Raw genomic sequence first — 114,700 nt, 5'->3', positions numbered from 1 at the left:
CAGATTGGTGAATCTTATAACAGGACCTGCAATGAACAGGACCTCTCCTGCCTGAGGAGAGGAACAGGATCTATGATAAAGAATCTATTCTGAGGAAGAGGATAGCAAGATCAAGCGTGGCTAGAATCTCAGAAACAGGATTAGCATAAAAAGGGCAATCTGTCCCCCTTCCTATTCCACTCCCTAATGAGGGTGAACGCCTCTGCTGCCTGGCAGTGCCATGAGGACCCTCGGGCTCTAGTCTGGGGCTGGACTACCGTGGACTACCACTCTAGCAGCTCCAGGGGTCGCAACAGCTGGAGGCCGCATCTTCGCGCGGGACCAGGTGCTCCCCACGTGGAAGCGAAGAGGCGAGGAGTGTCCCGCCACTGCCCCGGGTGTGGCCTTTGTTCCCAGTCGGGCTGGGGGCCCAGGGCTTTGTCCCCGCCCCAGCCTTTGTTCCTCCGCAGTTCAGCGTTCACCATTCGGCGAGCCACGCCCCCACCAGACCCAGACGCTGGACTCTCACTTCCTACCTCTGAAAATAAGGGCTTTATCTGGAAGATGGAGAAGCAAGCGTAGAAATATTTGCGGAGTATTTCACAGCTCCAACCATAGCTGTTCTCCAGAATCACCAAAATAGGGAGCCTGTGAACCAAGTCTAACTAGACCCCTGGAGCAGACATTAGGGTACCAGACAAAAAGTTCAAAACTGGTTTTTGCTTTTGTTTTTTGTTGTTGTTGTTTGTTTGTTTGTTTGGGTTTCTTTTCTTTGTTTCTTGGTTTTTCGAGACAGGGTTTCTCTGTAACTTTGGAACTTGTTCTGGAACTAGCTCTTGTAGACAAGGCTGGCCTCGAACTCACAGAGATCCACATGCCTCTGCTTCCCGCGCCATCAATGCCCGGCTAAAACTGGGGGTTTTAATGAGTGGCAGAACACTTACCTGCCTATCCTGTGCCAAGCCTTAGGTTGCATCACCAGTGTTTAGAACCAGGGGTAGGGATGGGGGAGAATGGTGACAGAGGCCAGGAGATGGCCCAGCAAACAGACACACTTGCCACCAAGTCTGACCACATGAATTTAATCACTAAGTCCCACAGAGTGGAAGGAAAGAACCAACTTCCTCACTATGAGATGCAATTTGTGCGCACACATGCTCATATTTACCATACACACACATACACACCAACAATAACAAAAGCAATTGGAATTCTTTTTTTCTTTTCTTTTTCCAAGACAGGGTTTCCCAGTGTAACAGTCCTTAGTGACCTGAAATTCGCTCTGTAGCCCAGGCTGGCCTTGAATATAAAGAGATTCTCCTGCCTCCTGAGTGCAGGCATTAAAGGCCTGCACGACCACACCCGCTGCAATCTAAATATTTTAAATAGTTAATTGGTAGAAAGCACAGAAGTAACTATTAGACACTGTCCCCAAACAGTGAAGAACCCTGTAACTAGAAATAGGTGCTAAAACCCACAGGCAGGGCAGACACAGGTTGGAGCCCAGTGCATTGACAGGTGCCAGTGCTCCCAGCATAGGAGAAGCAGACAGAACAGGAGGAGTTCAAGGACAGCCTGTACTCTGCAGGTAAAGTCAAGTTGGGATACATACTACTCTGCCGCAACAACCAAAAAAGTAAAAGTTACACACTGTTAATTGAAGCAGGTTTATACAGTAAATCTGAAGTCAACGTGGGTTACTAGTGAGTTCCAGTCAGCCTCCTTTACAGAATGAGGCTTTGCCTCAAAACAAAAGGATTAAGACCTCTTGCAGCTCTTGCTGAGCACCAGAGGTCCAGTACCCAGGACCCACATGGAGGCTCACAACCATCTGTAACTCCAGTTCCACAGGATCTAATGCCCTCTTCTGACTTCCCTCTAGCACCAAGCACAAATGTGGCACAAATACACACATGAAGACAAAACACTTCTACACATAAAATTATTTAAAAAGAAAAAATCCAAATACATAAATAAAACAAAAAGTAATAAATACAAAAAAAGTCAATGTATGTATATAGGACCCATCAGATAAACTCGAATAACCGGGCGGTGTTGGCACATGCCTTTAATCCCAGCACTCAGGAGGCAGAAGAAGGCAGATCTCTGTGAGTTCGAGGCCAGCCTGGTTTACAGAGTGAGTTCCAGGACAGCCAGGGATACACAGAGAAACCCTGTATGGAAAAAAAAAAAGAAGAAGAAGAAAGAAAGAAAAGAATACTGAAATCAGACAGACACCTGGACAGAAAGAAGGACACCAAAGCCTTCAGGATTACTCATGCCAGCAACTGCTCATCAGATCCACAGGCTTAGGATGTATGAACAACAGCATGGATTGTACCATGCTGCCTTTCTGTCCCACAATGGAACCTTGCTTAATTTTTTTTAAGGGGCATAGGATGAGGAACCTTATGCATTCATTTGGACAGAAGTAGGTAACAAACCCACCTCAAAATTCAAACGCGATGGATGGAAATAAGAAAATCTACGATGGCTATGAAAGTCAGTGCCATATAAATCAAATTAGCCTTTGATAGTCTTGACTGTATTATAAGGAGAATACTCATTAAATCAGGTATATCAGAAGCCATGCTCGGACTAGAGAAATGGCTCAGTGGTTAAGAACACCGCCTATTCCTTTGGAGTTCAATTCCCAGCACCCACATGGTGGCTCACAACCATCTGTAATGGGATCTGAGGCCCTCTTCTATCTGATGCCCTCTTCTGTCATGCTAGCATACATGTAAATAGAGCACTTATATCCATAAATAAATATTTTTAAAAAAGAAGCCATGCTCACACACCAGGCCAGTTTGCTGGGAAGGAAACCAATGATGTCAGAGAGCAATCCCTAGCAAAGGCAAGCATGCACTTCAACTACAGGACCAGTCACACCACTCAGGACCCGGCGACACTGAACTCAGACCAGTCACACCTTTCACGTTCCAGCGACACTGACTGCAAAAGGCCATGGCCAAATGCTTCCTAGGTTGCTAAATGAAATAAATTATTTATATAAATTATAAAAAAATAGCCAAGTGGTGGCGGTGCACACCTTTAATCCCAGCACTCGGGAGGCAGAGACAGGTGAATCTCTGTGACTTTCAGGCCAGCCTGGTCTACAGAGTAAGTTCCAAGATAGACTCCAAAACTACAGAGAAACACTGCCTCAAAAATAAATAAATAAATAAATATTACTTTTTTGGTATTTAATACCTGTAGTTCTGTTTTCTTTCTTTCTTTTTTTTTTCTTTTTGGTTTTTTGAAACAAGGTTTCTGTGTGTATACCAGGCTGGCAAATCAGAGAGATTCACCGGCTTCTGGAGTGTTGGAACTAAAGTATACCACCACACTTGGCTTTTCTTAAGTTAAATTTTCATATATATATATATATATATATATATATATATATATATATATATGCTGGCCAGTGGTAGCATACACCTTTAGTCCCAGCACTCAAGAGGCTCAAGCAGATCTCTGTGAGTTAGAGGCCAGCCTGGTCGACAGAGTGAGTTCAGGACAGCTAGGGCTATTACACAGAGAAATCCTGTCTCGAAAACCAAAGTATATATGATTGTGTGTGTGTGTGTGTGTGTGTGTGTGTGTGTGTGTGTGTGTGTGTGTGATGAATGGATGGATAGAATGACAGAAAGGCAGATCTCTCACTTTTAATCTCAATACTTGGGAAGCAGAAGAAGGCAGATCTATTGGAGTGTGAGATCAGTTTGGTCTAAATATAGTACAGGTCAGCTAAGGTTGCTTACTGAGACCTTGTCTCAAGGTAGGTGCGGGGTAGGATGTTGGAGAGATGGCTTAGAGTTTAAGAGCATTTGTTGTTTTTGCAGAGAGCAAGGTTTGATCCCAGCACCCACATGGTGCCAAACAGCCATCCATAACTCCATAATTCCAGGGGATCTGATGGCCTCTTCTGTCTTTCAGTCACCAAGCACACATGTGGTACCCATACACATACAGACAGGCAAAACACCCATACACATAAACTAAAATTTTTTAAAAATCTTTAATGTTGTAGCTGGGAGGTGGTGGCACATGCCTTTAATCCCAGCACTTGGGAGGCAGAGGCAGGCGGATCTCTGTGAGTTCGAGGCCAGCATAGTCTACAAGGCTAGTTCCAGGACAGGCTCCAAAGCTACAAAGAAACTCTGTCTTGAAGAAAAAAAAATCTTTAATACCAGCACTTGGGAAGCAGAGGAAGGCAGATCTCTTTGAGTGTGAGATCATTCTGATCTAAATACAGTCCAGACTGTATATTATAAATATAAATATAAATGAATAAATAAAATCAAAGCAGCCAGGTGTGTTGGCAGATTCCCAGCACTAGGGAGGCAGAGGCAGGCAACTCTCTGTAAATTCAAGGCCAACCTGCTTGACAAAGCAAATTCAAAAATAGTCGAGCTACAAAAAGAGGTCTTGTCTCAAAACAAAACAAAACAAAACAAAAAGGTACAAGGCATGGTGGCACATGCCTTTAATTCCAGCACTCAGGAGGCAGTGGCTGGCAGATCTCTGTGAGTGTCACTCTGGTCTACAGAGTAACTTCCAGGATAACCAGGGCTACAGAAAAACCCTGTCTCAAAAAAAAAACCAAAGAGCCAGAGAGAGAGAAAGAAAGCAAAAGAATTCACAGAAGCTTGACCATGAGATTGGTGAGAGGGTAAAAGCCTCCGGTCAGCAAACCTAACAGCAATTATTGGAGCCCACTCAAAAAGCAAAAGGAGGGCCAGGCGGTGGTGGCGCATGCCTTTAATCCCAGCACTCGGGAGACAGAGGCAGGCGGATCTCTGAGTTTGAGGCCAGCCTTGTCTACAAGAGCTAGTTCCAGGACAGGCTCTAAAGCCACAGAGAAACCCTGTCTCGAAAAAAACAAACAAAAACAAAAAAAGCGAAAGGAGGAAAATGGTTCCATAAGGTTGTTCTCTGACCTCCGTGTGAACACTGTAGTACATACACACATACAACATCCATGCTATACATAAGGTTGTTCTCTGACCTCCGTGTGAACACTGTAGTACATACACACATACAACATCCATGCTATACATATAATTATAAAAAATACAATATCCACAGAGCCAGGCAGTGGTGGCTCACGTCTTTAATCCAAACATTTGGGAGGCAGAGGCAGGCAGTTCTCTGTGAGATCGAGGCCCGTATGGTTTTACAAGAGCTAGTTCCACAACAGCTATGACTGTTACACATGGAAACCCTATCTCAAAAAAACCAAAAGAAAGAAGAAAAGCCAAAAAAAAAAAAATCCGCAGAAAGAAGTTTGATCACTATCTTAGTTAAGGTTTCTATTGCTGTGACAAAACACCATGATCAAAATTAACTTAAGGAGGAAAGCATTTATTTCATTTTACAGCTCATAGTCCATCAACCAAAGAAATCATGCCAGGAAATCAAGCCAGGTATGAATGCAGAGGTCTCAGAATTTCATAAGAAACATCATGTCAATAGCAAAGGTTTAAAAAAATAAATAAATAAATATTAAAAAAAAAAAAAAAGACTTTTCCACCACGTGGCAACAAGCCAAGGAAATTATAGGAAATGCCCTACTTGTTCTTTATAAAACCAACCATCACTGCCTGCAGAAAGTAACCCAAAGGTTACTCAAAGGAATGGAATCTGGCAGATGGATGTGTTCCATTTTGTAGAATTTAGAAAATTAAAATATATACACCACACCACTAATACCTATTCAAGTTTTCAATGGGCAACTGCTTTGAGTTTGCAAAAGGCTGATTTGGTAATCACACATTTACTACAAGTTATGGCTGTCATGGGTATACATGTACAAATAAAGACAGACAATGCTCCAGCACATGTCTCTAAGAAAATGAAACAGTTTTTTGTTTTCTATGATATAAAGCATGTTACAGGTATTCCACACAATCTTACATGGCAGACAGTTATAGAAAGATAAAATCAAACTCTAAAGGATATGTTAAATAAACAGAAAGGAATGATAAAAACTCCCAGAAATAGATTACATAGTGCTTTATTATCTTTGAGTTTTTTAAATACTAGTGAGAGAAACAACAGCTGTGGGGAGACATTGGATAGTAGAAAAAACTATGGGATGAAATCAATATTTTAAAAAATGTACTGACCTCAGAATGGAAACTGGGACATATGTTACATTGGGGAAAGGGTTTTGCTTTTGTTTCCACAGGAGAAAAAAAGCTACAGATACCATCAAAACTGATAAAGATTCGATTTGAACAAAAGACACCTCTTAATTAGAAGAGATAATAGTTCATCAAACAGCGTGGCCGTTTAATCTAAACTAACCTATAAAACTAAACTGCTTTTCACTTGATCAGATATAACTTGTCCAAAGAGAATCTCCCAAAAATTAGGGTTGTGAAAAGGTTTTGTTTCTGTCTTTTCAGGAGAATAAAGGTATCCAGCTAAGGGATCTGAAGACCACTGGACAAATGAGACATCTGAAGAAAAAGCACAAATTATCCAGAAAAAAAAATGTCCCAAGGAAAAGAGCAAATTGACCTATTGGTATGTCATTTCCAACAGAATAAAATTTTATAAATCTTCCCAATGTTTGTTTCTCCTGTTCTCTACAGACACATAATGCAAATTGTCTTTTTGTAGTCCCAGTCCAATTAAAGATTAAAGCTGGCCACAGAAGAGTGATGTTCTGTATCCCCATGGCTTGCTCAGCTTTCTTTCTCTTCTTTTGCTTATTTACTTTGCTTGTTTGTTTTGTTTTTCAAGACAGGGTTTCTCTGTGCAGCCTTGGCTCTCCCAATCCTTGGAACTCTCTCTGTAGACCAGGCTGGCTTCCGACTCAGAGATCTGCCTGCCTCCTGAGTGCTGGAATTAAAGAATTAAAGGCATGCAGTTTTTTATACACCCCAGTACCACCTACCAACCTAGGAAGAGAGCCACTCCCCCGTGCTCTTTCTCTCATTCAATAATGTCACAAATGCCCAATGGGCTGGGTGTGGGGGTCCACACCTTTAATCCCAACACTCCCCAAGCAGAGGCAGGCAAGATTTCCCTGGGTTTGAGGCCAGCCTGGTCTACAAAGTGAGTTCCAGGACAACCAGAGCTACATTATAGAAAACAAGGTTTTCCTACAGGCCAGTCTGGTGGGGACAGTTTCTCAGTTGAGGTCTCCTCTTCCCAAATGACCTCAGCCTCTGTAAAATTGGCATGAAAACTAGGCAGCACAACCACTCAATTCACCAACTGACGCAATGAAGCCACGGTTCCCTATCCACACTCTAAATAAGGAAACCAGAGAGAAAGCTAAATTAGAGCGCCTGAGTAGCGCGAGGAAACCCAGGGTTCTACGTCCAGTGTTGGAGGAACCGGATACAGAAACATACACTTGTAATGCCAGCACTCACAAACCTTGAGTTTGAGGTTAATGTGGGCTACACATTAAATTCCAGACAATTCTCAGCTACGTAGTGAGGTATGAGCTCCAAAGAAGAAACTTAGGAGGTTGAGGCAGAAGGATCAGTAGCTCAAGCTCATCCTCAACTGGAGGCCAATCTGGACCCTATCCAAAAACAAACAAAAACCAGAGGAGCAGTCATTAGCCCTTGGGGCAGTGGGGACTGAAGTAGGAGGATCACTCCCAAGTTCAAGTTAGCTTGAGCTACAGAGTATGTAGTAGCCTGGGTTAGAGTGAGACCTTGGGAAGTGGCGGAGGGTTGGGGTGGTGGAGTTGGGTTCCTAGAACTAAAACTTTAAAATAAATGATAAAATGAAGTGAGCCAGAAAAATTACTCCTTTTGTCACCACATGGTACTTGCTAAATTGAAGTCAAACGCACTCAGAGAATTTGGCACCAATCTTGCCTTCCCTGAGGGAACAGAATCTCAGAGACACACGGCACTACAGCTTGCACACAGAACACTGCCTGACCATCAGATGTTAGAATGGGAAAAACAGCATCTTTTAGCTTGCAATGAAATCCCTGAGCAACAAGGATTATCTGTTTATGTTTACTCAAGGAGATGCCCAGGGGTATGTAGTGTCAGTGTGCAGAGGACAGTCAAGCTGGCAACTGCCTACACTAGGGCACATATTGGATGCAAGGGATTTAAAGGCAGTGGTGGCACATGCCTTTAATCCCAGAACAAAGGAGGCAGAGGCAGGCAAATGATCTCTGTGAGTTCAAGGCTAGCCTGGTCTACAGAGCTAGTTTCAGGACAGTTAGGACTGTTACACAAAGAAGCCCTGTCGAGAGAGAGGGGGCAGGCAGGCAAGGAGAGAGGCAGAGAAGAGCCACGGGTCAGTACACCTACCAAAGGGTGAATATCCTACATAAATCAGTCAGGATTTACCATCCTCCAAGAGTCCTCATAGAGGAGGCCATAAGTCTTTGTAGCCTGCTGCCAAATCAGTGTCTTTGGGGCTTCAGGCAGATTGAAACAGATACAGACTACACCAAGGAGGTTTCCAGTTGGAAGGAACAGCTCCAAAGCTGGACTGTGGTGACTATGAATTCACTAAAAACATTGCAAGTTTATCAGAAATAGTGGCACACACCTTGAATCCCAGAGGCAGGCAGATCTCTGTGAATTCAAGACCATCCTGGTCTAAATAACAAGTTACTGGACAGACAAAACTACACAGAGAGACACAATCTAAAGCAAGCAAAGAACAAGACAATGCAGGCAGGCACAGTGCCGTGCATCTGTAATCTCAACTTTCGGGAGCAGGAGGAGAGAGGATCACGAGTTCAAGGCTAGCCTCCCTAACATAGCCAGCTGCAGAGCAGCCTGGGATACATTACATCCCGTTTCAAAAAGCTGGACAAAGCCAGGTGGTGATGGCGCATGCCTTTAATCCCAGCACTCTGGAGGTATCTGCTGGTGGATCCCTGTGAGTTTGAGGCCAGCCTGGTCTACAAAGTGAGTTCTAGGACAGATGACAGTCTGAACTGTAACTGTAACACAGAGTAACCCTGTCTTAGAAAGAAAAGAAAAAAACAAAACCAGAAACAGAGCAAACTTGATGTGGTGATGCACATCTTTAATCCTAGCACTGGGAAGGCAGAGGCAGTCAGATCTCTGCAAGTTTGAGGCCAGCCTGTGTACCTGAGTCCTTGTTCTGGTGGAAACGCCATCCCATGCCACGTCCCCATCTCTCTCCCCAACCCAGCTGCATCTCAGAAAGCCCACCAAGTAATGACTCCACCCCCAGAGATGCTCGAGACCACTCCCACAGGGTACTTAAACCCCCAGAAAACAGCCGTGTGGTTTTTCAGTCTTTCTTTCCTGTCTCTTCTCAAGGGGACTGGAAAGTCATCTGGGAGTGTTCTATCCATTAAACCAGGGCTTTTTCTAATGAGGTTTGATTTAGTCTAATTTGTATTGCTACGACGGCGGAGAAGCTTATCAGGGTGCAGAAACGTTTTACTTGTCTTAAAAAAAAAAAAAAAAAAAAGACAGGCCGGGCGATGGTGGCGCACGCCTTTAATCCCAGCACTCGGGAGGCAGGGGCAGGCGGATCTCTGTGAGTTCGAGACCAGCCTGGTCTACAAGAACTAGTTCCAGGACAGGCTCCAAAGCCACAGAAAAACCCTGTCTCGAAAAACCAAAAAAAAAAAAAAAAAAAAAAAAAAAAAAAAAAAAAAAAAGTCATCTAAGTGATTAAAGGCACCCTGTTGCTAAATTTGATGACCTGAATTGAGTCCCAGAATCCACACATAGTAGATAAAGAACCAGCTCCTTAAAAATGTCCTTTTACATCCCAGCACTCGGGAGGCAGAGGCAGGCGGATCTCTGTGAGTTCGAGACCAGCCTGGTCTACAAGAGCTAGTTCCAGGACAGGCTCCAAAGCCACAGAGAAACCCTGTCTCGAAAAAACCAAAAAAAAAAAAAAAAAAAAAAAAAAAAAAATGTCCTTTTACCTTCACAGGTGCTCAGTTGCATGTGTGGTCCATTACACACAAATGTGGTCAAAAGTATATGTGTGTGTGTGTGCGCGTGTGTGTGCAAACATATTTATATATGTATATATACAAATGTTTATTTTATATGTTAGGAGTTTTTGCCACATGTATTTCTGTGCACCACTTGCATGTTAAATATCCAAGGAAGCCAGAAGAGGCCATTTCTCCAGCCCTGGTGAAAAGCATTTTTTTTATTTATTTATTTATTTATTTATTATTTTATTTTTTGGTTTTTTAAGACAGGGTTTCTCTGTGTTGCTTTGGTGCCTGTCCTGAAACTCACTCTGTAGACCAGACTGGCCTCAAACTCACGGAGATTTGTCTGCCTCTGTCTCCTGAGTGCTGGGATTAAAGGAGTGAGCCACCACTGGCTAAAAATTATTTTTAAAAATATTTAAGACTAAGTCTAGAGAGATGGCTCATCTGTTATGAGCACTGTCTGCTCTTCTAGAGGACCCAGGTTCAATTTCCAGCAACCACATGGCAGCTCCTGTCTGTAACATCAGTTCCAGGAGACCTGACATCTTTATACCAAAGCATGCAAAAAAAAAAATAATAATCAAAAAAATATTCATGACTAGGTCAGGCAGGGGTGGCGCTCACCTTTAATCCCATCTCTTGGGATGCAGAGGCAGCAGGATCTCTGAGTCTGAAGCCAACCATAGTCTACAGAAAAAGTTCCTGGACAACCAGGGTTACTCAAATCCTGTCTTGAAAAGCATTAAATAAATAAACAAATAAATAAAGATTCATGACTGGGGATATGGCTCAGTAATAGAATGAATAATTGTCTAGAATGCATGAGGCCTTGGATTTAACACCTAGCACCACATAAACTAAGTTCCTTAATTTCTGGAGAGATGGCTCAGTGGGTAAGAATACTGGCTATTCTTCCAGAGGACCAGCGAGCCTTCTTTCCCAGCACCCACATGGTGGCTTGCTATATCTGTAACTCCAGTTCCAAAGGACCCCAAGCTCTTTTCTGGCCTCCAGAGGTCACCAAGCATGCTTGTGGTGCACAGATATACATGCAGGCAAAAACTCATAGATATGAAAAATTTTTAATTAAAAAGAAATTCTTGGTCTGGAGAGATGGCTCAGTGGTTCAGAGCACTGGCTGCTCTTCCAGAGGTCCTGAGTTCAATTCCCAGCAACCACATGGTGGCTCACAACCATCTGTACTGAGATCTAGCGCCCTCCTTGGCGAGCAGGCATACATGGAGGCAGAATGTTGTATACATAATAAATAAATAAATCTTTAAAAAAAAATTCTTGACGGGTATGTGGCCCAGCACTTGGAAGGCAGAGGCAGGAGGATCTCTGTGAGTTTGAGGTCATCCTGGTCTACAAAGTGAGTTCCAGGACAGTTAGAGCTACACAGGGAAATCCTGTCTTGAAAACTTAAAAAAAAAAAAAATTCAAGTTTGGGGATTTGAGGAGCACAAGGGAAGGTGACTTCAAGGGTAGTTACCAAGCCTTTATATTGTGTGACTACTGCCCAAAATCACCAGTCCAAAGTGATTTTAGACTAGTGAAAATCAGAGTAGAGCTGGGTGGTTCATGGCGGTGCACGACTTTAATCCCATCATTTGGGAGGCAGAGACAGGAGGAACTCTGTGAGTTTGAGGACAACCTGGTCTTCAGGGTGAATTCCAGGATAGCTAGGCTACACGGAGAAACCCTGTCCAGAACCCCCCACCCCCAAAAAAATTGAAAAAAGAGAAAAAAAAGAAAAAGAAGGAAAAGAAAAGAAAATCAGTGCTGAGACTGGGGGCTCAGGGGATACCGAGAAAAGACAAAACAGCAGGGGTAAGGTCACATTCCTTGTTAAACTTATGGATAACTTGAACTGAGCAAGTAAGCGGTGGAGTGGGGGACTCGCAAGGCTAGGGCTTGCAGGAGGAAAAGTCAACCTTTGGATGCGAGGTGCAAAGGCTTGACCAGTACATACTGTGTGTGAAAATATCATACCTCCTTCCCGTCCCCAGATCCAGCTGTGAAATGGAAGCCTTGAGAGGTAATTAAGGAGGGGTCCTTCCTTAAATTACGGCCCTTGCCTAGGGCTACAGGAATGTTTTTACATATGAAAGCTCCTCCTGTAAACCTTCTCTCCGACCAGCACAGTTCCTCTTCTCCACCCCCCTTTGTTGGTCTTTAATCTTGGTCTAGGTGCTATTATTTTTCTGGTAAACCTTGGAGGCAAGGGCCACGACCTATTAACAGCTTCTAAGACTTCTGAAGCCATGTTTGGGTCTTCTGTGGTCTCCACACCTTAAACTGCAGTCTTAGAGGCTCCCTCAACTCAGGAGCTCCCATTTCCTCTCCATTCTAAATTGCCCCTACTTGTTTGTACTTCCTTATCTTGCCTGGGTTTCCTGGCCTCCATCCTGTCCTGTGCCAGGAAGCTAATTCCATGGGGGGTATGTGTAGTGTCAGTACCTGGGTGGAATGGAAACAAAAAGAACAACGTGGGTGTCTGGATCTTGGGGGATGGTCTAGGCCCATTAGGGTGGGGCTTTATTTGTGGAAGTAGCACCTGAGTTTTGGATTTTGCTCCTGAATAGTTGCTATCACAGTGGGAGACACTAAATGAGGACCGGACTTGATGGAAAAGAGGAGGTTAAGATTCTATCTACCGGGTTTGAGGCCAGGCTGGTCTACTAGTGAGTTCCAGGGCAAGCTCCAAAGCTACAGAGAAACCCTTTTTCTTTTCTTTTCTTTTCTTTTCTTTTTTTTTTTTTTTTTTTTTTTTTTTTTTTGATTTTTCGAGACAGGGTTTCTCTGTAGCTTTGGAGCCTGTCCTGGAACTAGCTCTTGTAGACCAGGCTGGTCTCGAACTCACAGAGATCCGCCTGCCTCTGCCTCCCGAGTGCTAGGATTAAAGGCGTGTGCCACCACCGCCCGGCGAGAAACCCTTTTTCAAGACGAAAAACAAAACAAAGCTGGGCGGTGGTGGTGCACGCCTTTAATTCCAGCACTGGGAGGCAGAGGCAGGTGGATCTTTGTGAGTTCAAGACCAGCCTGGTCTACAAGAGCAAGTTCCAGGACAGGCTCCAAAGCAACACAGAGAAACCCTGTCTCAAAAAACCAAATAAATAAATAAATAACAAAGCAAAACAAAAGATGCTAATTAGCAGTAGCCCATCTAGCAACACCCCTAACTAGCAGGGCCCAAAGGAGGAATATCTACCTGTAAGCCTCCATCCCTTTTATTTTTTATTAATATTTTTGAAGATCTGGTCTCTGTGACCTCGAAGTCTCTTCCCTTAAGTGACTGATCCATACTGTCTGCTTCTTCCCTCCCTTCCAGGGCCTACAATTTTAAAACTATTTGCAGGCCATGTAGTCTGATTAAGCTGTGTTCAGGGCCAGAGAGCTGGCTCAGCCTGTAAAGGCACTCACTAGCCGCCAGGCCTAAGCTCCTCTCACTTGGTGACGTCACGGTGAAGAGAGAGAACTATCCCTAGTAAGCTGTCCTGTAGACCTGTACATACACACACACATGTATACACAGAGAATATAAATGTAATTTAAGAAACTGTCTTCAAATAGATGCATCTATTCTTTTGTTGTTGTTTTGTGAGATAGGGAGTCCTGGCTTCCCTGGATCTCGCTCTCCTCTGTAGACCAGGCTGGCCTAGAACTCACAGAGATCTGTCTGCCTCTGCCTCCCGAGTTCTGGGATTAAAGGCATGGGCCTTCTGGTTGCTGGAACTAAAGGTGTGCACCACCACTACCCAATACATTTTTTTTTTTCAAAAATGCCTCCACAACTGTGATAAGGTCTTGAAAGAAACTCAACAAAAGTTTTCTTGAGGCTATTTATAGCTAGGTCCTCCTTTTTAACCCACCCTACATTTCCATTCTCAACCCTGTCTGTCTGGTATTCAGGTCTCTTCCCTCAGGGCTAAAACCTTTGTGCTGCGAGTTGTTCCAGTTTTGTTTTCTGAGACCAGGTTTCTCTGTAGCTTTGGAGCCTGTTCTAGAACTAGCTTTTGTATATCATGCTGGCCTCAAACTCATAGAGATCCACCTGCTTCTGCCTCCCTAAGTGCTGGGATGATGATGATGATTATTATTATTTTTGGTTTTTCGAGACAGAGTTTCTCTGTAGTTTTGGAGCCTGTCCTGGAGCTAGCTCTTGTAGACCAGGCTGGCCTTGAACTCACAGAGATCTACCTGTCTCTGCCTCCCTAAGTACTGGGATTTAAAGGAGTCCCTGGCTGGGTTGTTTTTATTTGTTTTGAAGTTTTGCCATTGTTTTTTTTAAATTTATTTGTTTATTTTTGAGGCAGAGTCTCACTACTTAGTCCTTGTTGGCATGGAACTTGCTGTGTTAGAGAAAGTATCAACTCCAATTCACAGTGATGAGTGATCAGGTGCCTCTCCTGGTTTCTCGCTGGGCTCTCCATGGAACTTGTTTCTTAGATCAGGCTGGCCTCCAACTCACAGAGATGCACCTGCCTCCGAGTGCTGGGATTAAAGTTGTGTGCCACCACTGCCCAGCTCTTTCTTCTTTATCATTATTTCTTCTTCTTCGTTCTTAGGGGAGGGGCTCTTCTTCGGGAGGCGGAGGAGAGGAGCGAAGGAGGAGCCCCCTCGAAAAAACTCCTCCTCCCCCTCCTATCCACTCATCCTCCCCTCGCTCTCTCTCTCCCTCTCTCTCTCTCTCTCTCTCTCTCTCTCTCTCTCTCTCTCTCTCCCTCTCTCCCTCTCCCTCCCTCCCTCGCTCCCTCCCTCCTCCCTCCCTCCTTCTTAATGGTTTTTCAAGACAGGGTTTCTCTTTTAAATAGTCCTGGCTCTCTTGGAACTTGTTCTGTAGACCAGGCTGGCCTCCAACTTACAGAGATCTGCCTGCCTCTACTAGCTGCAGGACAGGCTCCAAAGCTACAGAGAAACCCTGTCTCGATAAAGAAAACAAAACAAGACAAAAAAAGAGTATTTGATGAACAACTTCAATCACTTAACATTATTACAGGTTTGGGGAATTCAAGCACAAAATCTTTCAAATTTCTCTCTCTCTTTCTCTTTCTCTCTCTCTCTTTCTCTCTCTCTCTCTCTCTCTCTGTGTTGTGTGTGTGTGTGTTTTGTTTTAAGTCAAGGGTCCTTACTAGTAGTTTCCTGATGTTACCAAAGCAAAGTTATGTCATCATTTGTCACCAGGTGCCACTCCACTGTCAGCAATGAGACATGTGCACCCCTTAAAAGTGCTCGCCAAGCCCAGCTTCCTCTCTTGCCTCTTGCTCCTCTCCCCTTCATCTTGTCTCTTCCCTCTCTGTCTGTCTGTCTGTCTGCCTGCCTCTCTCATCCCTACTCTAACATGACCTTTTACTCTTTCACCCCCCACTCCCCCAATAACCTCTTGCACGAATGCTGTTGCATGTGGCCTGTTTGCTTAATGACATACTTTGGCCGGGTGGTGGTGGCGCACGCCTTTAATCCCAGCACTCGGGAGGCAGAGGCAGGCGGATCTCTGTGAGTTCAAGGCCAGCCTGGTCTACAAGAGCTAGCTCCAGGACAGGCTCTAAAAGCTGCAGAGAAACCCTGTCTCGAAAAACCAAAAAAAGATAAAATAATAAAAAAAATAATGACATACTTTGGCAGGGCCAGCTGAAAAGACTCACTTCGCTTTTCTTTCTTTCTTTTTTTATCATATATTTTCTATGTAGCTTTGCCTGAAGTGGCCCTTACTCTGCAGCCCACAGTAATGCTCCTGCTTCAGCCTCCCCGAGTGATGGTGACTATCACAGCAGACCATTAAATGCCCGTTAATGGAAAGCTAGTAGTAGAGACCTAACACTGCAAGTTAGTCCAGTTGGGCTGGTTGATCACCAGGCTAAGGGACAACCCCTCAGAAAGGTGGGACCACACCTAGGAAGGTAGAATAACTACATCTTTAATGACCTGCTGCACTCTTCTCCAAAGTCCCCACAAGCCTCCATCCTTTCCATGGGGTCTGCCCACCTTGTTCCTTTCTGGTCTTCTTTCCAATGCTGTTCAGAGCCTAAATAAAAACTTTCCTGATATTTTGGGCTTCCTTATCTTTCTCTAAAGCTCCTGTTCCTGTCATGCATATGTTTGTCCACCATACAGCTGACTTCCGTGCTGGGGTAACTCAAACAGTAAGGAGGCTGGTTTGTTTTTTCCTCTCTCTTTTGTTTTCCTCCTCTGGGCATTTATGCTACGCCTGTCTTGCTTGGTTTTATTACTATTAATTTTTCACCCTAAAAATAACAATCTTTGCCAGACGGTGGTGGCACACACCTTTAATCCTAGCACTTTGTGAATTCGAAGCCAGCCTGGTTTACAGAGCTAGTACCAGGGTAGGCTCCAAAGCTACACAGAAAAACCCTATTTTGAAAAACAAAACAAAACAAAAAAAAATCTTTAAAATCTTTAAATAAACTTTTCCTGCCTTTTGAATCTTTAGTTCAAAAACACCTTTCCTTCACCCCTTGATAGAATTAATAGGGTTTACTGATGTATAGCAGAAGGTTGGGTACCAAGTCTTAGAAGGATGTTTTTAGACTCCGGACACCTTCTTGCCAGATTAGTTTGGTGAGGCCTCATAGACTTATAGGATAGCAGCCCAGGATGGAGCAGACAAGTCACATAACAGAAGATGGTGCGGCCTTAAGGTAGGAAAGGCTCTGGTGGCATAGCAGCTCAATTAAGAAGGTGAGGGTACAGAAAGGGGTCCCTGAAGCCGGAGAGGAATGAGCAAAGAGAAGGCTGTCCAGTATGAAAAAGTTGATTCAGTGTGGGAGAGGCAAAAGTCTCCTTCTTGGGCTCAGAATCTGAAAAAGAGGTAAAGATGCCAGACCATTATGCTTGGTTATTTTGCTGTTTGAACCCAGGGTCTTGTACGTGCTAAGCCATTTCCCCAGCTCTTTTAGTTGTGTGGGTTTGTTTTTAGATGAACAGGTTCTTACAGCTGAGATTGCCTTAAATTCCCAATTTTCAAGTTTCTCCCCCCCACCCAAGTGATAAGATTACAGACATTTTTGGCTATTAAAATTTAGGTTACTATTTATCTATCCATTTATTTATTATTTATTTATTTTGTTTTTTTTTTTCAAGATGGACAGCGTTTCTCTGTAGCTTTGAACCCTATCCTGGAACTTGCTCTATAGATCAGGCTGGCCTCGAACTCACAGAGATCCACCTGTCTCTGCCTCCCGAGTGCTGGGATTAAAGCTATGTGCCACTACCGCGTGGTAAAATTCAGATTTTTTTTTTTAAACTGCCTCTTGGGTAGGCCAAGCTGAATTCAAACTCTGATGTAACTGGATGACAGAGATGACCTTGAACTTCAGACCCTCCTGCCTCAGCCTCCCAAGTGCCTAGATTACAGGTATGAATCACTACACACAGTTTCTGAGAGGATGAGGCTCAGACCTAGGACGTCTGCATGCTAGGCAAGCACTCTAGCAACTGAGCTACACCCCCAGCACTAGGTCTGGATTCTAATAAGCTTTACCTGGCATATGCATCACTAGACTTTCACACATGTCTATAACACAGCTCTCCGGCATCTGTCCAGGATGGAGAACAAAAACCCTGACATTGTCCTCCTGAGGCACCAGCCCTGCTACACTCCACAGTACATCTCTCCAGCCCTATTCACTGGTACCTGACTGGCCTTACGTGGTGGCTGACTGGTTGACCTCAAGAATGGAGGGCAAGGGAAGGTCAACCCATCTCTTGAAAGATTTGATTCAGGGATGTCTTGGAGAGCAACAGGAACACTATGGCGGACTTTTTGGATGACTGCTGTCCTCTCTGACACAACTGGTCCCTGTTGTTTGGTGCCTGACTACTTTCCACCCCATTTCATGAGCTACCCTCTATTCTGATCTGTGACCAAGCTGCGGCATTGATTCCATAACCATTCATTTAGAGAGTAGTGAATTTCTGGGGGTCTGGGTGGGATGAGGTGGGGACACCAAATGAGCATGTTTCCCTGAGAAGGCGGGCCTGTGTTCTTTGGGCGACTACAGGGGAGCCCTGTAAAGCGTACTCATCTGGCTTGGGAGCATGAGAGACTCAAGAGAACCTTTTTCTCCGCTTTAGGAGAAAAGACACCGAAGGAGGTCCAGGCCCTCAGCCTCCGGGTTCGTGCGCCCTCTCCAGTCCGGCTGAGAAAACCGAGGGCGTGGCCAGAGAATTGACTGACGGCTCACTCACACCAGTCTGGCGACGACGGAAACGTGCTCAGGCCCACTGATCCCTGGCTCCTCCGCCATCCCAGCTTCTGGGATTTGGTTTTGACGCCGGAAGACTGCCTAGTCTTAATAGAAACACCGGAAACGTGTTCCCGACTAGCGTTCCGCCTGCGCCGCGGCCATCGGTTCCGTTTCGCGGCCCGGAAGTGCGGCCTTCAAGTTGACAAGCAGAAGGCATCCACTGCAGGACCTGGTGCCCGAGGAGTCGGAGGTGAGGTCCAGCGGGCATCCCTTGGTCTCGTTCCAGAATCAGAGGGAAGGCCCGGGCGTGCTGGGGGAGGGACGCCCGCGTGAGGATCGGTGCACACGTGGAGAACGCGAGAGGGCGCTGCAGGATCGGGGCAGGGCGCGGGGCAAGGCTGCGGAGGCGGGAAACAGTCGGTGTGGTCTTAGTGGGCCCGAAGAGGGCTCTGGCACAGGGTGGGAGAGAGACAGGTTGATGGAGCAAGGTGCATGGCATGGGAGAGGACATGGCGGCGAGAATACAGCAGTAGATGTGGGAGAGTGTGTCTTTGTTCTGGAGCATCCAGGAAGGTCCTGCTGCATCTGAGGAGTCCGAGCCCTCCGGGAAGCGGGGTGGGAGTGGGGGATGGATTTGAGGAGTTTAGGACCTATGGGTTGGCACACAAGTTGAAAAAGGAGGCCTCTGGCAGAGGCAGGTGCATAGCCTTGGTCTGTCTGAAGAATTAATTCATCGTCATAGAGGACCCAGATAAACTAGGTTAGCAGGCTCCCTCTGGCTGTCGCGTGAGGAAAATGTCCGGAGGTGGGGGTGTGGAGGGACTTACAAGGTGACTTCCAACAGTCCAGGCCGGTGGTTACTGGCACAGTGTATGAAATAATCTGAGAGAAAGGGAGGAATCGGCTGGGCCAAAGGGAAGGATGTGTTTGTGTTAAGGATATAAAAACGTTGAGTCTGAGTTCTCAGCCCTGGTATAGGGGCAGGATTTAATGGGGCCCCACTCAGGAGCCAAGGCCCCAGAGAGACAGGTGTTAGGGTGTATCCTGTATCTTGATTCTCTCCCTTCGAGCAGAGTTGTATGCAGTCTGATCCAAATGTAACATTCTTATTTGTTAAGTAAGGAAACAGGCCCAGAGACCTGGAATATCCACTTGGTGGCTTACCTGGCAGATCTCAGCTTCTTATCTCCCCCCCCCCCCTCTGTGTGTGTGTGTGTGTGTGTGTGTGTGTGTGTATGACAGGGAAGTTTTTTCCCTTTTCCAGGGCCTCAGTCTCGTCAGTGCCAGGATGATAGTCTCGGATGCATAAGAAATATGAGGATTCAGGGGCTGGAGAGATGGCTCAGAGGTTAAGAGCACTGCCTGCTCTTCCAAAGGTCCTGAGTTCAATTCCCAGCAACCACATGGTGGCTCACAACCATCTGTAATGAGGTCTGGTGCCCTCTTCTCGCCTGTAGGCATACACACAGACAGAATATTGTATATATAACAAATAAATAAATATTTAAAAAAAAGAAATATGAGGATTGAAACCAAGTGTGATGGATTTCAGCTTGCTGGCCTTTCACATCCCTTGTGTGATTTCTTAGCACTGCAGAGCTCGGCTGGTGTAAAAAAGAAACAGGGCCGCAGTGCATTGTTATACGTAGTGTTTATTTGCTTTCCTTGGGCATGAGGGACACTGATGCTCAGCCTGAAGAGGTGCTCCCATATTCACCAGGAGGCAGGTGCATCCACACACACACTAGTTAATGGTACCTGCTAATGATGGTAGTCTTGAGCCTTAGTGGTGCTGGGATAAGGAAATCTGACTAGGGGAGAATAGAAAAGAAAAAAACAACCCAAGAGGAAAGGGTTATGGGTAACTTAGAGGAAATGAGATAGTAGCTTATTGTTTCCTCGGGAAAATCGTTCTCATGAGACAGGGTAGCCAGTTTTGAATGGGAGTTACTGGCATTTGTTTTAAACAAGACCACCCCCTTGGGAGGAGGGCCGTCCTGTGATTTAAGGATATTAAACTTGGGGTCTAGGTAAGTTCCCAGAAGGAGGGTAAACCTAGATCTTCCTTGGGGCAGAAAACAGGGGATATATATGCTGGTGTTGCAGGGATGGAGGCCATTGAAGGGTACCTAGGCCAGGAGTGCTGACGTGTTTTATGTGTTGGTTCAGGGACTGTGAATGAGGTGGGCCCCGCCTAGGGATGTGGTACCTCCTTGGGTTCTGTGATAAGGATTAAGAGGACCAGGACAAGCCGGGCGGTGGTGGCGCACGCCTTTAATCCCAGCACTCGGGAGGCAGAGGCAGGCGGATCTCTGTGAGTTCAAGACCAGCCTGGTCTACAAAGAGCTAGCTCCAGGACAGGCTCTAAAGCTGCAGAGAAACCCTGTCTCGAAAAACAAAACAAAAAACAAAACAAAAAAAACAAAACACAAGGGGACCAGGACATAGGATGGCAGAGCTGACAGCCCAACCCCCATTGTCTCTTCATCTCGCAGATGGCAGCGACCGAGGCGGTGCACCACATCCACTTACAGAACTTTTCACGGTCACTTCTGGAGACCCTCAATGGGCAGAGGCTAGGCGGTCACTTCTGCGATGTGACTGTGCGTATCCGTGAAGCTTCCCTGCGTGCGCACCGCTGCGTGCTGGCCGCGGGCTCGCCCTTCTTCCAGGATAAGCTGCTGCTCGGCCATTCAGAGATTCGTGTGCCACCAGTGGTGCCTGCGCAGACGGTGCGCCAGCTGGTCGAGTTCCTGTACAGTGGCTCCCTGGTGGTGGCTCAGGGTGAAGCACTACAGGTGCTCACAGCAGCGTCGGTGCTTCGCATCCAAACGGTTATTGATGAGTGCACGCAAATCATTGCGCGTGCCCGTGTCCCCAGCACCCCAGCACCTGCACCTCTGCCACCACCCGTGCCCCCTCCACTCGCTCCCGCGCAACTGCGCCATCGTCTGCGCCACTTGCTGGCGGCCCGCCCCCCGGGTCACCCCAGCGCAGCGCACAGCCGCAAACAGCGCCAGCCTGCACGTCTGCAGCTGCCTGCGCCCCCAGCACCTATCAAGGCTGAGGGACCGGATACCGAGCCGGCGCTGACTGCCGCCCCTGAAGACAGAGGTGAAGAGGATGACGACGAAGAGACTGATGAAGAGACCGACGCTGAAGAAGGAGAAGGCGGCGGTGGCGGCGGCCCTGGTGAGGGCCAGGCGCCCCTTGCCTTCCCCGACTGCTCAGGGGGCTTCCTTACCGCTGCAGCTGACAGCGCACGTGAGGACCCGCCTGCATCCACTGGCATCACTGATTATGGTGGTGCCGGGAGAGATTTCCTTCGGGGGACTACGGTGACCGAGGATGTGTTCCCAGATAGTTATGTATCCGCCTGGCATGAAGCGGAAGGCAATGGGGGTCCAGAAAGTTGTCCGGTGGAAACCGCTGCTCCACCTGACTGCGCCCTCGCTGGGCCTCGCCCCACTGGCATGAAGACCCCTGGACCCCCCGTGGCTCTCTTCCCCTTTCACCTGGGTGCCCCTGGGCCGCCAGCACCAACACCTCCCGCTCCATCAGGGCCAGCCCCTGCGCCCCCTCCCGCTTTCTACCCCACGCTCCAGCCAGATGCAGCCCCCAGTGCTCAGCTAGGAGAAACCCCGGCTGTACCTGCCGCCCCTGCTGCTCCGGCCACAGCCATCTCAGGCCCTCCTGCGCGTGTCCCCGGTGCCTCGGGTGCTGAGCAACCCGCCTATGAGTGTAGTCACTGCCGCAAGACTTTCAGTTCTCGGAAAAACTACACCAAGCACATGTTCATCCACTCTGGTGAGTGCGAAAGGAAAGGAAATGGCCGTCTCTACTCACACAGATTTCTGAGCCCCTTAATCGTTGGAGATTTGGTTCCTGGGTGGGATCAGGCACTTGAGGTGCTTTGTTTTGTGTTAATCTTAGAAGTCTGGAAATTTAGTTCCCCCGTGTCAAGCGGTTGATTGGGAAGTGGGAGCCTGCCCTTCCAAAGCAGACCTACTAAGGTCTTAGAAAGCTAGCTTTAGCCTGGGCTGGTCAGGTTAAAGGAAGTGTTTGGTGGGGAACTGACCAGCTTCCGGGATGGGAGCTGCAGGAAGCAGGAAGAGAATTATGGTGAAGGAACGTGGGTTTATTTCCTGTAAAAGTGTCTCATAATATGGGTCTGAGTAGAGAGGCTGAGCCCCAGGGTCTGCCAGTGCCAGCGGAGGTGTGAACTGGGGATGAAAAATCCTTGAAGTAGGAGAGATCTGAGTGTAGCCCAAATGGGCAATGGGCGTTGTTCCAGACAGGTAGAGTTCCCTTTTAAGTGTTCCTGGCAGACGGTGGCATAGTTGAATGAAGATGTGGGTTTGGGAGAGGGCTTCCTGGGAGAGTGGGATTCCAGGGTGGTTTCCTTGACAAGCAAAGGGTTCCTGACCTGACTCGGGAGGGAAGAATAGAGGAGTCCCTACCCAAGGACATGCTCCAGGGAGAGCAAGCTGGACTAATGTGTGTGTGGCTTGCTTTGTCGTCTGCAGGGGAGAAGCCACATCAGTGCGCAGTGTGTTGGCGATCCTTCTCGCTGCGCGACTACCTGCTCAAGCATATGGTCACACACACTGGCGTGAGAGCCTTCCAGTGTGCTGTGTGTGCCAAGCGCTTCACGCAGAAGAGCTCGCTCAACGTGCACATGCGCACACACCGACCTGAGCGTGCACCCTGCCCTGCCTGTGGCAAGGTTTTCTCACACCGCGCACTGTTGGAGCGCCACCTGGCAGCTCACCCTGCACCTTGATTGGAATCCAGCAGTACACAGTGCGCAGGTGCAGTCAGACCCTTGGACTAGGTCTACTCCACCGGAAGGCTCTTGCTTTGGAGTCTGGACTCTTTCTCTTCCCCACTCTCACCCCGTTTCCCTGGACTTGGGACCCAGAACCCTATGTCCCTCCTACACATGCTTAGCATCTCTGGATGGGATATGGCGGGGTAGAGGATGGTCAGGGACCCTACCACCTCAGAGATCTAGACCATCTCCAGGTTGAGCTGGGTCCACAGACTCTTGGAACCTGATACGGGATTTTCGCCCTACTCCCTGTCGGGGTATGATGTCTAGGGTTATCCTCTGCCCCAGTACTGGGCTAGAATTCTCTGACCTCACCTATAACGCCTGTGCCTGCCTGTGTTATTTTCGGTACAGTTTGCTTGCCACTGTGCCACTGTACCGTAGGTGAGCCGGGCAAGAGCCTGAAGAGTGAAAGAACACACAAGAGACCTGGGTCATTCCAGCCATTCGAAAGGAGATCAGCTGAATGCTGTTTATTCAAGTTTAGGGAAAACCTTAAATACCTAGCTGCTGCACAATGGAATAACCCCCCCCCCCCAGACCACACCCAAGGTGGAGTCAACAATGCCCTATAGCTAATCACCAGGCCGGGAAGAGTGAACACTGGAACAAACAGGATGTTTTAGCTGGCTGACCAGAAACTGTCCTCAAGATGAAACCCGGGAGCAGGGGTAGACCCATGGGCCCTACACTCACCCTCAGTCTGGATTTCCCTTTCCTCATTGGGTGTCTGTGGAGACTCAGATGGACCTACCATGGAACTTTAGGATTCCATTCTAATAAAGGACGTTGGGCCAGTGCATGCCTAGTAGGCTTTCTGAGTTGTGGGCTTGGGGCTTGGTCCCCACATTCGTGGGTTGTACCATTGCGGTCCCTTGAGATTTCCTGGGCAGGTAGGCACAATTTGGTTTGATAGCCTGAACTTTTATTTTGGGATTTAGGTAGATGGGCTGCATATATAACAGTCATCCAGTTTTCTTAAAGAGTTCAACTCTGTGGAGGGAATCCCAGTCCCAGTGCTGGCTGCTACATACACACTGCAGAAATTGAGTCCCCCTTCCAACCAGAAACCTTTAGGAGTCAAGGTTTTCCCTCCCCCTTCCTGATGGACATGAATGTTGGACATCCCACTTGTGAGATGCCCGAGAGGGCTCTTGGGGGCCAGGCTGCTATGAGGACATTGAACCCTGGATGTTGGACTCCAAGAGAACCCAGAGTGAATTGGATGGCTGTGTCAGGTGGGTGGGAAGCAAGAATTCATAGAACCCAGGTTGCCTATTGAATAAAGAAGGTGGCCTTTCAAAGAAACCAGCATCATATCTGCTCTTAGCTCAGAAAGGCATCCTCCCTGTCTCCTTCCCACCTCTGATACACTGGTGTCTAACTAAGGATTTGGGGTCAGGAGGAACTCTAGCTTGGAAGGCCTGCCTGCTTGTCTCCTGGGCCTATGGGACTCTTCTGTGGCTGGGTGTCACAAGGACACCAGAAGTGAGGCAGAATCCCTGTGCAGCAGGCTCATGGTGGAGAACAGAAGTGTGTTAAATCCAGATGATTAAAGGTGTTCTAAGTGTTTACTGAGCTTCTACTGTACCTGACAGTCAACAAGTTTCCCTTGGATAGTTCAGGCCAAGACCTGGGTTTTGTGAAATAACCTCAAGGTAGGTAATTAAGACACAGGCTGGACCTCTTATCTTATTGACTGGAGTTAGGCAGATCTTTTATTTCTTTTTTTTTAAAAAAAATATTTATTTATTTTATTATGTAAACAATATTCTGTCTGTGTGTATGCCTGCAGGCCAGAAGAGGCACCAGACCCCTCCCTTTACAGATGGTTGTGAGCCACCATGTGGTTGCTGGGAATTGAACTCAGGACCTTTGGAAGAGCAGGCAATGCTCTTAACCTCTGAGCCATCTCTCCAGCCCCAGATCTTTTATTTCTTGAGACAGGGTTTCCCAGTAGCTATGGAGCCAGTCATGGAACTCACTCTGTAGACCAGGCTGGCCTCTAACTCACAGAGATCCGCCTGCCTCTGTCTACTGAGCGCTGGGACTAAAGGCCTGTGCTGCTTTTATTTTATGTGCATTGGTGTTTTGCCTGCATGTATATCTGTGAGGGTGTCGCATCCCCAAGAACTGGTGATGCAGACAGTTGTGAGCCTCCATGTGCGTACTGAGAATTGAATCTGGGTCCTTTGGAAGAGCAGTCAGTGCTCTTAACCACTGAGCCAATTCTCCAGCCCCCTAGTTTCCCATCCTTAACAGACATGATATGGAGACAAATGCTAGCCTTCAAGAGGAGGCCTGTTGGTGGTGTCCAAAGGAGGTGGAGCAGGCCTGGCGATCAGGCAGAGGGCTGGAACTGTAGGAGGACTCCCAGCCAGTAAGAACTGTGTGACAAAAGGACAGAGTTCAGGGGACAAGAGCAGTTGCTGATAGTACTGACCATAACTGGGGATTGGGGTAGGCAGATTCCCTTAAAGGCAGGAAGGCAGGGCTTCAGAGCTCTGGACAGAATCGAGACTACCGACGCATTCAGCGACTTCACAACGAGCCAGTGCCATGGGTGTTTGGCAGAAACTGACCTTCCTGCTACTGTTGCTTCTGCTGGTTGGCCTGAGGCAGCCCCCATGGCCAGCAGCTGTGGCTGTGGCCCTGCGCTGGTTCCTGGGGGACCCCACATGCTTTGTACTCTTTGGCTTGGCATTGCTGGCCAAACCCTGGATCAGCTCCTGGATGCCCCACTGGCTGAGTCTGGTAGCCGCAGGTGTCACATTAACTCTGTTGCCTCCTCAGCCGCCCCCGGGGCTACGCTGGCTACACAAAGATGTGGCCTACATGTTCAAGATCCTCTCCTATGCCCTGAAAACTAGGCGACTCCTTAACAAGCAGCCTCCAGAGACCTTTGTGGATGCTTTGGAGCGACAAGCACGGGCACGACCTGACCAGGCGGCCTTGGTGTGTACAGGGTCCGGGGCCCACTCGATCACCAATAGCCAGCTGAATGCCAGGGCCTGTCAGGCAGCGTGGGCACTAAAAGCAAAGCTGAAGGAAGACAGCAGCCAGCAGGCCAGAAAGATCGCGGCCCTCTTAGTGCTCCCCTCCAAGAACATTACTGCTTTGGGTGTGTTTCTGGGGTTGGCCAAGCTGGGCTGCCCTGTGGCCTGGATCAATCCACATGGCCGAGGGAAGCCCCTGCTGCACTCTGTGCTGAGCTCTGGGGCCAGTGTGCTCATTGTGGACCCAGGTGAGTGCCCTAGGGGCAGTGAAAAGGGGGGACAGAATTTTCTAGGAGCTGGGCAGGAAGCCTTTGTTGTATCTATTTCTGCCCCATGCTGTAAGGGTCAAAATGTTGATTTACCTGGGAAGTAATTCTAGGGTTGCCGCTTTAAATATTTTCCCCTAAATCTTTCAGGTCCATTTGATTAATTTTTTTTAATTGAAGTTTTTTTGTTGTTGTTGTTTTGTTTAAGACAGGATCTCATATGAAGCACCGGCTGTCTAGAACTCCATATGTAGACCAGGCTGGCCTCAAACTCATAGAGTTCCACCTGCCTCTCCCTCCTGAGTGCTGGGATTGAAGGTGTGGGCCATGATGCCCAGCTTTATTTGACTAAATTTATATTTTATGAATTATGAGGTTCTTTTGTTTGTTTGTTTTTTGAGACAGGGTTTCTCTGTGTAGCCTTGGCTACACTGGAACTCGTAGACGAGGCTGGCCTCAAACTCAAGATATCCACCTACCTCTGTCTTCTGAGTGCTGGGATTAAAGGCGTGTGCCACCACAGCCTGGCATTATAAAGTTCTTCATCCAGGAATGGGGGAACTTTTCTCTGCTACCTGCTTTCAGTCCCTGGGTTTCTGAGACTCCCTTTTGACTTTGAAGGAAGCTACAAGTTGCCTCTCTTTTCCTCTGATGGTCCCTGCAGACCTCCGGGAGAGCCTGGAAGAAGTCCTTCCCCAGCTGCTAGTAGAGAACATCTCCTGCTTCTACCTTGGCCACAACTCACCCACTCCAGGTGTGGAGGCTCTGGGGGCTGCCCTGGATGCTGCTCCTTCTGACCCGGTGCCTGCCAGCTTTCGAGCCCACATCAAGTGGCGAAGCCCTGCCTTGTTCATCTACACATCCGGAACCACTGGTGAGGAGACTGATGGCCCTGCCCCCACCCTGCGCTCTCACACCCTGACCTCACCTTGCCCTAGCACCTGACACCCAACCTCTGACTTGGACTTTGACCCTAAGTGCACTACTATTTTGTTTGGATTTATGATCTCTCCCCCCCCAACTCTGAAAACCAACCACAGAGTGGGATGTGGTGCTGTTCACTTGTAAATCTCAGCACTCAGGGGTTGAGAGGCCAGAGAACGTAGAGTTCAAGGTGTGTGCCTTTCACTGGATTGCTTACTAAAATAAAAAAAATACATACATTAGCATTTCCGCTATGCAAGGCAAATTCACCAAGCATTCCATTCCATGTTTTTAAAAAGGAATAAAAATTCAAGCTGGGTGTGGTAATGTATGCCTTTATTCCCAGCACTCTGGAGACAGAGGCTAGAGGATCTCTGTGAGTTTGAGGCCAGCCTGGTCTACAGAGCAAGTTCCAGAACAACCAGGGCTACAACTGAGAATCCTGTCTTGAAAAAAAACCAAAATAATAAATAAATAAGGAATGAAGGTTCTTTTTGACAAAAAGAGGAAAGATGGCAAGAAAAGGGGGGGAGAAGGAATGAAGAAAGGAAGGAAGGAAGAAGGCCAGTCTGGGTTACATAGTGAGTCCAAGCTAGCTTGAGCCACAGAGAAAGATACTGTCTCGAAAAACAAAACATGCAGAAAAAACAAAAACAAAAAGATACTCAATGAGTTTTCTTGCTTTTCGTTATTTATTTATTTATTTATTGGTCTCTTGCAGCTTTAACTGGCTTTGAGCTCCCTAAGTAGCTGCCTCACCCTCTTGAGTGCTGGGATTATAGGCTTACCTCACTTTACCCAGAACAATCTTCATGTTTGGTCCCCTCTAAGAGGCTCAGCCGCAAGCAGACCCACCCTGCAGTGGTGGTCGGTCTCTCTTCTTCCCCAACCCTTACTGCTGCCTCACCCTCCAGGACTCCCAAAGCCAGCCATTCTCTCACATGAGCGGGTCATCCAGATGAGCAAGATGCTGTCCTTCTGCGAGGCCACAGCTGACGACGTGGTCTATGTTGTTCTACCTCTGTACCATACGATTGGCCTCGTCCTTGGAGTCCTGGGCTGCTTAGAACTTGGTAAGTCTTCCAAGGACCACAGTGTGTTAGTGTGGGACACTCGAAAGGTCAGGATTCTATACTATGCACCCTGACTTTGTTTTCCCCACCCCAGGTTGGGCCATTTAGCCCAGGCTGGCCTCAGACTTGGTATATAGTTGAAGGTGGCCTTGCACTTCTGATGCTACTGACTATATCTCCCTAGTGCTGAATTACAGATGTGTACCATCATGCTCAGTTTTAGACACTTTTTATCTTTTTTGTTTTCCTTGAAAGACAAGGGCTCAGGCCAGTGGTGGCAGCTGTGCTTGATTTTAATTTCAGCACTTGGGAGGCAGAGGCAGGTGGAGTTCAAGGCCAGCCTGGTGTACACAGTGAGTCCCAGGAGGTGACTAGTGCCACTAAGCTCAGTACATTGCTGAGGAGGCAGAAGCTGAGAAGCACTGCAGATCAGTCTCAGACTGATTACATACATAGAAAGGCCCAAGTCAGCTGTGGCTAATAACTCGGTAGAAAAGACCACCTGCTGCTCTTAACACAGGTTTGCTTCCCAGTACCAACATCAGAGGGCTCCTAATCACCTGCCACTCCAACTCCAGGGGATCTGACGCCCTCTCCTGGCCTCTACAGGCATCCACATGCATGTGGTACATATACATACACACACATATATTCATACACACATATACAGGCATGTATACATACACCTAAAAAACATCTGCCAGGGGGTAGTAGCTCATACCTTTAATTCCTACAGAGGCAGAGACAGGTGGATCTCTGAGTTCGAGGCTAGCCTGGTCTATAGAGTGAGTTCCAGGATAGCCAGGGCTACACAGAGAAATCCTGTCTCAAACTGTCCCCCCACCAAAAAAAGTTCTTTCATTAAAAAAGCAATAACAAGACCAGGCAGTGGTAGTGCACACCTTTAATCCCAGCACTTGGGAGGCAGAGGCAGGTGGATCTCTGTGAGTTCGAACCCAGCCTGGACTAGAAGAGCTAGGGTTATTACACAGAGAAACCCTGTCTCAAAAAACAAACAACAAAACAAAACAAAACAAAAAAAAACAAGGCTAAAGAAAATGCTTTCTAGAGTCTCCATTCCCAAGGGGTGGAGCCTAAGACTTTGAACAAGATAAGCCCCTTTCTAGAGAGTTTGGGGCAAGTGCTCTACCATTGAACCACACCACCATCCCCTTGCTGGTGGGTTCTAGGCAAAAGTGAGCCAAACTAATGCCTCGCTGGTAAATTTTAGGTACGTGGGTCATTTAGGTGAGTGTGCCATTACTTTGCCTTTGAAATGCCACACCCAGATAATCACATAGATTCTCTTAGCAACATGGAACATGATCACTTATTTTTTTCCCTACCAGGAGCAACCTGTGTCCTGGCCCCCAAGTTCTCTGCCTCCCGCTTCTGGGCTGACTGTCGGCAGCACGGTGTGACAGTGATCCAGTATGTGGGTGAGGTCCTACGGTACCTGTGTAATGTTCCTGAGGTGAGGCTCTGAGATTGAGGTCCCAAGTGCATTCCCAGGCATACAGCCCTATATGATTTTCCAGATAAACGTGACTCAGATGTAGAGCACAGGCCTAGCATTGTGAGACCCAACACCAAAGACAGAAGGACCCACACCTATGGGTCTCCAGCAAGGTCACTTCTTGACTACACAAGAGAGCTGAATTAGCCTGGGCTACACCGAGACTCTGTCTCAAAAAGAAAAAAAAAGTCACATGGTAAATTCCACTTTCCATGTTGTTTTCTACCGGGTGCTTTGACGGTTAGTCACCTGAGCAGGTGTGTCTTAGTTTCCTTTGTTGTAAAATATGAAAACAGGCCAAGGAAGAAAAGGTTTACTTTAGTTTCCAGTTCTAGGTTATAGTGCATCATTGTGGGAAAGTCAAGGCTGCAGGAATTTAAAGCAACTCTTCACATCACACCCACAGTCATCAAGAGCCTCAGTAATGCATTAATGTGTGCATGCCAATACACACTTGGCTGTTTCCCCTTGGTCTAGTCCCACCTAGAATGATGACACCCGCATTCAGGATGGATCTTCCAAAGTCAGTCTGTCACAGGCATGCCGCAAGCCAATCTAACTTACGTAGTCTTTCACTAAGACCACTTTTCCGCTTGGTTCTAGATTGTGTCACGAAGGCAAACTATCACAATGGAGGTGACTCTACCCTGTCCAGTTTCAATAGCTTCATTTGAAAACCATAACCAGGCGGTGGCGGCGGCTTTAACACCTTTAATCCCAGCACTGAGGCAGAGGCAGGCAGATCTCTGTGAGTTTGAGGCCAGCCTGGTCTACAAGAGCTAGTTCTAGAACAGGCTCCAAAGCTGCAGAGAAACCCTGTCTTGAAAACCTCAATAAATAAATAAATAAATAGGAAAAAGAAAGAAAGAAAAGAAAAACATAGATGAGAACAATTCCAGTCTGAAGTTTAACTAGCTCTGGATCTCAGTTTACAAATATAATTACTAATGGTAGATACTGGAATAAAAAGAATATCCCCTACCTGAAACATGAAATGAATTGACTATATAAAGTACCTGGAACAATGTGACTCAAGGTAAACACACTAAATGCTAGATGCTTTTATTTATTTATTTATTTATTTATTTATCCATTTTGGTTTTTCAAGACAGGGTTTCCCTGTAGTTTCTAGAGCCTGTCCTGGAACTAGCTCTTGTAGACCAGGCTGGCCTCGAACTCAGAGATCCGCCTGCCTCTGCCTCCCGAGTGCTGGGATTAAAGGCGTGCGCCACCACCGTAGATGCTTTTATTTTTATAGAGCGATGAGCTGCAATCCCTAGGAAACTGTCTCTAGGCAATATGTTCCACTTCCCAGTCTCTCCCACCCCTTCAGTTTTAAATCAAAAGCCCCTTGAAAATCGTCCTGATAAGATCCCTTCCTTAGGTAGGCACTTCTAGATAAGGCTTACCTATAGATGAATGTCACCTCTCCACAGAAACCCTTGTAGGTAACAACTCTCCTAGATCAGGCTCCTGGAGGCTACTCCCAGCAGTGTCAGAGGGTCAGATGCCTGCCCGAGGGAAGAGCAGAGGGCTTGTTGTCTCTAGTTACTCCTAGCTAGGTAACTGCACATAAGCAAAGCTCCTCTATACTGTCTGCAGAGATAATTTAGGTAGAGATGCCAGTAATACTTACCTTTTTAAAAAAATTAATTTATTTATTATGTGTACACATGCCTGAAGAGGGTACCAGATCCCACCATAGATGGTTGTCCACCACGTGGCCGCCGGGAACCGAACTCAGTACCTCTGGAAGAACAGTCAGTGCCCTTACCCTCTGAGCCATCTTCAGCCCTACTTTTCTTTTAAAATGAGGCTGTCCCTATATAGCCAGGCTGGCCTGTAATTTGCTATGCAGCTCATTTGATCTCCAACTCTTAATCCTCCTACCTCAATTTTGTTAGTGCTGGATTATAGGCATCTCCAGCACCCATGTTTAACCCTTTTGTTTGTTTGTTTCGTTTTCTTAGACAAGGTTTCTGTATATAACAGTCCTGGCTGTTCTGGAACTTACTCTGTAGACCAGGCTGGCCTCGAACTCATAGAGATCTGCCTGCCTCTGCCTCCAGAGTGCTGGGATTAAAGGCATGTGCCACCACCACCCAGACAATGTCTAATTCTTTTTTTAAATATTTATTTATTTATTTATTTATTATGTATTACAATATTCTGTCTGCGTGTATGCCTGCAGGCCAGAAGAGGGCACCAGACCTCATTACAGGTGGTTGTGAGCTACCATGTGGTTGCCCGGAATCAAACTCAGCACCTTTGGAAGAGCAAGCAATGCTCTTAACCACTGAGCCATCTCTCCAGCCCCCAATGTCTAATTCTTAAGTACCTCATGTAGATTCTATAAGTATAGGTCCCACCACTACCAATTCGTAGGTAATTCCCAAGATTAACACTTAAGATACTTTCTTCAGAAAAAGTTCTCAGCCATGCCTTCTAGGGCACCACCTTCTGACCTTTCTTGGGATGTCCCTGCAGCAACCAGAAGACAAGACACATCCAGTCCGCCTGGCAATGGGTAATGGACTTCGGGAAGATGTGTGGAAAATTTTCCAGCAACGCTTTGGTCCCATTCAGATCTGGGAATTCTATGGCTCCACAGAGGGCAACTCAGGCTTAATGAACTATGTGGGACGCTGCGGGGCTGTGGGCAAGACCAACTGCTTCCTTCGAGTGAGTGTATGGGACTCCCAGTGTGATGGTGGTCCTAAGACTGAGCCCCCAGGACCTTAACCAATGTGCCCCATCCTCCATCCCAGATGCTGAGTCCCTTTGAGCTTGTGCAGTTCGACGTAGAGACAGCAGAGCCTATAAGGGACAACCAGGGCTTCTGCGTCCCTGTGAGGCCAGGTAAGGAGGTCAGCAAGCCTTCTGTGGATGTATGAGGGGTAGTTACCTCCACCTCCTTGCCTGGAACAAGCTGCCCAAAGGCCTTTGGTTAACTTCTTTTCTTCCAATTTTTGAGTGTAATTCCTCATGTAGCCCAAGCTGGTCTGGAACTCTCAATCCTTTTTCCTCTACTTTCCAAATGATAGGATTACAGGAGTGTGCCACCATGCCTGGCCCAAAGTCTTAACATGGTGATAGGGGGTGGTGTCTGCAACCCTCACCTTGAGCTCAAGTCACTGGCCTGTCTGACCATCACTTGGGAACCTCTGCCTTCCAGAATTTTGGCTCAGCCCAGCTCTCCTGCTTCAGTCTTATTCTGTTCTGCTGCATTGACGTGTATCTGTTGGTTCCCTTGAGCGTTCTGTAGGGGTCACGACCTCCTAGACAGCAGTCCCTTACCCTGCACTTCCTCTCCTGGGGTTTCACAAGTGCTCTGGCTTATCTTTCTTCCAATCCCCGTTTGTCAGTTCCCCACCCTCGTCCTGTTTCTTATGGACACCCTGATGCTACCTTCTCTTTTTCAGAACTCTCCATTTTCCAAGTTTCTCTGTCTTCTTGGTTTCTCTCGCCTTAAGTCTGAGTGTCTCCCATCAACACATTTTTTAAAATTTTATTTTATGCATATGTTATTTGTCTGCATTTATGAATTGCACCTTGTGTGTGCTTGGTGCCTGAGGAAGGCAGGAGAGGGTGTCGCATCCCCTGGAACTAAAGTTACAGAAGGTGATTGTGAGGCACCATGTGGATGGTGGGAATCTAACGTTAGATACAGCAGCCAGTATTCTCATTCTCTCTCTCTCTCTCTCTCTCTCTCTCTCTCTCTCTCTCTCTCTCTCTCTCTCTCTTCTTTTTGTTTTTTGAGAACAGGGTTTCTCTGTACACAGAGATAGCCTTGGCTGTCCTGGAACTAGCTCTGTAGACCAGACTCACCTTGAACTCACAGAGACCCACCTACCTTTGCCCCCAAGTGCTGGGATTAAAAGCGTGTGCCACCACTGCCAGCCAGCCAGTGTTCTTAACCACTGAACTCACAGTCTCTCCAGCCGTAACAGTACCATTGAGTTCTGCCTTTGGCTAGATGAAAAGTGAGGAACCCCTAGTATGGGCTCCTTCATGAGCTGGTGGGGTTCTCACTTAGGGCTTATTTGCCATTTATACCTCCAGGGGAGGCAGGACTCCTGCTGACCAAGATACTAAAGAACCAACCCTTCCTGGGCTACCGTGGTCCCAAGGAGCAGACCAATCGAAAACTGGTTACAGATGTGCGGCGCGTAGGAGACCTCTACTTCAATACTGGCGATGTACTGTCCTTGGACAGTGAAGGCTTCTTCTACTTCCAGGACCGCCTTGGTGACACCTTCCGGTCAGGCATGGGTGGGTTGGGATATGGGGCTTCTGGGGTGTCCAGCCTCTCTAGGGATGGGTGTGGTCCTCTCTTCTCAGGTCTATAACATCCCTTTCTGGAGCGTGTTCTCTATTCCTGGCATGTGGCTTCTCTTCCGAGGGACAGAACATCCCTTCCTGGGGCTGGGGTCTCTCAGGGACAGTAGCATCCTTTTCAGGGGGCAGCCCATTCCTATCCTAGGGCATGACCTCCCACCCTGCAGGTGGAAGGGCGAAAATGTATCCACGCGAGAGGTGGAGGGAGTGTTGTCGAGCTTAGACTTCCTAGAGGAAGTCAATGTCTATGGCGTGCCTGTGCCAGGTATGGAAAACTTGCCTGACTTTAAACATCTTGTACCTTTGTGGGTGGGGATTGTCATTACAAATTGGGGGTACTGTTGGGGTACAGAGAGGTTAAGAATTATGTCTAGTTGCACAGCCGGTGTGTAGAGCTGGCCTGCCGAGAGTGACCAGTGTGTTTTCCAGGGTGTGAGGGTAAGGTTGGCATGGCTGCTGTGAAGCTGACTCCTGGGCAGAATTTTGATGGGCAGAAACTATACCAGCACGTCCATTCCCGGCTTCCTGCTTACGCCACACCCCATTTCATCCGCATCCAGGTGAGGGCGAGGTAGCAGGAGTGGATGGATAAGGGAATTGATGTCACAATCGGGTCATGATTACTGCTTTGCAGGACTCCCTGGAGGTCACAGGGACCTTCAAGCTGGTGAAGTCACAACTGGTGCGTGAGGGTTTTGATGTGGGAGTCATTGCTGACCCCTTGTACATACTGAACCACAAGACCCAGACCTTCAGCCGTTTAATGCCAGACATATACAAGGCTGTGTGTGAAGGAACGTGGAAGCTGTGACCACCTCACCAACTGCAAGGCTATCCAAAAGTGTGAGCATCAGCACTGGCCAGGGTTCTCAGCATCAGCTTCACAAAATTGTCAGGATTCCAGATGCCACGGCCTAGCAGCCCTTAGAGAATAAACTTGAATGCATATGCAGAAGCCTGTGTGTGGATTTGAAGTAATAGATGAATGCAGCTGTTCAGCACTGCCCCTTCCCCACCCCCACCCTCGCGCCTGCTCCGGGGTTCTCTGCCAAGGAATGAATATATATATATATTTGAAGCTGTCCCCATCAGCCCAAGGTGAAAGGTATGGGAGGAGCAGCTCGAGCAGCTCTGAAACTTTGAAGCTACCCCACTGACGAGAAGAGAGTGTTGACCCCAACTCTGAGTTTCTGTGTGTAGCCTCTCTGTAGATCAGGCTGACCTTGAACGCAGAGATCTGCCTGCTTCTGCCTCCCAAGTGCTGGGATTAAAGGCTTCCATCAGTATGCCCAGCTCCCTGTGTGTGGGAATGTGCATGTGAGTGCAAGTACCCACGGAGATCAGAGGCATCAGATCCCCTTGGAGCTGGAGTTCAAGCAGGTATGGCTGGGGACTAAGCCTGGGCCCGCTGCAAGAGCAGCTTGTGCTCTTAAACCACCGAGCCATCTCTCCAGCTCCTCGCCCAAGGGAGTGACAGAAGTGATATCTACCCTTCTAGTGTTACCAGGTGACTTAGGGTGACTATCAGTATGGTGAAACACCATGACCAAAAGCAAACTGGAGAGGAAAGGGTTCGTATGGTTTACACATCCGTCCATCATTGGAGGAAACCAGGGCAAGAGCCTGGAGGCAGAAGCTGATCAGAGGCCACGATGCACCTTGTGGCTTGCTCAGGACTACCAGCCCAGAGATGGCCCTCCCACATCAACCACTAATTAAGAAAATGCTCTACAGGCTTGCCTATAGCTGGATTTTATGAAGGCATCTTCTCAATTGTATCAAGTTGACATAAAACTAGCTAGCACATTAGGCAGGTAGGGCAGGTGGGGTTCAAAGCCTCAATGGCCTCTCATGCTACCATAAGAGAACCCTGTCAAGAATGAGAACCTAAGATCATTTAGGAGATAGGTTAAAATTTGGGAATTGAGGCTGGGCTGTGGTGACACACACCTTTAATCCCAGGACTCTGAAGACAGAGGCAGGTGGATCTCTGTGAGTTAGAGGCCAGCCTGGTCTATGGAGAGAGTTCCAGAACAGGCTCCAAAGCTACATGAAGAAACTGTCTCAAAAAGCTGAAGAAAGAAAAAAAAAGAAAAGAAAAAATTGGGAATTGATACAACCTGTGAAAACCTAGAGATCCACTTTTTGTTGTTGTTGTTTTGTTGTTTTGGTTTGGTTTGTTGAGACAGAGTTTCTCTGTTTTTCTGGCTATCCTGGAACTCACTCTGTAGACCAGGCTGGCCTCAAACTCACAGAGATTCACCTGCCTGCCTGCTCTGCCTCCCTCAGTGCTGGGATTTAATAAAGCTGTGTGCCACCATCGCCTGGCTATGATCCACTTTTAAAGGTATTCACTGGACAGGAATAGTATCTGGATTGAAGGTTAGGTCTCACTCTCATATACTGCCTGTGGGCAGAAATGCTAGTTTAGGAAGAACACAGACCCGGAACCAAAATGCTCTCGCATCTTTGGCCTCAGCAAAGACAGGAACCATGGCATTTCTGGCTAAGAACAGAACAGCTGTTTAGGGGTCTCTACTGTGAATTGCATTTCTGTAACACCCAATTCTGTGTTACCCCCTCGGTACAGTTCGCGCAACACTGTACCGAACACGAGTCGGGCAAGGGTCTGGAGATTGAAAGAACACACAAAAAGACCTGGGTCACTCAAAAGGAGATCAGCCAAATGCCGTTTATTTAACCTTGGGGAAATCCTTATATACCTCACTGCTGCACAAGGATTTCCACCCAGGCAGGTGGGAAATGACCATACCAACGATGGAGACAACAATACCCTACAGCTAATCACCAGGCGGGGCAGAGGGAGCACAGGAACAAACAATGTTTTAGCTGGCTGACCAGAACCTGTCCTCAAGATGAACCCCAGGAACAAGGGTAGACCTGGGCCCTACACATTTCTATCTCTTGTCCTCATCACCATGGCCTCTGGAAAATATGGTCTGAACTGTCAGGGGGTGAGAGTACTGGTATGACTTGTGGTATCTAGACAGGATTATGAGGGTGTCCCCATCTTAGAAATACTGGCCCTGATGGTGACTCTAAGAACCACGGGCTAACAGAATGCTGAGCCGCCCGCTCTGTAATCAGGAGCTGAAAGTGTTTTAAGAGACTCGGTATTGAGTGATAGGCATGATGACTTCTGCTGGAGTTGTGGCATAGCCCCAGGGCCAGTTAGTGGGTGAACTCCATGCCAACTCTCGCCTACTTCCCTGCCAAAGAAGTGTAACGAGTTGTTGAACATCCCTAGCCATTGTTCCCTGCATAAGAACCACAGTTGGTGTGGATGCACAAGGCATGGCCTTCCTGTCTTCTACAAGGCTCATCTACAATATTCCATATCAAGCCCTGGCTCACCAACCCTGCTTCTTATAAACTTTCTGCCCCCCCTCTTCTGTGATGTTTCCTGAATTATGTTGGTGGGGGTATGAAGGACCGACTTTGGGCTGAGTAACTCCACAATTATTTAGGGTTGAGAGCTGTACTAATCTATGGATATAAAGACATTCAAAAAGGTATTCATAAAAGTATTCAGAAGACAGTTTGATACTATGTTCTTAGACTAGCTGGAGAATCTACTACTATTACTGACCTGAAACTCTAGTTGGCCTGAAATGTGTCAGCCAAGCAGGCCTCCAACTCATTGACTTCCACCAGCCTTTGCTTCCTGAGCGCTGGGCTTAAAGGCATTTACCATTTTTAATTAATTGATTAATTTTTATTTTGTGGGCATTGGTATTTTGTCTGCATGTTTGTCTGTGTGAGGGTATCAGATCTTAGAATTACAGATAGATGTGAGCTGCCATATGAATGCTGGGAATTGAACCCAGATCCTCTGGAAGAGCAGTCAGTGCCCTTAACTGCTGAACTCCAGCCCTTGTTTTTTTAAAAATAGATCTTTCATGTAGTGCTTGTGGCAAATATTTGACCCAAGTGATCTTTGTGTATTTTGGACAGAGTCTGACTACTTACCCAAGCTAACCTTGGACTTTAATCATTTTACCACAGCCTTTCTAGTATTGGGATTCCAGATGTGTCTCACTGTGTCTAAATCAGAATTAGTCTCATATATATTAACATGAGACAACCCCACTCCCAGTTTCATTAAAACAATTGGGCTTCTGTACCTTTGCATTTCTTCTCTCGTTCTTTTTTGTTGTTGTTGTTTTGTTTTTATTTCTTATGTATACAGTGGTCTGCCTGCATATATGCCTGTACTCCAGAAGAGGGTACCAGATATTACCACCGATGGTTATGGGCTACCATGTGGTTGCTGGGAATTGAACTCAGGACCTCTGGAAGAGCACACAGTGCTCTTAACTGCTGAGCCATCTTTCCAGCCTATTTGTTTGTTTGTCTTTCAAGACAAGGTTTCTCTGTGTAGTCCTGGCTGTTCTGGAACTCACTCTGTAGACGAGGCTGACCTCAAACTCAGCGATTCCCCCTGCCTCTGCCTCCTGAGTGCTGGGAGTAAAGACGTGTGGTGATGACTGTGGCTTCTTTGCATTTCTGGTGGGGAGAACCTGTTTCTGGGTGGGAAGTGAAAACAAAAGGCTCAGGAGCTCATGGCTGGCCTGGGCTGCATAATATCCAAAACAAAACAAAAATCAGGCTAATTTTTTTGGTTGAGATATGCCTAAAATCCAAGTATTTAGGAGACAGAGATAGGAGGATTACTGCAAGTTGGAGACAAGCCTGTTTTACATAGTGAACCCCAGGCCTGTCAGGGTTACATAGCAGGACCCTCATCAATCACTAAGAAAATGCTCTGTAGACTTGTTTACAGCCCAGTCTCAAGAAGGCATTCCTTTCAAATGAGGTTCCCATCTCTCAGATGACATAAAACTAGCCAGGACACTCTCCAAATGTGCTGCAGCCCCAACACACCACCCTCTCTTTCAAAAAAAAAAAAAAGACAACAAAGATTTATATCTCAGCTATGGAGGCTCTAAATTCCAGATTAGAACAAGGGCAGGTCAGGTTCCATGGCTTTCCCATCACCACAGATGGGTGTCTTCTTACATGCCTCACATGGTGAAAAGTGTTCCTCTTTTCTTTTCATTTTTTCCCTCTATTCTTTCTTCTTTTTTTTTTCAAAACAGTGTTTCTCACATGGTGAAGAATTTTCATATCTTCCTTTCTTAATTTTTTTTTAATTTGAGAAAGGGTCTCTGTCACAGTCCTAGCTGTCCTGGGACATTCTCTGTAGACCAGGCTGGCCTCATACTCACAGAGAAGGTGCCACCACCACCCAGCTCATTTTTTTAAGGTTTATTTATTTTATTTTTTTTTTATTTTCAAGACAGGGTTTCTCTGTAGCTTTGGAACCTGTTCCAGAACTAGCTCTTATAGACCAGGCTGGCCTCGAACTCACAGAGATCTGCATGCCTTTGCCTCCCAAATGCTGGGATTAAAGGCATGTGCCACCATTGCCCAACTGCCCCTGGAACTTTTTATCCAAGAGAATATATAAATTGTTGGGTTGGGGAGATGGCTCATCTCTTTTTTTTGTTTTGTTTTGTTTTTCAAGACAGGTGTGTAACTTTGTCCTGGAACTCTCTCTGTAAATCAGGCTGCCCTCAAACTCATCTTAATTTTTAACATAATCCCTTTTTATTGATTCTGTGGGAATTTCACATCATGCATCCCAATGCTACTCATTTCTATCTCTCCATATCCACCCTTCACCCTTGTAGTGTACCTCCCAAAAGGAAATTTATAAGAAATAAAAATTTAATTAATACAAACAAAAAAAAGCAAAAAAAAAAAAACCCCACTTTACTCCTCTATCTTTCCCAAATCTCCATCCCCTCTTCATTCATCTTAGTGTCCTTGGAAGCTACAGTGTGTCACACAGTAGATCCTTTTGTCCAAACAGCTTTACTTGTAAATGTTCATTGTGTAATGAGTTGTTAGGTTGGTCAGGTTCAAGGCCTCTGACTTCTGGTACACCATCAATACTGGCCCCCCTCTGATATTCCGCTCAGATATCCGACTGTTGCTCCAAGCCATGGAGATGCTTTGACTGTGGTTACAAACAATATATTCCAGAAGGTCATGCATGTAGATCTTGGGGTGGGTCAACCCAAAGCCGGGATGTGTGCCTGGGTGGCAGTGGGACAGCTCATCTCTTAAAAGTGCTTGTGGTACAAGCAAAGGGACAAGAGTTTGGATCCCCAGAATGCACATAAATGCTTGGTGGGTATGATGACTCCTTTGTCATCCCAGCCTCAGAATTTGGAGACAGTCCCCAGGGCAAGATGGGGGTGAGATGAGCCCTATCAGCAAGCTCTGGGTTTGACTGAGAGACCCTGCCTCAAAGAATAAACTGGGAGAATAAGGAAGATTCCCCAAACCAACTTCAGGCTTCCACACTATACCTGGATACCTGTGTACCCACACATTCAAACACACACATACCACACTCATATATGTGTGTGTGTGTGTGTGTGTGTGCGTATACACTGTTGTCAAACACTTTGCATTCTGTCTTTTGTTCTAAATTTATTATGACTGGAAAAATCCACCAAAAGATGATACCAATTTTGTTTATTTTTAAATTATTTTATCAGACAAGGTCTTCTGTAACACAGGCAGGAGCCTGCTGTGGAGCTGAGAATGACCTTGAACTCTTGATCCTCTTGCCTTTACCCTACCTACTGGGATTACAGGTTTGCACCATGTCCATCTATGAAAAACACAAACTGTACAACAATTAAGACAAATTAAGACAGTCTTCTGGCTGAGCAGTGGTGGTGCACAGCTTTAATCCCAGCACTCGGGAGGCAGAGGCACTCAGATCTCTGTGAGTTTGAGGCCAGCCTGGTGTACACAGAGAGGTGTGAGACAACCAGGGCTACAGAGGGAAATCTTGTCTTGAAAAAAACAACCAAAAACAAAAAATGAAAACAAACCCCAAACAAAAGAACAAGAATAAAAATTGGAATGAACTGCAGGACAAGAGCCAGGGAGGCCTTGTGCTGAGCTGCAGAGGCTCCTGTCTACTCAAGGATGCGACTGGCTTGTTGGTAGGTCTACTATCAGGCTTAAGTTTGATTGAGGGGAGCAGTTCAGCAATCCCTGTGGGAACACAGTGAGGAAGGGAGCTTGCTGACTGATGTTTGAGGCCCTCCTCTCTTCCAGTTTCACTTAGTTACATTCCCCATAATAGTTGGCTTTAATGTTATCCATCTCAATCACTCCCAGGGATGTTTCCAGTCAGACAAGCCCAGGACACATCCCAGCTCTATCAATCATTGGGTCACTAGGCAACTGAGGGTGGGGAGGTATCTGAACTCCATAAGGTTTAAACAGGATAGTGTGGAGGAAGGAAAAGGTGAGGCTATCATGAGTACTGGATAAGATTACAGAAAGACTCTGTGGAGACTCACAGTAGCTGGAATAGTGCAGAAAGACACCTTCTCCCTGGTCTTTGCCCATCTTAGCCCAAGGAAAAGATGAGTGGTTATTACAGCAGCAGCCACCTGGTAAGTGTAGAGGGCCAGGTGTGAGCTGGGTAGCGTGGTGGCACACACCTGTAATCCCACCATTCAGAAGGTGTAGTAAGGCAGGTGAGGACCTGGGCTACATGAATTCTTGCCAAGAAAAAAAACCTCCAAACAACAAAACAATACCAAAAAGAGGGTCAGGTGTAGTGGTGCACACATCTGTAATTAAGATGCCACCAATGAGCTGGGTGGTGGTGGCACACATCTTTATTCCTAGCACTTAGGAGGCAGAGAAGGAGGATCTATGAGTTTGAGCATAGCCTATAGAGTGAGTTCCAGGACAGCCAAGGCTACACAGAGAAACACTGTCTCCAAAAGAAAAAAAAATTAATCAAGGATCAAGAACTTAAGGCAGAGGGCTGAAGATATGGCTCAGCAGTTACGGTCAGCACTTGCTGACCCTGCAGGCGACCTTGGTTCAGTTCCTAGCACCAAAATGGTGCCCAAACCATCTCTAGCTCTAGTTTCAGGGGATTTTATTCTCTCTTATGACTTCTGCAGACACTGCATGCATATGGTTCACACAGACATAAAAAAGACTAAGGGCAAGCTAGACAGTGGTGGTGCACACCTTCAATCCCAGCACTCAGGAGGTAGAGGCAAGCAGATCTCTGTGAATTCAAGGCCAGCATGGTCTACAGAGTGAGTTCCAGGACAGCAGAGAGAAACTCTGTCTCAAAAAACAGAACAAAACTAGCCAGGCGGTGGTGGCGCATGCCTTTAATCCCAGCACTCGGGAGGCAGAGGCAGGCGGATCTCTGTGAGTTCGAGACCAGCCTGGTCTACAAGAGCTAGCTCCAGGACAGGCTCTAAAGCTGCAGAGAAACCCTGTCTCGGGGGGGGGGGGAGAGAAAAACCAGAACAAAACAAAGCAACAAAAACAAACCAAAACCACAAAAACAAACCAAAACAAACAAACAAAAAAACCCTTGGGCCTTATGGAGAGATCATCTCAGCTCTCCTCAAAAAACAATGTGAAGAGCAGATTCTGGAACTTGCTATAGGGAAAATGTAATGAATAGCCAAGTGATTTAAGGAATGCATGAAAATTCAAACCGTTCATAACCAGGTGCAGGAGGAACAGGAAAGGCATGCATCCTCTGGACATGAAAGAAGAGGCACATAGGAGCAGCTAGGAGGGACTCCAAGCAAGCATTTCAATAATGTTCTGCCCAGTGGGACTGCAGAGATGGCTCAGCAGCTAAAAGCACTTGATGTGAAGTCATGAGGAGCAGAGTTCAAGCTCCAGCACTGGGGTTTGAATCCCAGCACGAACATCAACAGATGAACAGGTAGAGACCCTGATATCCTCTACTGGTCTCCATGTGTGTGCGTGCACACACTCACACACACACAGACACACACACACACACACACACACACACGGAAGAAGGAAGGAAGGACAGAACTGCAGAGCAATGAGCAAGAATGGACAGTGTTGAAAACCCAAGTTTCTAGAAGAAACTTTAATATGTCCATCTCTAGAATTTATTTATTTATTTATTTACTTATTTTTGAAACAGAATCTCACTACATAGCTCCTGTCTGTCCTGGAACACACTATGGAAACCAGTCTGACCTCAGATTAACAGAGATCTGCCTACAACACAGAATCCTGCTCCATATTTCTAAATTTGAAAATGAAAAGTCTTTAAAGTCTTCGCCCAGCTGATGGTGCACACCTTTAATCCCAGCACGCAGGAGACGGATGCTGGAGAGCTACAGGGAGTTTGCGCTCAGCCTGGACTTTATAGTGAGACTATCTTAAACACACATACAGAGAATTTAAAAGTACCAACCTGGGTTTGGTGGTACAAGCCTATAGTTCCAGTATCCAGGAAGCTGAGACAGAAGGATCACCAGTTAAGAGATCAGCCTCTACTACACAAGGTGGCCCTGTCTCAAACAAAATAAAATCTCCTGCTTCACCGTCTGACCTAAAGATGGTGATCACCCTGGAATATATAAGGCCCCCCATGTCCTGCAAGTGGAAATTAATGATCCACAGAGGAAAAGAACTGCTCACTGCTGAAGATGGAAGAAGAAACCATAAGTCAAGGGCCTCGGGTGACCTCTGCACCTCCTAGGGGGAGCCTTCCACCCTACTAACACCTTTGATCTAGTGAGATCTATTTCAGAGTTTTGATGATGAAAAATTAGTAAATAAATGTTTCAAGCCATCTAGTTTACAGAAATAGTTAATAGGACACCATGCATGGACAAATCATGAGTGACTGTCCGGAGGGTCACAGTTCCCTGGGCAGCAGAGAGAGCTGCTCTTTGCCCTCCAGTTTAATGATGAACTGACCCGTTGTGTGGGGTGTAGGCCTGACCTAGAGGCATGCATGACCTGAGGCAACCATGTGTTGTCTAACTGCTCAGAAGCTACTCACGTCCTCTCACACTCCCAAAGGAAAGTCCCTTATTGTTCATCCAAGTCCAGGTTCAGGAACTCAAAGACCAGGGAGGTGGCAAGCAGTCTGTGTGGTCAGGCAACTAGGCAGCCTGGAGCGAAGTGGCTAATTGAAGTGTCTGGGCTCAGCTGCCCTGCGGTTCCCGTGACTCGTCAGCCAGACACAAGGCTGTTCTTTTGATCAGTGGAAGCCAGAAGTTAGAATTCTTCCTCAGAAATTCTAGTTATAGACATAACTTACATTAAAAACCTGGCACGTTAGTTGAGGGTCACATGCAAGAGGATGAAAAGGCAGCTGTGGTTTCCTGTACCTTCCATGGAGACTTCTTTCCTGGTCTGCAAGGAGGAACCTAAGGCAATTTCTGAGAATTACGAAGCAGGGAGCTCTCTTTCCTTGCCGAAGACAGACCCCAGGACCCCAGCCGTGGATTAGTACCGTCAGACCTGGCTCCATAAAGCAGGGGCCGAAAGTGAACAGTCTCTTCTTATCCTGGGTGGTCTGGCGTTGGACAGGGGATCTTCTTGGGGTTCCTGACTCACTTGGGGGTGCCCCAGAGCCCTCCTCTTGGCTGGAAGGGATGCCTGGAGTGCCGCATTAGGAGCTGGGGGCTCCCAAGGTGAGACAGCCTTCTCCAGCTGTTCGAGGACTCTCTGGCTGGTGGATCTTCCTATGAATGACCAGCTGAAACTTCCAGTCGAAACTGCACCCACAGTCCCGGCAGAAGTGGCGCCGCTGGCCTGCATGACTCTTGCGGTGGATGACCAACTGTGACTTCCAGCTGAAGCTGCGCCCGCACTCCACGCATGCATAGCCCCGAAGGCCAGTGGAGTGCCCAATGGCTGGCTCCCGGTGCACCTGTGGTGGCCTTGCCAGGCCTGACCCACCCAGGTGCGCGCGATGGTGGATGACGAAAACAGACTTCCAGTCGAAGCTGAGGCCACACTGCTCACAAGTGTACAGCTTCCGAGGTGCAGGCCTAGCAGGGGCTTCAAGCAGTGGTGCGGGAGACAAGGCTGAAGGGTCCTTGCAAGGGCTCCGGGTCTCATCACTTGGAGAGGATGTGCAGGTTTGAACAAGCCCTGGACCTGCAATGGCTCCCACTTCTGGGAGGTGGTTCCTGAGGGACTTCGGTCCTGCTGCATGAGCTGGCCTCAGCTCAGACTCAACTTGCACATCTGGCTCTAACAGCGGCAGGCTTGCTGGGGTGGGGAAAACGTTCATTTGGGGGCTTGGTCACATGGGGACTTGCACAGAAGAGTGGGGGTGGGTACCTCCTGGTAGGAGAGATGCAGCCAGATGCTGGGTCACTGCACCCTTGAGCCCCAGTGGGGGCCTAGCGCATGCAGGGAGGCGCGTGGAGGATGAGACAGGGAAGACAGGGCAAAGAGTCATTGAACCTCACCCTGGGACACCACTGTGCCGTACTTCTCCAGCATCACGCCCCAGTACAGCTCTTTTTGTGATGAGTCCAACAGGCCCCACTCCTTCTGCAAGGATGTAACCAGTCACTGCCTCTCCCTCCTAGCCTCACATCCTATCCAACACTCAGTGGGTGACAGGTTACCTAAATCTCCAACTGCAGCAGGCTAAGGACCAAGTCAGACTGGCATTTGTGAATACTGGGTCAGCTTTCATCTGTCAACTGTCCTCTCAGTGGCCTGTCTCAGTGATGGCCAGACATTGTGGGTGGGTTTTCAACAGACACCATGGCTGTCTCCATCCTTCTTCTGGTCACTAAACTGTGTGCAGGATGTGCTGGAAGGAGAGTAAGAGGCCAGGCAACTACCCAGGATTCAGTCACTTTCTGTCAAGACTGGTTAACAAAACTGAAACTTCCTTGGGGTGAGAAATTTCTTCTTGGGTTGTGTACATGTGAGACTGGGTCTAAGTAGCCCAGGTTGGCCTCAAACTCACTATGTAGCTGAGGATGACTTTAAACTTCTGACTTTCCTGTCTCTACCTCCTGAGCTCTGGGATTGCAGGTGAGCAGTACCATCCCCAGTTTATGCAGTGCTGGGGATAGAGCCTAAGACCTTGTGCATGCTAGGCAGGCACTCTACCAGCTGAGCTACATTCCCAAAAACCTTTATTTGTTTTATTTATTTATTTTTTTTAGAAAGAGGGTGAAGGAGCCAGGCATGTGGGGAACACCTTTGATCCCTGTGCTATGAGGCAGAGGCAGGCATATTTCTGTGAGTTTGAGGTCGGTCTGGTCTACACGGCTAGTTCCAGGACAGTCTGGGCTGTGTAGAGAGATGCTGTCTCAAAACAAATGTAACAAAACAAAATCAAAAAGGTTAGGGCAGGACAACACCAAGGTTAAAATAATGAGGAATTTCAGGAGCCTGAAGACCTGAGGAGGCAACCATGATAGAGAAAGCTCGGGAGTTTTGTGCCAGCTGGTTTAGGCAAGGTCTGAAGAGGGTGAGTTTGGTGTCAGAACAGGGGCTTACCTATAACAGCCTTCCCAAGCAAAGAATTCCTTGCCTAAAAGATCTAACTTCTTCCCTGCCCTAAGATCTGCCATATAGGTCTTTGGTATGTTGGAAAAAATAACCACAAAGCAAATCTGGAGGAAAAGAAAGTGGATGCCACAGACAGGTACATCTCTAGGTGATGCTGGCTGGAAGTGAGAACACCAGAGAGGGATCCTAGAGGGGTTTCTTAATCTTGAAGCACACCTTAACTAGACATCCTATTGAGGAAGGGCGCTCTCACCCAAGTGGAGGGGCTCAGAAACAGAAAGAACCAGGAGAGGACAAGATCCCTACTCCCACTCCACATTAACTATGCACACTCAGGTGGCAGGGGCTTTACACTGAACTTTGAGAAGAACAGTAGAAGGGACTTGAGGCATGTTCAGGGAGAATGTCTTGGTCTGCTCTCAGGTATTCAGGAATCCTGCAGTGGCAGTCTCCTTTCTACCTTCATACACAACAGCTGGCCCATGGCCCCTGGGTATTGCAAGCCTCTCCAATAACTGGCTTCTCTGGAGGCGAGGAAGCCAGGTCCACCAGTTCTGGCTACTCTGGACCAGGCATGAACCTGCGGCCTAAATCTTTTCCAATGAGAGATTACCAGTCTAGTCTTCAGCTCTTAGCACCTGCTGGGAGGGAAATTATTTACTACTCAGAAGTAGTAAAACAAAACAAAATAGAACACAGGAGTCACTGGCAGAGGAGCCTACAAAACCACAGGGCAAAACACAACCATCAGACACTTCCCCTCCCACAGCCATGGCCTGATTTTCCTGCTGGAGGCTGCTTACCTGGATCCTTCCTGGATGGAAGGCTGTGGAGGCTGGTTCCTGGTGTCCAAGATGTCCCTCAGGCGTCTGGGCCGGAAGGAGAGGGCTTGAGGATACTGAGAAAGATAGGCAGATGGGAAGGAGTGTCAATCTGCATTGGCCTTGGCCTGCCTCTGTCACGTGACATAGTGGGAGGTCAGCCTTGTCTCTTTGCTCCATAGGAATCCAGCTATAATAGTTTCTCCAGGGTCCCCATTGCAGCTGGGGACATCCAGATTTATTTCAGGAGTCTCAACCCTGACACAACCTCTCTCTTAGGCTATCCTGCCCCACAATACACGCTCCCAGGGATTTGAAATTTTGATGCTGTATCCTCTCACCCATCTCCTGTGCATCAGCATTGGCTTCCTCCTTCACACCACAACTGATCTGGGCAGCTCTGTCTAACCCCGCATCCTGTGGCGCCTCTGCAGGGCCTGCCTCAGAGGACTCTGTTGCTACTGAGAGGTGGTGGCTCTCTGAAGACTCCTTTGTCTTGTGGACTGTAAGAAGCACCTTTGGCTTCAGGATGTGGGCTGTGATCTGAAGAGAAGCATGTCACAGGGGCTCTACCTCCAATCTATCCCGCTAAGAAGCTAATGTCATTATACTTACCCAGCTCAGCAGCTGCCCAGGATCATGTTGCAGCCCCTCAACCAGGGCTGCAGCCTCCTCAGGGCTTCTTGGTTGCTGCCCTCGCACCCAGGCCTGGATCTCAGAGGGCAACACACCAAGGAACTGCTCCAAAACCAGCAGCTCTATCATCTGCTCTTTAGAGCACGACTCAGGGTGCAGCCATTGGTGACAGAACTCTCGAAGCTGGGACAGCGCCTCTCGGGGCCCCTCTACCTCCTCATAGCAGAAACCCCGGAATCGGAGTCGTGCAGCCTCAGGCTCCTCGATGGTGGTGTTGGAGTCCCTGAGGGATACGTGTGAGGGACTCAGAGAAGATGACATTCTTGTTTTGAAGGGTCTTTGGGAGCTGACAAAAGAGGGACCTACAGAAAAGGAGGAATGAGAGTGTCATCTAAGGCCAAAGACACACACCGGACCCTTCCTAGAAGCCAGAAAAGAGAGCCCTGAGGCCAGGAGTGCTTCAAGGAAGGTCATGGGAGGTGCGAGTTTATAGCAGTTGAGACCTGGGGGATCCTTGATGTAAATGCCTGGGTGGAAGATGTCCAAGGACCTTGTAGGAAACTGCAAATGGTCGGCTCAAACATTTGGGTACAACAGAGGACTACTGGAAGATGAAGGTGGCTCCCCCAGCAGACCAATGATCAGGAGGACACAGATAGGACCGTCATCCAGGGTACCCTGAGGCTTCAGGCAGAAGGCAGATCAGGTTATGCTAACAGAAGAGTTGGCTCTGAGGTCCAAATACATCACCTGAGACAGAGCTGAAAGCCTGGGTGCACTTTCAGGGGCCTATATAGGCGTGGTGACAGTGCTCGCTGACCACAGCCTAACTGTGGATGTCTCACGTTACCTTTACCTACGCCCGTGAAATTCCCAAACAAAAGACAAACCAAACAGCCCTATATTGTATGGAGTCACGAACTGGAACCTGCGTCCCAGTCCTTAAGAGGTTCTGGATTGAAACCGGCTCTCCTGGGGCACCAGTCCTGTCCAGGAGAACATTAGAGTTGGGGGTGTCGGAAAGGGAGGGTCCCGGTGTTTTGTGTTCGAAGGCTGGGGGGCGCTCCTGGAGCTCGGGGGAGCCACGAGAAACTGCGCCCGCCGGGCCAGGAGTGCACACACCTCTGACGCCTCCAGGCGCACCAGGAGCTCGCGGCACTTCCGGGAAGTGACACCGCGCGTCCCACCGCCACTCACAGAACGCCTCTCCTTGCTCGTTACCCTACCGGTCTGGCCAATCCTGCGCCTGTCCCACAGGCACGGCCCCCTCCGCTCGGACTACGTCTCCCGTGAGCCTCAGCAAGGACGACAGCGCGTTTCCAAGGCCTCTCACGCGCGAGACGTTTCGTTCCTGTCCTTGAGCCCGCGGTGCCGCCGCAGAGTTCCAGGGGTACCCTCTTTTGATTTGGCAACCATTCTGTCTTTGCACCCCAACCGAAGCACTCACCCTCTGCGGGCGGGACTGCGGGATAGCCTCCTTGCGCATGTGCACAGCTGACCTGGTTTCTATTGGCTGGTGAGGTATCCCGACCAATTAGAACTGGCGCTCAGCTCCAGAAGGTATCGTAGCTCCGTGTGTCGCCTAGGTAACAGCCAGTGCACAGCTTTTGCTGTTCCCAAAGCAACACTGTAAGCGTCGTTCTAGGGCGGAGAAGGCCTAGGTGGCTGTTCCAGACGATCCCGGTGGGAGACAGTGTTGGGCGAGGAAGACCCAGTATGGCCTCTGTTACACCCCTTTAAGCTCCTGGGATATTGTGGGGGCAATAGGCCCATGGGGTGGGCAAGCGTTTAGAGGAGGTAACCATGTGATTACCCCCTCACTAACAGTCTTAGATAACAGTACTCCAAATGAGGATGGAGGTTTCTATCTGAGATTATGGGACACACTCAACCTTTAATTTGGAGCCTGCAGCTAGACAAATTGACCTATATTAAATTTTGGGAACAAAAGCTTTTTAAAAATAAGTTAATGGCTTTATTTGTTTGTTTGGGGGGAACAGGGTCTCAAAACCAAACCAAACAACAACTATCCCCGGCTGGCCTGGAGATCACTCAGATATCCTCCAGCTTCTTCCTCCTGTCTGCTGAGATTAAGGGCATGGGCTACCACACACAGCAGTTACGGCTTTTAAATTGAATTGTATGTGGAGTTAGTTTTGTTTCCACATACCATGATATAATCATTCAGTCCTGAACTGGATGTGTTTATTCTAGTTTCTTCTGATTCCTGGGAACCCCCTCTTTGGCTGCCAGCTGCTGGAGTACAACATCTGAAACGCCCGAGCAGTTGCGTGGGGAGTTTGTCAACTCGGCTTACCAGCTGGATTGCCTTGAGAGATGAGGTCTCTGCTGTAAGACAGCTGAGAGGCCAGCCTGGGGAATTTAGATCCTGCCTCAATATTTTTTATGATTACACTGGTCAACCCAATATAACCATAATATTTAATGGAGTTGGGACTAGCTCAATGGTTGTTTAAGGAGGAACAGGGCTGGAGAGATGGCTCAGTGGTTAAGAGCATTGCCTGCTCTTCCAAAGGTCCTGAGTTCAATTCCCAGCAACCACATGGTGGCTCACAACCATCTGTAATGGGGTCTGGTGCCCTCTTTTGGCCTGCAGGCATACACACAGACAGAATATTGTATACATAATAAATAAATAAATTTTTTTTTTAAAAAAAAAAAGGAGGAACAGGTATACATACCACAAGATTCAACCAGGTCTACCCTGCAGCACAGTGAGGCTTGGGAGCCAGCTAATCAGGAAGGTGAGCCCTAGAACAAAGGTGTTTCCAGGGGAGAGCTTCCTGGGGAGCCCCTTAAAACTCAGCCTCTCCCCACTGGGTGGTTGTGAAAATTACATCCAGAGAATCTGTAAAAAAGACCTCACCTATGGTGACCTACTGACCTTGCCCTTAGGGTAATGAAATAAAATTATACAGCACAAAAAATATTATACAGCATAATGTTTCTGAGCCCTCCTGGCATTACACAGCTCCATCCAACCGGAGCTGAATATGCCCACTGGGTGTCTCAGGAGGCCTAGCTCAGAGAACCTTGGGCAACTGGGTCCTGCACAGCACCCCTCCCTGATTGCACTATTGAGGTTTAGTGGACAGATTTCATTGGCAAATGGGTGGGACAGGTGTGTCTTAAGTACAGAGGACAACTACAGGTTGTTCTGTTTGTGAGACAAGATCTCACTATGCAGCCCCAACTGCTCTGCACCTTGCTACATAGACCTGCTTGTGTCTGTCTCCTGAGTGCTGGAGTTCTGGGATTAAAGGTATCAACACATCTGATGCCCCCCCCCTTCTAAACTGTCTCAGTAGCCCCCACACTGGCCTCAAACATGCTATGCAGTCAAGTCTGGCCTCTTAACTCCAGATCTTCCTGTCCCCGCCTCCCAAGTATTAGCGTTACGGGTATGCACTGCCATACCTGCAAGGATCCTGAGACGATGGCACTGGAGCCTTGATAGCAGGTCCCCTCACAGCACTGCCTTGGTCTTCCCAGTCTTCCCCCTCCTACAGTCTGACCCACAAAGGCTCATCTTTCAACACAGCCGCTGCTCTGGGGCTGTCCCACTCTGCCCAGGTCTCCTGGCTTCCCCCACCCACCTGTGGCCACCAAGGGGGATATAGATGATCCCATCCTACACTGGGATGCAGACAAGCTGTATGTCTACTCTATGGCCCCCCTGAGAACCCAGATTAAAGCCAATCTGTGCTGATACTCCAATGGCATGTCTGTGTGCTCCGTTTAAACTATCTGCATTGTTTTAAGGTAAAAACAACTATTACTGTTCATACAGATGTTAAAAATGTCAGGATAGGGGCTGGAGAGATGGCTCAGAGGTTAAGAGCATTGCCTGCTCTTCCAAAGGTCCTGAGTTCAATTCCCAGCAACCACATAGTGGCTCACAACCATCTGTAATGGGGTCTGGTGCCCTCTTCTGGCGTGCAGGCATACACACAGACAGAATATTGTATACATAATAAATAAATGAATAAATAAATAAATATTTTAAAAAAATAAAAATAAAAATGTCAGGATAGTCAGGTGGTGGTGGCACATGCCCTTAATATCAGCACTCGGGAGGCAGAGGCAGTGGATTTCTGTGAGTTCAAACAAAACAAAACAAAACAAAAAAAGAAACAAAAAATTCAAGGTATCTTAACTTTTGTTTTTCTTTCTTTTTTTTTTTTTTTTTTTTTTTTTTTTTTTTTTTTTTTTCGAGACAGGGTTTCTCTGTAGCTTTGGAGCCTGTCCTGGAACTAGCTCCTGTAGACCAGGCTGGTCTCGAACTCACAGAGATCCGCCTGCCTCTGCCTCCCGAGTGCTGGGATTAAAGGCGTGCGCCACCACCGCCCGGTTTAACTTTTGTTTTTCAAGACGGGATTTCTCTGTAGCCTTGATTGTCCTGGAACTCATTCTGTAGACCAGACTGGCCTCGAAATCAGTGATCCATCTGCCTCTCTGCCTCCAGAATGCTGGTATTAAAGGCATGCACAACCAACACCTGACTAAGTTTTTTTCTTCTTAAAATAGGGCCTCAGCTGGGCGGTGGTGACACATACCTTTAATCCCAGCATTCAGGAGGCAGAGGCAGTCAGATCTCTGTGAATCTGAGGCCAACCTGGTCTATAAGAGTTAGTTCCAGGACAGGCTCCAAAGCTACAGAGAAAGGGATTAAAACTATCCTTGAACTGCAGAGGTGGAGAGTCTAAGCATGCATCATCAAACCTAGTTCTTTGTTTTGTTTTGAGACAGGGTTTCTCTGTGTAGCAGCTCCGCTGTCCTGGAACTCACTCTGTAGACCGGGCTGGCCTGTAACTCTTCCTCCTGTGTGCTGGGATTAAAAGTAAACACCACCATGCTTCCATTTCCCTGGTGGTGTGGCCTCAAGTCCAAATGGGGCCTGGTCTAATGAAGGCCACAAGAAGCAAACTGAATGTCACCCACTCATAGGAAATGTCAAGTCCTCCCAGCTCAGCTCTTTACCTTCCAACCAAGGTGGGGACGACGACAATAGGGACAGGTGTGTGTGTGTATGTGTGCGTGTCTAAATGATGGCTAAGCCCAGCAGAAATAAGCAGTGCCATCTTATTTCCTCTAAAGTTACTGCACTTCAGGTGTAAAGGCTCATATAGCATGGGCTTTGGTAATGACTGATGACAGGCTTGGATGAGAATGGGAATGGACGCTGAGGAGTCGGCATCCTTGATCCATCTTACAGTGCTGAGAGCCACATCTTCCCTTCCTGTCTACGTTTCCTACTGGTGGGTTATGCCAGCCCTTCAAGCCTGGCAGACTGCAGGGAAGCGGTTGTGAAACTGCAGAAGTGCATCCAAATTCAGTCCTGGTTCTGTACTGTGCTCCAGGCCACACTACCTCTCTTATGTCCCTCAGTTATCTCCTTTGAAGCAGAGTCACAAAGCTGCTTACTGTGCAGTACCTAACTCATGCCTGGCAGTGAGTCTACCTGGACTTTATTTGAATTCTCTTAGAGCACCATTCATTCATTCATCTACTTATTGTTTATGTGGAGTTGAAGACCACATAAATCCAGACCCCCTAGCAGGAAAAAAAAATAGAGCCAAAAATCTAAGCAGGGAGAGAGAATCAGAAATCTAGGATTAGGCGGTTCAGTGACTGTGTTTCAGGAACTAGCTGAAGATAAAGTTAGATTGTAATCTTGAGAATAATCTTGAGAAACAGGGATTTTCCCCCTTGTGATTATCATTGATATTTTGGGGATGCTGTGTTTCAGGAACTAACTGATTATGAGCTTGAGAGGCAGGGAGTTGTCCCCTTGTGATCATCACTGGTATTTTCGGAATTTTCTACACTCTCCCTGCCCCTTTCAGATCACTGGGCTGTGGTTTCTTCCCTTAAAAACCCCTTCTCCCGGCCACTCGGGGTCGAAGTCTTCCCCTGCGTGGGTTATGAGTCTTGGCCCCAGTGCACTGGTTCCCATCTCATCGATTAAACCTCGTGTGATTGCAGCAAGGACTGTCTCTCGTGAGTTACTGGGGGGGTCGTGTTACCCCGAGACTTGAGTGAGAGTCTCCCCACACTGGGGGTCTTTCAGAGTCTCACCATGTAGCTCTGGTTGGGGCCGGAACTCATTATGCAGACCAAGTTGACCACAGAGATATGCCTACCTCTGCCTCCCAAGCACTGGGTTTAAAGGCTTGTGTTGCTACATCCAGTTGCTATTTTTTTTTAAATGTATACAGTGTTCTGCCTCCACTGCATGCCAGAAGAGGGCACCGAAATATATTATAGATAGTTGAGAGCCCTTATGTGGTTACTGGGAATTGAACTCAGGCCCTCTGGGAGAACAGTCAGCATTTTTTAATACTCCCCTCCATTGACCCAAATCTTCCCTCTTCATTTTCACAGAGGAGAAAGCCCAGGTTCAGAAACAAACCATTTATTTGCCTGAGGCTTGCAGCAAGGAAACTGTATGCACTGCACCCTGAGGGTACATCTCTAGCTGCTAGCTTGAGCAGGCAGATTCCTCAGCCGTCTTTACCTACCACCTGCTCTTTTCCTCTTTCTCTCTCTCTTTCTTTCTTAGGTCTGCCTGCCTCTGGCTCCCAAGTGCTGGGATTAAAGGTGTGCACCACCACCGCCTGGTTTTCATAGCCACAATCAGGAAATACAGAAGTGGCATCAACATGAAGATAATGCCTATGGGTTACCCACCTATTCTGGGGCAGTCGTCTGCTCCACCAGTCCCAGGGGGCACATGCATACTCCCGATGCCTCTCCAGAATGGCTTCTTTCAGGGTGTAGGTGTGAACTGTGGCTGAACAGCAGATCTTGTCAAGTGTTAATGGTACCAACTGGCAAGTCTTCCCCATACCTGGCTCACATAACAGGGCTTCTCAGTGGGTTTGCTGAGGACACAGGCTCTTCAACAGTGAGTGAGAGGGATTCAGAGAAGGCAGGGAAGGGCACAATTGTGACCTCATGCCTCAGCTAGCTTTGGGACTGCTGCCAGAGTTCAGGGTGGCCTTGGGAGGTGTACCATCTAAGGATGCCGCTAGAGACCTGACTTGGGAGTGCATGCCGCCCCTGGGCCTCCGAAGGGCCTTCTCTCCGGTGTGGATCCTCTGGTGATGGAAGAGGGCTGGGCGCTCACGGAAGGCGCGGCCACACTGTGTGCACACGAAGGGCTTCTCACCCGTGTGGATGCGCCGGTGGCTGAGCAGCACTGCGCCTTTGGCAAACGCCTTGCCGCAGTCCCCGCAGCGGAAGGGCCTTTCGCCGGTGTGCAGCAGCTGATGCTGTGTGAGGTTGGAGCTATGGCTGAAGGCACGGCCACACTGTGGGCATGAGAAAGGCTTCTCTCCGGTGTGCACACGCTGGTGCTTGAAGAGTGAGGAGCCCTGGCTAAAGGCTGCGCCGCAGAGGGAGCAAGCATAGGGCTTCTCCCCAGTGTGTGTGCGCTCATGCTGGATGAGATGCGAATTGCGGCAGAAGCGGCGGCCACACTGAGCACAGGCATAGGGCCGCCCTCCCATGTGGATCTTGCGGTGCTGGCTGAGGTTGGAGCCGTGGCTGAAGGCCTTGCCACACTCACTGCAATGGAAGGACTTCTCGTCCGTGTGGATGCGTTGATGGCGCACCAATGAGGAGCTGTGTCGGAAGGCCTTGCTACATACCATGCATGCATAGGGCGTTTCCCCGCTATGGATGCGTTGGTGCTGGGTCAGATGTGATGTCTGGCTGAAGGCCTTGCCGCACTGGGTGCACTCATAAGGCCGCTCTCCTGTGTGGGTGCGCAGGTGCTTGAGCAGGTCTGAGCTCTTCACGAACACTTTGTTGCATGCCCTGCATTCAAAAGGTTTGTCCCCAGAGAGAAGTCCTGGGCCGGCCTGGAAGGCCTCCCCCAGCTTGTCCCATAGTGGGGGCTCCGGAACACTGGAGTCTCTCTGAGATTCGAGCCAAGCCCCACTCATTCCACGTTCCTCCTCAGCCCCATGGAGGTCTGGGATACTTTGGAAGACTCTCCCTGGGGTTAGCTGCAACTCTGGCTTTTGCTGCACAGCTCCCCGTGGCTGCTTCTCTGGGGTCAGGCGGTCAGAGAAGGCCTTCACTCTGGATGAACTATCTTCAGGAATCCCCACTGGGGAAGTCAATCGCAGGCTAACAGTTGCCTCATTGCTGCTGGAACCTAGCAGTAGCTGCTCCCAATAGATCACAGATACCCCTGTGGGTTTTCTCTGCAGAGATGGGGAGGTACTCTGGTGTCCCTCCAGGATTTTTGCATCAGCGCAGGCACCAGCAGGGGGAAGGACACTAGTGGGTATTCCATCAGGACTGTCACAAGTGGCCCCGAGAAGTGCTGCATTTCCAGACACACGTCTGTCCCTTGCATTGTGATTGGATCCTGAAGACAGAGGAAAGATAGTTACCTGGGTCATCTGGCCAGGAAGTGACCAGAGCAGAGTGCCTGGGCAGTCAGGGGGACCCTATGAAGTGAGTGTAAAAGGGTAGAGAGAAAAGCAGAGGTGTAGGCTGGTCCTGGCAGAAGTTGGTAGGGAAGAGCTGACAGCTCTTGGCCTTCCTGACAGCAATGGCCCTCCATGGTTGTCAGGAGTCCACAGTTTTGAACCCGAACTCCTTCAGTCAATAGCCTTTAAGATACTGGCCCACTCTGACCATGGTCTCATGTACTATAAATGCAGATGAAAAGCCTTGGCAGGTCTCTTGGCTGCTGGATTCAGTTCCAGTTCCCAGTATACGCAGAGGACTGCGGATTCCTACTCTTTCTGTGAGTTTATCCTCAGACTGTGGAACTCTGTTGTAGGCAACACGGGTCCATCAGAGTCCAAATCTATTCTTGCTTCTGAAGGACCAATAATTGAATGCTCAGCCAAAGGTGTGGCTACTGGATGTCTAGCTACTCGAAGACCAGATAACAGGATATTTGACTTGGTTACTAGGTGTTTTGAGATTTAAGGAGGTAATTACACTTGTTTTTCCCTTGTATCATTGGGAGGGAAGTCTTTTGCCCTCCCCCTTTTGTTTGGGATATATAAGGGTTATGAATAATAAACCTGAGCCCCACTGGAAGCGCTCCTGACTCTATCTTCTGTCTTTTGCCTATTTCTTCCCTCAATCCTCACTCCCCTTTTCAGGAATGTGCAAACAAGTTGGGCCGGACCTGACACGTGGTCAAGATTTTGCACTGGTTGGGGGAGGGGGGCACTTTCTCCCAAGCACACACTCTTAGATGCTTTCTCCTTGTTGCTCATCTCTTGAGGATATGCACTACTCATCAATACTGTTTGCTGACCGCTTTTCCCTGGCACTGTCCCCACACCACACAGCAGTGACCTGGCCGATGCTGTGTCCCATGCCATGAACATCCCAAGCAGAAATGTTCAAACAACAGCTGGGCAGAAGGAATGGCCCTACAGATGTAACAGTCTGGAAAGTCAATCCGCACAGCACAGGTGAGGGAGGGCCTCAGAAGGAGTCATTTTCTGCATGGATGCAGCACCTGTGCCCTTTAAGTTTCTCCTTTAAGGGCAAGAAAGGCCACAGGATGAGAAAAGTATTCAGCAAGAGAAGGGAGCTAGGTTGGAGACAGGAAAGGAAGGTGTCTGTGATACCAGGAAGGGGAGAAAAAAGTATCCCATGTTGGCCCCGAGTTCACCTTAGGTGGAGCCCAACTCACCAAGGCTGGGTCTCCCGTGGGTGCTCCTGCCTGGGCCTGTATTTGTCCTATTGGGGACCCAGGGTTCCTCACCACGCTGGAGCTGGATGATCACACGAGGCCGAGAGACAGAGAGTCCTATGAAGGGAGAAGGAGTATGTGAGGACAGCCCCAGCTCAGGACAGTCCGGTCCCAACAAAGGGCAGGATGAAGGATAGCATGGATATCAACCATGTAATCTATGTACCCAAAAGGCCACCACACAGGAGGATCACAGGGCCAGCTCAAGAATTCCCATAAGGAACCACTGGGTCAGCAGCTCCAAATGAAGGGGTTACAACCCAGGCAGAGAGAAGAATGTAGCCAGCGAGCACCTCAGGGATACAGGAGATGGCTGCGTTTATCAGACTGCATGTATTCAGAACCCCAGCTTTCCTCACATGGCCCATAGATAGCAGACCCTACTCATAGACAGCTAGGGAGGAGAGGGGACAGTTGCAATGGCCCCCAAACCTAGTACCCTCAGCTGGCTGCCATACCTGGTCCCAGTTTTGCTTCCAATGGAGGATTCAGGACTTTACCTATGGAGTCTACAAGCGCGAAGTTTTCCAGCATTACATGGCGGTACAGGGCCCTCTGGGCTGCATCCAGAAACATCCACTCCTCCTGGGAGAAGTACACAGCCACATCCTCAAAGGCCATCAGGCCCTACAACAGCAAAAATAAGATCACGTCTATGCTATGGCTGTGTGAGGCAGAAACCAGCTCCTTGTCCTAATGGCTATCTCTCCTTGATGCTTCTCAGACACTTATATTCCTTCCCTGTAGTACTATACTAGCTCAAGAGGCAGAGGCAGGCATAGCTCTGTGAGTTCAAGGCCAATCTGGTCTACAGACTGAGTTCCACACAACAGCTGAGTGATGGTGGTGGCAAACACTTGGGAGGCAGAGGCAGGTGGATCTCTGAGTTTGAGGCCAGCCTGGTCTACAGAGCTGGTCTTTTCCACATCTACGGTAGTTCTATCCTCCCAGGTGCTTAAGCTGACCATTGGGAGAGTTCTTTACTCAAAACTGGTTCACATTCAAACCTGACAAATCAGCTTGTCTAACCATAATTCAGCCACTTTAACCACTACTATTACTAATCTGGTCCAGGGCCCACCATCATTCCCATGGACTTTGGGGAATAATAGCCTTTGTTCTACATAGTGATGCCTCCTCCATGTCTGTTCTACCCTCAGAAAAAGATAGAATGCTTTTAAAATCCTAACTAATGATGCATGCCTTTAATCCCAACATTCATGAGGTAGAGGCAAGTGGATCTGTGAGTTAGAGGCTGGCCTCATCTACAAAAGCTAGTTTCAGGACAGGCTTCAAAGCGACAGAGAAACCCAGTCTTGAAAAACCAAAAAAAGGTGTTTGCTGCTTTCCCAGAGGACATGAATTCAGCTCCCAGCATCCACACTAGATGGTTCACAAGTGCCTGTTCCATTCTCCAGAAGAACTGACACTCACGTGCATACCCACACACAAGTGCACATAATTAGAAATAAAAAATTTTTTTAAAAATTCTAACTGGAAAACTGGCCAGTCTATGTTTAAAGCACTCCATGTCTTCCAATGCCTTTGGGACAAAGTCCCAACTCCTCTGCCTGGTATTTCAACACATGACCTCCCTTCCCTGTTCATTCTACATCTAAATTGCTAAGTTCCAGGCTGGGAATGTAGCTCAGTTTGTAGCATTTGCATGATATGCACAAAGCCTTGGGTTCCATCCTCAGGAACATATAAACGGTGCATGCCTGCAAATCCAGAACTTGGGAAGTGGAGGCAGGAGGGCCAGAAGTTCAAGACCATTCTTGGCAACATATCTAACTTGAGGTCAGCCTCAAAAGAAGAGACACTGCCTTCAAATTATAAGCGTCGTCTCCCCTTTGCTTTTGACGTATAGGTCCTTCCTTTTAACTTTCTTCCAGTCCTTAACCCTCTTCACAAGCGAGGCTTCCACACCGGTCAGCCTCACTGACCTGGGCTAAAATGTTGGAAAAAAAAAAAAAAAAAACTGCTTCCCTCCCCACAGCACAGCAAAAGGGTAAGCCAGAACGTCTAGTGGGTCCATGCAAGGATCCCTAAACTCACCAGCGCTGCCTCTGTAAGTGGCCAGGTCGCCGCCGTCGGAATCTGTAATGGGGGCGGGGCACGGCGGGCAGAAGACCTGGGCATAGCCCGTCCCCGCCCACGGCCTCGCGCAGCCCGCCGGGGCCTCGGTTTCCCGGTTTAGACAAGGACGTTATGCGCCCAGAGGACTGCTGAAGGGTTGCAGCTAAAATGGAGAGTATGTGGCTCCGGCAACGGCCCTAATGGTCGCAACCGTCACCTACGAATCAATGGGGGAAACTGAGGCTCGGAGGAGGGGCCGCCGGCTTGCAGAGCCGACGTGTGCTGAGCCACGGCCCGAAGCGGGCAGCTGCGAGTACCGTCCTCACTTGCCCTAGTCTTGGGTCCCAAGAACCTCTTGGAGAGGATCGCGTCGGCCCGGTTCCTCCCACACCAATCGGGACCACCCCTGTGGCCCGAAGCCGGTCCGCAAACAGATAACCGAGACCGCCGGAAGCCCCGCCTTCCCGGCTCGCGTTGGCCAGTGCACACTACCGCTGCTCGGGTAAACGTAGTTCCTGCTGGCTTTCCTGAATGACAGGCGGTGCCTTCCCGGTAACTATGGCCACGGCCAAGCCTCTTTTCCCCTAGCCGAGTGCTAGAAAGAAATTGAGGACCATCGTCAGATTTCGATGGGACCTGAGCACCAAAAGAGTCTGTCTCCTGGGTGGGTTCCCGGTAGACGTCCCTGGACCAAAAAACAAACAAACTCTAGAAACTTAGCGGTTTCCGTAGGCAGGCGATACTAACCAGGCACACAAAAGAAAAAAAAAAAAGAAAGAAAAGGAAAGAAGGAAGGAAGGAAGGAAGGGAGGAAGGAAAAGAAAGAGAGAGAGAGAGAGAGAGAGCCCCCCCCCCGAGTTGGGAGACTCTCACTCAAGTCTCTGGATAACACGACCCCCCAAGAACTCACGAGAGACCGTCCTTGCTGTAATCACAGGAGGTTTATTGATAGGAACCAGCGCGCTGGGGCCGAGACTCATATCCCACGCAGGGGTAGAGGAGTTCGACCCCGAGTAACTGGGATAAGGGGTATTTAAGGGAAGAAAGGGTAGGGAGGGTGCATTGGAAGATTCTGAAAATACCAGTGATAATCACAAGGGGGTAACTCCCCGTTTCTCAAGATTATAATCTAACTTTGTGGTCAGCCAATTCCTGGAACAAAGTCACTGAACCAGCTATCCTAGATTTTTGGCTCTACTCTTCCTGCTAGGGGGTCTGGATTTATCCTGGTCTTTCAAAAGAAAAAGAAAAGGAAAAAGAAAGAAAGAAGGGAGGGAGGGAGGGAGGGAGGGAGGGAGGGAGGGAGGGAGGGAGGGAGGGAGGGAGGGAGCAAGCAGGAACTGAGCTCTGCCAGTCAGAGCAGCACCCAGCGTGGTAGCTCACACCTTTAATCTCAGCAGCACTGGTGGGGGGGGGGGGTAGAGGCAGGAGGATCTCTGTGAGTTCAAGGCCAGCTTGATCTACAAAGCAAATTCTAGGACAGCCAGGGCTATTACACAGAGAGAAACCCTGTCTTGAAAGAACAAACAAACAAAGGAAAACGGAAAAGGCGTATGTGTACACGTGAGCGTGTGCTGGAAAGTTGGCTCAGTGGTTACCTGCCCTTCCAGAGGACCAGAGTTTAATTCCCAGTACCCACATAACAGCTCACAATTGCCTGACACTCCAGTTCCTCACACAGACATTCAAGAAGGCAAATGCACACCAGTGCACTTGAAATAAAGTTAAAAAAAAATTAAAGGGAGAAGGGCATAGCAGCTTTAGACCAGATCCAAATTCAAAGCCAAATCTGTGCCTGGCTATGCTCCCAACATCAGGAGGTGGTTATGACTGAGTTGTCATGCTTGTTATGGTCCTGTAGCCCCGCCTATTTTTCCTGCCAAATCCCCCATTTGGAAATCCCTTAAACCTCTCCTCCCCCATCTATAAAAACCTCATCTCACATCAGGGGCTGCTCTCTAAAATCCTGGTTTAGGGTGAGACAGTCGGTTGGCCTGTCTGTCTCAAGTCAGCCTCTAAAGCAAAGCTTGTTTTAATGAGATAATCATGGATTTGGCCTTTATTCTTGAAATTTTCAGGTTTAACACAACCACAACGAAACAGCAGAAGCAGGCCTGGTGGTACAAATCTGTAATCCCAGCTATTAGAAAGGATGAGGCAAAAGGATTACAAATTCAGTCTGGGCTGTGTCCTCAGTTCAAGGTCAGGCTAGGCAACTATTTGAAAGCTTGCTCAAAATAAGAAATTTAGAGGGTGGGGGGTGTAGCTCAGTGGTAAATGAGAAAGAAGGGAGGAAGGAAGGAAGGAAGGAAGGAAGGAAGGAAGGAAGGAAGGAAGGAAGGAAAAGAACCAAGAGGTGATCTCTACAAGCTACCACAAGTCTCTAGGATCTGCCTGAAAGGTATAATGCTGTTTCTTTGAGATGCTGTCCTTGCTTCCTTATTTTCTTTCTTTCTTTCTTTCTTTCTTTCTTTCTTTCTTTCTTTCTTTCTTTCTTTCCTTCTTTCCTTCTTCTTCTTCTTCTTCTTCTTCTTCTTCTTCTTCTTCTTCTTCTTCTTTTTCTTCTTCTTCTTCTTTTTCGAGACAGGGTTTCTCTGTGTAGCTTTGAAGTCTGTCCTGGAACTCACCCTGTAGACCAGTCTGGCCTTGAACTCACAGAGATCTGCCTGCTTCTGCCTCCCCAGCTAGGATTAAAGGATTGTGCCAGCACCGCCCGATGGTCTTCCTTATTTTCTGACGCTCCCATCCCTGCTATGTCACCTCTCAGAAGGAAGGCTGTAGGGCTGGGAAGATGGGTCAGTGGTAAGAAAGAGTAAATGCTGTGTAAGCAGGCAGACCTGAGCTCAAACACCCAGCACCAGCCGGGGTGTGCACACACCTTTAATCCCAGCGCTCTGGATTACACAGAGCAAATTCCAGGATAGTCAGGGACGCACACAGAGAAACCGAGAAAAAGTCCAAAACAAACCAACTCCCCACAAAAAACCAAAAGCCCCAAAACAAAATCAAAAGGTTTTCTTTTTTAAAAAAAATTATTATTCTGTGATTATCTTTTTATTGCAGTATTGAGTCTGTTGATGAAGATATATACACACACATATCACACATATTTCTATATGTTAATGTTGAGTAAAGACTTCAGAGCTGACCAAGAATTTTTCAAGTTAATTATTATTTTAAGATTTATTACTTATCTGTAGGCAATGTATAAAGGGGGAAAAAGATTTATCACTTATACAGTGTTCTACCTACATATATGCTTGCCTGCCAGAAGAGGGCACCAGATCTTATAGATGGTTGTGAGCCACACCATGTGGTTGCTGGGAATTGAACTCAGGACCTCTGGAAGAGCAGGCAGTGCTCTTAGCCCCTAAGCCATCTCTCCAGTCCAACAAAACCTTTTCAAATTTTTTTTTCTTTTTTCTTCAGAAAAGAAGCTGGGTAGCAGTGGTGCACATCTTTAATCTCAGCATCTGGGAGGTAGAGGCAGGCGGATCTCTGTGAGTTTGAGGTTAGCCTGGTCTACAAAGCAAGTTCCAGGAAGCTAGGGCTGTTACATAGAAAAACCTGTCTAGAAAAACAAACAAATCCTCAGTACTCTTGCTGGACAGAGTGATCTGAGTTCAGTACCACAGACTGGTTACTGGGAGCTGTCCTTACATAGACACCATGGCAGGCACACATAGATAAGTGTAATTTGAACATTATTATTTCCACGCATAGCGGTTCATTCCTTTAATCCCAGTACTCAGGTGTCAGAGTCAGGCAAGTCTAGGCTATCCTGTTCTACGTAGTCCGTACCAGGACAACCTGTCTAAAACAACAAAACAGTCCCCATCACCCATTTATAAAAGCCAGGCAGGGCTACACAAACCTGTAACCCCAGCATGGGGTGCAGGTATGAGTATAGGGTGGGGGGAGATAGAGAATCCCGGATTTCATTGGCCAGCCAGCCTTGTGAAAACGGCGAATTTCAGGTTCAGCGAGAGAGCCTGTCTTATGGCAACAGAGCCGAAAGGACACCTAACACCCCTTCTGGCCTCCAAGAGCATGCGCACCTCTACACACACCTTCAAACGCATACCAGACACACGACATAGAAAATTAAGTTTGTCAGGAGACCGCTTCCTACGTATAGCCCCAGCAGCACAGACATTAAGGGCAACATTGAATAAATGGGACCTCCTGAAGCTGAGCAGCTTCTGTAAAGCAAAGGACACTGTCACTAAGACAAAAAGGCAGCCTACTGACTGGGAAAAGATCTTCACCAACCCCACAACAGACAAAGGTCTGATCTCCAAAATATATAAGGAACTCAAGAGACTAGACTTTAAAATGCTAATGAACCCAATTAAAAAATGGGGCACTGAACTCAACAGAGAATTCTCAACAGAAGAAGTTCGAATGGCCAAAAGACACTTAAGGGCATGCTCAACCTCCTTAGCAATCAGGGAAATGCAAATCAAAACAACGTTAAGATACCATCTTACACCTGTCAGAATGGCTAAAATCAAAAACACCAATGATAGCCTTTGCTGGAGAGGATGTGGAGTAAGGGGCACACTCATCCATTGCTGGTGGGAATGCAAACTTGTGCAACCACTTTGGAAAGCAGTGTGGAGGTTTCTCAGGAAATTTGGGATCCACCTACCCCAGGACCCAGCAATCCCACTCTTGGGAATTTACCCAAGAGATGCCCAATCATATTACAAAAGCATCTGTTCAACTATGTTTATAGCAGCATTATTTGTAATAGCCAGAACCTGGAAACAACCTAGATGCCCTTCAGTGGAAGAATGGTTGAAGAAAGTGTGGAATATATACATGCTAGAATACTACTCAGCGGTAAAAAACAATGACATCTTGAATTTTGCATGCAAATGGAGGGAAATAGAAAACACCATCCTGAGTGAGGTAACCCAGGCCCAAAAAGATGAACATGGGATGTACTCACTCATAATTGGGTTCTAGCCATAAATAAAGGACATCGAGCCTATAATTCGTAAAAATCCTAGAGAAGCTATATAAGAAGGTGAACCCAAAGAAAAACATATAGTTATCCTCCTGGATACTGGAAGTAGACAAGATTGCCGGACAAAAAAATGGGAACATAGGGGTGGGGTGGGATGGGGGGAGGGGGGATGGGGCGAGAAAAGTGTGAAGTGGAGGATGGGAAGAGCTTGGGGGAATAGGATGGTTGGGATATAGGAAGGGTGGATATGGGAACAAGGAATTATATATCTTACTTAAAGGAGCCATTCTAGGGTTGGCAGAGGCTTGACTCTAGAGGGGTTCCCAGGTGTCCAGGAAGACGCCCCCAGCTAGGTCCTTGGGCAGCTGAGGAGAGGGTGCCAGAAATGTCCAGATCCTATTGCCATACTCATGAATATCTTGCATATCACCATAGAACCTTCACCTGGCATTGGATGGAGAAAATGACAGAGCCCCACATAGGAGCACCGGACTGAGCTCCCAAGGTCCCGATGAGGAGCAAAAGGAGGGAGATCATGAGCAAGGAAGTCAGGACCGTGACGAGTGCGTTTACCCATTGAGACGGTGGGACAGATCTAACGGGAGACCACCAAGTCCAGTTGGAATGGAACTGATGGAACAGGGGACCAAACTGGGCTCTCTGAATGTGGCTGACGGTGGAGGAGGACTGAGAAACCAAGGACAACGGCAATGAATGTGAACTCTACAGCATGGACGGGCTCACTGTGAGCCTTAACCTTCACCTGGCGATGGATGGAGATAGAGACAGAGCCCCACATTGGAGCACCGGACTGAGCTCCCAAAGTTCTGATGAGGAGCGGATGGAGAGAGATCATGAGAAAGAAAGTCAGAACCATGAGGGATGCGTTCACCCACTGAGACAGCAGGACAGAACTAATGGGAGACCACCAAGTCCACTTGGAATGGGACTGATGGAACATGCGACCAAATCGGACTCTCTGAGGGTGGCTGATGGTGGAGGCTGACCGAGGAGCCAAGGACAATGTCGATGGGCTTGGTCTCTACGACATGGACGGGCTCTGTGTGAGCCTTGTCAGTTTGGTTGCTCACCTTCCTGGACCTGGGGGGAGTTGGGAGGACCTTGGACTCAACATAGTGTAGAGAACCCTGATGGCTGTTTGGCCTCAAGAGGGAGGGAGTGGGGGTGTGGGTGGAGGGGAGGGGAGGGAAGGGGGAGGAGGAGGGGAGGAGATGGCAATTTTTAATAAAAAAATAAATAAACTGGAAAAAAAAGAAAATTAAGTTTGTAATATCCAAAGTTCATCACCAGACTACAAATGACAGCAGCTTCTGTGTGAGCTCAGAATCCCCCAAAGTCTCATCCAGGCCTGGGTGCTCAAGTCAAGCCAGACTCAGTGTCAGAGGAACCCGGCCTGTGAAATTGAATTACTAGCAAGTTCTTCAACGATACTAAAGCCTTTAGGTCAGAAACCGCTGAATTAGAAGGGCACTCTATGATCATTAAACAAAGGAGTTCAGGGCACTGGGCGCTTGTTGGATATCTCGAAAAAGAAAGTCCTAAATTAAAGTTAATCTACATTCATGTCATATTTTATTTTGGAACTCCATTTTTCAACTGCCTCTGCGTTGTAGCCTGGGCGTTGTCATGGAGAACACAAAGCTTGCTTATCGCCCGCCGGGTGCTGGGTTGAAACTATATTTACCAGAAGGCTGTGAGGCTCAACAGACTAAGCCATTCACAACCCAGATGAAGAGCTTCTTCCGGCTGTGTGTGCGACGGAGGCGTGACTTCCTGCCACGGCCCAGCGGACGTTTACTTTGCACGGCTAGGGGTTGAATGCTACTCTTGTGGCCCTGGAGTGCTGTCATTGCGCTTAGTAGGTGCCTCCTCGGGACCTCAGGGAGCGATACCAGCAGAATGATGCTTACAGCGGGTATCTTCCATCCTCATCCCCGCAGCCTTGATAGTGGTGCCCCACCTCCTGCTTCTCGCTGTCTTTGCCTTGCTACAGGGATCCTTAGATTCACATCAGGCTTAAAGTCCCAAAACTGCCACTATGTGTTATGTGGAGGATTTCCCACTTCCGGAAAACAGTGAAGCACAGAAAGCTGTTGAATGCGTAGGGACGGCTTGAGCAATTGCTTGAAAGCGAGTCTGAGCTGGAGTGTTCAGGGTCTGTTAAGTCTGGGGAAGAGGGAGGCAGGGAAGAGTAGCAATCTATCTCTTTTTTCCATTTTAAACTTTATTTCATTTTCCAAAGCTACAGAGAAACCCTGTCTCGAAAAACCATAAGAAAAATTTGTTATGTATAGTGTTCTGCCTGCATGTACGCCTGCAGACCAGAAGAGGGCACTAAATCTCATTATAGATGGTTGTGAGCCACCGTATGGTGGCTGAGAATTGGACTCAGAGCTAGAGTGGCAGTCTAAAGAACTTTGAGAGATAGTGGGAGCCATGAGAGGGCTGAAGCTCTCTAGACAGGTGATCTTATGTTTCCAAGCTCCCTCTGGCTGCCCAAGATAGATGCTTGGGGTGAATGAGAGGAAGGGAGACTTCTGGCTTCTAGTTGCTAAGGATAGACTCTATGGGAACATTCCTAATTATTCCTTTCTTATTTCCACATCATAAAGTTTGGCTAGCTTAACAACAGATGCAAAATTTTATTTCTCCTACCTCCAAGCTTACAGGTACATCAAAGCTACAACCACTTCACTTCTTTTTCTTCTTCTTTTAGATAGTATTTTATTTTTTTTTTCTTTTTCTTTTTTTTTTTTTGGTTTTTGAGACAGGGTTTCTCTGCAGCTTTTTTAGAGCCTGTCCTGGAACTAGCTCTTGTAGACCAGGCTGGCCTCGAACTCAGAGATCCGCCTGCCTCTGCCTCCCGAGTGCTGGGATTAAAGGCGTGCGCCACCACTGCCCGGCTAGATAGTATTTTATGTAGCACAGGTTGTGATCCAATTCCCTATTTTGCAGCAAATGTGCAAACGTTTTCCGCTCTAGCTCCGACCTATCCAAGCACCAGAAAGGCCATGCTAGAGACTAGCTTTCCAAGGGCACTGGACTTAGGACCTCTTCAACCAAAGCTGCAGTTCTTCTCAGCACTAGAAGTGGCTCACTGGAAAGGGGTCTAAAAGTGGTCCGTGTGGGAATCACTTAGCCAGAGCCTTTCTTCATTGTCAAAGGACTCACTCATGGGAAACCTCGAGTCAGAAGACTCTCTGAGGAAGCCATCAGACCATGGCAACTGAAACTGAAACATATGTTTGAGTATCCCTCCGCGGAGAAGGCCAAAAATGTGGGGTACTTTGGGGAGCTATTTTACACTTTCTTTTCTGTCTAGCTTCTTTGTCAGATTATGTCACTGCCAGATGCCATCTTACTTGAAGGGACTCATGGTGTGTACCTCCCCTAGTTAGGGAAAGCAGATCTCTGTGCTCTTGCATTCTGGAATAAGTGAAGGGAGCCCTCTGGGCCGTCAGTTCCCACTTATCCCCATCTTCAGTGGGTCCCTGACCTAGATCTGTCTGAGAGGTCCTGAACCCGAGTCTGCTGATGACATCCAAAGATTTTCCATCTTGGTTCTTGAGTCTCGTGCAGTAGATTTGTCCAAGCTGCAAATCACTTGACCTTGGACCCAGCGACCTTCAGAAAGAATAATAAAAGCCTTACTGTTAAAAACCATCTTTTCATTCCAGGGATCACCCTGGAGAGGATTCACCCTAGAGAGGAACTGAAAAGGTAATTAGGCCCTAACAGAGTAAAGACAGAAAGGAGTGGCTGCATTTACTTCACAGGTTGTTGCTGGGTCCTACCTAATGTCTTCCTTGGGGGAGGGGGTGAAAAGACGTCAGCTAACACAGACACGGAGAGTCAGGAAGAAAGCTTACAGCAGGCTCATTTATTTAACGACAGGGGCGGGTGAGGGGGGGGGGGAACTTGTACGATACCCTTCCAGCACCCAGGCGGTCTGATCCATTGGCAGCTGACATCTCATGCTTGTTTCTCATTGGTTAGGTACAATCAGGACCTCTGACAGTGCCTGTTGCTAGGCTCTCAGGAAACACCGCTTGGTAGCTTCTTATTGGTGAGGCACAGACAGGATCTTTTTTTAAAATATTTATTTATTATGTATATAATATTCTGTCTGTTTGTATGACTGCAGGCCAGAAGACGGCACCAGACCCCATTACAGATGGTTGTGAGCCACTATGTGGTTGACTGGGAATTGAACTCAGGACCTTCGGAAGAGCAGGCAATGCTCTTAACCTCTGAGGTATCTCTCCAGCCCCCACAGACAGGATCTTTGACAGCTCCAGGCAGACTCCAGGTTGGCACCTTTTGGTTGGGTAGGCCTAACTTCCTACAAGAGGGACAGCAAGATGGCAGGCAGCAGCTCCTAGTTCATGTTAGCCTGGATTCTCTTGATGCTCAAAGTCTGGGGATGGACTAAAGGTAACTGTGCCCCATATGTCCGGGGCCTCTTGAGTCTCAAGCTTTGGAAGGTGGTGTGGCAATCCCCAATATATCCAAGGGCAGCATGAGTTGGTGTGGTGATATTTTTCTTGTGCCTGAAGATCAGTGTGTGGAGCTAGCCACACTAGTTAGCCATAGAGGCCAGGCAGTGGTGGCACACACCTTTAATCCCAGACAGAGGTAAGAATTTGTAGTTGGCTGCTCTGCTCCTCTGATCTTTCAGCATTTACCCCTTTATCTGACTCCAGGTTTTTACTATTAAGTCCAATTAGAATTTGTGCAACAAGTTGGACTCTTTGTTCTCAAGAATTCCTACAGCAGTGTCAAGGGACCTCTGTCTCCTGGTCCTGCACCCATAATAAGGCCTCTTTAGAACAAGGCCAGTCTTTCTTTCTTCCTCCCTCCCTCCCTCCCTCCTCTCCTCCCTATCTCTCTTTTGTGGTTTTTCGAGACAGGGTTTCTTGTGTAATATTGCTGGCTGCCCTGGAACTCGCTTTGTAGACCAGGCTGACCTTGAACCCACTGAGATCTGTCTGCCTCTGCGTCCTAAGTACTGGGATTAAAGGTGTGTGCTTCCACCGCCTGGCTGAGAACATCTTTCTTAATCATAATCATAATCAGTGCAGAACAGAGCAAAAAATCTAAAGTTTTGTAGAATCCATTAATGTCCCACCCAGATCTATATACCATATGTGTTCCTATCCCAACAATGAACATGAGGCAAATCAGGCAAGAGGGAGCCTGGGGATCTCCAGACACGAAGACCCCATTGGCCTACAATATTTACCCACAGTGTGTAGCTCCACTCATGTTGTCTCTCTTCCCAGACCCTGAAGCATGAGACAAGTTGGACCACTTAAAGGAAAGCATCAGTGAGCGCAGGGCGAGTCTGTATAACCTCTCCTGAGCATCCCAAGATATCAGAGATTCTAATTCTAGGCTATTCCTTCTGGGTTTAATAACTGTCCTCCATCAAGTAGAATGAGAAGTGATATTTGAAATTATTAGAGGTCCAGTTGTGTCAGCCTCAGGGTAGAACAGATAATGGTCAACGGAGCTGCAGTATCCTGGCAGCTATGGGTAGACCTTGTGAAGCAAACCCTACCCTATTAGAAAAGGGTTCTGGACTTGAGCTTGCTTCAACAAGCTCTATGTTTATGTGTGTGTGTCAGAGAAGCCCAAACCAAGCTCCCATGACTCTGGGTGACTACAAATTAGTCTGCTGACCATCTGTCTTAACTGTAAAGGGAGGCCTGCCTATCAACTGCCATTGAAGAAAGCAGTGTTGAGTAAAAGAAAAGGTCCTTTGGGGGTGTGTGTGGCAGGTAGTGGTTAAGTAAGCTCTTGCTAAGTAGCCCCAGGCTGATCTTGTACTTGCAATGTAGTAAAGTCTGGCCTCAAATTTGCAGTCTTCCTGCTTCAGCCTTCTAAGTACTGTAATTACAGACATACTGCATAATCCTGTCTCAAAGAATGCCTTTTGCTCAAATTTGAGCCCAAATCAAATTAACCTGAAGCCAATACTGAATAGATATTTTGATTTCATTCACCACTAATAATGATTTTGTTGGAGCTATTTTGATTAGGGTTTATGTCCTCTGCAAGTAAGAGAGTTCTCTACCTTTAACTGTTCCCATGGTATCAGCCAGCCCTTCACCTACCAGAGACGCAGGGCTCAGAGCAGAATTATCTCTGAGCTCCATGGACAGGATGGAAGATAGTCTTGTCTCTAGAAGTTAAGCACAGAAGCTGCAGGTGGATGATGATGTCCAAGTTGCCTCCTCCAGTTTCCATTCCGTGTTCTGACACCTCTTCAGTTCTGACACCATGGCATCAAGCCACAAACTCATTGTCAGTCATCTCTAGCACAAGGAAGCATATAAACAAAACTCTGGAGGTTGATAATCTGGGCTGTTACATAGGTGGCCTCTGTGGTGGAAAGGATTACAGTGGGATAGGCCAGTAAAAGCACAAGACGAAAGGCAGAGTCTTGGAACACTGAGGTTTTCACTTCCACAAAGGGACTTGGGAATCAGGCAGTAACACCCTGTATCCTTAGGGGCAGTGCGAGTGGCAAATCAAGGTCTAGGCTTTGGGAGAGAATGAGGGGGCCCAACAGTGAACACACTAACCACTGGATGGGCTCCCTCAAAGCTTCAGAGCAGCGTCAAGTCCAGACATTGCTGTGAAATCACTTTTAGATGGTGGCATTTAACATTTTTGACTATTCACAAGCTCCCTGGTAAGCCTTCAAATTAAATGTGACTCCAGGCTTGGGTTTCCTGGAAGGCCTTGGGTGGAGAGAAATCCTGAGGGACTGAGAAGGGCCAGATTCTAAGAGCAATAAGCTGTTACTGAACTGGAGACAGGAGAGACAATGATGAATGAAGTGCTTAGAATATCTGTGACACACATTTCTAGAACAATGGAAGACGGCTGGTGCCGGCCTTGAGTACAGTTACTGGGACACAAGTATGGCTAAAAAAAAAAAAAAAGATACCATGTTCTATGAAAGGAGTCATGGAGGAAGACTGTTGGAAGAGGATGTATTGGGAAAAATAAGGCTTTGTAAAGGTGGCCTTAGCAGGGTATTGTACAGGCAAAGGTGCTAAGAATGGATTTCATTCACAGGTGTTTGCTGTCCCCAAAGTGTACGCTGCATCAAATAGTAATGGTACTTCCTCTTCTGAAAAGATCAAATGGTAAGGGCAGCAGGTTATAGTATGGGCTCTTCTGGCATCACTATGGAACACCTCCCTGCATGGCTGCCACCTAATGAGCCCAAATGGAGAGAGTAGAGCACAAGTTGGCATTAAGTGCTGTGCAATGAGAGACCAACAAGCCTTTAAGAGGGAAGAAGCCAGTCTCACAGAACCAGTTTCCAATAACTAAGGATCTATCAGCTTAAGACATGTTATGTGGAGGCCAAGGAAAGAAGACCTGAAGTTTAAGGGGGAAAGTAGAAAGTGACACTTGGAGAACACCAGTTAGAACTCAGGAGTCAGGGAACAATAGTATGAAATTTAGAATTGGGTCAGGAAGACTGGAAGGAGGTATAGCTACTTTCCTTGGTGTCGGGACAAGAGAGCACAGCCCACTCCAACGGCTCTCCACACCTGACTTGCATTCACAGGGAGTGACAGCCCTCTCTGGCCATAGCTTGATTCCCACTATCCACGTTTCCCCCTTTCCTAGTCTGGAATGTGAAAGCAGAGACTCCTATAGAAGACCAATTGGTTTGTGAGAAGTCAACCCTAGGTGAAGGTGATTCGTCCCATGACATAATATAACAGTGTAGTGAAAGCCACCTGGGCAGTTGTGTAGCTGGGGAGAACAGATCATGTAAAATAAACACTCGGGGAAGGTCTGAGGCTCCAGTCACGGCAACGCCTATTATGTCAGTTGAGTGGTAAGGAGAAGCTAGCCATAAAACGGCCGGGTGATGGAAATGAACTCAGACCGGGAGTCTTTCCGAGCTTCTGTCCTTCTCCGTAGTGCTGACACATCCCCAGAGGCTATGGTGGCACGCTAGGTCTTTGGCTGAGACCCTGCGACATTCACGTTGGGTGGGTGGCCCGATGGTCAACGTCATCGGGGCTCTGGGGAATAACTTGCACGGATGTCATGCAGGTTCTGGTTTCCGCGACCCCCGGAAACTTCCTTGCCACTACTACCTGGTGACACAGCCCACTCCGTAGGGAGCAGCCGAAGTGGCTGATCAAACGACAGAAGTCCCGCCTCCTCGACGAAGCGGTCCTTGAATAGACTCCTAGTCTATCATTGGCCCAGCGTCCCTTTGACCCGGCCAGAAATTCCCTTCTGGGTTTTCATTGGCCAGCGAAGGGGTTTCTGGGTGATGTAGTTCGTGTCACGTGGTCAGCGACGTATCACCTTTGTCTCACGATCACCGTGGCAACGACCGAGCGGAGCCGTGACGGTTTCTGGGAAACAGTGTGGCTTTGTCTTGAGGAACCTGAGCCAATGAAACCTCAGAGATTTGGTTCAAATCCCGAAAGCAGCAGTGGACGGGGCGGGACTTCCGGTCCCCTTGTGGCCACCGTGTTGCATCCTCTGGCACGTTCCCCCGGCAGCCCTTGTGTTGGACTAGATTATGAGGGACAGACAGAAAATGCCGGGACATAGCGTAGCTCACCGCTAGTGTGTCAGCTTTCCAGAGCCTGGGTCTTTCTTCCTCTGCAACCGATCTCTTGGGTGGTTTTCCAATTTAGGAAGACCGAGAACCCGAGGACCGACGTCCTCCCCTGTACCGCTCCCAGTGGAAGTGAGGTTCGACCAATCCTTACGAACCTGTCCAACCCCTGAGTTCCGATAGAGCTGGTCGCTGATGAACCCAGAATTCCAGTGAGGAGAGGGTGTCCCGGTTTTCGTCCAGAGATCCGGGACCTCATGTTCCTGAAGTCTTGTAGGAGATGGTATCCAAAACTTTCGGCTTTCTCCTGTGTTTTGGATGACTATCTTCTGAATAAAAAAACCACCAGCTTTGGGTGTGCGGCTGTGCCCATGAGCAAAAGATCATCCCAACTGGGCTTGTTGATTGTGGACATCTCATAGGGGGAAGGATGAGAAGGACCATCAGCAGGATCAGCCTGAATTAAGAGTCTGTGTTCAGCACGCCTGCGACTTTCTAGAGAAAAACACTCCTTAGGGAGCAGCCTTGAATGCATTTTACAAGGAGCTTTTAAAGGCATAGAACACAGAAAAACTACACCCTAGTTGGCAGTTTGCAGAGGGAAGAAAACCATCAGTTTAACAGAAGCCAGAAACGTGTAGTTCGACCCTGAGTCTTTAGAATGTGGTTGGGTACTTTCCCACGGGACTTTTTGCATAGCTGCCTGCTGGGGAAGACTCAGAGGATGGTGAGGGTGGAGATGGAAAAGGCCAGGCAGGCGGTAACTACGGTAGTTTCAGTGTCTGCTTGTGGTAACTGGCAAGGAGTGCCTGTGGAATTAAACGGGTTACTTTGGAATTTGCTTAAGTTGGGCCAACTAGTTTGCCTGATGTGGGTCTGTAAGGAAAAGAGATACCAAGATTTACCCTTGTTTGGCTGGGGAATATAGAAGTTGGTGTAAGGGAGGAAATTGGGTTTTGTATTTGAGGTGTCTCAAACTGGAGACATCCAAGGATAGATGACATCCGTTATAAGCAGCCATAGATTGGATTCAGAATAATGCTGAAGAGAATAAACCTAGCTCAAAACAGTGGAACACAAGCTGGGTGTGGTGGCATAGGTTTATAATCCTACTCAGGAGGCTGAGGCAGGAGGATCATGAGCCCCAAGTCTTCCCGAACTACAAAGTGAGTTTAAGGCCAGAATGAGTAATTCAGCAAGACCCTGTCTCAATTGTAAAGGGTTTGCCTAGCACGGACAAAGCTCTGATATTGATCCCAGCATTGCTCCCCCTGCTCCTGCCCCTCCAAAAACAGATGTAGTGATCTCCTTGGGGAATGAGGGTTTTATCAGGCTGGTCAACTAGCAGAAACAGAAATGGTTGCCTACACTGAGTCCGCAAGCCATGGAGAGGAGTCAGTGGATCAGAGACTGGGCTGTTAGGAAGGACAAGGACAGCTGTGAGAGAATAACACCCAGCGAAAGCAGAGGTAGAGGAAGGCAGAGGGATCTGAGATCCGCTCATGGATCTGGGCAGCTGAAGGTGGAAGCAAGATGACAGGAAGGAAGAGGCATTAACATGTAGATGTTCTGAAGAGTGACACCCACAGGAAGAGAGCATATGAATGCGAGTGTCCTGGACCTTGTTGGAGGCTTATTATTATTATTATTATTATTATTATTATTATTTTATTATTTTATTGACAGGTTTTCTCTTTGTAACAGCTCTGGCTGTCCTGGAATTCACTTTGTAGACCAGGCTGGCCCCAAATTCACAGATTCGCCCGCCTCTGCCTCCCAAGTGCTGGGATTAAAGGTGTGGGCCACCATCACCCATCTCCTACTAGAGGCTTAATGGAGAAATGAGATCCCAAGATTTTCTGTTTGTTGTTTTGTTTGTTTGCTTGAGACGGAGTGTTACATAGCACAGGCTGGCCTCAGACTCACTACGTGAGTTTAGGGATGGCCTTGAACTTCTAATCTTTCTGCCTTCATTTCCCAAGTCCTAGGGTTACAAGCATTGTTAGCCACCATGTTTAGCTCCAAATTTATGTTTGAGAGACACAAAGATACTGGTGTAACAGACCATAGTGCAGACACTATGCATCTATGCACTTGCCTATTCTTGGACAGGCTGGTCTGGATACTGTGGACTAGTAGGAGTTTGAAGGGGTGGCACCATGGGTGTCAAGATGGATCTCTTCTGACTTGGAGGTTGAGTAAGATGCGCTGTGAGTAAGCAAGAGGAGGGTGAGCTGAGCAGGTCCTGAGAAGAGATGCCAGTCACTGATGTGGCAAAAGTCAGAGCCACAGGACCATGGCCCGGACATATCCATTTAGCCGTCTGTTTGACTTCAGCCATCCATTCTCCCTGCCTCAGTTGCTCTTCGATGCAGACTACAGTGACTTTCACAGATGTGGCCATACCCTTCTCCCAGGAGTGGAACTCCTTGGTGCAGCCCAAAGGCGCCTGTTCTACCAAGTGACTGGAAAATGAGCTCTTGACATTACTTGATTGAATCCTCTTGTCCTGCCCCAGCACAGTGGCCTGCCTCTGATTTCTGCCTTTTCTCCATCCCAGGTTCAGATTACCCCAAAGTCAGGTCCTGGACATTCTTCTTTCCCTAGTATCCATTGTAGGTGTCCTGAGTTCTGATGCTCTGATTTTTACTTTCCTGTCTCTTTCTCTGTGCAGCCTCAAGAGCAGTCAGGTTTTTCTTAAAATAAGAAAAAATTATAGCCTGTTGGGACCATCTGGAGTCCTGGCCTCCAGCTGCTCTTCCCTGCTAGAGATCTTTACTTTCCTCTGATTTGAGTTACCGAAGGCTGTGTCAAAGTTGTTTACCAGCTCTGCTTCACAAGCACGTGTCGCCTTGGCCTTGAGGATCAGAGGATAAGGCTTTCACCTGTTGGCCCACTTGACTGTTGGGTATTTAAGCCTCCATGGTGCAATTGAATAAAGGGCTTCTTACCAGTGACTAGAGGTCTCTGTCTCTGAATATTTCAGAATGCTTCAACCTCCAGCCCCTTGCCCGAAGCTCGCGAACTATATGGTAGCACATAGAGCAGACAGGCACTATGTGCTGCAATAGCCTAGCAGTGTTGGGGCACACCTTTAATCCCAGCACTCAGGAGGTAGAGACAGGTGGATCTCGGAGTTCAAGGCTAGCCTTGTCCACAGGGTAAATTCCAGGACAGCTAGGGCTACATAGAGAAATCTAATCTCAGATCACCAAAGAACATTTTTTGAAAATTATTTTTTTTCCTTCCTTCCTTCCTTTTCTTTCCTTTCCTTTCCTTTTGTTTTTTAAGACAGGGTTTCTCTGTAGCTTTAGGGCCTGTCATGAAACTCACTCTGTAGACCAGGCTGGTCTCAAACTCACAAAGACCCATCTCTGCCTCCTGAGTGTGAGGATTAAAGGTATGTGCCCCCACCACCATCCAGCAAAAAAAAAAAAAAAAAATCTTAAAGACAGTTCTTACTATGTAGCATTGCTGGTCTGGAACTCAGAGCTCTCCCTGCCTCTGCCTCCTGAGTGCCGGACCACAAATAAGATTTTCTCCAGAAGACTCACGAGCCAACATCACTCAAGCCAACCTTGATTAGAGCTGTTTTCTAAGCTAGATAGAACTATGGAGGCTTTTCCACATTCTGTGCACTCATGGGATCTCTCTTCCATGTGAAACTGATGGTGCCACTGTGATAGGGCCTGATGGGGAAGGCTTTGCTCACCAGTGTGAACTTGCAAGTGTTAATACAGGCCAGATGGAATCATGTAGGTTTTCCCACACTGCTTGCACTCAAAAGGCCCCTTTCCATTGTGTGCCCTTGTGTGCCGCGGCTGCCGCCGCTGCCGCCTTTAAAACACCTCCCACATGCCTTTCACTCAGGGTCTGTTTCCAACATTCTCATTCCCATACCAAAGAAGGGTGGACGGTGCAGAGGCCTCCCCACACTTGCTGCGCTGAGGTGTCTTTCTCCAGTGTGAATCCTCTGGTGCAAAGCAAGCGCGTCTTTGCTGTCGCAGGTTTCCCACATTCACTGCACCTGGTGGGTCTTGTTCCCGCGTTCCCTGTTAGTGCTTCTCCAGATTGAAGGCCTTCTCATACCCATTACAGGAGCTGTTAATCTAGGGTGAATGTTTTTGGTGACTAATGGGTTGAGTTCCCCTTGGGGACATTCTTGCCTAATCTGCAAATGAACTCCCTCCCATCAGAATGAGTTATCAGGTGACTGAGACTGAGGACTTTCTGGAAGCTTGTTCCACAGGCATTGCCTTTGAAGGGTTTCTGAGTACCACGGGCTCCCTGCTGCTATCCACTGGTGGGCTGCGGTAGGGAGGCTGACCTATGCTCACTGATCCCGCATAGCTTTTCCTTGTTGGGGTGGGGGATCCTTGGTGCTGGAGGTTGGTGGTGTCTGGGTTACCCTTCCCAGGTTCTCCACGCAGGCAGGGCTTCTCTGACATTTGTTTACAAGGAGTTTCCTATCTTCCACTTGTTTTCAAGCCCATTGATAACATGAAAGCAAAGACCAGTCACTTCTGGAACTGTACTGGAGGAAGATAGTATCTTTATTACCAGTTCAGGTGAGCCACATTGAGAAAAGATTCTACACACTTTTTGTGAGGTTTCCGGGAAAGCTCTCGGTGTGCATAGGGCAGCATAACTCAGCTCTACTGACCACAGAATAAGGAAAACTTGAATAGAGGTGAGGACACAAAATAAGTTAAGGCCTGGAGTTTCCAAGACATGCCTCTTCTAAGAGTTTCAGCGGGGCTTGGACTGCTGCTGACAGCTGAGCACTGTCTTGGGCAGTCTACTTTCAGCAAAAACCTGACTGAAAATAGTAGCTAATGTTTAAGTATTAAACATTAGTTGATGTCCAAATATTATTTTTTTAATGATTTTATTTTTATCTGCATTGGTGTTTTGTCTGTGTGAGTGTGTCAGATGCCCTGGGACAAGAATTATGGACAGTTGTGAGATGTCATATGTGTGTTGGGAATTGAACCCAGGTCCTCTGGAAGTAGCCAGTGCTCTTAATTGCTGAGCCATCCCTCCAGCCCCTCAAATATTATTTAATAGGGTTAGAGAGATAACTCAATGGCTAGCAAGCTCTGCCTCCTGAGTGCTGGGATTAAAGGAGTGCACCACCATTGCCCGCTTCACAGTTGGTTTCTTTCAGGGTTTTGTGCAGCCATTTAAACACCTTAATCAAAGCCCCAGAAATGCTGCTGGATGTCTTCAATCTCAGCACTCAGGAGGCACAGGCAGGAGAATCTCTCTCAGTTTGGGGCCAGCTTGGTTTACAAAGTGAGTTCCAGGCTACATTGTGAGATCTTGTCTTATAAAAGCAATAAACTGTTTGTAGCAAAAGAGCCTTGGGTTCCATTTCTCCGAACACGTGTAATTCTATCTCAGAACACAAACCAGAAGGGCTCCTGAGTTCCTGTCAATATCTTCATGCCTCCAAAGGCTTGTGCACCTGCCTACCAACCCCACACATAGATAAAGCTATAAGTGAATATAAAATATTTAGAAATAGATTCAGCTTCATACACTGACAATATAAGAAAAGAAAAGTAAGTACTTTTTTTTTCTGAAAAGAAAGTACTAAGTAAGTGAAAAGATAGATCATGAGCCCTAACCTGAAAGACTTTCAAATGGCAATACTCCCCCGGGTTATCTAGTGATTCAAATCCAGGGCTCAAGCCTATTCTAGGCAGGACCTTGTAAAATTTCTTCTGGGGGTATGAGGGGCCATGTTTCTGGCCCATTTATACAACCAGAGAGAAACAGCGCTAAGAGGGTTTCAAAAAAACAAAGAGGGTGTGTGCTCTGTTGGCTCTGTTCTTCTAGAGGACAGAGTTTCTCTGTAGCTTTGGAGCCTGTCCTGGAATTCATTCTGTAGACCAGAGTAGGGTTGAACTCGCAGAGATCCTCCTGCCTCTGCACCCCCTCACCCGAGTACTGGGATTAAAGGTGTGTGCTCCCACTGCCCAGTCAGAGCTATTTCTTAATCCCTGAGCCATATCTCCAGCCACTGACCCTCCTTCCTCTACCTCCTATGTGTTAGTATTAAAGATATGATCCCACATGTCCAATTTGCAATAACAAGTGACATCTCTGGGGCTGGTAGTTCTGTTTTGTTGTTTGTTTTGGTTTGGTTTTTTGGAGACAGGCTTTCTCTGTGTAGCCCTGGCTGTCCTGGAACTGGCTTTGTAGACCAGGCTAGTGTTGAACTCACAGAGATCTGCCTTCTTCTGCCTCCTGAGTGCTAGGATTAAAGGAATGTGCCACTACCGCCCAGCTTCATCTAGCTTTCTTTTTCTTTTCTTTTTTTTTTTTTATTTTTGTTTTTTCATCTAGCTTTCTTATACATCCCAAGACCACCTGCCTAGGGATGGTACCACTCACAGGGAGCTGGGACCTCTTACGTCAGTTAGAAACATGAGCACAAACAATACTTCAGTCGAGTTGAGATTTCTTCTTTCCATATGTGTCAAGTTGTGCCTGATCTGCTTATCTAATCACAAGGTGTCAAGTGACTGTCAAGGCAGTGTTAGCTGATCCATGTCCATGGGTCAGCTAGGCACGAGCAGCAATCTAACATAACGTGAAAACAGTATAGTTGAACTCAAACTTGACCTAGGCCATGGCAGGCCCCACATGAGGACTTGTGGAAAAGTTGAGGATACAGCTCATCAGTAGGATGCTTGCCTGTCACCATAGGGGCCCTAGGTTTGATCATGCACATAGTTTATAGGGGAAAACTTAATAGCACAGAGGAGTCCTAATTAACCAAGCCAGGGACAGTCTGAGATTGGTGGGACAGGCTGGGCACACTATGAGAGACCTGGCCTCCCTAAGTTCTAGGCTACAAAGCATTGAGTCAGTATCTGGGGTTGTGTGTGAGGCTGTTCAGAGGGAGACAAGGAAGGAGACACAGTCTCATTCCATACCTAGCTCATCAATCACATGGGAAACTGAAAACTAAAGCCTGGTGGTCCAGCTTTGGGGTGAGCAGAACTTCCTATGGGGACAAGGCAGAAGGCTTGGTAGAGTGGGGACAGGTGCATGGAGCTTCCCAAGTGAGCTGGTAAACTCTGAGTTCCTGAGTATCCTGTCACAGTACAAGAGACAATGGGCCATATGAAGCAGCCTCCATCCCACCTGGGAGTAATGACTGTCACACCTGCAAACCTTGCCAGACTCTAAAATTGTAATTTCAGCTGATGCAGTGGTCAGTGAGCAGACAACACTCACTGCCAACACCAAATGCAAGTAGAGGACCACACCCATGTTCGAAGAGTCTTGTCACATGTCCCACTTATATCATACTTCCTTGAAGTCACAAGCACCTACATATTTTCTCTCTCTCTCTCTCTCTCTCTCTCTCTCTCTCTCTCTCTCTCTCTCTCTCTCTCTCTCTCTCCTCTCTTTTCCAAGACAGGGTTTCTCTGTAGCTTTAGAGCCTGTCCTGGAACTAGCTCTTGTAGACCAGACTGCTGGCCTTGAACTCACGGAGATCCACCTGCCTCTGCCTCCAGAGTGCTCGGATTAAAGGATTAAAGGCGTGTGCCGCCACCACCACCCATTGTTGGTTGGTTTTTCTTTGTAGTTTGGCTGTCCCAGAACTGGTTCTATAGACCATGCTATCCACGAACTCAGAGATCCGCCTTTTTCTGACACACACACACACACACACACACACACACACACACACACACTAAATCTCCAATGAAAAATAAAAATAAATAATCCTGAATCCAGGGTGCTGCCTGGAAAAAAACAATTTCCATCATGTGGTTTCCAGGGTTTGAACATGGGTCACCAGGCTTGGCATCAACTTGCTGAGACATCTTGAAAGCCTTGGAATAATTTCACTGGACTCTACTGGGTGCTCTATCTGGAGTGAAGAGACTTTTTTCCCCCAGGAAACGTTTACACCACAGTTGCCCGCAAGGGGCCTTCACTCTAATCTTCGCCACATCTAGGGTTTTCTCCTGGAAAACAGTAACAGAAATATCTAGCAGCCCCTCCCTTAATGCACTTAGTCTCCAGTTGCCCTAGAGATCAGTTTGATAGTGTGGCCAAGGCTCACGTTATAAATAACATTGCCGGCACAGACTAGACTATCAGGTACAAAAGACTTAGTAGGCAGGCTATTCCAAGGCTTTGATATGATCTCCCGGAATCAAGGGAAGGAAGGGCCAGGCCTCTCTGGAATGTGCAAGGTTTGAGCAATCCAGGCCTACAAAGTTAACCCTTTACTGAACAGTGCTACACAGGACCCAAGTGACTTCAGTGACCTGATGACTCAATGATGTAGGTGGCAGGTACAGTGAGTCACCCAGTCTGCACGATAGATCCTGGCATTGAAACTTCCTCATGGTCCGGTCACTCTGTCTCAAAAAGTGTTAGAATTGTATCCGTAATCATCTGCCCCACGTTCAAACAAACTGCTCCAGTGTATCGGTCCTCCACCTCGAGGACCGGAGAAGGCTGAACAAGCACATGATAATTTAGCGTTTTGACCTGTTGTTCACCTCTGCTTCTTCTGGGGTCTGGAAACCTCAAACACCACAAATTCAGGGACCACCCATCATTGGTCTCCGGGTTGTCATGGCAACACCGCTCCCAAGTTCCTAATTGGTCATCAGGTTTAGCGATGACCAATTATAATATTATTATAATGTAATAATATAATTATTATTACAGTGAGGAATAAATGCCTAGCTCCTCAGTGGTGTCCAACATCGCATAGCAATGCCAGTTTTGAGTTCCTAAGGTTCAGCGAGGCCCTAACTTGGCTTTAACCACAAGAGGACCCACATGATAGCAGGGGATCTTTATGACCGTCCTTGAGAAAGTCTGGAACCGCCCGGTAGAATGGAGCCCCTGTGTCCCTCCCCTGACTTCAGGAGAAGAGAACTGGTGACAGACCTTGGGAGAGGTTTGGGGAGCTGGGGACCCCATGATCATAATAGGTGAGGCACTGGCCAGACATGGTGGCGAATGCCTTTTATCCCGGGTACTTGGAAGGCAGAAAACAAAATAAAAGAAAAACCTTGAGACACTGGTGGTCAGAATGATAGATCTGTCTGCTTAGACCTCTCTTCTGCCTCCTGAGGTCTGACCTTGTTCCCAAGATGTCCTGATGCTGCCTCTGGTACACTAAGAGCTCAGGAAATACTCACAGGTGAATGAATTCCCTGCAAGTGTCTCTTTGTCACCCATTTTATAGAAGACCCAAGGGCATAGTTGGAACACACTGAAGTTTCCCCCACCTTCTGGGATCCAAGGCACCATGACCTAGGAGGAGGAACAATTCTGGAATGAAGTGTCATGGGTGAGAGTGGGTATCTGCCAGCACGGTGTGGGTGACAGAGGTCCAGAGCTCAGGACTGGGCTGGTGTGACGGCTCAGTAAGTAAAAGCTATAGCCTGAATTCAGTCCTTAGAACTCACAAGGTAGAAAGGGAAAACGACTCCTGCAAGTTGGTTTATGACCTCCACATACATGCCATGGCGCGCACACGCGCATACACACAAACACACACACACACACACACACACACACACACACACTAATCATATATATATGTTTAAAAAGGAGATGGCTTGGGACTTATTAGAAGATTCACACACGTTATTCTGTTTTTTTCCTGTGGAGTTCCTTCCTTTTTTGGGGGGACAAGGTCTTTATGCAGTCCTGGCTATCCTGGAACTCTCTATGTAGACTAGACTGACTTTGAACTCACCTTCCTCTGCCTCTGTCTCCTGATTAAAGGCATGTGACATCTTGCTTGGCTTACTGTGAGGTTTCCTGAAGCCCCTTGTAGGCAGGAGTAGGTAGGGAGGCACTGAGATAGTAATTAGCAGATGCTGGGCAACCTCTGGGCTTTGACACCTGCCTCCTCTTAGCGGAGGAGAGATGACCGCAGGTTTCAAGCTCTGGGATGAATATGGTGAAGATGCTGGAGTAGCATTTAAGAGGCAGTAGATTAGGACTGGAAATGAAGGCCCTCAGCATCTACCCAGCTTTCACATGTCCACTTGCCTTTGCATAGGCTACCCAGCTCCTAAACACAAATGCAGATCCACCTGTCGGGTCCCTCTCTTTAAAAGAAAAAAAATAAGCCGGGTGGTGGTGGCACACGCCTTTAATCCCAGCACTCGGGAGGCAGAGGCAGGCGGATCTCTGAGCTCGAGGCCAGCCTGGTCTACAAGAGCTAGTTCCAGGACAGGCTCTAGAAACTACAGGGAAACCCTGTCTCAAAAAAAACAAAAAAAATTAAAGATTTTTATGTATTTGATGTATGACTGCTCTGTCCATATATTTGCCTGCATGCCAGAAGAGGGCATCAGATCCTTCAATAATCATTGTGAGCCACCATGTGGTTGGTGGAAATTGAACTCAGGACTTCTAGAAGAGCAGCCAGTACTCTTTACTGCTGAACCATCTCTGAGCCAGCCCTGGGTCTCTTCGTTAGAGCAGCTTTCATGGACCACCATCAGGCTGAGATTCTTCTCTCCTTCCCCTGTGCATTGTCATCCAAAGACCCGTTTCTGACACATATGGACCAAGCCTACTCTTGCCTACCCTTACTCACCCAGGTTGGGATGGAGGAAGGAAGGGCTGAGGGCCTATCTCTGAGACCCCACTCCCCACTCAATGGGCTGAATAGCGGTTTCCAAAAACGTTCACATCTTAATCCCTGGACTATACCTTATGTGACAGAAGAGACTTTGTGCCTGTGATGAAGGATCTAAAAATGGGAGGCTGCGACTGGAGGCACAGGCCTGTAACCCCAGCTGCTCAAAAGGCTGAGGCATGATGGGAAGGACTTCAACAAGGCCAGCCTGGAAAACTCAGTGAAAAACTGTCTTTAAAATAAAAACTCAGAAGCTGGGCGGTGGTAGTGCACACCTTTAATCTCAGCACTTGGAAGGCGGAGGCAGGTGGATCTCAAGGTCAGCCTGGGCTACAGAGTTCTAGAATAACCATGGTTACACAGAGAAACCCTATCTCTAAAATATATTTTTCAGGGGCTGGAGAAATGGCTCAGTGGTTAAGAGCACATGTTGTCCTTGCAGAGGACCAAGGTTCCATTCCCAGCACCCACATCAGGCAGCTCACGACTGCCTGAAACTCTACCTTCAGGGAGCTGACTTCTCTCACTTTCTTGGGCACATACACAGACACATATGCATACACATAAATCAATAATAACAATTTTTAAAAATTCAGGATGGGTGGTGGTGGCGCATGCCTTTAACACAGCACTTGGGAGGCATACGCAGGTGGATTTCTGTGAGTTCGAGGCCAACCTGGTCTATAGAGTGAGAGTTCCAGGACAGACAAGTGTACACAGAGAAACAGAGAAACTCTGTCTCAAAGAACACCTCCCAAATAATTAATAAATAAAAGAAAATCAATAAAAATTCAAAAATGACTGATCATTTTTTATCTAGATCTAAATATAGATCAGTGGTGGAGTGTATTTATGAGGTCTTGGGTTTAATCCCAGAAGCGCGCGCACACACAGACACACAAACACACTCACACACACACACACTCACACACACTCTTGAATTGGTTAATTGTCTTGGATTATCTGGCCAGGTGGGTCCAGTGTGCGCCTACCTTTTTTTTTTTTTTTTTTTTGGTTTTTTTGAAACAGGGTTTTCCTGTGTATAGCTTTGACTGTTCTGGAACTCACTCTGTAGACCAGGCAGGCCTGAAACTCACAGAGATCTGGCTGCCTCTGCCTCCGAGTGCTGGGATTAAAGGTGTGCACCACCACCTCCCTACTTGCTCCTAATATCCTGATAAGTGAAAGAAAATAGCTAGAGGGTCAGAGAAATTTATGGATGTTGTATTGCTGACTTTGAGGAAACCACAAGCCAAGGAAGGAAATTCTAATAGTTGGAAATCTAAGGAAATAGATGCAGAGTCTTCAGAAGGACCTGGGACTGTCGGCTCCCCAAGTTTATTGATTGATTATTAATTTTTATTTTGCCACAGAATCTCACATAACTGGGCTGGCCTCAAGCTCCCTGCATAGCTAAGGGTGGTCTTGAATTATTGTTCTTCCTGCCTCCACACTCCAGATGCTGGAGTTATAGTTCTGTGCCGCCACACTTAGTCGGCACTTCAGTTTTAGCCCCATGACAAGGTCTTAGGCTTCTGGACACAGAACTGTGAGGTAATGTGTGTGGTTCTAAGACATGGTGTTAGGGGTAAGTTTTATAGTAGCCAGAACAGCCACTCTACCCCCACTGGACCAGCCCGTAAAGCTGGGCAGTGGTTCCCAGTGACCCACTGCATTGACCCCAGTCCCTGTGTTGGCACCAGGTGTGAGCCAAGAACTGGTCTGGGAAGACACACCCTTAGGTTCCCTGATGTTCTTCCTCTGGCTCCTGACCTGGAAGCAGCCGCTGAGTTGCTCCCACAGGCACGCTAGGGCCCCTGTCAGCTGGGAGCTTGCAAGACTATGGTGCCTGTGGGCATTCCCAGGCTGCCTCTCCGTCATCCCTGATGTTGTCACTTCCCATCGCCAATGCCTGGTGCTGAGGACACACATGTAAATAAACCACACAGAGGCCTCCAGATACACAGAAGTCACATTTCATTCTGGAAAATGCTGCTCACCCTTAACACACATCGTCTCATGCCAGGTGAGGTAAGGCAGGACATGGGGTTTCAGAGGTCTGTGGTCAGCCTATGCAGAGAACAGTTGCCTTCCTTCTACTCTGTGTCTAAGCCAAGAAGTCTTTTGGAAAGACAGGAGCCATCTTCCATAGACACTGGGAAGGCTTCCACTTCAGCTGAGGCACAGAGGGAAGCCTGGGCAGAGCTGGAGGAGCCCCGGAGAAGGGAAAAATGGGGGATAAAAGGGTTCAAGCGAGGACAGGACCAGCATCTCGCATATTATCTAGGGAGGACCAGGACCTTCCGCTTTGAATGTTTCTGTCTGAGCCACAGGGAGGCCTTGGCTCTCCAAGTCATGATGACCACAACTGTTCCACAAGGTATTGAGTAGGTCCCAGAAACCAAAGTCTAGGGGAGACATCGAGACTCCCAGACCAGTTCCCAAATGGGAACTAGTTTTCAGAAGTCACAGCCATCCCTAGCCGTAGCCAGGCCACCCCTGTCCCTCCAAGTCACAGTCCTGATCAAGTACGCAGGTACTGAAATTTACAGACTGGCTGTGGGCAGCGAGGTGCATAATCAGAAAAAAAAACAGTTTTGTATTCCAAAGATGGGAGCCCCAGCCCCACTGTGGTGAGTCCAAAGGACGAGTGGGCCAGATCCTTCGTCCCCAGAGCTGACCAGGAATGTCTCCCTCAGCGGGCTTCAAACAGCATCCTGTCAAGGTGAAGGCTAAGGTGCCCTGACACAGCCCTGTATAGATGTCATTAGGGGAGAGGCCATCTGGACTTCCACAGAGATGAGAATCAGGGGTACCCCAACTAGACCTACACAGGGGTGTTCATAAGTAATCGTCATTGGCCAGGGTACCTTCAGCTAGATGGCCAGAGGAAACAGAGACATTCTCAGTGGATTCTTGTAGAATGATTACAGTAGTTTGAGAGAATTCGTGTCTTTCCAGTCCCCAACCTGGAGAAATACATTCTGTTAATGCCCTCCAGGATGACACAGATCTCTTCAGGCAGGGAGACTGGGCCTGTAGCACTGAGGTATTTATTACTGTAGTTACACCATTTTCCCATCATCCTGTGCCTGCAGGTTCCAGCCAAGGTCAGTCTCTGTCTTTGGAGTTTGATGAGGTGGTGTAGGAGGTGTATCCAGGTTCCCCTGAGACTCTTCTGGGTCCTTGGCAGCTTCCTCAAGCTCTGGCGTGTCCTTGGTAGCCTCTGGCAGGGTATCATCCAGGTCCAGGTCAGGCTTTGTGGGGCGCGGTATCCAGATGTGGGTCCAGGGTGTTATTGGCGTGGGCCGTGGTGGTTGCCAGAAGCTAGGATCAGGGCCCAGAGCTACGACCTGAGGCCGTGCAAGACCGGAGGTGGTGACATGAGGGATGAGGAAGAAGATGTAGACACCAGAGACAACGAGGCCTGCGGCCACCAGCACAGCCAGCGCCACTGCCGCGTTGAAGGCCCATGTGGGGCTGCTCAGGGATAGGCGACGAGAGAGCGGGCGGCCAAGGCGCAGTGGGGGTGGAGGCGGCGGGGCACGCACGGTGCGGCTCTTGCGTGGCCCAGGAGAGGGCGGCGGTGGCCGCAGGTACAGGAGCCCACGGCGGCGATCGAAGCGCACGGAGCCCTGGCGTGGTGGTGGAGCGCGTGCGTCGCGAGGCAGCAGACCTGGCTGCGTGGGTAGAGCGGGAAGCCCCCGGCGCGGGGCCAAGCGTGTGGGCGCACGGCACATGGGGCAAGCCACTGCGTCTCCTCCACCCGCCGTAGCCAGCGACAGGCGTGCCAGGCACTCAAGACAGAAGACGTGGCCGCAGTCCAGGCGTTTTGGCAGTTTGAAAATGCCGTCGAAGGGTGACACACAGATAAGGCACTCCATGGGAGATGCGGGGGGCAGGATGGGGCCGTCGGCTGGGGTGCCATCGCCCTCCTCTTCTGCGTCCTCTTCTTCACCTCTGCTAGGGGACGTGGGTGCAGACAAGGTACCTGGGGAACCCGGGCTCGAGCCCTGGGAGGCTCGGTGGCGGCGGAGCCAGGGCAGCCGAGGACAAGGCATCCAGATTGTACCTATGGGGAGAAGAGCTCAGGTAGGGATCTGGAGGCTGTGGCCGGTTGACAAGATTTCAGGGAAGAGCAGGGAGAATAAAGTTATAATAGTAAGTTCAAGGAGGCAGAAGAGGAGTCCTTGGTTGGATCCACTGTCCCCAAAAGTCTATAGACAAACTAGGTTAACCGACTGAAGCAGCTTTAATGTTTTGGAGGAGCCATGTCCTTAAGGGAGATGCAACACCAAACCAAACCAGTATAGTACCACAGGAAACAATAGTTAAGAATCCAGAGCAGCGGTTCTCAACCTGTGGGTCGCACCCCATTAACAAGGGTTACCGAAGATCACAGGAAGAGATTTACAACTCTTAACAGTATCAGAATTAAAGGGTCCCAACACTAAGGTTGAGGACCACCAGAATTCAGAACAAGAGGCATCTCATAGCTGAAAGGCAAAGTAGGAAACCCAGTGTGAGACCAAACCCCACTGATAGAAATGCTGGCCAGTCTACAGGACACCTACCTGTTGATGCCTGTCCCTGTGGAGTATCCTAGCAAGTCTCTCCTGTTCTGACCCCAATTCTGGCTTGTCTGCTAGTAGCTTGTCAAATGCCCCTCCCCAGAGGCCACCTGACCTTGGGCCAGCCCTCTCCTGGTTCCCACGTACCTGTCAAACCCGTCTGGCTGCTTACCCCACCCCCAGGCTCCTCCTACTAGGATGAACAAGTCTGATCTATACTGGATGCAGGGGTGGCTGGAAGCTCATGCTCGAGGACCACAGACCTCTGTCAAGCCTCTGCAGTTAGGCTATCGGGGATAAGTGAAGCCTGTACACAAATGATGCTAAGGGAGCGAGCAAACTAGATCCATCATACCTTGACCAGACACATGGACCATCTTAAACACAACCTCAAGACTGTGCACCCCAACCCTTCCCCATCAAACTAACACCTGTCAGACTGAAGGTAGGAGTAATGGGCCCCATACACCCTCAGTACTTGCTGGGTCATCTCAGCACTGAGCTTATACCCTGACCAGCAGTAGTCCTGAGTGGTACTTGCCAGGGAAATCCGATTTCCACAGGCAAACACAATACCAGGAAGGTGAGCATCCCTTATGGACATGGGAGGCCACCCACCCTACCCCCTCAATGACAGACAAGCACACAGGCAGGTGAAACTTTCCCAAAGGGCACACAGTTTATTAGGCAGCAACTGGGAAATCAGCGGTTAGACTTGGCCACACGCTCCAGTTCATCTTTCTTCTTGATGGCATAGGAGTTGGAAGAGCCCTGCAAAGGACAGGTGGTTAGCTCTGAATGCTGGATAAACACCCAGATGTCAAACCCACCCTGTGTGCCCTAACCCACCTTGGCAGCATTGATGAGTTCATCTGCAAGGCACTCAGCAATGGTCTTGATGTTGCGGAAAGCAGCCTCACGAGCTCCTGTGCACAGCAGCCAGATAGCCTAGAAAAAGACAGGCAGGGCTCAGGTCCCAGTGATCTGGGACCCAGCTCTACAGATACCAGCCTTTCACTATATGCTGTCACCCAGATCTGAGATACAAGGGAGCAGACATTCTACCAAATGCTGATCACAGAGGGCAAAGAAAACATGGCCCTTACTAAAAGGCTTAAGAACTGGCAGAGAAGTGTGAGATGCTCTTGACTTCACAGTGCCCAGGCATCAAGCAATCAATCAATCTTGTCCTCTCAAGTAGCTGTAACTACAGAAACGTGCCACCACTCAACAAGCTCATAAATGGATCAAGTTTATAAAAAAAACAAAAACCAACACCCCCCCCCACAAACCTAAACCTACTGTAAAACTAGATAGACTAGGAATGAGATGAACCAGACCTAGTAAGGCTGGAGCTCCACCTTCCCCATTACAGGGCAGAAATCCAGGAAGGTTTCCTGGAGGAAGTGAGGCTCTGGGTAAAACATGCAAGAGAGAACTACACCCACTCATGCTGGCGGTTCCTAACCCAGCCCTTCACAAGCCTGACACACCTGATTCACTCTGCGCAGCGGCGACACATCCACAGCCTGCCGTCTCACTGTCCCGGCTCGCCCAATGCGTGTTGAGTCTTCCCGGGGGCCACTGTTGATGATGGCATTCACCAGGACCTGCAGAGGGTTCTGGCAGAAAGGGGGTCCATTAGTCTGCCATCCATTCCCAACTTCCCCCAAAACAAGGCGGCAGTGTCATAGGTGATGAATCTGGCATGTGTACCATGAAGTTTTGCATGAATCAAGGGCAGTCTTACCTCACCAGTAAGCAGGTGGATGATCTCAAAGGCATGCTTGACAATTCGTACAGTCATGAGCTTCTTGCCGTTGTTGCGGCCGTGCATCATCATGGAGTTAGTAAGGCGCTCCACAATGGGGCACTGAGCTTTGCGGAAGCGCTTGGCGGCATACCGTCCAGCACTGTGGGGCAGGTACTTGGCATACTTCTCCTTCACGGCAATGTAATCCTGGGTGGCAAATTAAGGATGAAGGGACAGTCAGTGGTGGGACCATCCCCCAGATAGGCATCAAAGGAGACTGAGAAGTGGCTCAAGGCATGGCATTCCCCCTAGCAGGTTGGGAATGTGAGCCTTGAGTAAAAGAACCAAACAAGTGACTGGTTAAGTCACACACACACACAAAGGGAAGGGTGCTGCCCCGCCGGGCACCACCTCTATATCCCAACATTCAGGAGAAGGATCCCTAGCAGTTCAAAACCAGCTTACAGTGAACCTTGCCTCAGAGAGAGAGTGAGAGAGACAACACTTCTTTAAGTTTTGTACATTATGGAGGCTGGAGAGATGTTTCAGCATTTAAGAGAATTGGTTGCTCTTCTAAAGGATCCAGGTTCAATTCTCAGCACACACATGACAGCTCACAACAGCAGATCTGACTCCCTCACAGAAAACACTAAGACACAGAAAATAGGATCATTTATGGACATTTTATCCAAAACAAACAAAAGCATCCCACCCCTCTTTTTTGGAGACATAGTCTGTGTAGCCCTGGATGGCCTGAAATCCACTATGTAGTTCAAGCTGGTCTCAAATGCAGAGATCCTCCTGAGTGTTGGGCTTTAAAGGCATGTGCCACCGGCTTGAGCTAAATTTGATACTTTGGAGCAAACACCCTCAGTGAGGGGAAGGCTGTCCTGTGCACTATAGGACACTTGACAGCACATCAGCACTTGGTAGATTATTCTGGGCCGCATGGGGAATTCCAGGCAACTACATAGTAAGACTGAGTTTCTCTTTCAAAAAAAAAAAAAAAATAATAATTGAGATTCAATGTGACCTGTGAATCAAAATACATTTACAATCTTACCTCTTACCTAAGCAGTTCTTGGGTAGGCACAAATTGCAGTTGGGTGGTAGTTGGCCCAGCATGTGAAATCCCCCGGAGTTCAAGCCCCAACAACATAGCAAAAATAACATTGCAGACCCCCTCAAATAAACTCACAAAGACCCACCACAAAGCCTGAATACACTACATTTCTCCTTTATTTAGTTTGTCCATGCTGGAGGACAATTTACAGCTGTCAGTTCTCTCCACCACGGGTCAAGCCTATGTTGTCCAGCTTAGTAGTAATTGTCTTTACAAGCAGAACCTTCACACAGGCTCATTCTGTGGCATCTTAGAAGTTAACATTTAAATTTCTTTGAAAAGGGACAACTGGGCCTAAGGATGTACCTGAAATCAGTAGAGGGCTTGACTTGTACGTACAAAACTTTGGGTTCAATTTCCAGCAGTGTGTAAAACTGGGTGTGGTGGTATATGCCTTAAATCCTAGCATGTAGGCAGAATACAGAAGAGATTACCAGCTCTTTCCACTAGATGAAGGCTGTCTCAAAGCAGGCATGAGTGCAAAGGCAGAGACAGCAAAACCACTTAATTCGCATCTCTACCCACACACCAGTAAGCCAGCTGACATTTTGGGGGAGGGGAGAGTAGGGGACACCTAACTATGGAGCTCCAACTGGCCTGGCACTCAAAATCATCTTGCTGCAGCCTGTGCGCAGCAATACAGGCATGCACCAACACACCCAGCTTACCAACCGACTTTGTCAAGGATGCCAACACTGTTCAGTTGGTTAAAAGAGGTCTTTTCAACAGAGGATACCTGCCAACTGAATGTATGAATGCAAAATGATTCCAAGCCAGCCAGGGCCACATACCCGAGACCCTGTCTCAAAAGCCAATGGACTCAAAAATTTAAGAAAAAAAGACAGAAAATTGCAACACATTGTAACAACTGGTGGTACAAGTTATAATAAGGCATAGATGTGGCCGTTCACTTATTATTCTACCTAATTGTAAACATAAACTGATTTCAACCTAGGTGTCATGTCTTTTTCTGAACTGGAAGACTCCACATCTGCTCCCAATCCAAAGCCAATTAGACCACCGAGTTCCTTTACCTGCAGAGAAATATCGTTGATTTGCACATCATCAGTGCTCCATTTCCCGAAGAGCTTGATGTCTGGGGTCTCTGCCACGGCAGGTGTGGCTGTCTCCCACTCAGTCATTCTGGGGACAGGACAATGACAAGAAACCGTTATTGCTCAGCCATCCTAATAGTCACAGCCCCCTCGCCCCCAAGCTGGTGAGAGTAATCGCCACTTTGTGGAAAACTGAAAGCTTTGACCATCTCTCCAAACCTAGGAAAACCACTGAGGTGTATGAAGAACCTACTCTTTACTGCGGAATCCAAGGTTTAAGTCCCGACAGTCACCAAGCTAAACAGCTGGTATACGGAACCCAGTAGCATAGCTCAAGAAGCCATGCAGATACCTACCGGCACCTATCCCGTACATTTCTAAAGCAACAAACTGCTTTCAGAGTTCCATCAGTAAAATATGGGAATAAGGACCACAGTATGAACCTCTAGGGATAACCAATAGCAATGTTTCAATGCTTGTCTGACTCTATGGAGAAGCTAAGGGCTATTATCGAGAAGAAAATGTATACTGAGCAAAAGGATCTTCGCGAAACTAGACTTCGGGTTGCTATATAACTCTAGAATCCAAGTGATTCCCCTAGGGCCCCGAGTGTTAAAAGTTCGGAGTCAATACTGTACAAACTGGAGGCGAAGAGTAACCCGGCCCGCGCGAGTTTCCTGGACACTTTTCCGATGGGGGAAGAAGTGAGGTCCAAACGGGAAGGCCCAGGCCTCGGTCTCGCCTGCGGGCCCCCAAATGTCCCTCAGAACACACAAGGCCGTCTCTTTGGAACTCCGGTCCCCTCGCAGCCTCACCTGAGGGCGCAGACCGGGCTTCTCGGTCGCTCGGCGTGGACCACGCGCCGTCCTAGCACAGACAGGAAGAGGCCGCGCGCAGCGGGCCGGTGCTTTTAAGTGAAGCGAAAACTTCCGGGTCAGAGGCAGGGACGCATGCGCAACGGAACAAACGTGCTCATGGACCAATCTGGAGTTAGGATGAGACGTGCCCTTTGAGCCGCACAGAGCATGTGCACTTTTAGAAACAGCGCCACGACCGTCTTCTGGCGGATGTCTGGAGTATTTGCCAAGCTTTTGAGTCGGTGCACATGCGCAGAAACGTCCGCGAAACGATCGCCGCCATTTCTAAAAAGGGCATTCCACGCTCACAGCAAACGGGTTGCGGAACCAAGGCGCCATGGACCGTGGGTTCCTAGCTAAGGCAGCCAGCTCGGCTCAGTATTTCTCGCCAAAGTAGTGGGGTCGGGTTCGGTGGTAACCATTGATCCGGGTTTGCAAGCAACGGCCCCACCCTCTACCCTCCGGGCGAGCCATGCTCTGCGTGTCCCTAGCTTCCGGTATGGGACCACTTCCGTCTTAACACTCTGACTTCTCTTGTCCGGGGCTTTTTCCTCAGGTCCAATCCCAGACACGACACTTGGCCGCCAATCAGCAGCTGTGTGACCCCACCTCCCCTCCACCCAGGGGAGGGTTACATAGAGGGGAGTTCTGGAGGGTGGTGAGGTTGTCAACCCCTGGACTCTCTCTCCCAACGACTAACGACGTGATTCTTATAATGGGGACTCTTTGCCTCATTGCCTGTAGACTCACTCCCCGTCCCCAGGGATATTTTTTGTTGTTTTGCTTTTTCGAGAAAGTTTCTTTTTTTTTTTTTTTTTTTTTTTTTTCCCGAGACAGGATTTCTCTGTAGTTTTGGTGCATGTCCTGGAACTAGCTTTTGTAGACCAGGCTGGCCTCCAACTAACGGAGATCCGCCTGCCCCTGCCTCCCGAGTGCTGGGATTAAAGGCGTGTGCCACCACCACCCGGCGAGTCAGGGTTTTTCTGTGTACCCCTTGGCCGTTCTGGAAGTCACTCTGTAGACCAGGTTGGCCTTGAACTCACAGAAGAGATGCACCTGCCTTTTCCTTCCTGGTGCTGGCATTAAAGGCTTACAGCACCCCCGCCAGGCTCAGGTATGAGCTTTTAACTAGGCTGACCTCTGTCTGCATTTTTGGCCTAAGGATAGAATGGGAAATAGTCACCAAACAGAAATAAGTTAACCACCCCACACAGACCTCTATTCTCTTCCCCACCTACTCCTAAAAGGTTTTCTGTGAACAGGTCAGGTGTGGGAGAGGGTAGCTCCCTGAACCTTCTTAGGGAGTCTGGTGGGATAAGGTTTCTTTCTCTTGATTTCAGTGCAGAGGGAGGGAAAAGAGGGAATGTTAGGAATCTTAACCTAATGAGCCAGTCTAATGAGCTGCAAATTCTAAGGCTGAGCCCATATTGTGGTTGTTGTTGGGGGCAGGTTGCGATGGGGTGTCACCCTACTTTGGAAGCTCTCCTTGCACCACAATGGTTGATAGTGAATATTTTTAGAGACCTCATGAGAATTACCTACTAGGTGGCAGAGGGTAGGTGAGGGGCTCCTGAATATGGCCCATAGGTTAAGAGAAATACTTCAGAAATTGATTTGCACAGGTAAAATTCACTTTGCTCAAGTGTGTATGCCACCCCAGCATTTGGGAAGTAGAAGCAGGAGGACCGAGAGTTCAGGGCCAACCTCCACCATGTAGTGAGTTTAAGGTTAGTTTGGGCCACACGAGATTCTATTTCAAACAACAACCAAAGTGGTTAGACTTATTAACATTTTGAGACAAAGTCTCAATATGTAGCTGTGGCTAGTTTGCAAATTGTTGTGTAGACCAGATTGGCCTTGAACTCAGATCTGCCTATCTCTGCCTCTCAAAAGATGGGATTGAAGTATCACTACAATTCTCTTTTCTCTTCTTTTCTTTTCTTTTCTTTTCTTTTCTTTTCTTTTCTCTCTCTCTTTCTTTCTTTCTTTCTTTTTTTGTATGTAAGTCAAGTATGTGTTCATGGGGGTCCAAGGAGGTCAGAAAGGGTGATCGATCCTCTGGACTGGAGTTACTTGTGGTTGTGAACGTTTTCTCGAGGCAGGGTTTCTCTGTGCAGCCTCGGTTTTCCTAGAACTCGCTCTGTAGACCGGGTTGGCCTCAAACAGAGATTCACCTGCCTCTGCTTCCCAACTCTTGTGCTGTATCTATCAGAGAAAAGTTCTTGGGCACAGATTTAAGCCAACAGAAAGTCTTTATTAGCCGGCTGGTGACTAAACACTGTGTGTTTGGGATCCCAGTGTAACCCCAAGCCTTCCTCAGGGTGAGCTTTTAAGCACAGAAACCATGTCCTGGGTTCACACTCTTCAGTTAACAAGAACAGTTAGCCAGAAGCAGAACTGCAGAAGCCAAAGACCAAGGTTAGAACATTTAGAGACTTTCCAGGAACTGTGGATTTTGAAGGATTAAGTCTTTGTTTCTGTTTTGGCAGGTGGTGCTGTCTGTGTACTGAGTTTTTATGACCTGAATGGTTTTTCCATCATGGAGTCAGTTGTGCTGAGGTCTGGGGGCCTATTACGCCCCCCTCATGGAGGGTGTCCGGGCAGTTGGGTAGTTAATCTATCTGTGGATAGGGCTACATTCCTGCCTTCCTACAGTTTTCTATCTTATGATGGTTCCTCATGGCTCTTGCTGATGATACCATGGGTGTTTGTTAAATCATTAAGCTGATTTTCACCTGGTTTGAAATGTGTGGGTATTGGATAAGTCCATCTACCTGGTAGAGACCAGTCCAGGCCTACTGAGTCCAGAACTTGGCCTTGCATTCATGAGAAATCCATCGTCACTATCCACTCTGGCCTGGCTATCGTTTGCTGTCAAGGTAGATGGAATAGTGCTCCCCTTCCCCCAGAAAGGTCTGTTCCTGTGCTAATATTCGGACTGTGGACATAACCTTTTTGAACTAGGATGTATGGAAGGATCTCATGTTGAAATCAGTCTGGGTTACTGAGATGGGCCTTAAATCCAATGACAGCCTTTGTAAGAGGCAAAACCTTTGCCCACTAAGTAAGAAATTGGTAGCACCACCATCCCTTGAAAAGGGGATGGGGAGGAAGAGGTATTGTGCTTGTGCTTGGTCATCCTCAGAGCCAAGAAATCACCATTTTGGGGAGTTGAGCTGAGCTCCTTGTAGAAATATTATACATTCTAGACTTGACTGTTTACACTCCATCATGCAGAGTTGGGAAGTGTCATAAGATCTCATAAGTAGATAACTGTATGCAGCTCTGCCTTACTTGTTTGAGGTCTTGAAGGGGCTAGACTCTATAGGCCGGGAAGACTAGGGGAGGGAGGCTCCGTCTATGCAACTATGGCTATGGGGAAACTCTCCTCTCTGCTGGATAAAGACTCTTCAGGTGGGGGATGTTGAGAGCGGAGTAGCGACACCTCTGTAAGTAACCCAGCACCTGTGCCTTGTAAGGAAACCCTGTCACTCACGCTGGTTCCACAGAGTGAACTTTGGTGGAGTGAGCCTTTGTTTCCCATTGGAACATTAGCAGACTGAGTAGACACAGCTCACATCTTCCCCTTGGAGGGAATTTTAGTAGTAACAAGGAAGGAGATGGGGAGAAGAGGAGGAAGGAGTGGATGAGCAAAAGCCATGTGGCCATAGAAGCAGAGACTGGAGTGATGCAGCCAACAAGCTAAGAAACACCTGGAGCCACCAGAAGATGGTTTAGTGTTTTGTTTTGTTTTTGTTTTGACAGGGTCTCTTAATGTAGCCTTGGCTGTGCTGGAGCTCACTATTTGGCTAACCTCCAAATCACAGATTTGCTTGCCTCTCTCTCCTGACTGCTGGGATTAAAGGACTGTGCCACCAACCACCAGAAGTTGAAATTAGTATGAAAAGATCCTTTCCTACAGCCTTCATGGGGCACAGGATCCTACAATACCTTGATTTTTGAACTTCTGGCTTTCAGAACTCTGAGAGAATAAATTGCTGTTGTTCCAAGCCACTAGCCACAGGAAACTGAAATACCTTAGAAACCCACCTCTGCCCTCATTGGCCTTTGCTTCCACCTCACTCGGAGAGACTCCTGGCAGCTTTGTGGCATCAGTCTGGATTGCCAGCCTCCCTCATTCATTGACCCCCATCCTAGTTGGACTCATCTTGTGGTAAATCCCTTAAAGACTCTATGTAGACATTAGGAGTCTAGGAATCAAATCATTTACTCTTTGGGACAACTTTATGACACAGACATCCCATTTTATGTGGCCATGACAGACTAGAAAAATGAAGTACTGGTTAGTCAGCAGAAGAAGGTAAGGCCTGTGAGTGGAGGTGGCTGGCTCCAGAACATGGAGTCTCCTATCTCACCTGGACTGTCCTTCCTCCTGCACTGCATCTCCCACAGCTCTGTAGGTACCTAAATTTGGTCCTTTTTAAATAGACCTGGCAGGACCTGGGGAAGAATTTACTCTGCTCCACAACCTCTTCCAAGGATATTCTGCATATTGCATAATCATGTTATTATTTGTAATGAGATGGGATGAGGAAACAGGAGCATTAGTCATGTGGTGGCAGTTACAAGAGACCCTACCTCAAAAGAAAGTGGGAAGAGCCACTGGACCCTTAGAAGACCGGTGGTGGCGCACACCTTTAATCACAGCGCTCAGGAGGTAGAGGAAGGTGGATCTCTGCGAGTTCAAGGCCAACCTGGTCTACAGAGTGACTTCCAGGACTGTGAGGGCTGTTAACCCAGAGTAACCCTGGCTAGAAAAAAAAAGGTGGAAAGAGATATCTATCCCAAAATGATCCTCTGATCTCCACATGTATGCTGTTGAATATGCATCCCTTCCCACAACAATAAGAACATCTCAAAGACATGCAGACAAGCAAAATGGGTTTGGTGAGATGGTTCAGCATACACCCACACAAGAGATTAGTAGATGTAATAAAAAAATTAAAAACAAAGAATGAACTAATGACAGGCATCTCTATTGTTCCTCCAGCTCTTCCAGCACAGTTTTGTTCCCCCCCCCTGTAGACTCCATGGCAGACAAGCTGAGCAGTCCCCCTGCTTTGGGCCAACCAAAGCTGGCTTCCCATGTGTGGGAGGCATACTTGTTATAGGAAAAGGACTTCAAAGCAGAGAATTGTGGTGTTCTATCCTCTGGGCAGAACATGGCCATTGCCCTCAAACTGTCTCAGCAGCTATGATTACCAGGAGATTCTTTCTGCCAAGGAAATGGGGGGGGGGTGCGCTTTATGAAGCTACTCTCCTCCTAGAGGATTTATATACAGTTAACAGGTTGCTTGGTTAAAAGAGAGATTTTCTTCAGCAAGTTAGCTGCATAATATTCTCACGCTTCAGTTAAACTCGTGGCTTTATCAAGCTTCCACTCTTTTACTTTTGTGGAATCCTTTATTTTTGTTGGTGGTACCTGTTTTAGTAAGGGTTTTTATTGTGAAGAGACACCATGACCACAGCAACTCTTATAAAGGGAAACATTTGATTGGGGTGGCTTGCTTACAGTTTCAGAGGTTCAGTCCATTATCATCATGATTGGGAACATGGAGGTGTGCAGGTAGATGTGTTGCTAGGGCTGAGAGTGCTACATCTTGCAGACAACAAGAAGTTGAGTGACTCACTGGGCAGTATCCTGAGCATAGGAAACCGGAAAGCCCACCCCCACAGTGACAAGCTTCCGTCAACAAGGCCATACTCACTTCTACAAAGCCACACCTCCTAATAGTGCCATTCCCTATGAGATTATGGGGGCCAGTTACATTCAAACCGCCACATGCCCTATCTGAAGTGAGTGGATGTTTGGCCACCTCTCTCCAGAAACAGTTCACACAACACAGGTGCGCTCACTGGCTGCTCAGTTGCCTTTGCTGTAAATTGGGACCACATGGCAGGGTGGCTCAGTGGTACTGGGAAATGATAGGAGGAATGTTTGTTACTGGGGTGGTGATGGCAAATGGAATCAAGTCCCACCCCCCACTCAAATGGAATATTGGGGTGAAGAATGACATTGGCTGGGGATGAATCTCAGTGGTGGAAGGCCTGCTTAGAATCTACCAGTGCGAGGCTGAGGCGTGGCTCGGTGGTAGAGCACTTGTTCAAGCAAGCACAAGGCCTTGAGTTCCATTTTCATCACCTCTACCAGTAAAGCCTGCAGGAGCTCTGGGCACTCAGGTTCAGGGGTGTTTGAAGATCTTAACTCTAGATCTTCAGAATTTGGTTGCAGGCCCTGCTGATCTGGGTTCATCTCGCTAAGCCCATTTTGCCTCAACTTTAAAGGGATCGAGTGCTGTAGTCTTTCGGCTTGGTGTGAGGGATTTAGTCTGTTTCATAGCAGGACCCTAGTGACTGATTTCCAAGCCCTATCCAGAACCTCTACTTTGGAAGTATACTTGATTTTCTCAGTCATCTGAGTATTCATTTTGTTGGAGCCTGACTCTCCCAGTCAAGTCTAGGAGCCCAGGAAGAGGAGTTGTTCCTTCAGGATCATGCCTGGTATCTTTATGTATTTATTTATTTTGAGTCCTGGGGATGGCATCCAGAGCCTTATGCATGCCAGGCAAACCCTCTAACACAGAGCTATAGCCACAGCCCATAGGATGGTGCCTGTATATACTGCAGTTATATACCACATGTTCACATGTCTGTTTTAATTAACTGCCATCACTGGAAAGTGACCCACCTTTGTTTTTGGTTGTTGTTTTTCTGAAGCAGAGTCTTCTCATCAATATGTAGCCAAGAGTGACTCTAATGTACCTTATATTTACATATATATGTATGTACATATACATATATATGTACATACACACACACATATATATATATTATACAGAAAAGATTTATCTTTTATGTATACAGTGTTCTGCTAGCATATATGCCTACATGCTAGAAAAGGGCACCAGATGGTTATGAGTCACCATGTGGTTTTTGGGAATTGAACTCAGGACCTCTGGAAGAGCAGTCAGTGCTCTTAACCTCTGAGCCATCTCTCCAGCCCTTAAAATGCAGGGGTTTTTAAATATTTACTTTTTTATTTGCTTATAGGAAGGCATTGTGGAGGTCAGAGGACAACTTGGGGGAAGTTGAGTTCTCTCCTTCCATTATGTAGGTTCTAGGGATTTAACTCAGGTTATCAGGCTCGGCAGCAAGTGTTTTTAAACACTTGAGTTATCTTGCTGGCCTTTTATGTGCTGTTTTAGCTCACTTAGATGTGGGCTTGACAGAACAGCCAAGATGGCCTTTGACTTCAGGCCAAGCATGCTTATGTCATGTGTCCTCCGAAGCCTTACCCTGGTGCAGGATGTACTCCTAGGTCTGTGATGGTGAGAGAGAGAAACAGCAAGAGGGTAAAGGTATTAAGAACATGGAGGTGGTGCACGCTTTTAATCCCAGCAATCAGGAGGCAGGGGCAGGTGGATCTCTGTGAGTTCGAAGACAGTCTGGTCTACAGAGCAAGTTCCAGGACAGCCAAGACTACAGAAAAACCCTGTCTCAAAGAACAAAAACAAAACAAACAACAATAAAAATATTGTATTAGTAGGTGTGGTGGCGCAAGCCTTTAATCCCAGCACTCCAGATGCAGATGCCAGAAGATCTTTGTTGAGTTGGAGGCCAGCCTGGTCTACATGATGAGTTCCAGGCCAGGCAGAAACCAAAATAAATAAAACAACAAGGGAAAAACAAAAAAGACAGAAGGTAAAATATTTCCAGTCTACATTATTATTGTTTATCCCATGATATAAAATGTGCATATATGGGAATGAGAGACAGGAAGTATTCATGGAGAGTACTCTGCTCTTCTGAATTTTTCATTTAGAAATTCCAAGCATAATGGTTTCAGCAGGGCACTCCCTAGTTGAGTTTTGGGGATGTTTGTAAACCTCCGGTTTGATGGTATTACCTTTCCTTTGCTCTTCCAGTCAGGCTACTTAAGTTGCCTCTCCAGGATGTTCTGAACGCTCGGTTTGATGATGTTATCTATTTGATGCTTTTCTCTGCTACTCACTGAATGAGAAAATGAGGACATGACTGCTTCTAGGTATGGTGGAGAAGGCTTATTGTAAATATGGGGGAGATTTCAGCCAGAGGCACCTGGAAGGGTCCAGAGTGAACTGGGCCATGAAAGGAGGTGGGGTGCTGCGAGGGAGGAAGGAGAGAGAGAGGGAGCAAAGAGCACTTGGAATCCAGAGGCCAAAAAACACCAAGAGACTACATGTCCAAACTGGCTGATTACATAGGGGTCAGACTGGGGAAAGGGAAGAAGAAGCCCTGCCCCTGGGAGGGAGAGGTTTAGGGTAAGGGTGGGGTGAGAAATGCTGGAAGAACCACAAGTACTGAGTGAGACTTGTCCAGGTTCCTTTGAGGCCTAACACTCCAACCCTTTGTTGATGATAAAGGACTACTTCCTGCTGAAACTGGGGCATCAGTGTTGGGGTGGGGGCAGGAAGGGTGGAATGTTGGTCAAATCCAAGAAAGGAGAGAGGAAGATCATAGTAAATAGAGGAGTTGCCCATGGGGGAGGGGTTAGGAGGCTTGAGATGCCGCACATGGTGGGCACCCAGAGGGCATAGGTAACTCCAGGAGCTAGAGAGAGGACACTTTACTCTGTTCTGCACATATGCCTGCACATCAGAACAGGGCACTAGATCTCATTACAGATGGTTGTGCGGTGAGACACCATGTGGTTGCTGGGAATTGAACTCAGGTCCTCTGGAAGAGCAGCCAGTGCTCTTAACCTCTGAGCCATCTCTCCAGCCTGACACTTTACTAACACAAATAGGCAAGAAAAGACAAATGGTTAGAGCAAGTTGAGGTGAGAAGCAGCTAAAGAGGTGGACTCTATCTAGAATTTGGAGTCAAATATAGTTGTGGCAGAAGCCAACAGAAACAAGGAGCTTGGTTCAGAGAAGCTGAGTCCTGTGGAAGGGATCTCATCTATGCCATGTCTCCCTCAATCAGTATACAGGAGGGTACAACCCCTCCTCCCTCAATCAGTATACAGGAGGGCGTCTACAGGACTACATTTCCCATCAGGTTTTGCGCTGCCCCCTCCCCCCAGGTCTCAAGCCCTGAAGACCGAAGGAGAGATGGTGGTCCACTGCACGTGCGGTTCCGTGCTGGCAGCCCCCATGATTATGTGGCATTCTGTTTAGTCCTGCTGCTCTGGGAACAAGGTTCAAAACGGGAACCTTCAGGCCCTCAATGAGTCCACCACCCCCTCCCCAAACGTTGGTAGAGGCGCGAAACAGCACACTTCCGGTCCCATTCTTTTGCTCCGGTCTTGCCCGGTTATAGATCTGCTGAGTTCCTGGAACCTACTGTGACTGGGAGACGGTAACTCATGAAGGGAAGTGCCAGGCCTATTACTCGCCGTGGCCATGGTGACCAACTTCGGGGTCCCCTGTCCCTACTGCTTCACCTGGTCTTTGCACTTGCTCTTTCCCTGGCGCCTCAAGGCCTTTTCTTTCTGCTTCAGATTCAACTACAATGTCCTCATTTCAAAGAGGCTGGAGGAACCCCATTATCTCCCTTTCTGCAAATTCTAGTGCTCCTCTCAGGTAGATGGCCCTTTAAGTACTTTGTTAAGTGTTCTTTGTTTCTTGCCAGCACTTCCCTGTAAAGGCAGGGTCTGACACCGTAGTTCCAAGTGCCCACGGAGGGACCATTGAAAAGACACACACAGGTGCAGAAGGGACTCAAGCCTGGAAAAAAAAAAAAGGACAATCATGTCCTGTGGTGTCACTGTGAGTATACAGTAGGACGGAAAACCTAGGCTTAAGCTTGGGAACTGTCGATTGGGGTAAGGTTGATCTGTGACCTAGAGAGGTGGGGCTGCCTGGGACTAGGCATTTTTGTGTTAACCATCAGCCATCTGTGGTGCTTCTGTTTTACGCAGAATCGTGGTTAGGCTAGTAGACTACTCATATGCTGGTCTTGGTAGCATTGGTTTCCCTTGGTGCTTGCCTGCCGTCTCTGCTCAAGTCGCGCGTGAGACCAGCAGCAGACGGGCGCCCCCTAGTGTTATAATCCTTGTGAAGACCTTTGAGTATCTCCAGTCCTGGCCTCCTCAGTAGTGGTCGAGCTCTCTTGCTGGCCTACACGTTTGGATTCTTAAGCTCTCAGTGGCAATGGACATTGTGGGTAACAGGCAGTCTTAGGTATTGGGATTCCTTAACCCTCCACAGCAGTCTGCGTTACAGCTATTAGCCCTGGGTCTGAGAGCTTGGGCCTATAGACCTGGCAGCTTTGTATTCTAGAGATCAGAGCCCAGTGGGTGCCAGCTGGCCTGAACTGTCCATTTCAGTATCACAGACATCTTGTGAAGAGGCCTGTGTGTGCGAACTTTGTATAGCACTATACCATATACACAGGGACCAGGAACCCTGCAAACTGGGGGTGGGTTCTCAGTCCTACCTAATTGCCCTGCATCTAAACCCTCCATGGAGTAGCCATGCCAGTGGGCCTGTAGTATGACCTTTGCTCGGAGGACCCCCACCCCAACTGGCCACACAGAAGCAAATGCAATTGGAGCAGCCCAACCTGTGTGCAGCTTCCACTCATGTGGTAGGAATTTCAGTACTTTTATTGAAATTCTCCAGTTTGCAACTCTCCTGGTGGTCTATGTTCTTGTGTGTGATAGTCAGTCAGGTGAGGCCACAAGAGGAGACATGGGAGGCTCAGGAAAACAAAGTGTATTATGCTAATGGATCTAGATACAGTAGTTCACATAGATCCATGACTGTGGACCTTGTGAAGTCACCCGTGTTTGTCAAGAGGCACAAGAGCAGGGGATCCTCTTTCTGAGGGAAAGGAAGTCAGGCAGAGTAAACAGGTTATGATTTTAGGATTGGCAGAGTGCTGGCACCCCCCCCCCCCAAGTCTACAGCACCCAGGGCTTGAGGAAGACTCGGTATAGCCATGTTTTGTTCTGACTACTGCAGCCAGGCTTATGTGCACACAGGGGCTCTGGGTGGAGGTCAGTAGCTACCCAAGGGAGACCCTGGGAAGGGTTTGTGCATTGTGTGCCCTGTCCACAGCATGAACTATTTGTGGCCTTGGGAGCGCTGGCCTGTGCATTCTGTAAGAAGCGCAAGTACAGTGACATGGCGAGAGGTTTAAGACAGCGGTGAATGGGGCCCCACAGCAGCAAGGGAGGGTCAGGTCAGAATGGCTGGGGAAGCTCCTCAAGGACATCTGCGATATCAGAGGACAGAGGGCTTCAGGGTTCCAGGGACAGGCAGAAAGGCACACAGGTGGGAGAAAGTTGGCTGGCATGTGGGAGGTGAGGCTACAGGAGTGGAAGGTGCAAGAGGAGGCCAGGTCTGGAGCAAACACAGACAACAGGCAAGGAGTGTAGTTTGCCCAACAGGCAGACCAGTACTTTGAAACCACTTTTACATCACTGTGCAACCAAGACAAGCATTCACACACACAGTTGAGGATAACTAGAACAATTGCTTGGGCCAAAGTGACATGTATCGTGGCATACTTATACCTCATTCACCAAAGTTTGCTGAAAAGGTGACTCACTGGGCAACTTCCTATCCTAGTGTGACACAATATGACTGGGTAGCAAAAAGAGCCGCAGCAGGAAGAAAGTGGGTGGGGATGGAATTAAGGCCGGAAGGAGTGAGAAAGAAGAGCCCTGATCAAAATCCAGTGGGAGGCCATGAGGGCTCACGGAAGGTGATGCTGGAGGAGGGGCTAGATTATAGATGAGCCCGAGGTGAATCCACAGGGCTGGAGTCTGAAAGGGAGATGTGGGAGGAGAAGACGATACTGGACAAGTGTCAAGCACCATGGTAGATGCAGCCAGAGAAAGCATGAGTGGGATGGCATGGAGAAGGCTTCACCAGAGAGGCGGCCTCATAAGTGTCTTGGTGTTAGTAGACACTAATGTGGTGGGGAAGCAGGGAGGAAGGCACTGAGTGAGCCTGGCAGGCATCCTTTCTAGGCTGAACAGCAAAGGAACTGGCAAGAACAGTAGCCATGTGAGAATGTGAAGCTCGGGCCTTCCTACCTAGAGGATCACCTAGAGGTCACCTGAGCCAGATAGACACTCAGCTCTACTTGCTCTGGTTCCAAGAACAAATGCACATCTTTAGCTCAGGTATCTTTTCTTTGGGACCAGCCTGAGTGGGAGAGAGAAGGCAGTAGGAAGCTTCTGGAAGTTTCACCGATTAGTCTGAATCTCTATGTTCATTAGGGGACTTCACCTGGGACCTCAAATGTAGAGGTGTTCCCAGATGGCCCCTCTGCCCTTAGACACTGGGTGACACAGTTATCCACCAGTGGGGTCCCCGGCTCCTGTGGAATTCAGGGTTGCTCTGAGGGAGGCTGTGCTATGGTGCTTGCAGTCACTGGAGCACAGTGACATGGATCTTTAGGTGGACCATGAGAGCTGAGCTGCGGCTGAAGGCCTTCCCACAGTCACTGCACTTGTAGGGCTTCTCTCCCGTGTGCGTGCGCTGGTGCTCAATGAGGGAGGAGCTCTGCGCGAAGGCCTTTGGGCAGTCCTTGCACCGATAGGGCTTCTCTCCAGAGTGGATTCTCAGGTGCCGGACCAGAGCTGAGCAGTCGCTGAAGGCTCTCCCACAGACGTCACACCTGTAGGGCTTCTCCCCGGTGTGGATGCGCTGGTGCTGTGTCAGGTGGGTGCTCTGGCTGAAGGCCTTGCCGCACAGGTCACACTCATAAGGCCGCTCCCCGGTGTGTACCCGCTGATGCTGGGTGAGGTGGGTGCTGCGGCTGAAGGTTTTGCCACACTCCTCACACTTATAGGGCTTCTCCCCCGTGTGGATCCTCTGGTGCTGCGTCAGGTGGGTGACTCGCCTGAAGGCTTTCCCGCACTCTTTACATGCATGGGGCTTTGCTCCTGTGTGGACAACCTGGTGTTGGGCAAGGTGGGTGCTCCGACCGAAAGCCTTCCCACACTCGACACAGGCATAGGGCATCTTCTGAGAGTGGCTCTTCTGGTGGGCCTCCAGGGCTGACGTATTCTGGAATGTTCTCACACATTCACTGTACGTGGAGGGCTTCTTTCCTGAGTGTGTATCGGGAGGCACTGTCCCATAGTCATACAATGGACCAAATTTCTCCTCTGAAGAAGCCTTGTCTTGGGAAGGGAAGCTGGGCCACGTGTTGGAACTGTTTCCTGAGACGTCAGACTCATAGCCAGGCTGGTCTTTGGGGGCACCCATGTGAGACCCCAGGTCTTTTCTGAAATCCATCTCTTGGGCAGCAGGCTTCATCCAGAGTGCTCCTAGGAGCTCTGGCTTGCTCGCAGAGCTGCTCTCAGGTTTACAAGTGTGGGCAAAAGTGGATTTTGGGGAAACGACTCCTGCGGGTATTTCAGTGGCCATGTCTGGTGGGTGTAACTCGTCTGTGCTGCTCTGTTTACAACTTGCCTCTTCGTGTTCCACTCCAGGTTCGCACCCTGGAACCATGCAAATCATACTGTTACTTCCCCGTCACCAGTCACCACACAAGCCTCTCCATCTGCCTGAGGCCCCGTTCACATATCTGTCACATGGTCCCATTTCCAAGGGGACGTCTCCCCTTCGGTGTCTTGGATAAGAAAAAGGATTCAGGACTGTCCTCTTATACTACCCTAAACTGCATCATGGTTCTTATTTTTCCTCACCCAATCAAGCCATCTGTCTTGCCAAGGCTCCTGATCTGGCTAAAATGCCCAAAGGCAAACTTACATATGGATAAGATCGGAAAAACAAGAGTGGAGGAAGCTGGGCCTTGTCGGGTACCTGTGCATCTGCTCCCGGCAATCTGGGGCAGGGCCAAGTTCTGTGAGTCCAGGCTCTGTCCCTTAAACTCAGAGGCTGTCTTTGGGAACAGTGGCTGAATGAGAATGAAGCCAGATGCCTGTGACTGTCACTTCTTACAGCAGAACTCTAGGTAGACAACTGATTTGCTCCTGAACTCCCCGATCGGGATCCGAGTAAACAGGAAGGAGAGGTGCACCTGCACTGACCCGCTCTCCACGGGAGCAAAGGGTACCTGAGGATACTTCAGCTGGCAATGTTTACGGATGAGTCCCACGGATGAGTCAGAGAAGTATGCAACAGCTGTTCTTCCAGTCTACCCTTGGGCTGAGTAGACTCAGAAACAGGGCTCTAACCCCAGACTCTGAGGTGCCAAGTTGTCAATCCTTAAATTTAGCACTGCCATCATCTGGACCTCAGTTTTTGATAGTGCTTGCTTGCCAGGGCCGCTGGCTTATGTTTCCAAGTGCACTGTGTAACTTTCACTGCCTCATCCTTTCCAGGGGAGGTACTTAGTGGTTCTACTGTATATGAGGAGACTGAGGCCCAGGGGAGGTGCTGAACTCCAGGTACACCATCACAGGGTTATGCATGGTCAAGCATGCCTTTAGTCCCAGTGGTCAGGAGACAGAGCCAGGAGGATCTCTGAATTCAAGACCAGCTGGTCTCTAGAGCTTGTTCCAAGATAGTGCTACATTGTAGTTCCAAGCCAAGAGCTACATAGTAAGACCCTGTCTTAATAAATGAATAAGTGAGTAGTAAAATCATAGGATTAAAAGAGATTCTGACGGACTTGGACTTGCTCAGTTAGCTTGCAGCCAGACTGGGACTTGCTCTGGGAGTTCCTGGACTAGACTGTACAGCACTTGGGCCCTTGCATCCTACCAGACATCCCTGGGCAGGGAATACATGTGTGGGTCTCCTTGAATGACAAGTACCCACTCCAGTTCAGGGCCATCTAACCATCCCCCAGGTCCTGTAGGCGAGCACAGGGAAGGCCACAAGAGGACACACAGGGATACTTATTTCTCTCCCCGTCCCTCTCACTCAAGGCATTCAGTCATTTCATCTGGGCCGGGAGCCACACTTCCTTTGGGGAAGAGCCCCAGGCTCACTATGAGTTCCCGGGATTTGACGGTCCAAAGGCAAACACAGATCTGATTGGTTCAGTGAGGCTCACACTAGACATTGCTTGCTCTTTTCCTCTGTCCATCTGATAATAAGTCAGGAACTGATGGACTACCTTTGGGGAGATGGTGATAAGCTAGGGATATAGCTCAGCTGGCAGAGTGCTTACCTATATCCCTAGAGTATCAGCATCTGAAGCTGGGTGTGTGTGGTGGCACATGCCTGTAATCCCAGCATTTGGGAAGTGGAGGCAGGAGGATCAGAAGATCAAGGTCATCTCCAGGTATGTAGCAAATTAGAAGTTAGCTTTGGTACAAAAGACCTTGCCTTTAAAAAAAAATAAGGGCCGGAGAGCGGTTAAGAGACTGGCTGCTCCAGAGGACCCGGGTTCAATTCCCAGCACCCACATGGCAGCTCACAACTGTCTGTAACTCCAAGATCTGATACCCTCACTGGGCCACTGGTGGTGTACACCTTTAATCCCAGCACTTGGGAGGCAGAGGCAGAGGGCTCTCTGTGAGTTCTACAGAGCAAGTCCCAGGATAGGCTCCAAAGCTACACAGAGAAACCCAGACCTAAAGGAGATATGGAACATAAGAGCAAGCAGGCTGAGTATCAAGGCTCCCTGAGTGTATCTTCTGGATGCCGCTGTGTCTAAGCCCCTTACTCATAACTGCGTGGGATTTGGTCATGGGTACCCATGGCTAAGGTACAAAGGTAAGAATAAGGACCCCAGCAGCAATCCCTAACTAGAGCTAGCTTGACCTACATTCCAGCCAGGCTGTGCCAGCGCTCTCTGTGGCCGACTACCTCCTTACCTCTCTTGTCCAGCAACTGAGTCAGATCCTCCACCAGAATGGCAGCCTCCTTTCCACTCTTTGGGCACTGAGCCCCGACCCAGGCCTGGATCTCAGGGGGCAGTGCACCCAGGAACTGCTCCAGCACCAGCAACTCCAGCATTTGCTCTTTGGAGGACGACTCTGGCCTCAGCCACTGGCAACAGAGCTCTCGCAGTTGTGCCAGTGCCTGATGGGGGCTGGATGCCTCCTCATAACGGAAGTGCCGGAAGCGCAGGCGTGCAGCCTCAGGATGGGCAGCAGGGCTAGGGCTGCATCCCTGGCTCTGGCAGAGGTTAGCTTCTTCCTCCTCTTTCACCTTCACCTGAAGGAAGCTGTCCTGTTCCCAGAGTACTGGACTCAGAGGGCACTTGGGGATGGCCATTGGGCAGATGAACTCAGTGAGACACGGGATGGCTGGAGCCTCAGAATTGGGTCAGTAGAAATGTTAGAGCTTCCCCATCTGAAAAGAGGGAGAGGAGATGCATGTTTGAGGTAGCCAGACTGGCCTCCAATTCACCATCCTCCTGCCTCATCCTCCGTGCATGCACTACCATGCCTACTACTTGCTTCTTTTTAGATGTATGTATTTGGAACAGTGAGATGGATTATCAGGAAAAGATGCTTGCCACCAAGTCACTTATTCTTACATGGAAAAAGATGAATGTACAATGAGGACCCTAAGAGAGACATACATGGATCGAATCTACATGGGAAGTAGAAAAAGACAAGATCTCCTGAGTAAACTGGGAGCATGGGGACCATGGGAAAGGGTAGAAGGGGAGGGGATAGGAAGGTAAGGGAGCAGAGAAAAATTAAAGCTTAATAAAATCAATAAAAAATATTTTAAAAATCAACTTGAAATAAAAGCCTCAGGGGGAAATAAAATGAATGTAATGATCATGGCAGTGTCCGTTCATGCTCAGTGGTCCCATGCATTCAGAATATACAACAGGGGCTGGAGAGATGGCGCAGCAGTTAAGAGCACTGGCTGCTCTTCCAGAGGACCTGGGTTCAATTCCCAGCAACCACATGGTGGCTCACAGTCATCTGTAATGGAATCTGATGCTCTAGGCCTACTGGCATGTAGGCATACATATAGATAGTGCACTCATACCAAAAAACAAAACAAACAAAAAATCAAAACAAAATATACAACAGGGAGGAACGCATTAAGCTCCAGCAGAGAATTTCAAACCCATAATTACAATGATCTTGGTTAAATCTGGTAGGTCTCAAAACCAAAACAGTTATGAATGTGGGAAGGTCAGTAAGGAGGAGGATAATGGGTGGGAGGAAGACTAGAGGGTTATAGTAATGAGAATGCATGTTGTATGAAATTGTTTTCAAATAACAAATCCAATAAAGTTAAAAAAAGAGGGGAGCAGGCAATGGGATGGCTCCACAGGTAAGGGTGCAGGAACCACATGAGTGGAGGAAGAGAACTGACTGTTGTGTATTGTCATTTGATTGAGTACCACATGTGAAAATAAAAAAATCTCAGGGGCTGGAGAGAAGGCTCAGCATCCACTTAGTGGCTCACAACTGTCTGTAATTCCAGTCCCAGGTCATCTGACACCCTCTTCTGGTTTTCACCAGGCATGCATCTAGTACACAGACATACATGTAGGCAAAACACCTATATACATAAAAACAATAAAAACAAAGAATAAAGTAACTTCCACAGAGCTAAGGAGATGGCGCAGTCGGGTAAAGTGCTTGCTGAGTGAGCATGGCCTGGGTTTGGATCCACAGCCTAGCGTGGCTGTGCAGGTCCATAACCCCAACACAGAGGGGAGCAGAGACAGGCAGATCCCCAGAGCTCACTGGCTAGCTGTAGGTTGAGAGATCTGGTTTCAAAACAACAGTAGCAGCAGCGGCAGCAGCAGCAGAGGTGGAAAGTGATAGAGGCAGAATCCTGATGTCAACCTCTGGCCTTCACGTGGAGTGCACACACACACACACACACACACACACACACACACACACACAAATGAACTTATAACAAACTCAAGGGACATAAGCTATATTCCTATTTTAGGTGAAGACAGACAGAAAGAAAAGTCTCCCAGCTAGGGAAGGATTTAGCAGGAGAGTGAGCTGCAAATGCAAGCAAATCCATGGCTAGCCACAGAGCCACATCTCCTGTCTCTTATACATTACCCATTTTCCTATCTTTTGAGCTGATAACAACATGGTGAATTATCCACTTTATCTGCTGTTTCCCTGTGGAACTATGTAACGAGACTGGCCTCTAGTCTTTATCCCCAGTGCATGTCCTACCATGCCTGACCACCTTGCTTCTTTTCAGATGCATGTATTTGGGCTATTGAGATGGTTTATCAGGTAAAGGCATTTGCTGCCAAACCTGTTGACATACGTTTGATACCTAGGACCTATACAGTAGAAGGAAAAACCTGCCTATTAAAAGTGTTGTGCTGCCCGGCGGTGGTGGCGCACGCCTTTAATCCCAGCACTCGGGAGGCAGAGGCAGGCGGATCTCTGTGAGTTCGAGACCAGCCTGGTCTACAAGAGCTAGCTCCAGGACAGGCTCTAAAGCTGCAGAGAAACCCTGTCTCGAAAAACCAAAAAAGTGTTGTGCTGTAAGAGAGACTTACATAGATCTAATCTACATGGGAAGTAGAAAGTAGAAAAAGACAAGATCTCCTGAGTAAATTGGGAGCATGGGGACCTTGGGGGAGGGTTGAAGCTGGGAGGAGAGAGGCAGGGAGGGGAGCAGAGAAAAATGTAGAGCTCAATAAAAATCAATAAAAACGTCCCCCCCAAAGTGTTGTGCTGTAGTATGCATGCACATAAAGACATAAATATAAAAGTTTGAGATCAGCTAGGTGGTGGTGGGGCATGCCTTTAATCCCAGCACTTGGTAGATAGCACAACTGTATGATTATTTGTTATTATCCTGCCATCACTGCAGTGTCAGCACCTTAAGAGTTAGGGACTTTTCAGTCCAGGCATGGTGGCACATGCCTATAATTCCAACACTTGGGAGGATGGAGCAGGAGGATTGCAACTCTGAAGGCTGTCTGAACTACCTATCAAGACATGGCTTGGACCACAAAAGGGAGAGGGGGGCAAAGAGATGGCTCAGCAGGTAAAGGTACTCACCATGGAAGCCTGCTGTCCTGAGTTCCCAGAACCTGCAAAAAGCTGGATGCAGGAGAACACATCTGTAATTCCAGTACTTCTATGGCAGGATGGGAGGCAGAGACCAGAGAATCACCAGGAAGTTTGTGGGCCAGCTAGTCTGGAGTATGCGGTGAGCAGAAACAAGGAGAGAGACAAGAGAGGGCCAGCCGGCGTTCAGAAGTTGTCCTCTGACTTCCAGGCCCATCCCATAGCATGCACATGCCCACATCCACACATGCAAATATACCTACAAAATAATTAAAAACAAATAAGGTAGGCATGGTGGCACAGTCTTTAATCCCAGCACTTAGGAGGGAGAGGCAAGCAGACCTCTGAGATTGAAGCCAGCCCAGTCTACACAGTGAGTTTTAGGCCAGCTTCGAAAAGAACATGTGTGACATACCAGGCTCAGTTAATACACATTTTATGGTGGAATAAAAGCAGTTCAAGTATTTGGTGTGGCTGTGTACACCCAGTGCTTGGGAGGCAGGAGGAACATTTTAGTCAGCATTTCAGACACAGGGTTTCACTCACACTGAACTCAGTCACAAACCCACTGGCTCTGTCTCACAACCCACCTACAAAGTCCATCAAAGAACTATTTCTTTCAGTCACTTCATCAGTTAGTCACTCGACGTGATATACAAGGCCAAGATGCTTTAGACATAGCACAACCTGTCGGGCACATATGACCGGTCGGTCAGTCCCACTTTTTGTTTGTCGGTCTTACATTCGTCAGCCGTCCCACACTTTGCCGGTTCTTACTCACAGGCCGTCAGCTTCGGCGTGGGCGTTCGCAGCTCTCAGCCCTCAGTGCCACGGCTCCAGCTCTCACCGGGTCTCCAGAAGTCCCAGCAGAAAATTCCGGAGGTACCCTGATGACGAACACACAGGCGCCTTCATGCCCAGGGACCACAACTCCCAACATGCCTAGCTCAGGCGCACGGCCACAGGGTGCGTCACCTGGACTACAAGTCCCAGAAAGCACAGCGACAAGTCCCTGGACCCGCTGGGAGCTGCAGGCGTGCGGGCTTGATGCGCGCAGGGCTCGGGGAGGGGACCGACCCTATGTTGGTGTTTGTTGGGACAGAGTTGTCTGTAAGTAGTGGTTGTGGTTTGCGCGGGAAGTTGGAGCATGCACGGTGCAGGTGAATCCTCAGATGGCTTACAATCATCTCACTGTAGTTCCCAGGAGTTTTGGTGCCCTCTTTTGGCTTTCACAGGCACCAGGCACACAAGTGCTGTACAGATATACAAGCAGGCAAAATATCTATAAACATAATTTTTAAAAATCACATTTATTTGGTGTGTGTGTGGCATGATGCAAGTGAAGAGGTTAAGAGACAGCTTGTGGAACTCAGTTCTCTCTTACCATGTGGGTTCTGGGGAATCAAATCAGTCTTGCCAACAAGTACTTCTTTTATAGCCATCTTGTCAGTCAGAGTTTGCTTTTTTTTTTTTTTTTTTTTTTTTTTTGAGTGCGGGGGAATCCAGAGATTTATTCACATTAAGCACAACCCCAAGGCACCAAGCTATAACCTTCCCCAGTCTTTATCATTTTATTTGAATTTAACCAATCTTAGCCAACTAATACTTAACACGTGAGAAAGATCAGGGCTAGGATGGATGTTTCAGAACCACGGACAGCTCCCAACTCTAGGCAAGGTGCTTGTCTCAGAGGTATTTGTGAAACTGTTCATGACTTTGCCTATTTTTCTTTCTTTCTTTCTTTCTTTCTTTCTTTCTTTCTTTCTTTCTTTCTTTCTTTCTTTCTTTCTTTCTTTCTTTCTTCCTTCCTTCTTTCTTCTCTCTCTCTCCCCTCCCTCCCTCTCTCTCTCTCTCTCTCTCTCTCTCTCTCTCTCTCTCTCTCTCTGTGGTTTTTTGAGACAGGGTTTCTCTGTAGCTTTGGAGCCTGTCCTGGAACTAGCTCTTGTAGATCAGGCTGGTCTCGAACTCACAAAGATCTTCCTGCCTCTGCCTACAGAGTGCTGGGATTAAAGGCATGTGCCACCACCGCCAGGCAAATTTGCCTATCTTTGAGCTCCATACAAAGTAAACAGTGCACAGTGTAACAATCTGTGTAATGGCCTCAGCTCCATGCTACCAAATTTCATAAACGGCAATCACAGGTTATCTGTATGGGGACTGTGCAGACAACAGCAAGATACAAGCTGTTGAGTTAAGGAGAAAATCGCTAGTACAGCAGATCCTCACTACTCAACTTAGGATATTTTTCTGATCTGGAAAAGAGAGTAACAACATGGAAGACTATTTGATCAGGCATTTAATATTGTGGACTGGGCACCACACCACGAAACTCAGTCTAAGATGGACGATAACAAGTATTTTCTCATAATGTATGCAATGTGTATAATGTAGGTGGGTGTAGTGAGGGGACATGCGTACTGCAGGGTGCTTTCCTCTGGACCCCA

At 48.1% G+C, this 114,700-nt stretch overlaps 7 protein-coding genes across 12 annotated transcripts; 2 read left to right on the top strand and 5 right to left on the bottom strand.

Annotated features, from left to right (window-relative positions):
* Positions 1-18,131: 18,131 nt before the first annotated feature.
* On the top strand, positions 18,132-23,748 carry Zbtb45 (zinc finger and BTB domain containing 45). Its single transcript, XM_038338826.1, has 3 exons — positions 18,132-18,367; positions 20,613-21,924; positions 22,644-23,748. Exons 2-3 carry the CDS (start codon positions 20,613-20,615, stop codon positions 22,898-22,900), a joined length of 1,569 nt encoding a protein of 522 aa, XP_038194754.1. The 5' UTR covers positions 18,132-18,367; the 3' UTR covers positions 22,901-23,748.
* A 1,590-nt stretch (positions 23,749-25,338) lies between these two features.
* Positions 25,339-35,016, top strand: Slc27a5 (solute carrier family 27 member 5). Its single transcript, XM_038338821.1, has 10 exons — positions 25,339-26,192; positions 26,875-27,084; positions 28,049-28,207; positions 29,557-29,681; positions 32,211-32,405; positions 32,492-32,582; positions 33,786-33,984; positions 34,229-34,326; positions 34,491-34,621; positions 34,696-35,016. Exons 1-10 carry the CDS (start codon positions 25,508-25,510, stop codon positions 34,870-34,872), a joined length of 2,070 nt encoding a protein of 689 aa, XP_038194749.1. The 5' UTR covers positions 25,339-25,507; the 3' UTR covers positions 34,873-35,016.
* Positions 35,017-43,034: 8,018 nt separating this feature from the next.
* Znf446 (zinc finger protein 446) lies at positions 43,035-54,759 on the bottom strand. Of its 4 annotated transcripts, none has more exons than XM_038338831.1 (6): positions 54,635-54,759; positions 47,903-48,285; positions 47,629-47,830; positions 47,270-47,364; positions 45,404-45,488; positions 43,035-45,200 (listed from the first exon to the last, which is right to left on the bottom strand). In XM_038338831.1, exons 1-6 carry the CDS (start codon positions 54,681-54,683, stop codon positions 44,596-44,598), a joined length of 1,419 nt encoding a protein of 472 aa, XP_038194759.1. In that variant the 5' UTR covers positions 54,684-54,759; the 3' UTR covers positions 43,035-44,595. The 4 variants fall into 4 exon arrangements, with proteins under 4 accessions (XP_038194759.1, XP_038194763.1, XP_038194762.1 ...); XM_038338835.1 differs by lacking the exon at positions 54,635-54,759 and adding an exon at positions 49,371-50,525; XM_038338834.1 differs by lacking the exon at positions 54,635-54,759 and adding an exon at positions 49,046-49,182.
* On the bottom strand, positions 54,344-60,217 carry LOC119820464 (zinc finger protein 324A-like). 2 transcript variants are annotated; one of them, XM_038338822.1, is made up of 4 exons: positions 59,736-60,217; positions 58,136-58,304; positions 57,618-57,734; positions 54,344-56,324 (listed from the first exon to the last, which is right to left on the bottom strand). In XM_038338822.1, the coding sequence occupies exons 1-4, from the start codon at positions 59,817-59,819 to the stop codon at positions 54,907-54,909; spliced, it is 1,788 nt and encodes a 595-aa protein (XP_038194750.1). In that variant the 5' UTR covers positions 59,820-60,217; the 3' UTR covers positions 54,344-54,906. The 2 variants fall into 2 exon arrangements, with proteins under 2 accessions (XP_038194750.1, XP_038194752.1); XM_038338824.1 differs by having other exon boundaries at positions 58,178-58,304.
* A 26,841-nt stretch (positions 60,218-87,058) lies between these two features.
* Rnf225 (ring finger protein 225) lies at positions 87,059-88,054 on the bottom strand. The gene has a single exon (XM_038338836.1). It carries the CDS (start codon positions 88,052-88,054, stop codon positions 87,059-87,061), a length of 996 nt encoding a protein of 331 aa, XP_038194764.1.
* A 1,164-nt stretch (positions 88,055-89,218) lies between these two features.
* On the bottom strand, positions 89,219-93,422 carry Rps5 (ribosomal protein S5). The gene is made up of 6 exons (XM_038338839.1): positions 93,311-93,422; positions 92,475-92,583; positions 90,315-90,524; positions 90,058-90,186; positions 89,414-89,512; positions 89,219-89,335 (listed from the first exon to the last, which is right to left on the bottom strand). The coding sequence occupies exons 2-6, from the start codon at positions 92,580-92,582 to the stop codon at positions 89,267-89,269; spliced, it is 615 nt and encodes a 204-aa protein (XP_038194767.1). The 5' UTR covers position 92,583; positions 93,311-93,422; the 3' UTR covers positions 89,219-89,266.
* A 10,521-nt stretch (positions 93,423-103,943) lies between these two features.
* Positions 103,944-113,178, bottom strand: Zscan22 (zinc finger and SCAN domain containing 22). Of its 2 annotated transcripts, none has more exons than XM_038338829.1 (4): positions 113,038-113,178; positions 112,248-112,515; positions 109,104-109,584; positions 103,944-106,814 (listed from the first exon to the last, which is right to left on the bottom strand). In XM_038338829.1, exons 3-4 carry the CDS (start codon positions 109,504-109,506, stop codon positions 105,736-105,738), a joined length of 1,482 nt encoding a protein of 493 aa, XP_038194757.1. In that variant the 5' UTR covers positions 109,507-109,584; positions 112,248-112,515; positions 113,038-113,178; the 3' UTR covers positions 103,944-105,735. The 2 variants fall into 2 exon arrangements, with proteins under 2 accessions (XP_038194757.1, XP_038194758.1); XM_038338830.1 differs by having other exon boundaries at positions 112,248-112,386.
* Positions 113,179-114,700: the final 1,522 nt, after the last annotated feature.

This window comes from Arvicola amphibius, chromosome 8 (genome assembly GCF_903992535.2).
Source record: "Arvicola amphibius chromosome 8, mArvAmp1.2, whole genome shotgun sequence".
Classification (NCBI taxonomy): domain Eukaryota; kingdom Metazoa; phylum Chordata; class Mammalia; order Rodentia; family Cricetidae; genus Arvicola; species Arvicola amphibius.
Note: the sequence above shows the minus strand (reverse complement) of the source record. Positions and strands in the feature narration are given on the sequence as shown.

Coding starts and splice junctions, on each gene's coding strand:
- Rnf225 (XM_038338836.1), bottom strand. CDS start 88,054: ATGCCTTGTCCTCGGCTGCCCTGGCTCCGCCGCCACCGAGCCTCCCAG.
- LOC119820464 (XM_038338822.1), bottom strand. CDS start 59,819: ATGCCCAGGTCTTCTGCCCGCCGTGCCCCGCCCCCATTACAGATTCCG. Junction 58,305..59,735: donor CACTTACAGAGGCAGCGCTG/GTGAGTTTAGGG, acceptor TTGCTGTTGTAG/GGCCTGATGGCCTTTGAGGA. Junction 56,325..57,617: donor CCACGGGAGACCCAGCCTTG/GTGAGTTGGGCT, acceptor CTCTGTCTTCAG/GATCCAATCACAATGCAAGG.
- Zbtb45 (XM_038338826.1), top strand. CDS start 20,613: ATGGCAGCGACCGAGGCGGTGCACCACATCCACTTACAGAACTTTTCA. Junction 21,925..22,643: donor GCACATGTTCATCCACTCTG/GTGAGTGCGAAA, acceptor TGTCGTCTGCAG/GGGAGAAGCCACATCAGTGC.
- Zscan22 (XM_038338829.1), bottom strand. CDS start 109,506: ATGGCCATCCCCAAGTGCCCTCTGAGTCCAGTACTCTGGGAACAGGAC. Junction 106,815..109,103: donor TCAGTTGCTGGACAAGAGAG/GTAAGGAGGTAG, acceptor GCATGGTTCCAG/GGTGCGAACCTGGAGTGGAA.
- Slc27a5 (XM_038338821.1), top strand. CDS start 25,508: ATGGGTGTTTGGCAGAAACTGACCTTCCTGCTACTGTTGCTTCTGCTG. Junction 27,085..28,048: donor CTACACATCCGGAACCACTG/GTGAGGAGACTG, acceptor CTCACCCTCCAG/GACTCCCAAAGCCAGCCATT. Junction 29,682..32,210: donor ACCTGTGTAATGTTCCTGAG/GTGAGGCTCTGA, acceptor ATGTCCCTGCAG/CAACCAGAAGACAAGACACA.
- Znf446 (XM_038338831.1), bottom strand. CDS start 54,683: ATGCATGTGCCCCCTGGGACTGGTGGAGCAGACGACTGCCCCAGAATA. Junction 48,286..54,634: donor AGACGACTGCCCCAGAATAG/GTGGGTAACCCA, acceptor CCTTTTCTGTAG/GTCCCTCTTTTGTCAGCTCC. Junction 47,365..47,628: donor TGCTGATGCACAGGAGATGG/GTGAGAGGATAC, acceptor TATCTTTCTCAG/TATCCTCAAGCCCTCTCCTT.
- Rps5 (XM_038338839.1), bottom strand. CDS start 92,582: ATGACTGAGTGGGAGACAGCCACACCTGCCGTGGCAGAGACCCCAGAC. Junction 90,525..92,474: donor TCAACGATATTTCTCTGCAG/GTAAAGGAACTC, acceptor TTTGCCACCCAG/GATTACATTGCCGTGAAGGA. Junction 89,513..90,057: donor CGCTGCGCAGAGTGAATCAG/GTGTGTCAGGCT, acceptor GTCTTTTTCTAG/GCTATCTGGCTGCTGTGCAC.